The sequence below is a fragment of the Paramacrobiotus metropolitanus genome, unplaced genomic scaffold, assembly GCF_019649055.1.
Source record: "Paramacrobiotus metropolitanus isolate TYO unplaced genomic scaffold, Prichtersi_v1.0 Parri_scaffold0000072, whole genome shotgun sequence".
Classification (NCBI taxonomy): Eukaryota; Metazoa; Tardigrada; class Eutardigrada; order Parachela; family Macrobiotidae; genus Paramacrobiotus; species Paramacrobiotus metropolitanus.
Window position 1 is genome coordinate 48,811 of NW_026570292.1, and position 130,010 is coordinate 178,820.

The following is a 130,010-nucleotide window of genomic DNA, read 5'->3' on the forward strand; positions in this document are numbered from 1 at the left end:
ATTATAGGTGGTTGTGTCTTTTCTGAAATTCTTCGGGCTTTTGTGCATTAACTTACTTGTTATCGGCGCTCTCAACCGCCAACAACGTTCCGATATCGGTCAACAGCGAGCAGCCCAAGCGGTGACCTCCCTTAGGCGTTCTAAAAGTAGCAACCATTTACTGTTGGGCAGTGTGGCCTTATACCTGACCACTTTGCTCCCAAGCATGGTGTATAAATTCCTGGAAATGGCCGAAACATACAAGGTCTACAATTTTGACGCTTCGGCCAAGCTATTCGCGACGCCGTTCTGCGATGTGACAATGCTGACCAATTATTCCGTCAATTTCTTCCTGTACTTGACCGTCAGCGAGAATTACCGGGTGCGGCTATTCATGCGGCTGTTCGGGGGAGTGCTGTGCCCAATGTGGCCGAAGAGGAACTGGAGCAAATACGCGAATAGCAGTTGGAGCAGCAATCGTCAACGATCATGGTTGCATGGGAAGGTTAAAGAGAAACTGAATAGTCGTTCCACTGCGAGAAGCTAATAAAAGCACTCTCAATAGATTTTCGGAGCAAGATTTGTACAGGTTACAGATCTGGACCACTCTCTGTACTGTACTAGCGAACAACAACTCTAACAACTACTACAACTTCTGTACGTCAGTACGTGTACAACGCAACTCTGATTCTGGCGCCGTTCCTGATCGCTCATCCACCACCGCTCTCATCTACTTTCATTAATTTCAGGTTTTTTGCTTACCGATATCATATAAAAAAAGTGTAAGCGTTCACTGTACTCAGTCAGTTCATTAGGTGACCATCAGGGGCTCCGTTTAAAAAACATTAAATGTTTTTTATTAAATGTTTTTACTTAAATTTTAAGTTAGTTCTTTAGAAGGAAAGAATTTAATCTTGCGTACATCCAAAACCCGCTCCCGAACTCAAACTTTGGCTCTGTGTACATTTAACTACGAGTAATTTTCACAATGTACTTTATCGTCTACATGAGAGCGTAGTTCTAAAATTGTGAATAAAACGCGTTTCAGGGAATAATACAATTGTACAAATACCATACTGGGCACCTTTACTGCGAAATGTTATTAATATAAACTCTGTCAATTACTTGACCCAAAAAATGCCACACGTAATACAAAAGTAAGATGCCATTGTCCAGTGGAGCATACCGAAAGCACAAAACAGGACTGTCCTGCAGTGGGGACACCGGAAACAATTTTTTAATTATGTCAGGACGACAAGCAGGAATGGCTTGGTATTTCGCATTACGTCTGATACGAGCGTCTCCTTTCCGCATCATAAACAATAAACAAGTAAATAGCACAGCAATAAGGCTGATTACAGATCGTCACATTTCACTGGTTTCGGCATACATCCGGGCTGTAATGCGCCCTTGAAGCAGTAAGGGACCTTTAAAGTGGCCGATAACTAGGTATCTATAAATTGTAATTACAGATGACGGGCGCCTTGCCCAGTGGAATTTCGGAAGAGCAACAAATAAACCCATGCACCCGCCGATAATTTTTCCAGTGAAGTCCGTATGTAACAGCCTTGCATGCATCCACTAATTATCCATGCATCACGTACAAAAAGGATGCCGGAGAAAACAAGTGTTTTCTCAAAGCAGCTTAATCTTACGTTCCTGGTACAACGGAGCATACCGAATCTCTCTGAAATACCATTCAAACTTTTTTCTGCTGCGAAGGTCATTGTGCACTGCAGCGCTACTGAAAATCCGCAATTTAAGGCTTTGCGGCCGTCTTACATTTTGAATTAATACATCTGCGCTGCGACCACCGTTTGTGTCCGTAATAATACAGTCACCGGTGCGCTAGAACGTTTTTCCATGTGCTTTAAGTACCGGCTTGCGGCACTGCTGCCTATGAAACATAATTCTCCAGTCCAGTGCTATTCATCTAACTAATCAGCAAATCAATACCGGCGCCTTTTGTTGGCGATGTGTTTATATGCTGCAATCCGTTCATAATTGCAGCACAGAAAACTGTCTGCGATCAGTATTACTGTTCCGTGTTTCATGTTTGGTATTTATTTTCTAAAATAAACTAAATTGTTTGAATATGACTCTCGACACGGAGCCAGATAGTTGGAAGGTGCCCAAGCCGCCACTTTCCATTGCAGCATACTGCGATTGCGGTTTCGCATAGTAACTATATTTTATATAGTAAATCGTTAATGAGACTAACGACTTACCCATTTAACATTTCCGCATGCTAAAATTCTAGCTTATCTACGATTGTGAATCCGCTTACGTTTTAAGCAGGGGTAAACTGCTGGTGTTGTAAGGCAATGTGTTCGTAAATTACCGATTTCCTGGCGGAGTTTTCCGCGTCATTGCGCTTTAAACTTGATGGCTTGATGTGCATCCCCGTCGTGCGCTTGTTGTATATCACGTTTAATGAGCCCATTTACGCTCTACATTGGCCTACATTACCTGGACGGGAAAAAAGTTAATCGTTGTTACGTATGCGCACATCCAACCGATGGACACATTTCTATGTTGTGCATTATTAATGACCTTTTCTGAACGTCGAGGCATCAGTGTTTTGACGGGATAAAAGCGGCGTCTTCGTCGTTTGGCAAACCTCATTGCAAAAATTTTCTGGATACTTTGCAACAATGTTCTTCAACACCAGCGATTCGCTTAAAGTTAGCGTGGTGCACAATTTTTCCCTGGAAACACAAAACGCTTATGATCCGTCCTTATGGCGCCGAAGCGTCCCATGGTCTGGGAATTTCACCTGGGCGCAACGTGATCAAGCAAATATCATGTCCATCGTTTTATATCCGTTGTTATTAACGGCTTGTACCATCGGCAACGTGCTGAATTTAATTGTGCTGATTTCCTCTAAGCGCCAGAAGACCACGAATTCGTACATGATCGCTGTAGCCGTTGCTGATATAATTGTACTGTAAGCGTGCTTGGAATTACATATTTTGCAGTTATTATAGGCTTATTGAAATTTTCCTTTATTGTTCGTTTATGCATTTTATTATCCTCGTTATGTTTTGGTAATACTTTTGTATTGTCGTTTTATTGAACCAGGTGGATGTTCGTTCCGCTATACCTATGGAACACCGGCGAGACCCTCAATCTAACCTACATTAACCCAGGAAAACCGGGTACTAGAAGGGATGGGACTACAGTTGTGAAAATTGGCAGTCTGGGACACAAAAATTCAATTAAGAGAAAAACATTTTTTTCAAAATTTTAGCGACCATAGGTCAAGCAGGAGATGACCATGTCGCATTGACACGCATGGTAACCATGTTGCACCGACATGTTATCCATTGCCGCTTATAACAGCTGATAGAAAAATCGCCCAGAATGTGCCAATAGCTCAAACGATAGATCTCGACGAGTACTAAAGCAAGGATGCATTGTGATGGTCATCAAACTGACCAGTGGTCAAGGAAAATTTGGAAACAAAGAATAACTCATGTGTACCAGTGCATAAGTGCTGCTTCGATAATTCGCAACAGTTGGTCACTTTCGCTCTAAGTTTTGGACAGTTGGTCATCGCCTTTATAGTGGGCCACAATTCAAGTGACGTACACAGTTGAAATATTACTATATCCGATTGCGCAACTAAACGGGATAGCTGGGATAAAGAGCTGGAAGCATGGCTGACATGGTTGCCATCGTTATGGACCGGTAGCCAATTCTTCCAAGTGTCGTCCTAGTGACCAGTTGCTTCGAAATATGGAAGCAGCGCACGAAAGGTTCAGCAATGTTGTGCCAAAAAATGCCTATCACTTACTGTACAGGAGAACAATTTATTTTTTAAGCATTAATTGTCCAAAAATTGTGAGGGATTGCATGTACTTTGCATTGTCTCAGCCTCTCAGGCCACCGCTACTGAATAGTGCCTAGACGCTGTCCATACTCCCTTCTGATGCAATCACCGTTTTGCACATATCAGGGCTAAAGGTTACGAGCGCCCATCGACCGGAAGGTTCAAATGGCGTGGTTAGTGCAAGGGCGGAAGTTCGGTTATCAGAATATCAATGCTAAATTAGGGTTTATTTACTCGTTACTGCAGTTGCACTCATTTGAAACTTGTAAAGAATAAATTATAAGGATTGGCATAAGACAATCAGCTAGCCAGGTTGCCGAATACCATCCGTATATATGGTAATAATAAGGTTCAAAGCACATTGAGATTCATCGGGCCATCTCCTGAGCATTAGCGTGACTTGAGCGCTATTGAGAAATGCTGTTATAAAATTCGATTAAATTCAATTCACACTTATTTTAGAAGCGTTCAGTCAAAAACTATATTTTTCGTATTTCCGGTCAGTGTTGACCAGTGGTCACTTTGCTGACCACTATGCTCATGTCATTATATAAAGATTTTTATGAGCTTTCTTTTGATTATTAGTGCTACCGTGTACGATTTTTCTATCAGTTGATATAGAATTTTAAAGATTATTAATAAATTAGTTCCATGCCCAACCGTGTCAAACTCGACATGGTATTTTCAGTTGACCAGAAGTGACCAGCGGGTGCTTTTTCTCTGAACTTTGTTTCACTCTTCTACAAAGCTTGACAATAACTTCCTTTCTTATTTTTGTGGTAATTATCTGATGTGAAGGTTAGTGTAGAGACAAGCAGGACCTCAGGGAGCCCAGTTTGGTCAATTTTGACCACGTTTGGTCGCCCTCCAGACTTCCCGGACATGGTGCATCTAACGGTTACATAGTTTAAACTGTAGCCTAGCATCACTTCTTTGAAATAAAACCATTTAAAGCAACCTATGACCACAACAACGGACTATAGAGAAGAAGTCCTCCACCATGTCGGTCTAACACGCATTGTGTGGAACGGGTTAACAAAAAAACTTTCTCTGTGGTGTCAGCAATGCTGCCGTACACAATATTGACCCAAGAAACTTTCATTCACGTGTGTGATTGGTACGTGTTGCAACATTTTTGCGGCTTTGCGAAAGTGCCGGATAATTTGGGTTACTGGCAATGACAGTGTGCTGTGATGTGTTACAAGGGTGTTAATTGCCTTTTCTCTGGAACGCTTGTTGGCCATCGCAAGACCATTCACCTTTAAATGGGTGCAGCGTGCCACGACAGCGCGAACTGCCATTTCAGTGCTGATTCTGTTTTCCGCAGCCTTCAGTTCTGGCAATTTTCTCAGTCAATGGTATCTGTGGCGCTACGATCTGGAAACCGCGACATTGCCGGTTTGGTTAAAGAACTGGACGAAGACACAAGATGTCGCTGAGGTACGGCCAGCTGATTTACGCTTTTCTCAGATGCTGAGCATAGTTGGTGAAATTCAGAGCCATATTTTGCTGGTTGCACATGAACGCGTGATAAATTTGCCCATAGAAGCGATTACTGTTCAATATACACTGTACACTTATGTTCGAGATAAAAAAAGTTGCAGCAATAATTCAGTTAAAAAACCATGCAGGATACTAAGCAGTATCGTACGTAAATTCGTACAGAGTACATCGTTATCGCACAACAAGCCTGGTTTGTTTACATTTGCCAGAGACGCTTTTGATTTCGTTTTTGTGCTTCTTCTTGCTTTCTTTGTTTTCTCATAAGGCCTGGATGATTGTAGGTGGTCGTATCTTTCCTGAAATTCTTTGGACTCCTGTGCATCAATGTGCTCGTTATCGGCGTTGTAAACCGTCAACAACGCTCCGATATCGGCCAGCAACGTGCAGCCCAAGACGTGAATTCTGCCCAGCGTTCTAGGACCAGCAACCAGCTGCTGTTAGGCAGTGTGACCCTGTATCTAATTACTTTGTTCCCCAGCCTGGTCTACAAATTCCTAGAGATGGCCGACACGTACGCGGTCTACAACTTTGACCCTTCGGCCAAGTCGTTCGCAGCGCCGTTCTGCGACGTGACTATGCTGACCAATTACTCCGTTAACTTTTTCCTGTATTTAACCGTCAGCGAGAATTATCGGGTGCAGTTCATGCGGCTCTTCGGCGGAGTGATGTGCCCGACGTGGTTGAAGAGGAACTGGAGCAAGTACGCGGATAGCAGTTGGAACAACAGTCATCAGAGGTCATGGCTGCACGGGAACGTTAAAGAGAAACTGGAATGTTGTTCCACTGTAAGAAGCTAATCACTAATGAAAGCACCGTTAACAAAATTTTCGGATCATGATTAATATTTTACAGGTGGCAGATATCTCGTACATCTGTAGCGACCATCTTTGTACTAGCGCACATACTCGTAACGGGCATATGTACATGTACACATTTCAGGTAGTTTTTACAACTTCGAAATTTCTACTAACATGTGTGATACGAGGTATATTGTTTTATATAATGACGATCAGTGTGGCCAGCTACTTCAGCGGCCAGGATTCGTATATGTATTTTTTTTCAATGTGTAAATTCAAACTTTTTAATTAGTGTCTTTCGGCGCAGGCTTTTTGTTACGTTTAATTGGCTATTGCCTGAATAAAAATCTGTATTTGAATACCGACCATGAAATATCTACCGAGCGCACCGTGCCCGGTCCGGTGTAGGAAATAACAACTAGGCCGACAACTTATAGTCATAAAACATAGAACACCGCTTTGCCATTGCAAATGTTTTTATGCCATGTAAGAACGAAAATTCGCATTTTACATTTCTTCACTTCGGTTAACCGAAAAAAAAAGAATGTTTAAGAAGTTCTTCAGCACACCATTGGGCGGATATGACAGAATGGTAACTCAGAACAGCAAAACACAACCAATCATGGATGAACGTCACTTATCTGCCGCCGGTTTCTTGCTTTCTCTTGGCTCCCGTTCAGCGACCTTCTGCAATCCCCCACCTGGGGGATTACCAAGACGCTCCGCCAGTAACTCCTGCTTCTTTTCGTCGGGAAGTTTTGCGTAAACAGCACAAGCATTAGCGTCTTTACCTACGAAGTTCTTTGATGTTTCGTACAGTTCTTCCCGTCCAGATTCTCGGGCAGCGGCAACGGTTGATACGTATGAAGGACGACCAGGATGCTTTTGTGCGGCAGGCTTCTCTTCAGGAATGCTTTCGGGAGACTTCTGCTCGGACATGTTCGCGGCCACGGGAGGCTTCTCTTCGGACATGCTGTGCACGTGTCGGTTAATCACATAAACTGCAGTCGAACGAAACATTTACATTTCACAATCAACTTACTTGACCGCAAATAAATATCGATAATTTTCTTTACTAAGCATTTATTTATGCTGTTAGCAAGTCGCACAGATCTCTACTCTCTTGTTGCTAATTAAAAAGACAATTAATATCATTATAGTCAATTAACGGCAATACTCGTATTGTACCTTCCAGAAATAAAGCGATGAAATCTGTCTGTTGAGAATCCTTGAAGCGTTTTCACTTTACACCAAGAAATTTAATTACAGAGCGATTATATTTACACTACGGTAACGTATAGGATGGGCCAACTTCCGCTGTCTCATCGCTTTGGGGAAATGCCGATGACGTTATCAACAAAAATCGGTGCCCGTTTATAAGTGTTTAATTTAAGGGTATGATGTCAAAACCGGTATAACTGACATTGTAAGCACTGTGTCATTCATTACGATTGCGGTAAAATATAACAAAGCCAAGTTGACTAAGTGCATCGTTTCTGAATCTACTTACCGCATCACCGTATTTATGTGCCTCGTTCTCTACTTCTCTTGAATATTACAGTATTCTAGCGTATAGAGAGCGCCATAAAATCTGCGAATCACAATTGGTTAATTCTTCCTTCCTGTACAATAGCGGTAACAGATTTACTACGAGTACGTTCATAAGTTTAAAAAAACCGACAAAATCGCTCCCTTCTACAAATTTACTTTTGCCCCAGAAAAAGAGCCTAAAACTGCAACTGTTTCCCTTTCCCTTCATTATAACTAAACAACTGCACTAATTTAGAAAAGCGGTTAATCGACTATTCCTGGTGACCCACCCGCTCGTCGACGGAAATTCGTCGTCACTACGTTCGAACAGACACAATACCGAAGTCGACCGAATATTTAGCTAACCGTCGTAGTTTTCTTAGGTTCTTGAGTTTTTTAGTTTTCTTAAGCTTACTTGCTTTTTTTTATTGGTGACCGTCGACGAAGTGTTAGCCGCCTTTCTATAGGTGACCCTGTTTGCCGGCTATTTGATTCAAATGCAGACTGCACAAGATATGCCTTACAGAAAATTATTATGATCTATTGTTGTCACCCGCGGTATCAGACCTGAAGTAGTAAAATGTCTAATCATTATGGCTCTTTCGCTCTGACCCACATGGGAAATTGTTTCCGGTATTTCCACTACATGACGGCATGCAGTAATGGTTTTACGTATACCGCGGCTGACAACAATAGATCATAATTACTTTTTGTGTCTGATACGAGATTCCATTTTCCGCCTCCGGAAAACAAATAAACAGCAACCAATAAAGGCTGTTTAAAGATCATCATGTCCCACTGGTTCCGCTGGTTTCGGGATACATCCGTTATTATACGCCCTTGGAGCTGCAATAAATCTTAAAGTGGTGTATACATGTAATTATGTCTCTGCAATTACAGATGACTGATGTCTTGCAGACTTGAACTGTACTCGTAGTAGCCCGGAAGCAACAAATAAAGAAAAAGCATCCAGCGTTGATTTCCATTAAAGTCAGGATGTTATTAATTTGCGGCTTGCAGGCGTCCATCAGTTACGTATCCATAGATCACGTACAGGATTCTGGAGAAAACAAGCGTTTCTCAAAGCAGCATAATCTTACCCTTCTGGTACAACGCAGCCTACGGAATTACTCTGAATTATTTTTTCAGCACCGACAGGGATTATGCGTTTTAAGGGATTGTGTGTGTTAATTATCGGCTGCAACGTTCGTGAAACATGGCTACCCCATTCGATGCTATTCATCTAGCAATCAGAAAATCGATAGCGAGTCATTACCGACGCTTTAATCTTTATGTTGTCAGTGTCTGTACTCTGTAAGTGAATTCCTGCACGAAAAATGTTATCAGGACCGAAAATTGTTATCGTGTTACTATTCCATTTTTACTGCTTTTACTGTATATTTATATTGAAATAAGCGGAACTGTGTAAATGTGACCCTTGAATTAGTGTCAGAAACTATTAGGAGCAGGGTCACTGGGCACAACTCGTAACGTTTCAATGCTGTTTTCATCTTGCGATTGTGGCTGCGCGTAGTAAGTACTTACATCTCATTCGTGTTAACGGGGTTAATGCTGTTATTTAAGCACCCATTTAACGTTTCCAAAAGTGATACTTCCCGCTGAGACACGACTGTGCAACCACTTGCGTTTACCAGAAATCACCGGGATAAATTATTGGTGTTGTAAAGTAATGTGTTGGTAAATGACCACTTCATGGCGTGATGCATACCTCCGTTGGGCGCAGCCGCTTCTCTTTACGCTAAGTTAGAGATCCCCTTTATGCTTCACGCTGGCACACATTACCTGGACGCAATGGCCGTCAAAAAAATTAATCTCTGTTTCGTCTACGCACGCGGCACATCCGACCGGTAGATAGAAATCCCTGCTTTGCATTACCAGTGACCTATCATAAACGCCACGCTGTGATTGTTTGGACGGGATAAAAGCGGTGTCTGTTTCCCTGCGGCAAACGTTATTGCAGGAATATCCCGGATACATTTACAACGATGTTCTTCAACGCAAACGATTCGCTTAAAATTAGCATAGTGCACAATTTTTCCATGGAAGCGCAAAACCCCTATGATCCGGATATATGGCGCCAAAGCGTTCCATGGTCTGGAAATTTCACCTATGCGCAACGAGTTCAAGCAACTTTCGTGTTCATTGCCTTATACCCGGTTTTATTAGCGGCTTGTACCATCGGCAACGTCCTGAATTTAATTGTGCTGATCTCCGCCAAACGGCAAAATACCACAAATTCGTACATGATCGCCGTAGCCGTTGCCGATTTAGTTGTACTGTAAGCACGTGACGTAACCTTTGAATACGGTATCGGTATATGTGTTGCCTTAAGAATTGGTTTTAATTTTCGACGTTTCCATTCATTATTTTTTCAGATTTGACCTTATCAAAGCTTGAAGAGTTCTAGCCGAAAATATTTTCGCAAAGCTGTGTAATTCCAATTTTTACTGAATCAGGTGGGTGTTCTTTCCGCCATATCTCTGGAACACCAGCGCCACCCTCCATCTTCCCTATTATAACAAAAAAAATTACGCTACTACGTTAGCGGTGCTGCCGCACATGATTTCGATCCAAGACATCTTCATTCAAATGTGTGATTGGTACGTATTACGTATGTATTACAACTAAGAGAATGTAAAACATTGTTGACGGCGCCGGTTATTTTGTGTCACCACTAAAAATGTTAATGTCCCCTCTGTGACATAGGGTGTTGGTTGCCTTTTCCTTGGAACGCTTGTTGGCCATCTCGCGACCGCTCACTTTTAAATGGGTACAACGTGCCACGACAGCGCGGATTGTCATCGTGCTGCTGCTGTTGTTCTCCATAGTCTTCAATTCTGGCAATCTCGTCAGTAACTGGTATCTGTGGCGCTACCAGCTGACACCCGCGGCGTTGCCAATTTGGCTGAAACACTGGGCGGAGACGCAAAATGTCGCAGAGGTACGAGTAAAAGAACAAGCAAACAAACTGCTGAGTCAAGCCGCTCATAGAGTAGCCGTATTTCGTAATTAAATTTGCCTGTACTAGCGAGTAGCGATAGGTCGGACGTACTCATACTAAACAAAATACTATAAGTACTTACTTTAAACAAAATTATATTTCTAATTTCATACTAATTCAGTTCAAATATTGGCTAATCTTTAACTTAACGTTTATCGCACGACAAACTTTAGTATTTTTACTGTTTTATATAAATTCGGCACCAAACGCTTTTTGGTTTTTGCATGTCTCACTTTTTTCGGTTTCTTATAAGGCCGGGACACTTACAGGTGGTCATATCTTTTCTGAAATTCTTCGGACTCCTTGGCATCAACGTACTCGTTATTAACGCTCTACGCCGCCAACAACGCTCCGATATAGGTCAGCAGCGGGTCGCCCAAGCCAAGACCTCAGTCAAGCGGTCTAAAAGCTGCAACTACCTACTGCTGGGCAGCGTGTTCTTGTATCTCATTACTGTGATCCCCGTCTTGATATTCAAGTTCTTGGAACTAGCCGACACCTTCCAGGTCTACAACTTTGATGAATCGGCTAGACTCTTCGTTAACCCGTTCTGCGACGTGGCTATGCTGACTAATTATTCCGTCAATTTTTTCCTGTACTTGACTGTCAGCGAGAAGTATAGGGCGCAGTTTATGCGGATATTCGGTGGAGTGATGTGTCCGGTGTGGCTAAAGAGAAACTGGAGCATGGGGACCGATAACAGTTGGAGCTGCAATCAGCAGCGATCCCGGCTGCATGGGAACCTTAAAGAGCAATTCAACAATCGGCCCACTGTGAAAAGCTGTTAAGGGCCTTAAGGCTCTCTTGCAAAGCTGAATTTGTTGTGCAAGCCTTGCACGGTATAGATATTGACTCCATTATCTGGACTCATGCTGTAAATATTTGTAGCTGCTTGTTATGATTATTTTTAACGTACGTATAAAGACACCAAATTCCATATGCGTACTGACTAATACTGGCAAGTGTCTTGTCATTTGTTGTGGAAACTTTGTATCAAATCCTTCTAATAACACTGTCATTAAATCAAAAATATAAAAGAATTCAAACACTTGTTGTTTTATCACTTATTTTTTATTAACCACGGAATCTTTTTTTTTTTGTATACGGTGTATTTGAAAGAAAAATTAGTAAACCAGAAAATCGCCTGAAGTATTTAACTTGGTTAATACTTATCTTGTGCCCGAGTAACTGTAGAGCAGCATTCCAGGACGAGAGATTCTGCAAAGCAGTTGCAAGTTGCAATTATGAGATGCAATTGCAAGATCATAGCGCCGAATGGCAATAGTCTACCGAAGCATAATATTAGCGTAAACACGAGAAACGAAACACTGTTCACGGAAACGGAAGTGATTTGGATTTCACATCAAAAACATGTGCAAGAGCATAAGCAAACACTTGGTACGTAGTATAACGAAACAAAAAAATTCTGAGACACGCCATTACGAGGACGGTGGCAATGACCGAATGTTTAGCCAGTAAAGCGAACGACCAGTAGATTGGCTTAGGTTGACTTATCCGCCGCCGGTTTCTTGCTTTCTCTTGACTCCCGATTAGCGACCTTATCTGAACCTCCAGGTCTTGGAAGATTACTCGCACGCTCCGCCAACAGTTCCTGCTTTTTGTCGTCGGGAACTTTTGCGTGGATGATACGTATACAGGACAACCAGGATGTTTTTGTACGGCAGGTTGCTCTTCCGGCAAGCTCTCAGGAGGCATCTCTTCAGGCACGCTGTGCACATTTTAACAGGAGTACAATACACCGCAGTTTGAAGGAAGCATTCACAGCTGTTGGTTGACTTAATTGACGGCACGTACATATCGATAATTTATCGTTACTCCATATGTACATACAATTTTTTAATTGTTTCTTCGCGTACAACAGCACTGATAATTTTACTAGCGCTAATATATTCCAAAAACAGCCGAAAACGTTCCGTTCAACAAATTATTTACTTTTGCTCGAAAAACTGCAGCTGTGCTTCCCTTCATTATCGTTAAACTAATGCGCTACTTAAGAAAAGCGGGATCGGCTTTCCCTAGAATTTTATAAGGAGATTAAAAGTTGGATGCGTGTGTGAGTCCTGTTATGGAATCCGCACGATAGATGGTAGACTATAATATCGATAGACCTGAAAGCGTGTTATAAGAGTTTCCGAATAAACGAGTTGCAGTTACAGTACGAGATCATTACGCAAGACTACCAGAAGGCGAGATAATCATAGCACCAGAAGGTGAGATAATCAATCTTACAGAAGTACGTATTTCGTCGGCTATCTGATCTGGAAATGCCTTATAAGAAAATATCATCATCACATTATCGCTTTCATCCGCGGCATATTTACAGGAAATGGCTATAGGCACCATCCTTTCGCACCCACTTAGACTATAGGCACCTCTTTCGTGCACCCCGTCGCACACGAAACAGTACACGACCAAGTATGATAAAGTGGAGCGAGGTAAAAAGAACAGAACAAAGGATGTTCAATCATACACTAAACGAAATTCATAAGAAAGATGCCGGGGGCGTTTATAAATATCGTGATGTCCGTACCCCAAAAGGTCACAATCATTACCACCATAACCTCAGGAATGCCAGAAAAATTATTGAAGCACTAAAGCAGCCAAATCATTTTCAAATCAGTCAAACCGGCACATTGTCGGATGAAGTGCCTAGTACGCATTTGTATGTAAATGACCTAGTCATGTCAGATCGTCAAAAAAATCTTTGTCAACCAAAAAACCTGTTAGAAAATCTTTGTTAGGCTTCTGGGAAAAAAACGGAGAACAGGAAACAGGTGCCTATAGTCCGAGGAAAACACGGGGGTGCGAGATTTATATATGTATAGAAAAGGGGTGCAAAAAGGGGGTGCCTGTAGCAAACTGGGGTGAAAGGGGCGCCTATAGTCTCACCCATATTTGAAACCCTTACTGTAAGGCAGTCTTGCAGTGGAGATACCGAAAATAATTTCCCTTGTAGGTCAGGTTGACAGAGCCATAATTGTTCGACATTTCACTACTTCATGTCTAATACGAGCTTCTCCTTTCCGACTCTGAAACAAGTAAATAACAACCAATCAAGACCGATTAGAGATCATCACGTTCCGCTGGTTTCGGCATACATCCGCACTATAGTACGCCCTTGAAGCTGTAAGGTCTTGAAGTGGCGTATAATAAGGTCTCCGCAATGTACCTACAGATGACGGGCGTCTTGCAGACTTACACAACATTATCACAGAAAACAAAAATAAAGCAAAAGCGCCCAACGGCAGCTAACTTTAATTTCCAGTACAGTCCGGAAGTAATAACCTTCCGTGCGCCCACTAATTATGTACCCAGGCATCACGTTCAGGATTCTGGAGAAAGGAACCATTTCTCGAAGCAGATTAATCTTACCCTCTTGGCACAATGCAGCACCAAATTACTTAGAAATATTATTCAAATTTTCTAGCTTGGATGGTGATTATGCACTGCAGCGTTCCTATAAACCTTTAATTCACAGCTGTCCTAATTTTTCTTGGTTAGGTACCTGCATTGCGAGCACCACTTTCATGTTATCTACCGGTGCGACAGAGCGTTCTTTCCATGTGCTTTAATTACCGGTTGCAACTTTCGTGAAACATGGTTGCCACATCCGATGCTACAAGGATTTAACTACTCAGAAAAGTTGATAGCGGCGCTCCTATTGTCCGTACGTATATTATTGAGTAAATATTATGTGTTGCAGTCCATTTCTAAATTAGGAACAAAAATTTATCTGCGTTTATGCTGCCATTTTAATTTTACCGTTTCCTTTTTACGTCAAAAATAACCAATGCAAACTGTGTAAGGCGTGCAACCACTTACGTTTTCCAGAAATTATATAATAAACTGCTCGCGTTGCAAAGTGTAAGGAGGAGTGGCCTCTCCGTTCACCCGCGCACAGGCGGCTGCTAGGTTGTTTTGCTGTTTTTGCCGTGTTTTTCTCTATCTACCAGATTCTAAATCTGGTAGATTCTTGAGTTGCTAGATTTCGTCGTCTGAGCTGGATGCTTTTTCCTTTTTGCCGCGCAGCAGGTTATGCGGTGGCCTTTGATGTTGTATGAGAGAGAGATAAAGTGTGCAGTGTGTTGGCGTTCAGTTTCCGTTTCGTTTCTGTGCGCAGGGGTGAACTAGCCGTTCATCCCCTGTTAGAAAAGTAATGTTTTGGTATATGTCCGACTTCCAAGCTGAATCCTCCGCGTCATCGCCCTTTAAACTCTATGGCTTGATGTGCATCTGTGTTGGGCACTGGTTAGTCATTTCTCTTTTAAGCTTTATGTTACCCATTTACGCTTTATGTTGGTCCACATTACCTGGACGCAATGGCCTTCGAAAACGTTAATTTCTATTTTGTATGCACACATCCAACCGATGGATAAAATTACTGCCATGCATTATTAATGAGCTTTCCTGAACGTCATGTGATGTTTTGTTTTAACGGGATAGAAGCCGTGTCCGCTGTCTTTTGGAAACGTTATTGCAGAAATTGGCTGGATACATTTGAATGCTCTTAAATGCTGTGTACATACAATACTCATGATTCATGAACGCAAGCGATTCAGTTGAAATTAACACGATGTATAATTTTTCCGTGGGAACGCAAAACGCCTTCCTGGACGACGATCCTCAGGCGTGGCGTCGAAGCGTTCCGTGGTCTGGAAATTTCACAGGGCGCAGCGAGATCAAGCAAATTTGGTGTTCATCACTTTATACCCGGTGTTGTTAGCGGCTTGCACTATCGGCAACGTGCTGAATTTAATTTTGCTGATCTCCGCCAAACGGCAAACGACCACGAATTTGTACATGATCGCCGCAGCCGTTGCCGATTTGGTTGTATTGTAAGCATGCCACGTAACCTCTCAAAATATATAGAGGTATATTTCCTTAAAAACTGGTCTTGCAATTTTTCCGCTTACAATGTAATCTTCGAGCGGTTCACCATGTCATATACTTCTACATCAGTTCTGCCAACATACCATGAGCATACCTTGCGTCCTTTCCAAACTGAGCAGATTGCTGCATTCTCGAAACGCTGAATAAGCAATTCGACTGGACATATTTTAAAATCTAAAGCATCGTTTTATTATCCAGACAGTACGCATGCATCCGTGACTACTGACTGGTACAATATTTTCGAAATGCTAATCTAAAACATGTTTTTTTGCTAAATCAGGTGGATGTTCCTTCCACCATATCTCTGGAACACCAGTGTCATCTTCCATCTTCCCTACTATAACAAAAAAAATTTCGCTATTTTGTCAGCGGTGCTGCCGCACATAATTTTGATCCAAGACATCTTCGTTCATATGTGTGACTGGTACGTACTACCATAATATTACTAAACTGACAGGTATCCAATCGAGCTTGCACCGTGTACGATGACGTCACGGTAGATAACCTGCACCATGCGTCGGAGTGAGCAACCCTGCGGGTTTGGTATCTTTCAAAACTCTCAAATTCATACAACTTGTTCGTACTATGGCTCAAAAAATGGAGGAAAAAATTTTAAGTTTGTCAATGCGAAAGCTGGCGAGTAGAAAGTTATCAAGAAAGCGAAAACTTTGCGATTATGTATTTCTCGTTTAGCATTGAGGTCTACGAGGCAGCTTGCTATAGACATCAATGCTAAACAAAACTACTTCAGTTGATCAAAATCTAACTGTTTGGTTGTTTTAATTGACTGATTAGAGTTCTGGATGTTTTGTTTTGATTAAGTGATTACATTTTTAATTGTTTTGTTTTGATCACAATGAAAAATCAATATTTTTGTTCATCGTAGAGGTCTATGGCAAACAGCCTCATAGACCTCATTGCTAAACCGAATCACATAAATCGCAAACTTTTCGTTTCCTGATAACTTTTTTACTAGCCAACCACCTTCCAAACAATTTTCCTCCATTTGAGCCATGTATTGTATGTTGGGGAGTTTCGAAAGCCAAATGCAATTGCCACGCACAACGCTGCCGTGACGTCATGTTAATCGATTACACTGTGTTTAGTAATATTATGGTACTACATACTTATTATAACTACGAGTACTTAGTCTTACGTTGGTAACGGCGTCGGTTAATTTGGGTTACTAAAAATTTAAAGTTCACTGTTGTAACACAGGGTGTTAATTGCCTTTTCCTTGGAACGCTTGTTGGCCATCTCCCGACCATTCACCTTTAAACGGGCTAAGCGTGCCACAACCGCGCAGGTTGTCATCGTGCTGTTGCTGTTGTTCTCCATAGTCTTCAATTCTGGCAGTATTCTTCGTGAATGGTATCTGTGGCGCTACAACCTGACACCCGCGATGTTGCCAACTTGGTTAAAACAGTGGACGGAGTCGCAAAATATCGCAGAGGTCCAAGAACATATAGACCTTTAATGGTGATCGATACGTATCTGTACTGAAAAATGTAATGCAGGACTATCAGTTAACAAGAACTCTTAACTTCATTTCTGTTCAGCTAACTCTGAACTTCTTGTGATAATTTCGCAAAACAATTCGCCTATAATAACGATACGGTCGTATGTATATATAAATTCGATAGTAAATCTATTTAGTTTTTGCATGTCTCATCGCTTATTTCGGTTTCATATACTGTTTGGACGATTATAGGTGGCCGCAACTTTTGTGAAATTCTTCGGGCTTCTGTGCATTAACGTACTCGCTATCAACGCTCTATACCGTCAACAACGGTCCGATATAGGTCAACAACGGACCGCCCAAGGAAAGACCTCTGCCAAGCGTTCTAAGACCAGCAACTACCTACTGCTGGGCAGTGTGTTCTTCTACCTGATTACTTTGTCCCCCACCATGGTATTCAGATTCTTGGAAATAGCCGAAACGTACAATGTCTACCACTTTGAGAAATCAGCTAAATTGTTCGCAACGCCGTTTTGCACCGTGGCTATCCTGACCAATTACTCCGTTAATTTTTTCCTGTACTTAACTGCCAGCGAGAATTACCGGGTGCAGTTCAGGCGACTGTTCGGTGGAGTAACGTGCCCAATGTGGCTAAGGAGGAGATGGGGTACATTGGCCAAAAATAGCTGGAGCTGCAACCAGCATCGATCTGGTGTGCCACAGAACGTGAAAGAGAAATTCAAGAGTCGACCCGCCTTGAAAAGCTAGTGTTACTGTTAAGGTGCTCTTGCATTTGTGGTGCAAGCCTTGCACGGGACGGGGATTTAATAGGCAAACATATAAACTGAACATTGACCTTCGTCCCGGTACGGGATGGTAAGGCGCTAGGGTATGAGACGCTACATCCTGGGACACGGTAGCCGCAAGTGCGAGCGCATCCGGTAATGTTGCACATTTGGCCGAAGTCAATAAACGCCGTAAATACGCCTACGTGGAAAGGATGGGTTATCTGTTTTCCCCTGGCAGTCGAAACCTTTGGCACATTTGGCTGTGATTTTATGGAGCTTATTCGTTTCGCTGACAGAAAGATTCGCGAAGTGACAAGGGAACCTCGTTGTACTGCATTTTTGAAGCAGAGATTTAGTCTAGCTGTAGTGAAAGGAAATGCTGCTGCTGTTTGGGCACCTTGAATACGCGACCATGGATTTTTGATGGCGATAACGATTTTGGCTGTTTAAATTTGTATCATTTTAAGTAGTATTACGCGAATGGATTACCGGTAGTGGTGGCACACAATTGCATCGCGTGCGGTACGCAAGTTGAAACCAATGGTCACCATGGGCTATCATGCAACAAATCAACCAAAGGACGATGGGCGCGGCATAAAGAAATGAACAGCATCGCCAAGAATTGTTGCGAAAGCGCTGGTTTTCCTTGTCAGCTGGAACCGAATGGACTATCCAGCACAGACGGGAAAAGACCTGACGGAATGACGCTGATACCAGTTCGCTTAAGGCAGACCGCTTGTTTGGGATGTAAATAAGTTGGTAGTACTGTTGCGGATTCCCACGTCACCGCAAGCTCGAAGAAATCCGGAAGTGTGTCCAAACTGGCGAAAATTCCGCCACATATTACTTTTTGGAATACGGTTACCTCTTTTATCCCCTGGTTATTGAGACACTGGGAGTTTTGGCCCTGCCTTCAGTGAAATGCTGCATTTCATGGGCCGCAAGATTCGTGACATAACGGGCGGCGCGTTCTACTGCTTTTCTCAAGCAGCGTTTTAGTTTAGCTGTTGTTAAAGGAAATGCTACGGCTGTTTTGAGTACTGCCTTTTAATCCGAGAGAGGATAAGGATTTTGGTTGTTTTTTTAATGTTTAATTTTTAACTATCCAGTGTACCAGCGCTTGCATTTATTGCTATTTGGGTGGCTATTGCCAATAAATCGTATTACGCGAATGCACTTTTTTATAACACTGATGGCCTTTGCCAAATAAAGTTTACTAGCTGTTAATTGACTAACTTCTAAAGTTCTCCTGCTTCATTAATGAACACATACAGAGTGCATACTGTACCTCGGTAATCGCACTGTTTGCAACACGTACAAGGACAGGATTGCGAGTGAAATTAGTTCATTTGGGTTACAATTGTGCATTTTGGGTTGTAACCCTATTTTGGGTTACACCGAGACGTGACCGAGTTACCTCCAAAACAGAAATCGCTTACCGCAAATTTGTAAGAATGAGAAAACAAGAATTCTAGTTCAAAGTGAATCGACTTCTCTCAAAAAATAGGATGGGTGCATTCGTTTCCCTGCTCATGTACGTTTAACAATGTACGTTATCGGAGGGTGGACTATGGAAATGCGGCTAAAGCGTCTTCTTGATAAAATTCTTGCTGTCAATCCTAAAATTCTCGAAGCCAGTTCTGTACCTTCTTTCAAATTTGTACTCAGATCTGTTAATCTGTCCTAAATGTTTTTGTTAGCAGGAAATTGTTTTTGTTCGACCAGACTTGAAGTCCCTTTGGGGTTGTCTGCTCTTGTGCCGTAATAATAATAATAATAATAATAATAATAATAATAATAATAATAATAATAATAACAATAATAATAATAGTAATAATAATAATAATAATAATAATAATAATAATAATAATAATAATAATAATAATACGTAAGCAATAATAATAATAATAATAATAATAATAATAATAATAATAATAATAGCTAATAATAATAATAATAATAATAATAATAATAATAATAATAGTAATAATAATAATAATAATAATAATAATAATAACAATAATAATAATAATAATAATAATAATAGTAATAATAATGTAATAATAATAATAATAATAATAATAATATGTAATAATAATAATAATAATAATAATAATAATAATAATAATAATAATAATAATAGCCAACCAATAATAATAATAAATAATAATAATAATAATAATAATAATAATAATAATAATAATAATAACTCTAATAAAAAATTTCGGCTAATTAAAAAAATATCAACATAATGTAGAATTTATCCCGATTATAAAAGAGAACGAGATACAGTACGAGTACAGCGCGAGTAAGTACTTATTTTAATTAGCACACCCTTGCAGATACTAGTACTGTTATCGAGGGTAATCGGCAAATCCATATCGGGAAAGATTATGGCAATAATCTGTATATTATTGACCTGGTGACGGTGGGCGGAACGCAGTGGTCTGTTCGGTCTGTTAGTATTCTGATGGTCAGCGTGCGGTATATGGTACGAGATATAGCAGCCGTTCGCAGTGTATGCGCTCACGCTTGGCACTGCGTCCGGCAACGATCGGGATTTGAAATGATTTTCGACACTTCGAGGTCATGGTCACTTCGACCGCAAAGCGGTCAATCTTCCCGCAGCAGTGGTACCGCGGTTGAGTATGATAATCTGAAGCCATCATGCTTAGACCGCCCTGTTTCTGTCATTTCAATTGAAGGTGATAAGTCAGAATTTATGGCCAAAAGTTTTAACTGTTTCCCAACGGAAGCACGTAAACTGCAGAGGCCGCACGAGCTAGCGTGCTCCTAAACCAGGGTCGAAAAGCAAGCACGTTTCTCCTCTTGATCTTTCACTCGACGAGTTTTCTGTTCATAGTTGGCGCACAGCAGTTAAATTGTGCAAAACTGTGTCTGGGCAGTATGCAGAGACGCTCCTGGAGCATCTCGAATATAATGAGTATTTGGCTTCTATGCGTTGTAATTTTACGGATGATGCTGTGCTTGAATTCGACACCGATTTTCGACATTCCGCTGAAAATGAAGGGTTTTCGTTATGCGACTACCAAGCACGAAATACTATCAGTTCTAAGCATTTGCATGCGATTAATCGCCGAACAGAGTATGGTGAAGGTAAATACGATAAAGGTCAGCTCTTTTCGCGACGCAGCGGCGCCAAAATGGGCCGCTACAAGTTTGCTTTGTTGCTTTGCCTTTCAAGAAGGCAACTGCTCTCGCTCGGCTGCTTCCTGTCATTATTCGCACGTGTGTGGCGAATGCGGGAAACGCGGACATGGCTATCATGACCACCGAGACGCCGGAGACGCAAGCCCTCCTGACGATAATAATTAATTTAACTTGTCTTACTCGGAATTGGCAGCACAGACTCAACGGGTCTGCGTCGCCCTTTTATTTTGCTCTTGTATAGTGGTTTGACCAGAAATTTCATTACTGGGTCATGGTATTATTGAGCGCTAGTAGCGCATATTGTAATTTGCAGTGTGTCTGCAAACGATTGTCTTGTGTTTCTGAAAGTTTAATTATTGCATTGCTTCGGCGACGCATTGTTGCATTGCTTCGGCGACGCATTATGTCTTATCGCTTATTCTGAATGCAAGTTAGCAGGATTTTTGCTTTGTTGTGTGATTTGACATGAGAGGCAAACCCTGTTTTTACAGGCTTCTCTCTGGTAAGTGGGACAACTCCCGCTTACTCTCGCAGAGAAAGACCTCTTTATGTGTCAGCAGTGAAGGGATGCCAGAATAATGAAAGCAGAATTAATGTAATAATAATAACTGGTTTATTGTCCTTTGCTACGAGGCTTCGCCTCCTTTTAAGCTAAGACAGAAAATTCTAAATAAGTAGAGAAAACAAAAAGCGTGATATCATGACAGCAACCAAGGATGCGAATTTAAGAGCTTATGGTGCACTAATTAAGGAAAACAAAAGTACAAGCATCGAAACTACGTATTCGTACGATTTGAAATTCAACGAGTTATGTAACAAAAGCTAAAAAATTTAAGTATCTTTAACAAACAAAGGATGTTTCTTAATCCATGCAAGGTCGTCCCAGTCAACCCGATCCAATTCAGCCTGGAACGTGGATGCTGACTGATAGGATTCCACAGGAAAAGACAGTTCGTTCCACAGGGTAGTCAGTTCGTTTAGGTGCGATCCATGGACGGCGGTCACCGTTGTACCGCAAATAGACGTTGGTGCCGGTGATATCGGAAATGGATGCTGAGTCAACCGAACGTGATGCCGAGTGTTACCTGCAATAGATTCAAGGGCAGCAACTGAACTAACAAAAGGAATAATGCAAAGGTCACCTAAAGGCACTTTGCCAAACTTCAGTTTGTAAATAAAAATCAGCGCTTTCTTAATGCGACGTAATTTTAAACTATCCCACTGCAGCTCTTTCAGACGTGCTTCGTAGTTTGCCAGGTCATTTCCTAGTTGCAAGGTTTTCGTAAAACGTTTTGGCACTTTTCTACCGTATCGCTGGACGTTTTAGCACTGGGTGAACGCAGGAGGCACAGTAGTCGATCACTGATAAAACCAAAGCTTCGAATAATTTAATTCTTGCACCTGAATGAAAGTATTTAAATAGCCGATTTATGCAACTTAATCTACTGTTACATTTCAGCAAAGTTTCTCACTGTTTACCTTCCAGGAAAGTTTTCGATCTACAAAAACGCCTAAGTACTTTACCGACTTGCTTGTTGGTATATTTGCCGTTAATATAGTAAGTGTTAGAGGTCTGAATGTTCCGTTTGGCGGAAAAACAAACATGAACAGATTTTGCTGCGTTGAGATAAAGGCAGTTACCGTTGAGCCAATCATTTACGCACGAAACATCTTCCTGCAGCAGTACGGGATCACTATCTTTCGTAACAGGGCGAAGGATGACAATATCATCAGCAAATAAATACACTTTGCTGCCGTTTTTAACACAGACAGAATAAAATTAAGAACACAAATAAACAAGGAGGGCCTAAAACAGACCCTTGAGGAACACCGCTGATAACGGACAGCGTGTCGGACACTGCATCTTCGACTGTTACACTGTAGTCGCCGCTTCAGATAGTCATAAATCAGATGTACGATTTGGCTAGGTAAATTTAATTTTACAAGGGCCTTAACAATTGACTCGTGTGACAGTTTATCAAACGCCTTCGAGCAATCAAGAAAAATTGCGTCTACTTCAAATCCGTTTGAAATAAAATCAGAAATTTCTTTAGTAAAAATAAACAGCTGAAGTTCAGTGGACATTTTTTTTGCGGTAAGCGAACTGGTGATTTAGTAGCGCTTTGTTGCATTCGAAAATTCACGGATCAGCTGGTCTAAGCATCGCTCAAAAACTTTGACACAGGATGGAGCATGGATATAGGCCGGTAGCTTGCCGGCAGCTGAGGGTCAGACGACGACTTGGGGACGGGAGTTATGAATGACTGTTTCAAACGTCAGGAAACACTCCTTCGTTTAGCGCGGCCTCAAAATCAGTTTAAGAGGCTTTGTGATGGAATTTCCAGCAGTAATTAATAGCAAATTGTTAATGATGAATTTACCGCTAGATGTTTTGCTGATAATTTTGCTAATTGCTCGAGCACCAGTAGTTCAGTTATTTCCCAGATATCATTGTTACCGCAGATTATACTAGAACCAGAATCGTTGCAGTGAGCATTGCAAACAGACTGGAGTCCCTGTACTGCTCATTCAAAACATTCGCTTTGTCAAGTTCAGTGACAGCTGTGCAGCCATCAGGCTTTTTTCAACGGGGGCATGCTACTTCGATTTGAGGTCGACTTTACATATTTCCAAAATTTAGCCGGGTTATTGCGATGCGAATACGCAATATCAGTAAGCTTTAACGTCTCAAATTGTTTAATTAAACTTTCACACTTTTAGAAACCGCCTTCAATTTTGCTTTACACGCTTCTTTTAGTGAAGACTTAGATTTGCGATAAGCACGAAAAGCTCTTTTCACGAGATTTGATCACTTTTCGTATGCGAATGGGATATCTGGTCGCACTTGTCCGAGTAACTACAGTACGGTATTCAAAATACAAATTTGCGGCTTCAAGAAAATTCTTTCAAAGGTCACTGCTCGATCATTGCAGTCGCATTTCTGGAAAACAGACAACCAATCGGTGTTCTTAAGGTGATTTTGAAAGTTGTTAACGTTATTTTTATTTATTATCCACCGCTTAACCTTTCTGCGTTTTCTTTTAATTTTACATGTTTTCAGCAAAAATTGAAACCCACATGATCATTGGTTACTAATGTGCTGGATTTATTTCTCATGCCTGCGCGAATAAATGTCTTTGCATTAATGAGTACTGGTATCGTTATTTTCAAGTCAACTAAATATGCTCTGGATTAGAGCAGTTTGGCATGACACCACCGGCTTCGCATGTACGCAAAAATAGCTGTTATCAGGCGTTCACTATAATTTCCGCGTAATGCAGCTGCTACCAGCACAAAATTGTTTTCATAACATTTCAGCTTGCCGTTTTACAATAATTTTGAATATATGCGGTGGCGGTATGATGGAATTAAATGTTTGTCGTGACCTTTCAATTAGCAGCTGCATGCAATTTGTTTTGACACAGTTTTGACTGTGTGTTAGTAACTTAGTACAGTAGGTTAACGGCTTTTGGATTTCCTGCCCGTTACCCTGCGCGAAGTATCCACGTTACGGTTGTTCCAGCAGTTCGCAATCGGAACTGCGCTTCATCTCGGAATTTTCGGCAACCCATACATCTACCTGCTGTGTTGTTTTGTTCTGCTCTTGGGGGTTTGGAGGTTGTTCCCGCTTGTACGCGGGTGTGTTTGTCAGTAAATAATAAAGCACCCCCCTTTGTGTATTGCATTGTTTGTGTGTACAGTAATAGAACCAGGGAACAATAATATAGAAGTATCGATAATCCGATTCTGTAATGCTTTCGAATTTTGACGTACATATATATGCACTTTGTACTTGTGTTTAATTTCGCATTTGATTTTGTTGGACATTTATTTTCGCAGTTTTCCCTGACTTATTACTTTGACTTGACTTACTTTCGAAATCTACAGTATGTATATAATACGATTTTAGGCTTGTTTAAATGTTAAATACAATACACAATGCACGAGCATCGAAACATCGAGAGCTACAATAGTTATGTTTGCATTAATCAGTACTGGCGATATAATACAGTCACAAGTTTGCTACAAAAGTAAACGACTATAGATAATTAATTTTATGTTATTATAAGTACAGTACATCTGTACGTTGTATCCATGGTACAGTTTGTATAACTGACCTCTACATGGGCATTTTTTTTTAACTTGTCAAATGTATTCTACGCCAGTTTAAACATCCAAACGCACACAAGCGTCGCACAGCATCAAAAGACAGCGGAGACATGCGGCCGAATTACAGAGAACATTTGATCTAAATTAGCCGAGGCTGGCGTCGTTCCCAGGACTGACCTCTTACTTCCTAGTACCACTACTGTACCTGTGTAAAAGTTAAAATATTGCACCTAAACGATTTATTTTGCAGCTTGACTACTACCACGATTGGCAAGCCAAGATTTTGTGGAGCAGAAAGCTTATCCAAGCGAAAGCATAAGATTATTTCAAATAAAACCGCTGACAGATACGTACAAAGAAAAGTGAAGAATGTCCCAGCAAACGATAGAGATTTAGTAGTACACTAGTACTCCATCAAAAAACCATCCACTAAACGGGCTACATAGCATTTCTCCGCAAAACTGGTCGAATATTAAATCCAGCAAAATACAGTAACGCAGACCTACTGGCTGCTGTTCTGCTTATGGCCAGACGGTTTCTTGCCGTCTATTCATCTTGGCTCGCGATCACTGAGCTTCTCCAGCTTGCCACAAGGATTACCAACATTCTGGTCCAGCAGTTCGTGCTTTCTGTCGGCGGAAAGGTTGGCGTACACGCCAACCGCATAAGCATCTCTGCCGTCGTGGTTTACTGGCGCCTCGTACTTGTCCTCCCATCCAGCTTTTCTGGCTTCGTCCGCATGTAACATGTGGAGGACGACCTCGGCGTTTTGCACTGTATCCGGAGACGTCTCTGCAGGCATTTCTTCGGAATGCTTCTCTTCAGACGTTTGTTCGGGCCGCTTCTCTTGCGACATACTCAAATACTCAACAGTCGATACACTTTGACCTGAACACACTGCGTTGAAAACGAAACGTTCACAGTTGCACACACATCAATCGTTAATCTTAATTACTTACTACTACCTGTGTTACCTTGTAATTAAGCGATTATTGACACACAGCTCTCCTTACCTTACGTATATCACAGTTATCCCGTACAATCAATACTGAAAACACCAGCTGTTTAGACGGATATAATACTCTTATTACGCTTTACAGAAGTAAAATAACTGAATCGCTCAATTGAATCTGTTGACAAAATCGTGAAGCACTTTGCTTTTACCTAAACACGTTCATTTAGGGTGTGATTACTTCTGCACTGCTGCAGCGAAAACGATGGGCCAACTTCCGGTGTGACATTGCTTCTGGGGAACTTCCGATGACGTTATTACTAGACTTACCCAAAATCAATACAGGTTTGTCAGTCTTTGTTTCGAGGGTATGATGTCAAAACCGGTATAATTTATTATAATGCCTCCGCGAAGGCCGACAATGCCAGTTCACCATTTTCTCCACTTCCAGCATACTCATACGTTTGCTGTCCGTTTAAATACGAGTACAATGCGCCCAAAGTATAAAAACATTTAACATGGGTAATTCAGGTTTAAACGCTTTTCCTAACTATGCACAGAGCATACTTTTAAATTTTAATAATATTACTATATATATCAGCTTCAGTCTAATACCGAACACGGAATATTTCACAGTATAACACCGAACACGTATTAGTTTGTAAAATTTAATTCACACAGATTTTGTCGTACATTGTATAAGCTGGTTGGCTTCAGAGCACAGTAAGAGACAGTCTGACAGTGAAATTATACGTGCAGTATATATCGATATATCTTTATTTTGATAGAAAAATTGTGATTTTTGTACCCCCAGTCTGAATTAAAGCAGCTTTAAAGCAGCTTTACTAACGATAAATTTCAGTACTCATACAGCGTGTATGTATATTCTACATAATTTACTTTATTCAATATATCGGCACAGTAATGCTCCTACAGTCTGCAAAAAACGAATCCATCGGGAACTGGTGGAAAAATTCTAAGTACCTATGTATTACAAACGCTGCAGCTGCCAACAGAAAGAAGAAGGCACCGACCGGCCTAGTTTAAAGTGTGGAATTACATTACATTGGTATTAGTTTCGGCGAAAACTGCATTGCTGCTCTTATGCCAACGGGAGGGTTCAACAACAGAAGGCTCCTGACAACCTACCAGGCACCATTAATATTTAAAGCATAATTGTTAAGGAAAGGAGCAATATCGCTTTTTTTTATTTACTGTACGATAAAGAAGTGTTCACATGGCACACCCAAGCAACAACAACAATAAGTACTTAAGTAAAAATATATGTATTAGTACTTAGCAACGTACGGCGCACATCATGGAAGATTGAGTAGGTTTAAGTTACCCGTAAGACGTAAGTACTGCACTTGTACTTAGAATAAACTGGTCTCGCTTCCGGAACGATCATAGTGCATGTAAGTACTTACTAAGAGATTTTAATTAAACTGAGTACAGTACTTATTTCAATAATAATAATCAGAGCTGTAACAATTATTTTAAATTGATCTATACTGAGTATTATTATCAGAGTGCTTGAAAACTTCAAATTCCTGCGTAAAATACTGCGTTAATAACAACAACAACGTTCGACATAATAAAAGTACGTACTTAAAAATTTATAATTGCCGCAAAAGGTTTTCGCTGGTTATACTGCAGCGATGCTTTGGTGTCATACTCTCGCCATCTGCTTACTAACATCACTGCTAATCTGCGCTGAAGCTCGACGCTTCCGTCGTTCGTCCGCCGCGCAGCCTAACATCTTTGACGATTTCGGTGACCTTTTGCCCCGCCCACAGAACCCCGATCCCAGTCCCCTCCAGCAGCAGCACGCGGATTCCGACCAGCAGGAAGCCCAACCGCGTCCCGCCCATAAACGCTCCGAAGGCTCACACATGCTGCAGACCCAGATGGACCATTTGCTGCAGTTACAGCAGGTCCTGCCTATGGTCATACAGCAGGTGCAGAGGCAGGTCACTCTGCTGCAGCAGTCGGAGAAGGATGCGCAGGAATCCGAAGAATAATGCAAAAGGTCATGCGCGGATTTTCCTTAATTAAATTGTTGGCCTAATGTTTAATACCTAATGTGCATAGCACTGATGTGTGGTTTGTTCAAGTGCAGATAATTCATAATTGACAGTATCAGGTGATTGCATCGAACGATTAAAGTGCACGCAATCTGATAATGGTACGCCAACAGTGGATGCAGTTGCTAGCAAATGCATGTGAGATCACCACTGTTTCGTTTAATATGCACCCGTTGTGTGATTCGAAAATAAACTTGGAGTAGCAATAATATTTTTTCTTATGAACTGGATAGAACGCTAAATAGGTTAGCTTCCAGGTTTTCAGGTTAATCCACGCTATGCTCTTGTCCTGAAATTATGGCATCGCTCCTTGTGAATATCCCATTGATCGGATTATTTGCCTGCGTCTTTTCCGTGATTTTACTTGTACCTGCCAACGAAAGCGTGCTACTGTCGATGCGTGCTAAACAAGCGTCAAAATACCGTCCCGTTGTTATCGTACGTTGACTGCCGTACTCGTATAAGGATTATGATCATTTTGGTTAATTTTATTTGCGCAAATAAAATAATAAAATTGAAAATTTATTTTTCAATCACACGTTGTCAAGTAAAAAAAAGCAGCTGGGTGAACGTGTGACAGTGCATTAGGTACATGGAATTCTCGATCACGCATTGGAGCTCATCCATCTTCAGCTCAACATCCAAAAAGCCCATCCTGGCACGGATGTCTATCTCATCCCTTTATACCAGTATATCAAAAGTAACTGTTTTTTCTTTTTCAAAATAACCTTGCGATGCACGTTTGTCATATGATGACCGTTAATTTAAATTGCGGTGAAAGTATTAAAATAATATTGTATAAGACACGTCATACGTGCAGGCGCCTGGCCGATGTGGACGCAGGTCACCGGATTTGGTGACTACATCCGCAACGTATCCGATGCGCATCCGGACGGGATCATCCTCATTGGCTACAGCCAAGGCGGCCTGATTTGCCGCGCGGTCATTCAGGTTAGAGCCGCCATCTGTGCAGTTTCCCGCTAATATTCGGCTGCCTATTAAAACGACTTTGACCTGATTAACTACAGAAAATCGTAGTGCACAGGCTTATAGCTCGACAGCTGCAGCCTCGAATTGGCCGGAAGTTTATGATACATATATTACACGCCAGATAAGAAACCGTTTTGAAACTAGATGTTTATGTCCTAAACAAATTTTTGCACATTCTGGAAAAGATCAATGTATAATGCGCATTTGAAGTTAATGTAATTATGTGGAAACTAGTACAAACAGAATATCAGAAATAAAATGAAAACCGGTAGTTCTATTAACAGGATCCGGTAAAATACTTTCGATATTTTTCATAAAACTCGGTATTTTCGTTCTGAAGAAAAAGATCGAAGATTCGTGTTTATTTTAAAGGAATCATTGCGTACGTATTCGTTTGTTTACGATATAAACATGCGACGATATGATAATTATAAAGCTATGAACTCGATCGAAATATAGTTTTTCCAGTGTGCGTACACTACTGTATTAATACGCAACAACTTCATATAACGAAACAAACTGCTGCTCGTCATATTCATTTCAAAGCATTTTTTGTTCTTTCTGTTTATAGAACGATTATAATCAGGTGTTAAACATCCACACGTATATTTCCTTAGCATCTCCTCAAATGGGACAGTACGGGGACACCAATTATTTGTAAGACAATTGGATCGCTCGTAGACAATTCTGAAGTGTATAATTGATTAATTCGATCCGCTATACTGTGAAATTGCACCAGAAATCACTTTATTGCAAATTCAATGACAATACTTTGACTTTTTTCAGAAGGTGAGTGGCATCTTCACCCCCGGAATGTTTCTGTAATCCGGCCAGTGATACAGCCGGCTTCTCCTGTTTTCTTCGACAGATATTTATTCCCAAACTACATGAAAGACAACCTGTACAAGCTGCTGTACTCGCGATTCGGGCAAACGTTTAGCGTCGGCGGATACTGTAAGAATTTAACAATCTCCTTGTAAAGAAGGCATTTTGGGGAAAGAGTATGAAAAATTAATAAAGGGTGCGACTGTTGTCACCCCCTCGCACCCCCTTTTGGCTATTGTCACCCCCTTATACACCCCCTTTTGACTATTGTCACCCCCTTTTCTTAAAATAAAGTGAACACCCCCTTAGGCTATAGTCACCACCTTTCTCACCCCCTTTGACTATTGCCACTCCTTTGGTCAGTTCTTATGAAAAACACTTTGTTGCTAGTTTAGCCTTTCAGCTAACTTAAGACTGCAAACTACTGGAAAGGTACAAAATAATGCCAGCGACCACTGAGTGCTGTTAGCGCGGAAAGAGGGGCAGCCGTTTGTTTATGACTCTGTAGTCTGTACCACCGGCGTCGGCACCAGTAATTAAGAAAGTCTTGAGATCAAGCGGAAACGAGGACACCGAAGTTTTCTTTCCATGCGTACAGCATCAAAGGGATGGTCATAATTGTGGACTTTTTGCGATCGCATTCGCTGCGGAGCCCATCAGAAAAAACCCTTGAAGATGTTAAGTTTAATGTTAAAAAAAATGAGCCCGCATCTTAGCGATGTACATATTAAGTGTCAATAAGCTTCGCTCGGCGCCTTTCCCTAGGCCTGCCGGTGGTGGCAGGAACAGAGTTGGAAAAGAACCGCTAGTGAAGAAATTATAAGAATAAATTGAAAGGTGGTGGCAATAGCCAAAAGGGCGTGTTGTAAGGAGTGACAATAGTCAAGGGGGTGTTTATTTTATTAAAAATAAAGGGGGTGACAATAGCCAAAAGGGGGTGTGAGGGGGTGATAATAGTCAAAAGGGGGTGCAGGGGGGTGACAATAGCCATTTCCATTAATAAAATTGATTGCAACTTATTGATTGTGATCTGAATACAAAATCAAACGCGCTTACTAAATTGCAGTTAATTATTGAAAACCCGGCGAAATGGTCACAGTTTCGTACCCGATTTTTTTATGAAATTGCGACTTTTTAACACTATGCCGGTTTTTTGTGTGCAGTGTTCAAGCAAAATTAATAAGATAAAGTTAACTGTTTAACACGCAATACATTTACTTTTTGGCAAAAATTTGGTTTAATAAAAGGCAGACCAACAGAAAATTCACACTACATAATTAAATGAATTTATATCTATAAATTCACATTATATTATTAAGTAAAACATGAGGGCATTTTAAAAAGAAGCATAACAAGTATAAAGTGGACTCACAAAGACAAAATGGTTAATTTTATATGAAGGGAAAGATCCGCACCACTATGACCTTTATCAGTCCACCAGCACGTTCCTGCCGGTCCTGAACAACGAGACCCTGGTGCCCAGTCCCAACATGACGCTGTACCGGCGCAACATGCTCCGTCTGAAAAAGTTCATCATGATCGGCGGACCGGACGACGGCGTGGTGACCCCGTGGCAGTCGTCGCATTTCGGCTTCTACAACGAGAACGAGACGGTGGTCCCGTTCCAGCAGCAGGAAATATACCGGCGCGACTCCTTCGGGCTGCGGACGCTGGATAAACGCGGTGATCTGGTCATACTGGAGAAGGCCGGGGTGCACCATACGCAGTGGCATGTTGATCCCATAGTGTTTCGTGATCTAATTGAACCCTGGCTGAGCTAACGAGAAAATTATTTGCAATGTATTATGAAGGTAGAAATCTTTTGTTTCTAAAACGGATAAAGCGCGGCATCTGTTAATTCCGTAGTTAACTTGTTGTTAACGGATTGTACATGCACCAGTAACTGTATGGTAAAATTATTATACTCTGTTTGAGTGCGTTCAATTTTTTCCCTTTGTAAAAAGCGAATTAAGAGTATTACTTTAAGGGCTTCAGCGAAGCGAATAACCCAACGATCGAATGTTAGTTACGGTAATATTCACGGTTAATGCAATAATGTACTATGTCACGGTGTTGTCGATAATGCTTAAGAAAAAAGGAGTGAAATCGCTTGCAAAATTTTTTTCTGTTTGCTTTATAAAAATTGATGTTTGTGAATTGTTAGGGGTTTTTGTACACAGTATTGAAATTTAGAATTTCATTATGAAACAGCAATTTAAACCTCTCTAATGGATTCGTCGTTAATCCCATGCACTACGATTTCACTAATAATTTCATTTCATTAGGCGTAGTGCAAACTCAAAGGGCACGGAAAAACACGATAATTTCATTAAGCGATAATTTCAAGAAGGGCATGATAATTTCATTAGGCGTAGTGCAAACTCAAAGGGCACGGAAAAACACGATCTCAACTGGCCAGGCAACACACAAGCCGGCAATGTATAAAAACAAATAAATACAACTAAGTATAACATCAGTCAGACAACCACAACATACGAGTAGTAACTAATAATATCATCTAATCAGACCAACGAAAAAATACAGTTTAATTTAATCAGAGCAGGCAGCCTATTCCCGGCTAGGCTAACACTCTAGCAGGGGATCTTCAACAGGGCTGAACAGCGTAGATAAAAGATACCAAAACCTAACAACAACAAGGCTATCACAGCAATAACGTAACCGGAAGTCACCCCGCCAGTCCCTTCACTCCGCTCCACAACCGGCTGCCCCATCCGCCCTGGCATTCTCCCTCATCCACGAACCATTTCTGGACATCCGCCGCGCTTTGGCTGCGATAATTCCGCTCATGGAGGATCTCACATAACCGACACATATTGGATTGCGCCGGCTCCGGCACGGAGGGATGGAGTGGCAGTTCGGGATGATAGCGCCACTCGAAGAATTCCGCGTACAGATCCATGTTGGAGGATAAACGGTGGAGATAGTCGGCGAGATCTTTGGGGGAGGAAAAATCCGCGGTATTAATGTGGGTTTTGGGGGCGAAGGTCTGGTTGTAGTTAGCGCCGCCCATTACGATGGGGATGGTACCGTAGTTGAGGCCTTGCGACGGCTTCTCCGTCACGTAGTCTTTGCAAACACTGAAAAATAACAAAGAAACTGTTCGCTGTACCTACGGCCTACACCAATCTTTCAAATTTTCGTTTTCTTTCAGGGACAATTTCCGAAAACCCAGTTTTATATCGATGCGAGAAGCATCAGTGGATTTTTGGTTTTTCTGAGAATTACAAAAGGAAACAGAGATTTGCAACGTAAGACTAAAACATTAAGAAAATTGCAAAAAGACATTCGAAAGAATATTTAGTTAATCTTCAATCTTTTTACTTTCGGGTTAGCGTCTGGACAGTTGATTAAACTTGAACTGAAACAAATGTCAAGTGTCAAATTTTTTCTGGTGGATTTGCTGATACTCTGTGTTTTGATAGCGGTAAACCAGGAATTTCCATTCCATCTAGCGCCAGAGTGGATGTGAAACGTAAGTAACGTGCAATTGTAGTGCAGTGGATTAAATCCGTAGACAGTCTCGATTGACGACCACCTTACCACTCTGATTCATGGCTGTTAAAATTTCATCAGTTTAACTTTTGTCACAGAGATCGTTATTTTTAACAGCATATTTTTCGCTTTATTGCTTGATAAAAATTTAGCAGTTAATTCACCGACTGGTTAGGCAACCGGTTAAAGAAATTACGCATAATGCAAAATATTTTCCTGAAACGCACAAACCTGTTTTCAAAAGCCAGATAAAACTTGTAGCTGGCCACAATCTTCCTGGCACAGATAAAATTCCCAAATCCACACACGCCTGTTGTGTCTCCACATTTTCCCAGAATATCCACGGGATAGTATTTCTTCAATTCGCGGACAAAGCCTTCGCGGTCGATCGGCGTGTAGCAGTTCGACACGAACCATAGCGCTTTGTTATGTTTAGCATCCAAAAACCTTTTCCCCTCATCCCGACTGACAAACGGCCGCGGGGAGACATTATCCAGATAATCCCGACAAAACACATCCGCATCACGACGAAACGACCACGTTAAATTGAAGAAATGCCTATACTAAAAGGCACGCGGAATCGTAGAATTGCCTGTACCACGTTATTCCACTCGAACACATACGAACGGGGAAGTAACGGGTGCATACCTGTTTTAAATTTATCACAGTGAACGGCGGTGATTCCATGAGAAATATCACATACGACTGATTAGGAAACCGAATCCCAGGCAAATCCTGAGCATCAAACTCATTTCCATGGAATATCACAGCGGAACTGGCACGCAGGTACTTGCGATCGTTGGTCAAGAAACAGTTGGAGACGGGGCAGTTGTTCAAGTTATCGCGGAGATGGTGATTCTCCTCTCCGAAATACTTGGTCCAGAACAGAATGATTTTCGTGTCCTTGGGCACATGTTCGACTGTGTAGTCTGCTACAGCTGAAGGTAGGGAAGATCGACTGCTCACTCCGTAAATTAAATAAATGAAGAAGGACACGCAAAGAATTAAAACCAAGATGCGCCACGGAGATTTGATCTGTCAAAAAAGCAAAGTTGGGAAAGCACAGCTCGCACCGATTTAACGCGTAAGCAATTTACGAACCATTAGCCGTGTCTTACCGAAATTAACAGGCTCGAGCAGCGCAGCGCAACTGCGCGACCCATTAACGCGAAGCAACCTAAGAAACTCGGACAAGAAACAAAGGAATTATGGGAAGAAAACTAGGACGAAAAAAGTATGAAACACTCAAGAATAATCAACTCGCAACTACAGCTGACGATGGAAAAGCATACTGACGTTCTGGCAGCCCCCCGCGGCGCCGTATCTTACGTTATATTCCAACTGACATCACATGGCGGTTGCCGCAAACGATTTATTAAAAATCACAACGTCAAGTTTACAACCGCTACGGGCGGCTGCACTATAATTATCCACACATTAGACCGAACGCACAATGCACCCGCCCCATATCATATTTCCCAGCTGGTTTATTTTTCTGTCCAAATTATCGCCCTCTTACTCACCCATCCGTCCACCATTATCGATCGCTGCCTCATACACAGTAAACTAACCCAAACGGGCCTGCAAACGGAGTGGGGCTGATCGTTCAAGGAGAAATTTATTCAAATTTCCTTGATTATTTCACATCCATCCACTCCAAATTCCTCCGGGCTTTCTTCCTGTTCCCGACCTCTTCATTTGCATCTCCTTCGCGCCCGATCATTTAATTTTATTATCTCATCGATTATCCTTCCATCGATTAGTCAGACGGAAGAAATCCCGCTGGTGGAGTGTGTGCTGTAGCCGTTTGAGTCGTGCGAGATTCGTGTTTGAACATGCTGCGCGCGTTCACTCGCTGTCGTGTGGTCGTCACCCCCTCCTCCCAGGAATCCCTCACCCCGCTGAGGAATGTCGTCGCGGGATGGGTACAGAATCGACACATGTCACAGACGGTGAGTGGGGCATGCTTTGCAAAGCATTTTGCCCGGGAAAACAGCTGCAAACGACGGCGAAAGAGCCAAGTACCAGAGCGCAGATTGAATGCTGTTTTTTGGGGGGTATTAGGCTCCTCGGACCGTGACGCTGATCCCGGGCGACGGGATCGGTCCGGAAATCTCGGCCTCGGTGCAGCAGATCTTCCAGGCGGCGGATGTGCCCATACAGTGGGAGACGGTGGATGTGACGCCGGTTAAAGGACTGGACGGGAAGATTGGTATCCCACAGCAAGCCATTGACAGTGTCGTCAAAGTAAGAGACTTTTCAGAATTCTCTCCGTCTGTTTCACTTTTTATCAATCTTTTGGATAACAAATAACATAAAGTATTCACCAACATGCTTTCTTTGCATGCTAATCAGCGGTTTTCGTAAAAAAAATTCTTTTTGATTTTTTGGTTGTCTAAGGCCCTCCAAATTTTGGATTTTATCGTTGATTTGCAATTTGCAGAACAGAATCGGTTTAAAAGGACCCCTTGCCACTCCCGTGGGAAAAGGACATCGTTCACTCAATTTGGCCATTCGCAAGTAAGCGCCGTTGTGTGTTCGCTCGTGTTCTGCTGCTTTCTCGTCTTGTACGATTTTGCTGGATGAGCGGAAGCTGAGTTGTGTGTTCGTGTTGAACAGGGCTTTCAACTTGTACGCCAACGTGCGTCCATGCCGCTCGTTAGAGGGCTTCAAGACGGCCTACGATGATGTGGATGTGGTGACGATTCGTGAGAACACGGAGGGCGAATACAGTGGTATTGAGCATGTGGTATGTCAAAATGCTGATAACCGGATACTTGCAAATCTTGGAACTATCGTAGTGTATTGGCTGCGAAAAATTCAATCGTACTCTTCATTTAGTTCGCTGCCAAGTGTAATCTGCAGATTTGGTATTATGCGTTCATTCTTTTGTCGTGTTAAGCGAGATTAATTTTTATATACTGGAAACATTGGTGATGGAAATTTCTGGCGTTGGTGGGTTGAATCGTTTTACAATTTGGCAGATAGTGGACGGAGTGGTGCAGAGCATTAAGCTGATCACATTTGATGCATCCATGCGTATCGCCCAGTTTGCCTTCGAGTATGCCAAAGCCAACGGACGCTCCCGAGTCACCGCCGTCCACAAAGCCAATATTATGTACGTAGCTGCGTTTTACAAATGAATCAGTAATTATGGTGGTACACTCGCATCTTGTTATTTTTTTATTATTGTAAATTATTGTTGTTAACTTGTTATTATTGTTGTTATTTTATTGTTGTTGTTTTATTACTTTGTTGTTCGTCTTCGCCCTGCTTGAGCACTTTATGGAAAATTTTTCTAACGAAATCTCCGCTTTAGTTTAATTCTTGGTAAAAGTAGCAGTCACTTCTTGTTAGTATTACTGTACTGTAATTGTTCTGCGTTTTGTAGTTGCATACCACAAAAAATTCTGCATGCATGCTGTGAATATTCAGTTTATTCTTTTATGGTTTAATTTTGTGCGGTAAACTTAAATAAATACCTTTCCCATGTTGCGGAGCGCAGATAATACGATTGTATTTCTCTGACAGGGGAAAACGGGTAAAATGCTGACCGCAGCCGGAAATGATTGATATCACTGTTTTTTTGCAGGCGCATGTCAGATGGCTTGTTTCTCAAGTGTTGCCGCGATGTGGCTGAACAACATCCTGACATCAAATTCAACGAAATGTACCTGGATACTGTCTGTCTTAACGTACGTTTAATAGCGTTTTTAGCTTGCATTAAATCTCATCATCACAGTAACGAATTGTATCTTGTTTCCTTGACAAATTGCTGTAGATGGTGCAAGATCCATCCAAATTCGATGTCTTATGTATGCCCAACTTATATGGAGATATTCTCAGGTAATTTTGATTTTTATGGAATAATTTCTGAAATAATACGATGGGAGTCGGAACTCGGAAGGACGTTTTGTGACAGAAATATGTTGTCGTTGGCAGTGATCTGTGCGCGGGTTTGGTGGGCGGTCTGGGTGTGACACCCTCCGGGAACATTGGCTTCGACGGCGCCGCCGTGTTCGAGTCGGTGCACGGTACCGCGCCGGACATTGCCGGCCAGGATAAGGCCAATCCGACGGCGCTGCTGCTCAGTGCCGTCATGATGCTGCGCCACATGAAGCTCAACAACTACGCGGACCGCATCGAGCAGGCCTGCTACGCCACCATCCGGGAAGGAAAGGTCAGTTGCTGTTTTTCAGTTTCTAATTACTCGTATTGAATGTCTGTCGGGACGTTTGTCGGTGTTTGCATGCGGTTTTCCACGTAGTTTACGACTTTTACCGAAAAATAAAATTATGTGAATGGGTTAAGGTGTTTTTTGTTACGAAAAGCTTTGGAAAGGTGAGATAATTTAATAATTTTATAATGTGCACCTTTTTCCGATATGGTTAAATCAGGATGTGATTAAGTTGTGCGAATGTGCCGGGTGTTCGGTGCCAAATGTTCACGCCACTTCACTACAAATCGATGCTTATTTGCACTGATTGTCGTATAATGGCGAGCTAATAAATCCAGTAACAAATAAAATAAACTGAAATTAATCAGTTAAATTATGAAAATCTATTTTTGAATTATAAATATTTATTTTACTGTTTCATTATACTTTTAATTGTTGAGCGTATTTTTTACAGATGCTGACAGGTGATTTGGGTGGCAAGGCGAAATGCTCGGACTTCACCCAGGATATCTGCGAGAAAGTACAGAATATGCCCGAACCCGATCCCGACGCCAGGAAAAAGCACCGGCATTAGGGGAAGAGAAATTTCTGGATTAATTAATGGAAAAAGTTACTTAATTATTTAACTAATAGGTCCTAGTTTGCAGATAATTTTTGTGTTTTGTTTTCCTGTTGGAATTTTAGTCGGTTGTTCTGGTTAACTACGGAGAAGAAGAGCGCACTGTGTCCGCTGTCATTTTGTCCATATTTAGTGCAGATGTTAACGTGTCGCGTTTTTAGCTGTGGCTGACAGATCTGTCTGTTTCGTGCGTGGATTTTTATTTGCTAAAAAATGGTTGTTCGAGATGAAATAAAAAGACTGGAAAGGAAATTCACAGTAATTTTTATTTAACACCAAGAGAGCTGTATGCATGAGCCCACATACAGTATTTTTATAATTCGTAGCTGCAGTATTTGACTTTTTGCCATCCGCAGGTGGGAACCACGGCGACGCATATTTACCTGAATTTTCATTTTTGCGAGTTGCGATCTTCGGAAATTTCCCATTTTTCTTGTTCTGTGATCTTTTGTTTGGTTTGTGCAAATTATTCCAAGTTATTCCTCTGCAGTTAATATCCCCTGATTGTAAATCTGTTGTTTTTGCGATCCGCACTCCATCATGGGCCGCATCCATCTGGAGCACCCGGGCGGATCATCCAAGCTCTTCTACTGCGTCAACTGCGACACCGTCCTCACCAACCGTCGCCAGCTGGTTAGCATGAGCTTCACGGGCGCCACCGGCCGTGCCTACCTCTTCCACCACGCCGTCAACATCCGCATGTCGGAGGTGCAGGACCGTGTGATGCTGACGGGACGGCATTTCGTGCGCGATGTCTTCTGCAAGAAGTGCTCGGCTAAACTCGGCTGGTTCTACGAGTTCGCCACCGAGGAGGACCAGCGCTACAAGGAGTCGCAGATTATCCTGGAACGGGCGCTGATCAGCGAGCGGGAGGGCACGGACTCGCCCGGGGAGGAGAATCACGGGTTTGATGGGCATTAGGCCGTCTGGGGCCTGGGAAACGGACAGGTCGGGGTAAATACGGCGGATCTCGTTGGGAATCTGATTTTGTACATAGTACAGCGATGGGTCGTACAGGGATGACGGTGGTGTGCGCCGCTTGCTTTTCTGTTGGTATTTTTCTGTTTTTCCATTTTGATTTCTTGCTTGCGTTTCTCGAGTGTTCCTACGTGTTTGTGCTCGTTAGTGGTTAGCGAGACGATGGATAAATTGGTTTGTGTATTGGGAACTACACCACGTTTTACCTTTTTAGATGTTATAAACTGATCGAAAACTGTTCTCTGTTTTATTAGTGCAGCTGCGAGAAAAAATCAATAAAAAATGGATTTTGCTGTTGTTATGCATTTTTTAAGGAGAGTTTAATGAAATTTTTCCGTATTTATTTTGAGCACCATTTTTCTGGCACTTCCGTAGGAATAAGTAATAATAAATTATTAAATACGAAAAACAAAAGATCTTTATCGTTGCTGTTTTTTTAAGGAGAAATGAATTTCTTTCGTATTTATTGCCATTTTTTGAGATTTTCGTAAGAAATATTTATGTTCCGACACTGATCCAGTCACAAAACCAGACCATGAAAAACAGGTAAAAAAATATCGCAACATTCTGAAAAACCGACGCAACGCTCGTACATTAAAAACAGAAAACACCCCGAGAATTTGTTAAAATAATCCCCAATAAATCAAGATAAAAATAACTTCCATCACGCTACGGACAGCACAAACCGGCCGCGCGGCACCATCCCATGCCGACCCAACTTCTTCCAGGCCGCCAGCCGCAAGGAGGTGCCGGCGGGCCGCGGCTTCTCCAGATTAACGGTGGGCAATATCACCAGTTCGTCCTGCACCGTCTGGCAGATGGCGGCGGTGTCCGGCCGCGTCCAGTTCATCCAGGCGTCGATCCAGCGCGGCGAGGGGAAGGGCGCGGGAGGGGAGCAGGTGCTGCAGGCCGGCGGCAGCGGTCGGTGCAGCATGTGCACCATGAAGGGCGCCAGGGTGGTGGAGGTGAGGACCACGCAGCCGATCAGAAGGTAGGCGGCGGTCAGGGCGGCTAACATCTGCAGCGAGACATCCATGAAGGCAAATCAAATCAGATGGGAACGCTGGTACCATGAACAGTTACTAACACTACACCGTGAAACACGGGTATTGGTTAACAGGGCAAAAAAATTTTGAAAATCGCTGGATATTAACTATTAACTACGCTTGTACGCAGCAACATGTCCTGTCACACAAGTATCCGGCTGAGAGCCTGCCGCTGGCTACACAACCGCCCCTACACTACGCCAGCCCGCTGTTCACAGGCCAACTCAATCGCAACTGCAAGCAATAAACTACTGTACTACCGAGTAGTACTGTACTCCACATGCGGCTTTGATACGCAACACCCATTATAAAACAAAAAAAAAGCAAGCAGCACAATTATTCCTCAGTTGAACCTACGTTCAATTAATTTTACTGTTCAAAATAATTTAAAGCTGCATACTTGCGCACTTATTTGTACGATTACGGATCCGGTTTTTGCCGAGGAAATCATCAAACTAATTCATAAAACTACAGAACCTTTTTTTTAACGGCATTTACTACGATACGAAACCTTAATAATTCTCTATATCACGGTATTACGTCGCCACATGTACAAAACTCAATCAATAAACCATGGAACAACAAAGCAAACCAGAAGTCACTGATTCCGTGGTAAAACACCGTTCTTCAAAATATTTACGCCGTATAATTATGCCTTAGGAGCGTTTTATAATGGTGTTAGTATTTTCGGTTAATGTAGTCTGTGCGATTCCGTAAAAAAATGTAAATCAAGTGTGCCATCACGCCCAACTTACCCGGGTCAAATGGGCAACAAAATCATTGAGACACCGTGTGGAGAATCCACTGCGGGCATCGGAAAGCACCAGGAGATCGGAATACGTTAGATAATCACGAAACTGGCATCCAAAGTGGGTGATTCTATCACAAACAAATCGTCTACTTGATAATATTATCACCTGATACATTATCGCCTTATTACGTAATCGTTACTGTTAAAAAGCTCAGCGCCATGTGCGCGGTGTTGTGTCAACAAGTGTCACGTACTCGCTTTCCACGTTATGCATCATGGCATCGAAATCCGCACTGTCGGCATGAAGATTCCATTGTAAGGCATCCAGGAAGAGGAATTCCAGTTTATTCAGGTGTTTAATCGGTATACCGAAGTCCCGCGCCCAGGTGCCGTTGTAACAATCGCCAACCTCGCCCACACTGAAAATGCGCACTTGAAATTACGATTAATTCTATAATATACTCGTACTGAAATTGTTAAGAATTTTATTTTCTGTAATCATTAATATTTATATTTAATTGTAATTATGGTTTTGGATAGTAAAAATTTCCAATTTCACTACTATTACAACTACTATTTCCAATTTCACCCACTATTTACAACACTGACTGCAAGTCAAGATGGTGGAAAAGTGTAGTGTAACGGCAAAATCCCGGCGTTGCCATCCTTAAGTAACTCGAACAACGTTTACAATGTATGTAATGCAAAAACAAAGTAAAGTAGAACAGAATCGCCAGACAACAATTTTTTGCAAGATTATAGAATATGATGATTCAGATAAAATTCAAAAACGGTAATTTAATCACTGACGGTAAAATTGTAATTTACATATCTTATAAAGATATCATAACGAAAAAACATGCAAAACAATTTTCAAAAAAAAGTAATATTTACGGATTTCAGGGCCACTAACTATTATTTATCAGCATAAAACTTAAACTAATTTCAATATCCTGAAAATCGCAACACAAACTTATTCGAAACGAAAGCAGACGGGGCAACGTATGTATGAAATAAAGAATTTCGAAACGTAATGAAAAATTTCACCTCATTTTACACTAGTGTAGAGAAAACGTCAAACCCTTTTTCCTCTGATGAATCACAACGACATGATTGCTTACTCATAAAGAAATTTGCAGGCCGACATCAAGGAGACGATAAACAGATCCGAAGAGGTGAGAAAGTGATCAACATTCACGCTGGGATTGGCATCGTGCAGGCGGTCAATGTAGATGAGGCACAGCAGCAGCGCCGAGGGTGACACATTCTGCCGACTGCAAATTAATCAACTATTACAATCTCTTGCCATTCCAAAACGCTACTAATTACTTCAAAATGACGATTTACAAAATTATTTACGCTGTGTTTTGATGCAAGTACCACCACTAACAGCTCAAACTGAATATAAAGCTTATCAGAATGAAACAATTTCTTAAGTGAACCAATATAAATTTTGTCACAAACAAATTTTCGAAACCAGCAAGGTATATGGACTCGTAATTATCACCAACCGAATAGCATATACCGAATAAGTAAAACAGACAAAAGACAGCTTAGTCTTTGATAGATCAACCTTTTTTTAAAAATTAAATCAATTTAAAAATACAACTATAAAATATTACTGCTACGGCGATTAAAGTCTAATCGTCAATAACTCGACTGTAACTTCATTCTGCTGCGAACGTGTATTCAAAAGCGATACCCTAAGGAAAATATCGACTAACAAAAAAACGAATAAAAACGTTCCTATCTTTACAAGCGCATTTGGAAAGGCACTCCATCATTTTTTTCTGTTGACTTACGCTACAGTGGCAGCAAAGGCCGGGTAGAGATGGGCGGCCGAGATATACCGCGATCCGACAACGGCAGCCAGTTCTACAAGCACCCAGCGTTTAAGTTGTCATATTTCTTGGCAATGGCGACCTTGGCGGCAACGCGCACGTGCCGCATTAATAACAGCCAGGCATAACTTGTGACTTACCTTTCCACTCATCAACATCGTCCTCCTGTCGCTTCGGGTAACAGCACAGTCCGAGACGCCGTTCAAGACGACGCCGCATCTCTTCATGATCGACGAACTCCTGCCAAACACGATCCCGATAGAGAAATGAGTACAATGCATGCATCAACATGCACACAATTAGAAATATATCCCTACGGTTTACTGTGTTTTTTAGAATGCGACAATTACTTTTTCCTTTTGATTAGTGATTATCACCGATGCTTTTCTCCAAAACACCAATTACCGCTTAGTGGTTTATAGAATGAGGAAAGATCGTAGTGCGATGGCTAAAATGCCAGTTAAAACGTTCTCAACAGTCAGCACAAATTACACGCAGTTCTCTCCACACAAATTAAACGATTAAAATTTTAAATTAATATTTTTTATGTTCAAAAGATCTACTGTTTATTTATCACCATCATTCCTTAGAAACTGCTATTGGAATTTCTTTTGGAACGTCCAAGGACCAAGGATACTAACTACTGCTAAACCAATTAACTATTAGTTAAGGATAACATACCAGACCCGCGCCAAATTCTGAAATCGGTTGCCAGAAAAGAAAAACTACAGAGCAGTTACTTATAGATACTAGTTACTAGTAACTAATCTTGTCACTTGTGCCTCTTGTTAGCCTTATCAGAAGAAATACGATAGCAACAGCGTATAGCACATTGCTTCCGATTTTGATTCCGTATTCATTTCAAACTTAAATAATAATGTCCAAATATATAAGACTGGTTTTTAAAGAACGACAGCGCATCTGAGAAAGCCCTTTGAGGCCGTTCTATCCCAGATTCTCACCTGATCATCCTCGTCCTCATCTTCAACGTTGCTTTCAGTCGCCTCACGATGCGGACTCTTCACGGACTTGGACGGAGATTCCTTTTCCCGGGCGAGCTTCGTACTGTGCCGTACATCCTTGGCCACCGCAATCTTCTCCTCGGGGGACGATGAAGGAGACCCCTTGGGAGAATCCGGGGGGCAGGGGGAGCGCGTGGTGATCGTCGCGGGCGAGCGATCATCCTGGATTTCATCTTCGCCGAACGCCATGGCACAACGGGCGGTCGTTCGGTATCGATGAATATCACAACAATCACAGGAATACACCTGTGCCTAATTAGTAAAGTGATTTATAAGGAAATCAAACTTAGGAAGGAGATAAACAAAAAGATGGGAACAAATAAAGCGGAGCCATGTAGAAAATACGCTGATAACGGGGTCGCCCAAATTTTTTGACTCACGAACCGACGGAAATGAGTGGGTGCAATGGTGAGCTGTTCGGTATCACATGCTCGATGTTGTGGTGAGCTGGCTTGATCACGCGCGCGCCTGATCTTGAATTCTCGATTCAGAAATCAGAAACCAGCAGGACCGCTGCTCCAGGGCGATCGAGCAGAACAGGATATTTACGTTGCGAAAGAGACATATAAATAAGCGTAAATTCTGTACTCCGTGCTCGCACTCGTTTTCTTTGTAACACCAAACTACTCTAATTGATAATTCATTCGTGCAAAATTTTACTATTTTGCACTTATGACTGTAAGCTGCATACATGCACAAGGCAGCATACTGGCCCAGACGTAGAGTATTCTGTCATCAGTAAACTGCGAGTCTCTATGGCAAACGCCCCTGGTAGTCAGTACTCGCCTAAACGGCACATTAATTCTATCTAACACGTGAATGATTATGTAAAGGCCTTGTTCATTACTTTACGCGGCAAACACGCCGCGCATGCAAATAATTATTTGTATTAATTTTACACGCCTGCAATTGATTCGATCAAGTACGGTACATTGTACGTATCCCCAAAGTGTTTATTCATGCATACTTCTACAGTCTACTGCACTGGTATACCGGTATACTGTACGTATGTAACTCGTAACACGGTAACGAGTATTGTGCTTTCTTGACAGCGATTTTGAATCATTAGTACAGTAATGATTGCTGCAGTTTGCTTTGAGCCTGATAATTCCTTCGATACGTCACTGAAATTTTGAATTAAACTGCTGGGAACAAATGGCAAATTTATGTTCTGTAATTAATCGTATGAAGTATTGTCGCTGGGTTACATGTATTGTACCGGTGCCGGCGGTACATGTGACTCTGATGTGAGGAAACAACAATGATTAATATTCTTGTAATATGTATTGTATATTAGTTGATAATACGTAATATGACGCCGATAATTCTTGTTTGTTTTATCAACTCATTATTTTTTCATACCAACTGGTGATAAAATTAGACAATAAATCAGTGGTCAGTTAGACGTTCAGAATGCACCGTGATCCCCGCATGCACTCGCCGCCTCCGGCAATGACTTAACACCGCAAACAGCACCAGCACCAAACTTAAAATCAACACCACCACCACCATCACGGTGGCCATCGTCACCGTCTTCTGTAGGAAACAGTATTTGACTTCCTGCTGCACTTCCGCCCCGGTGTCCGGCGCGGTTTCGTTGACCTGCGTCACATTATCGAAATACGTCGTCTCCATGGAGAGATTAAAGGGGAGCATGAGATTCTGCAGCATCCGGTCACGGCTGCTCGATATGGCGATCTGCAACGATTGTCCCATGTGATTAAGACAAAGGATTGCAAAGGTCACGGGGACTGACTGCTTACCGCACCCGTGAATGGCGGGATGCCCATGTGGCCGTTGTGGGCGCGCAGGGAGGGCGGGGCGGTGACGTTGGGTTGGGGACGGTACTGCGTGATGTTGGTGAAGGTCTCCAGGCGGAACTGGAACTGCGGCACGTCGACAGTTTCCGTGAAGCACGTCTAGTTAATAATAGAATTCTTGTGAAGTTATTGAATAGAATTCTTGTGAAGTTATTGTACATATTTTTTAACCCACTAACTGCGTTATCCCAAACAGACAAACACCTACATATAGATTAAGAATATTTGGTTGAAAAGTTTCAACAGTTGCTTTGTTTTAACAAAGTAGATGCGTAAATTCAAAATCCAGATATATAAAAAAATGTGAAACACGTGATTATAAAATTAACGACTGCAGTTAAAGTAAGTATTAAAAATGACCGCCGTAGCATGCTCATGAAGTAGCAGGATAAATTCAAAAATCACCAGCAAATTACGTACATAGCTGGGGCGTTCTGACTGTGTATCATGCATCCCATGCAGCATAAGTATATAATTACAGAGTCTGGATATTTTCTCCGATGTCGACGAAACGAAGTGGGCATCCAGCCATGCATTATTCTACGATAGTTTGCTGATGTCTTATGTACTGCTTTGATTTTAGTGCGACAATTCTATTGCTTGCTGATTTCTGAATCCAATAGGTAAGATGGCAAAATAATACATAGTAAATACTGCGACTAAATGGACACATACCGGACCCATTCGCTGTGGTTGTTCCAAGCAGGATCGCGCATTGGCGGCACTGCACAGATTGATGGAGCAGCGTGCGTTCAGTCGTAGACTTCCGGTGAAGCTGGGAGCGGCAAATCGGGTGAAGTACATCCGCTGTTCAGTCGTACCGGCTGGCCGGGTCGGCATAAACCATTGCGCATGCTCCGATTGACATCTGCAGCAGTCACGATATTTGCTGGTTACGATTAATATCAAAGGTCACAAGTACCGAACAGGATGCTTTAAACTGACCCATTTTCCAGAATAATGGATTCACGAACGAGGATCCCGGCGCGACTCGCACCGTGAATGAATTCTCCAATGCCGGCTGAGGCGTCCTTCCGGAAACTACCGCTGACCATCGATCTACATAAAACAAGTTGATCTGGCACAACACACTGGTATTGCACTTAATTAATTCAATTTTTTTAGCGGGTCATGATCAAACAGTTTTACCGTAATTATCGAATTTGCACCCCTGGGGTGCAAAAGTTCAAACGTCCTGGAGGAGGGGGGCTTATTTCGGGGAGGGGGCGTTATTTCGGGGGGTGGTACTATTTTTCAAACTGTATTTTTGGGAGGGGGCCGTTATTTTTCAAACAACTCCGCATCCTGTTCCATTGAAACTGAACGCAGTAGATACCGGTGTTTGCAGTTTCAGAACCTTGCGAGCAGCATTCTGAAACATGGCACCAAATTATTTTTGTGACCATTTACTGTTTATTCATTAAATCATAACTATTATTATGAAGCAATTGGCGGTTTACTAATCGTTTTGTGGCGCTTGACATTTAATAACGCCCCCTGGGGGATAAAATCGGGGGGAGGCGCTATTTTTCAAACGGGTTATGCGAGGGGGGCTTATTACGGAGGGGGGCCTTATTATGGGGGGAGGTGCAAATTCGATAATTACGGTATATAAGCAATCGCCTTTCACATTTAATTGTTAAGATTACAGGTTAATTAATGCGGCAAAAATATAAATACATCTTCATTTTTGGCTTCGTTTAATTCTGTGTATTTACCTGATTGTGCAGTTGATTGGCCGAAGCACAGTAAACGGACCTGCAAGCAAAAATCACTAACTAGATAGTAAGTGCTTACGATTCACGATGTGCGAGTTTTACAAGAAAACATCTACGTACGATATCATCTAAACATTGTAAGTATAGTCTATAGATATACTGAAACGATTATTCGTACATTACGTGACTTTTTACGTCCAATCGAAAGAAATATCGATATAAAAAAAATATAATATCTACTGGGTACGGTATTAGAGGCTTTGAGCAGAAAACACCATAACCATACCTTAACCATCCCTTATCGTGTACGCGTTCTTCCCTCGTATGGGAACAATGCCCTCATTGGCTGTGATAATTTAACATCACAACCAATAGAAATTGTGAAATACCGGATTACACGGCTCGATTATACTAAAATATTTAGTAGCGCCTAATTAGTAGCACCTAAATTCATATCGCGTTGCTATTAAAAAATTTAGTAGCACCTAGATATACTAGTAATTTGCATTGCACTGCAATAAAATATTACTAGCACCTACTTAGTAGCACCTAGACATGACCTACATCGCATTACTATAAAATATCAGAACACCAAATTAGTAGCACCTAGAACTTACACGTGGCTAGAAATATTTGTAGCACCTAATCAGTAGCACTACATATATTGCACGTGCATTGGAATTTGCAATAAAATATTAATAACGTCTAATTAGTAGCACCTAGACAAAATTCGCATTGCAAACGCGAATTTATTAAAGTATTTAGTAGCACCTAATTGGTAGCGCCTAGACGGTAATGTGATGGTTGCAAACGCGAATTCATTAAAGTATTTAGTAGCACCTAATTAGTAGCGCCTAGACGGTAGTGTAATGAGCCCATTTCGCAATTTCTATTGGTTGTGATCACAGCCAATGAACGCATTGTTCCCATACGAGGGAAGAACGCGTCTTATACGCGTCTTATCGTGTAGTTGGACGACCGCCATCGAGGTAGCAGTGTACAAAGTACTCAGCGAAGGCGCATAGCTGACTCTGGGTCCCTTCAGATTTAATTTGTTTTCTCGCACTGCGTGAAACGATCTCTTTCCAAAAAATTACATTTACATTCAAAATTGTTTTCTCTATTCAAAAAAGTGTATATCTGGGGGAGTTAAATTGGGCAGGTGTTAAGGGGAGCCTTTGAAAGTCCATCACCATACGACACGTTTGTATGGTATTCACACTTACCATACGCTCGCACTTAACCATATAGTATGGTTAAGTGTATGGCTATGGTTAAGTGGAGCAGTTGCTCAAAGCTTCTTATTTCGGTATATACCGTATATACAGTGTAGATGTCACTCATGTCAATATATCTATACATATTTTGCACCGAGCGCGAAGCGCGAGGTGCTGCAATTAACTGATCGTCAAGAGCATAAATTTGTCTGACGCCACGAAGAGTGTACGTAACACTTTTCCAATTCCACAATCCCAATACCATTTCCCAGTGGTATTAGCGCTCGCGCTCGTGCAATAATGTGGTTAACAACCACCGCTAGTTATATCTATATACATTTGAAATTTTGCCAACGCCATTATTGGTACTCGAGGAACTTTATTAACATCGTTACTTATTCCTACAGTCCTACTCTACTTGCTGGTTCGACTTCTGCAAACTATGTCGTTCGTATGCCTTCAATATTAAGATGCGAAAGGTTTTGTAGTATAGTGGCACAAGACGGGCTACCAGGCTAGCCATATGACAGGTTGTGATAATATTATTGTGTTGTTAGGCGCCACCCATAAATTACGTCACGCAAAAAATTGGACATTTTGATACCCCCCTCCCCCTGTGTCACCAATGCTAACAAACTGAGATCCCCTCCCCTGAGCGTTACGTAACAAAATGAGAACCCATCCATCGATATAGCATGTTGACGTCATCATCGTAACAAATTTTTAAAGCCCCCCTCCCCCTCGTAACAAACAGTAACGCTTTCAGGACCTCCCCCCTGCCCCTACTTGCGTGACGTAATTTATGGATGGCGCCTTACTGTTGTACAGCCAATACAAACATTAATTTTAATACGTTGTTGATACCGGTAGTTCTGAAATAATTTTAGAATTTCGTTACCTTTCTAGCTATACGTAAAAAAGAATTTTTTTTACTTTTATAACAGGGTAAGAACGTACACTATTTTCATCGTTGTTCAATCGTAAAATTTAATTTCTATTTTTAGTTGCGAAGTAGGGTACGTGCTGGCACTTTTCATACCATTAAACATTTAATTTATTTGTGCTATTTCATCGTTTCATGCATGACACGAGCAACTCGATTAAGTATACGCACTCGTGCAATACTTCTACTTCTCTAATCATTATGACGTGTTATATATGAAAATTTTATTGCATACTAACTTCCGGTCTTGAGTGCGGCGACCAGATAGACTTCCTCGCCTTCGGAAATGGAAATAGCCGGCACGGGGACCAATGACGAGGGGATGCGTTTGAAGAAGCGCAACATAAGCGCTCCCTCCAGTTTCTCCGATATGGTTTCCACGGTTTCTGTCGGAGAAATGGCACCGCTGGGCAGGACGCTGCCTTGCACCGGCAACGACACATCGCTTCGCCTGCAGCGTTAAAAAGGAAAGGAACCGGTATTAATATAAGCCAATGGCTTTCCGAATAATCACCGAATCATTTCAAAAAGGAGCATACAAATTTAACAAATAATTCTTAAACACAATTACAAAAAGATACGCAAAAATACTTCTGGTTCTGATATTCGCGTCAAATTTAAATAGCACTATATAAAAAAATCATTGAATAATATAAGAAATACAAAATTAATACCGCTAGCTATCGTTAACTTACAGTTCGGTCATTTTCGTATGGACTTTCTGCATGGCCAGCATCGTGCAGGTCAGCCGGATGCGGCCGCGTCTCCCCACGCCCACCCCGTCGTCACTGGCCAGTACCTTCAGGAAGATATCCGCCACGTAGGTGTGGTGGGCAATCCTGTCCTTATCGACCAGGAACGACCGGACGATGCAGGATGTGTTCGGCGCGTAATTGAGGAAGGTGAAGGAGGTGGACCAGCCGGGTGCGGTGCTGGTGATGGTGTAATTGGCCGAGCAGTTGCGGATGGCCAGGCCGGTGTCCGGATCCTCCGAGAACAACATGAAACTGCGCCCCGTGGGCACACGCAGGAGAGCTCGCACGCGCGGCTCATAGATCTGGAAGATCATCAGGTCGGGTGTGCGACAGTTAACCCGCACAGCTAGAAAATTCAAAATGAAAAAAAGCTGATTATATAATAATATATAGTTTACGTATATATAAAAACTTATTAATTTAACGTTTAAATAAATAATTTCGGTAGTGCACAGGTACATGATTTATAATGACATTAGTAAAGTAGCATTAGTATTTGTCGTATTCCTTAAAATATATATGGACACTTTTACTGCTGTAGTATTTCTTAGTTAACTCGTCTTCATAAAGTAAAACAAGTAAGCAACGTAACAGGATCGAGTACATATAGTAAAGCAACGCAAAATATACAGAGCAGTTCACATAGTTCATTTTTTATTCCTCCGATTTATTAACTATTTTCCAGAAGTGCAAAACGGATGAGTTAGTAAACGAGTGGTTTACTTATTTTTATAAATCACTAGTAAGCACTGTACAACGATATAATAATAAATTAATACATGCACGTAAAATCAACTAATAAACGATGCAATAAATCAATTTTAGTACTTCTATAATCTATTGCATCGAGCTAACATACCGGGAATTTCTTCTTCCATCGGCATTTGGAGATGAGAAAATACTGCAGTGGGCAAGAACGGCAAACAAATAACAAACTGTATAAACAAATTCCATCGACATTTACAAATTTCATGAAAGATATGTGAAAAATAATTACAAAAAACTGCTGACAATCGTGTTATACATTGCATAAACATCCTAACGCGATAGCGGAGAGATTTTCCCATCAATAACATTAACGGGAATGCGCAAATCATTTGCATTTTCAACACCGTGGGGAAAACACCCGCATTAAGTTATTTATTATCGGTAAATTAACGTCATTATCATTTCAAATTTCAAATTTGCCGTGACAATATTGTAAGTAATGCCGCACATCGAGCATCATACCCTTTCAAATGACTATACACTGAAAATACTCGGAGCAAAAAATAAATGTGGAGCGGATTACCGTCATCGCTAGTGATTTTGACCAACTCCGGCCAGTATCGCGTTACAGATTGATAAAAAAATGGTTGGAAAAGTTAATCTAGTGTAAGGTTATGCTTTACATGACATTGCCGGTGCTCAAGCGTTGACAAAAATATTTAATTTGCCGATTATACATTACAATGCACAAATCCGTCGCATTGGTTCTCTGTACTATTCGTAGAAAAATGTATCGAGACTACTGGGAAACAGCACTGCGACTAAGTTAATTTGTTTGTTTGGATTAATCGGATTATTACGGCACATATTTACCGATGAGCCGGTTTACCAGGTGTGACATGGATACGCAAACGCCGAGTTAATCCACGATTCCACGCTGCAGCTAAAATTTATTTGAAAATTTATTATTTCTGCCATGGTCATTCAAAAAATGGTAAACGCACTAATAAGAGACCAAAAATTTATTTATTAATGACTGTGCAATCAGCAGAGTACAGATTACGACATTACTCATTGCATAATCGCATCTGCACTTCCGGTCTGGGTAATTAGAACGCGCCGGCGGCGTGTTCCCTGTACGGCCTAATAAGATTACAATGATTGAAACAGAATGCTGTCCACTTCACTTCACAGCCAATTGCGTCAATTCAAACTGATAGTGACTACAGTCAAAAATAGCGGCGCAGGGAATTCTTCTTCCGGCTGACTGACAGCCAAAAGCGCCGAAGAATTCTTCTTTCACCGCCGTCTGCATTTGTCGCCGAATATGTCAATCAACCCACCCAGCCGGCAGACGGTATTATTCAGCCTTGCATAAAATTTTTGTTTACCTTTTCGGATGAATTCCCGAACAAACAGAACGTTAAACCCGCAGCCAAATATACCTGCCGCAGTATCCACACTTCCCTGTACTCCGTAGCCAGTGTGCCAGACAGCAACCTGTTCATCACGGCAATTTAGAATTTACAACTGCGCAACAATGAAATACAACGATTTATTTTCCACTTGAATGGCGATCATTTCGCCCTTTTTATTGGATTTACCTGGTCTATTCGGGTGCTGGGCATGATGGAGCATGAAAAGGAGAACGGTGCGGTGCAGGCCAACGGAACAGCGCTGCATTATGAGACCGAGAAGGAGATCCCGTTCTGGCGCAACTCCGGATTGAATGAAGTCAATTCCCTCTATCTGCAGGAATTCCGCTACAAACGACGCACCTCGCGGGCCAAGTTTCGGGTGCATCTGCCGTTGGTGCTGCAGCGGAAGCGCAGGAAGAAGCCGCTGAGTATGAACAACCTGCTGAATGTGTACATGCCCGGGATCGGCGCGATGAGCTACCAAGCGCTGTCCATGCACCTGGTGCACAAGGGGATTTTCTCCAGGTATGTACGGCCGCGGCAGTACGCCGTTCTGGCCGTGCGCATTCTATTAGACCTAGAATAGTGTTCAGTTTTAGACCTTATCACGTTTGTTTTTATCTAAACTTAGAAATGGTATTATTTCTAATTCTACGTGCGACGGGCTATCAGCAGATCTTAACAGAGAATTTCTACGTTTAACAGTACCGTTTTATTCATATTATTAAAATAAAAATACCTATAACCAATTATAATTTACTATACTTTAGTAGTATAAACAATGATTATTGTAAACGAAGTACGAGATAAAGAATCTAATAATTATTGCAACTGAGCGTGTGAATTTATTGTTCGCTATTCGCCTAACTTGCCGTTAGGCGAATAGCCCACTTCATAACTGTTAACAAAACGTAGTGTGATGGCTGAAAAACATTATCGCGGGAAAATTACGTACTGTACTTCATTGCGATAGTAATTTTGTGATGGGTTTTCTGTTAGGCTTTGTACCTACAGATTAATCTGCTTGCTGGAAAATATTTTCCAACCAGAATTTTGGAAGTGAATTTTTATACGAATGTTCGGTTGGTTTTTCTTTCGCATTTTTATACTTACTGTAACAGTGTAACTGAACTTCGGTGCAATGCAGTGATGGAAATTAGATGACGGTATTCCATGTACTGGCTGTTTTTGTTGTACACCTTTTTTTCGTTGCAGATTTTTCGGTGATCGTGATCTGAGCATCGTCAACAGTTTATTATACACATCCCATATCGGCATCGGTAAGAAGCAGCGTCACATGAGCCGACCGGCATTATTTTTAGTGTAATCGTCGCTGTTTAAGCTCGTAAACGACATGATGGTGTGAATTTTTCCCATGGTTTATTTTTGTAGGATTGTACATCTACAATTCCCCTCCGGTGTGCTTTGCCGCCAGCTATAATCGGCTCATGTACAGCGTTTTCGGCAGTGTTCTTTTTAATTTCGGTAAGTTCTTCAAGTTCCGCCAAGTGAGCTTACAAAGTTTGTTAGTACGATCACTATGAATCGTAGCACAGTGGTTTGGCGAGACATTTACGAAACATTTCTTACTCAAGCTTCGAAATCTCAAATGCAGCAAAATGTTCTACCATAGTGAAATAAACTTTCTTTTTTTTTGCGTAAACTGTCATGTACCCTTTTGCGCAGAAAGTAACCTGTCATGTACGGATGTACAAAGTAGATACCGTACTATCCGTACTTACGGCAAATTGTCAGCAAACCAGTCCGAAATTTCTTGTTTGATGTACTGGAATCAACGTTAGAAGTTCACGTTGGTGTCGATTTAGATAAAATGATTTAGACAAATTATTTCATCTAATTAATTTATCACTTGTCCATGTGTCAAGGTTTATTGTCCAGTATTTGCGTCTTCCGCATTCGCATAATTATGACACATCCGTACGCTGTACTTTCAGCCCAATAATTCAGTGTTAAATTTACCAACACATTTTTTAAATTTTCTTGTTATAGTCGGTTGACGAATATAGTATACTCGTTCGAGTACTCAGCCTGGTGCTGCTACGGAAAATTTGTTAACTGATACTTTTTTTATTTGTTGCAGGCTCGCTGCTGCTGTGGTCGACATTGCGCAACGCGGCCCAGTCATTCCATCCGTTAGCCAAAATATTCCTCGCTCTCAGCTGTACGTTGTAAACACTTTTCCCATGGATATGTAAACAAAGTTGAATTATCAGCGCTTTTTTCCCTGAAATTTATGCCGCGATTGCAGGTGCAACCACGCTGCTGTTTGTTGGCACGGACTACATGCACTTCCTGCATGCATGGCTGCGGGGAGAGTATAACGACTGACAATAATATTTTTGCACAATTGTACAGTGGATCTTCTGCTCTGGCTTTCTATAGAGAGAGAAAAGAGCTGTTTTTTTCCCGGTTTTATTTGGACTTTTTTCCATTGATAAGCCTTTGTGTTTTTGCGACATTGCTCTGTGATAAATATATATAATAACCAGTTTTTGCGGTGAAAATATTCTTGTGAAGAATTATTAAAAGCGCAGATTGTTGAAGCAGTATCGCAAAATAGAAAAGATCACATACATGATCAACAACACATTACACAGGTACACGTATGGAAAATCATCAAAAATCGATATCTTGTTGTGTCGGACGGGCGTCACGCTTTGTCGTCAGTGGTGGATCGTAAGGGCTGCGTTGCAGAACGACGATTTACTATTCCAACAGGAATTAAAACAGCCCCTGTCCTGCATGAAACTAATTTGTAAAAAAGCAAGTAAAAAAATATTTATCGAAAATGTTTATCAAAAATATCGGTGCAAGTAAATAGAAATCGACACAAAAACGGCGGGAGTTTAGCACACTGGTCAATTCGATCAAACGTGAAATATAGTAAACGCCAGAGTCGCTATTCGCGCACCACTGTATATTATGCAATCCACGACGCCAGTCGTCCGATCGTGAAAACTTTGCAGCAGGTCGCGAAAATCTGACAACGGATTTTAGCATCCCAGGCTTTGGCAGGGTTTGCTTTTTTTAAGACTTTTCCTCAATTTTTTTAACCCCGTTTTATTTTTTGAAAAAGGGAAAGAATAATCCAATTATTCCTAATTAAATCTGGTTAGCTCAGCACCTCAATCGTCGTGCCACATCTGGCAGTCTCCTGATAGCGTTTCGTGTTCGTTGTATTTTATCAGCAAATCACTGCCGTAAATTATCGTACATTGGATTTTGATCGTATCGTTCCACTTGTATCGCTTTTGTCAGTGGTGGTGTCCTTGTCACGAGCTGTAGTTCTTCCAGATAGACTGCGTTGTTTTAATCCATCGAATCTAGCACTGAAAGTTGAAACGCGTATCTCTGTGATTTGAATTGGGGTTTTTCTCGTCTGATGAAATCGCTGACGATTCTCGGAGTTCCTCGCTGATTTGGTGAATCCTTGTTAGGAACAGTCGAAATTTTGGTTGCCCATTTTGTCCAGAAGATAATTAGAGTTTTGTGGAAGCTTGCAAATGGACGTTTTCCATCAGCTGCACGGCGAAAGCCTGCGCACACTGCAGGATGTCATGACGGAGCAGCGTGAGCTCCTCGTGCACAACGCTGAAATAGTGCGTCATTTTGGCATCCTCTGCCCTCTGGTGTGTTTTTTATATTTTTAAAAACATTTTTGGTAATTTTTTAGGCCAAGTCCAGTATCAAGAAGGCCTTCGGGGAGTACATTGAATGGCTGCGAGAGCGCGAAGCTGTGCTAACGCGTGCCGTTGACCGCGCCGTGGAGTCCAATTTATCCCGCTGGCAGTTGAGTGTCTGCGAGACGCTGGTATCACTGCGGACGCTCAAGGAATCCGTGGAACTGCTAGATGATCCCGAGGGATGTGATGCGGGGACGTCGCGGGATGTCAAAGACCAGATTGAGCGACTGCTGCGCGATATGTAAGTTAATTGCAGTTAGTGCTGTAGTTTCCCTGTATGGTACACGTGTCGCTGCGAAACGAGTACGGGGTTCCGGTCACCGTTGTTATCAATTTAATTTAATTTTTCTAGCTATTTTGGTTTGTTTATTGTTACTAAATATTGCAGTGTGAATTTGAAAGTAATAAATTTTCGTCATATTTTTTAATCGAAAGTAGTTTGAAAAATAGGAATTGTTGACACTGATGTGCGTATGTAGGAGTCTTGCCATGCAGAGTGATTTGAAGACGGAGCACGTGGTGAAATTTGAGGAAAGCGGACGAGCAGCGCTGCAGGCAGCTGTTGACAACTGCGGAGAAGTCTTTGAGGCCAGTCAGGCGGCGGCTGCTCCCGCCAAAACGTCCAAGGTTAGATTGTACAGTATTGGATACAATATTTTTTTTTAACCATTCAGTCCCGAGGTTCATAAAAATTGTTACAGTAATTATTGCACGGTGAATTGGATGTGGATTAGGGTGCGAGTGATCACGGTTCGTTACTGCATAACATAATCGTGCTATTATTACAATCGCTGCTACGTGCTTGCACTAGTGACTGCTGGCTTTTTGATGGATTATCGTAGAATAACGGGTAGTTAGTTCGTAGGCACCAACGTCATTGCTTTACCCGTATGACATACAGATTTCGTATTGGCTTTTGAATTGACGGGCAGACAGTTTATTTTAAAGACAAGCAGTTTATTTTTCAAGACTGAGTGGATTATATTTTTTGTATGTAACATACGCTTTTTTCCAGGTGATTTATTTGTTCGTGAATGATTTTGCAATGACTCAAGACGTCGTCTTTTTCAACAAATTTTTATCTCGACTCTGCTTTGTGTTGATTATGGGTACTTACTATTGTACGCGTAAAATAAAATGTTTTATTAGAATGAACATCAGTAACGGATAATTTTGTTTAGAATTAGCAGATGGAGTGAAAGTATTAGAATTTCGTAGAATGGACATTTTGAATGGATAATTTTATTGAGCAACTAGGGAATACTTCTGTATATATGAATACTGTAGTCATTTTTACAAAGGTTTTGCAAATGTGCGTGTTTTGCAACTGGCAGATCGGTGGAACTGCATGCAAACTGAAAGGAATAACGAGTGTCTTAATGTGATCTTCTGTTTCTTAGTGGAGCAACTGGCTGCATTCGAGCGTTAATTTGGAGCACCTGGAAGAGCCGGAACTCCCGTACGACTTTGACGATCTGGGCGCGATTATGTCGACGTCGAAGATGCTGCAGTCCAGTCCCACGGTGGAGAAGAAGCCGCTGATGACAGCGATGGTGATCGCGACGACTGCGCCGAAGGAGGGAAAAAATTCGCTCGTCGACGCGATGACGGGCCATTTCGCCACCATCATGTCCACGTCGATGGATCAGTGGCTGAAAACGCCGCCGTCGCCGCTGCCAGCGACTCCGCTGCTGCAGACACAGTTGTCTACCGGCTCAGCGAACAAAAAACGCCAGGTGAGAATTAGAGAACAGTGGAGTGGCTGATTGTTGTGTAGTCGCGGTCGGTGTTCGGCTGTGTTGAGTCTGTTGACCTGAAGTGAGCATAAGTCATAATAGCAGAGGCAATCAAACGACGGTGATAAAGTAATATTTTTCTGCAATATCATCCTTTAAATTTGTTTGACGTGGATTGGACTTCCCGATGGCATTATCTGACTTTAGGTGATAATTAGACGAAATCATGGGTGGTTTTCGGCGACTGATTTGTTTGCGTACTATCCGGCGCTGTTAGTACGCTGCTAGTATTTTGTTTTCTTTTGAATTGTTACTGTTTTTCTTGTCGTTAATTATTCGTTTAAAGCAATCTTATCAGATGTAACAAGCAGATATTGCGTTTATTACTTATTCGTTTAAAACAAATTATTTGTTTATATTATTCGTTTAAGACAAACAAAACAATTTTTATTTTCGAACTCGGTGAACTGGATGTGAATTGGGATCCGAATCATTGCATCTTGTGCAGTTACTGCAGCAGCATTATTGCAAGCTGATTGCATTAGTACTGCTGGTGTTCTGTGGTGAAACGTTGAATAACGGCTAGCTCAGTACGGACAGGATTAGTTGACCGTGTACACAAATTGTTGCAAAAAATGTGGGTCTTGAGCCATGGGCAGTTTATTTTCAAGACGAACCAAAGCCGGTTATCTTTTTATCAGTTTCCTTCAGCGTTCCTTTCATTTGTTTTGTAGGTGTGCCCCGGTGAAACGGGAAACTGTACCCATGCGGAAAACAGCTTGGAAATCGAGAACCTGGACCAGCTGCGCTGTATTTCCCCGGTATCCAAGGATTTGCAGACCTGGCTGATGCAGCCGGATGTGGTGCAGCTGCCACCGGTGAGCTGATTAATTTTCTGGTTTCTTTACTTAACGAGTTGACGGATATTTTAATTTCTTCTACGAAGATTTGTACACGTGTCTCTCTGTATGCCATTGAAGTGCAACAATGGTAGTTTAACTTCAGCCAGAGGCCCAGAAGTGTAGTGTACGGTAGTAAGAGCTTCGTGGGGATAATTTCGTAGTGTAGTGGTCTATTGGTTGTCCGACGAGCGTAAGTTACTTACATTGAACTGCTGTGGCTAAAATAGATGATTGAATAATAAAAGTTTTCTGATGATTTTCACAGACTTTTTCGAATAGAGTCGTTACTTTCTAATTTTTTTGTTATCTAATTGATCAAAATCAAATGACGAATCATGAAAAGCGCCTTTTTTTAAATAAAAAAAATATCTGATAATTTTACGCAGACTTTTTTGAATGCAGTGCTTGACAGTTTCTGATTTTTCTTGTTACTTCTAATATGTTTGGTCTTTTTGCCGTAGGTGGTGGAAGTGTGCCGAGCGGATCGACCCTGCCAGTCGCTGACGGAATGCCACGGCACCAACCACTGCCTCAACTTCTTCTACTCGCTGTCGCGCCGCACGGAAGACTGGCTGTCGCCCACAGCCAGCCCCAACAGTTTCTCGCTGGTGGACAGCGATTGTGCCTCGGTGGTGACGTCGGTGAGCGATGGGAAGTCGGAGGACTACGAACTGATCAACACTGCGGCGCGGATGATGGAGCGGCGGGGCGAGACTTTTATCCAATCTGCCAGGACAGGTGATGCAGAATTTATGACTGCTACTTGACTACCATGCCGTCGCGCGCCTGATCCGTTTTTGTAATCTTGGGCTTTGTAAACTATTTTGTATATTCCTTTTTGATTGCGTTTCTTGGTTTGGTGTTGACACCAGAATTTTTTTGGTGTTGACGGCAAGCTTGCGTATATACGCGCGCTAATAACCATCGATAAATTTATTATTTTAGGTGCGCGCCCGCGCGTGGCGTCGGTCAGTGAGGAGCTGGTCGGCTGGTTGAAGGACGGCGGCGGCGTCACCCAGGGCGGGTGGTGCGAGAGCCGCGACTGCTGTATGAACAGCGGGAAGAATATTGAGGAGTGGCTGCTGAAGGCCAACTGAACGGGTGAATTTTATCAGGGAATTTATTGGGAAATTCGACGGGGATTTTGTGGAATGTTTCAGCAAAAATGCGGGAAATAATGGAGAGTTGAGCGGATTTGGAAAGGGACGGGTTTTTACGGTTAAAAAATTTGGATTAGTTTCCCATAAAAGTTAAAAAATAATTGCCTGTTTTGCGATTTTCTCTATAAAATTATTTTTAAAAATTCGGGCGGATATTTCTTTTGTGGCGGAATGTGGGGAAAGAGTGTGGAATAGATTGACTTATTTTTTTGACATACGGCTTAAAAGTACAGTACTAATTTTAATATGCCACGTGAAATTTGATTAGCGGTTGTGTATAGTTCATTAATTTCCCCTGTGTAGGTTTTCTTGTTTATTTCTAATCCGGCGTTAGTTTATTAATTATCAGTGTGTGCTGTGCTTAGAGAATTGGCGCTCTGTGTCGTGTGTATAGTCTGTATGGTACTCGATGTTGGAAACAAATCACATGCCAGACAAACACGCATTTGCGATGGTTAGACACGGAACCAGTTCGTGTTCCGTGTGTGGGTTCGGTGGATTCTGTGCGGTTCTTCATGGTGGGGTTCATTGTGCGCGTTTGAGTAATTTGGCTGTGGTTTGTCGCTGGTTTTGTGTCTCTGGTAATGATTTTTCTTTTTGCTGTGTGTGTTTACTAATAATTTTCGTTTCTCGCTGGAAATAAATTTCAGGCTTCCGATATAGTGGCAACTGCTGTTCGGATTATTTCTAGTTTTATCTCGAAAAACGACGCTTAACGTAAGTACAGAAACAGTAATTAATTCAATGGAATAATAGAATTTAATGGAATAATAGAATTTAATGGAATAATAGAATTTAATGTACCAGTTGTACCTAATAGCATTCTAAAGGAAATAACTGGGTGCGATAGTAAACAATTTTTAACGGGAAATCAGCGTAAGTTCGAGACAGATTTCCCTTTTAAATTTCAAGTGGAAGTGTAATAATTGTGCAGAAGATTAAAATAGTGTGGTAACCATAATCCAGGATAGTAATAATTTTAATGCTTATCATAGCGCAACTACTGTAGTGCGGAAGCCAGGATTACAGTCGCATGATTTCGCAACAAATTTTAAACAAAACAGTCTTACTAACGAGGCGAAAATCGTTGACAGAAGAAGCAGTAGGAATTGTAGTGCAATGCCACTTATATTCCGGTAATACGTACTTAGTATATTTGTAGTAAGTTGGCAACAGCGGATGCGTATATATAAAATCGGAGCTAACACTTCGAAAAATTTCAGTTTTTTATGGATTCAATATAATTAATTAATACGTAATAGCAACCTAAAAATCAAATAAGTGTAACATGTTCTTTCGCCAATGCTTTTTGCCAATGGAAACTTTTTTGCCAATGCGCATATAATACAAGCTGCTGAAATATCTGCCAATACTTGAGAAATATCTATATTGTTTTTGTTACCAGTCAGCGTGTGCTTGGTTCACTCCAAAAAGGTCATTGTACACATTGCTCATCAAAGTTGTTAATTAGCATGTAGTAATGCAATTACTTAGGTAGGCGGCTACTCTAAAGGAAGACAGCAGGATCAACGTGTCAGGATAAGCAGTAGAATACATCCTTATTAGCCGGCGACACCCATTTCCAGCACCGTTCTCTGTGTATTATTTCTCAATTCTCACTAATTATGACATCAGTCCGCCCACAAACCGTCTTAATGAACACGTCATGTTTCTTTGGAAAGGCCGGTGAGTCGATGACCATTTGACGTGCACTTCCGGACTTCTCGCTTTCATGACCTTTCCTTTTCGTAAACAATCAACAGTGTTAATTAAGTGAACACATTTGAATCCCAAAATAATAAGATCGCTACATTTAATTCGGTGGAAAATACGTCTAGCGTCACATTAAATTATACTGTGGATATAACAACAGTATAACGTAAATTACTCTAATACCGATATGATCGTTTTATATAATGTTAATTTTATTCGACTACTTCATAGAAATTCCTTGCGCTCTTAAGTGCCCTAAATAACAACTTAAAATTTTTAGCATTGAAAAACAGGTCATTGGTATGCGAGTATCAATGCAATATCCGAGCAGTAACTTGAAAATTTAATTTTTATATAAGTGTAATTACAATTATATTAAAAATTAAATTTTCCAGTTACTGCTCGAATATTACATTGATGCTCGCATATCAATGACCTGTTTTTCAATGCTAAAAATTTTATGTTATGTTAATATCTTATGTATTAATGTGCAAAAATATATTATTATTTGCGCGTTTTGAGTTTCTAAACGGCAGTCGCATCCCGGAAAACATTAGATATATAACAGAAAGTCAGAAAACAACCAATTAGCACAAGAAATACAAGTATACAGCAGTGATAGATAAAATTTACGATTTACTACCACTAAGACACAATGATAAAATGCCCAGAGTGTGTGGTGTGTGCAGGTTCGCGCGCAGCATGGGCCAGAGAAACGGGATCACGGCAATTAGGTGAAGTGATCTTGTGTAACAAGTACGTCATTAGGGAAGATGCGCAGTTGGCGGATACATGGCGGAGTGATTTGAATTATTTACAGCGACGATATCTCAATTTGGCTAAAGTGTCCTCGATGCACCTGGATCCGTACTTCTGCATTATAATGTTAGCCGGTATATATCCAGTAGCTGTGTGTGCCATATGCCGGGGGAAATGGTTGCCGGTTTATCAGCACCGATCAGACCAAGGTGCCGGATGAGAGAATAAAGTAATCGCTGGGACGGAATATCAAATATTTATGCGCTCATTTCCCTTCCAGCCAAAATGTCAGCGCTGCTGTCAGCAATATTTTCAGGCAAATGCAAAAGCTGCCCAATTAAAAGCTCCAACGGAAGCGTACGTTTTTGACAACGAGTGATATAATTATGTCAGAGAGCATTCTAACGGCTCACACAACAATCGGCACTCTGCAGCGCCACAGTGTTATACAGTTATGACGATATATATGATACCAAAATCAGAAATTTATTTACGACGGTTTTGTGATTTTCGCAGTGAACTTGTGCAAAGTATCGATTTAAACTTATTCCGCTTTTATCTGAATTTCATTCGTCAAGCAATTAATAAAAAAACACAGAAAAATTAACGCGCTTGACCTTTATTTTTAGCGTCGAAGTTTTAATTTTAAAAGAAATTATATATTGGCGAGTTTTATGCGTTTTTGTGGTTTTTGTTATTACAAAAACATTTATCACTAAAAATGAATAAAAAGCATTATTTTTCTATTTGCCTTTCGTTTTTGCTGTACCGAAAATCTGTAGTGACCTATAATTTATAGGCTATAAATGACGTATAGGAGCAAAAATATCCTGGATCTTTATATGATTTAAATAGAAGCTGATTAATTAAGAAATGGTATTTCAAGCTGGAAACTAATTCAATGAGCAAATCAAACCGGAACTGCTTGCCACCGAAATCTCACCGGCACACTGTTATGCCGTCACGCTTTGGGATAATGGTGCTATTTTGTAGGAATGGGCGAAATTACGCTAATGCGCGGTAAAGGATATTTAGGCGACTGCTGTACGGGATGCTCGAGAATTAAAATGCGCTTTAATACTCCAGAGTCAAGATTCACTCATTCACCGCCGAACCGCTGTGCGCGCACGAAAGGGCGCGCGTGTACGTTAAGCTTGATCAGTCGGAAAGAAAAATTGATCCATCGTTGAGGCATGCAGCATGTATGCCGTAATCCGGCTTCCGAAACCGCACTTACTTTGTAAAATATTGAAAAAAAGGAAAGTTTTTTCGGAATATATAATTGAACAGCCAACCAATGACCAATATTAAATCCTGAAAATCCATAATAAATAAATATTATTAACAAGGAAATGCCTGCAGTTACAGTTTTTAATTATGCACACAAAACATGGTCAGAAAAAAAAACAAACTGATGCTTATTTTAAAATTAAAGTTGAAAATAGTAAAGAAGGGTATGAAAAGCGAACAAGACCAGAAATTGGTCAATTACTTAAACCGTTAAACGGTAGCGGCGTGCAGACGCGCTGCCTGATCGTGTCCGCGCGGTAAAACCACAAATTGCCTTTGTACGCTAATTAAAGCCTATCGTGCAACGGAAAAGGTCACTCACATTTCGATTGCTTTCCGCTTGACGGATCCCATCGTCTTGGCAAAAAGTCATATCAAACCGACATGACACGCGAGCGTTTCTCATGGAGAGTGATTTATTTCGGGCCATTTCGCTTTTTCCATTCTGGCCTCCTCTCTAACTGCCGAGATTTCTTACCGAAGTATTTTTTTTAATTTAGTAAGAAATATTTTTGTGCTAGTTACACTGAGGAAAGTAAATCTAAATTTTTTTTAAATCAGTATTTTACTGTCGTGAAATAATTATGTCGGTGCTTTTCGGCCTCTTCAACAACAGCGATTGTTTTACACAAACCGCTTTTATCACGGTATGTTTTTACATTAATATTTAATAAAAATATTGCGTGAGCGGTTTAATATAATTTATTAATAAATTTTATTCCGTAAAATTTAGTTGGAAAATAATGCAGTTTTTAATTCTGATTTTTATTTACCTAGCGAAATTAATTTGAATAAATGCTGAAAACGTTTTACGAAATAGTAAATTTTTAATAAGCTTTTATTTTATTTAATAAATTATTACTGCAGTTTGTCCTTTTGAAATTTGCTGCGTTAAATACTTTGTGCGTTTACGTATATATTCTACATAAAAAAATTGGTTTTTTTTGTTTGGACTTGATTCGCGAAAATATTACAAATACTTTTTCTTTCAACATCAAACCTTTCCTGATGGTGTAATAATATGACAAGTGCATTCCGGCGGCAGAATCAGCATCCAGCGCGCGCCTGTCATCTTAATGCCCGTGCTTTACCAAAGGCGCTGCCCGATCGATGATTGGCTCTCTCTTGTTGTTTGCAGCGACACACACATCACATCACAGCACACAGTACACGGACAAGCAGCAGCCGTAGAGAGTCATATGGCCCGTATTTCTCGGGCAAAAATGGGACTTTTTGAGAGCGGACAAATTACTCTTCAAGCTGGCAGCAACAGCAGCCCGGTGCCGCCGTCGTCACTGCTGCGGCAGATCGCTCCATTCAGATGATTGGAAGGAAGGAGGAAAAAGTTGCTGCGACTGCCGCGCGCTGAACTATTGTCATTTTGTCACTGAATCCCGCGCCGCGCGGCCATCCAGGAAATAATCACCAGATTTCTCTTTGGGATACATTTCCGATCAAGTCTCCAGGAAATTGTGCAGGTGCAGAGTGGTGTTGTGCGCCGGGAAAGGTCGGATAAAATCGTCTACCGTGCGTTGCAAAAGTGATCTAGTTGGTGGAATCTCGACAGCAAGAGAAATGTATGCTACTAAACGTCGTCGTCGTTCCGTCAAAGGGTAAGTCCGATATTTATATCCCCGATAAATATTTTACCCATTGATTTTTTATGATCGAAATTATCCATAATTCTAGTACGAGAGAAATCGGTAATGACTTATAGATTGTCGGTAAAGGCGTAAAGCAAGTATTTCGGAAGTTAAAGATTTTTTTATAAAATCCTGGTAGCGCGTATAAAACATGACATAGGCTGATACAGAGACCAAGCATTTCCGCTGACTTTCATAATTGCGACTCCGTTGATTAGCTGGTCGTAGTTAATTTCCCCGTATTATAAATGTAGCCGCTGTCCATTAACTGATAACCGCTTGTGTGTCTCACAGAAGTTAGCTGCGTCTTAATGAGGCCGTAGGAGTTATTTCCCAGTATGTGGCTGTGATTTCACGATGGATCGAAAGAAGCGCTGGTTAAGTTTGTGATAACAATCGACGTAGCGATAATCGTTGCATCCCCAACTGCTCAGGAAAAACCCGGTGTGTCATGCGTATATTAGGGAATCGCGCGAGTGATGCGGGAGATGGCGATCTGTTCGTGTGAGCGCGCGCGCACTGGCAGACACCACACGGAAGTGTTTAAAAGGGCCGAGTGCATGTCAAGGTGCGAAATCGTGAATTATGAACGTTAATTATGCGCTGAGGCCGCGGCCGGGGCCCCTCCTTAAGCACGCAAACTCCTAGTGTGGTAAAAATAATTTAATAAGGGCCTGTCGTGCAGTGGTGCGAGAAATTTACACGACAACAAAACAGTTTGAGAGCACACAGCACAGCAGAGCGGCGCATGCAGCAGCATTCGATCAGAGCTTCCAGTCGCGGTTCCAGGTTGCATGTCGATGCGTTCAAGTATCTTTACGCACGAAATTCCGTTCATTTTTAATACCCACCGCCATCGCGCACACAACCAGCCAAACGATATTTTATCGCTGCCGCGCGAGTGAAATTGTCAGTCCGATATTTTTCCGAAGGAATATTTTTGTTCGCTACTGGAAAGCGGCCGCGGCGCATTCATTATTATCAATGTATCGTTCCCAAATCTGAAATTATAATTCATTTTTTATGCAGCCATCGTTGCGTATGTCAGGAGTTTTTGTTGGAGTGAAAAATGATTTCAGCAACAGCTTAGTGAGATTGAGGAAAAGCTGATTGATTGAATTTTTTTGGACATCTTACATTTTATTTGAAAAAACGTCTCTTTTATTGTTTACTGCCGATTATTAAGGATTTTTGAGTTATCGGCAAGCATCAGGAGTAATGCTCCAGTGAAGCGCACACAGTAACGTACAGCCGACAATGGCTATTGAGTCGGATAATTACATGCTGCATCAGGTAAATAATTGCTCCACTGCTCAAAACTGTCGACGCTGTTAGTGTTCAGCTTTAGCGGTTTTCGCCGTTGCACTCCGCTTTTGCAACGCATCTCGTACAATTAAAATTGATTGCTCTATACATCTTAATTTGTCCGTATAGCAGCTAGTTACAGTAGTTCTTATGCGGAAATTACGAGTTTTTATAAAGGTCATTAATCAGAAGGGCCGAAATTTGGAAATGTCTGACATGTATTTCAGATGCTGATGACCTTTAGTTGTAGGAACAATAAATCGGTCGGGCCGAAGGATCTGCCGTGTAACGGGACTGCTCCCAGTTCGGTGCTGAAGACCAACCCGAGTAAACGGCATCGGGAGCGGCTGAACAGTGAGCTGGAACGGCTGGCCGGTCTGCTGCCGTTTGATCCCAACATCATCAGCAAACTGGATAAACTATCCATTTTACGATTATCCGTCAGCTATTTGCGGATTAAGAGCTATTTTCAAGGTATGCATTTCAGCCGGTATTTATTAGGACCGTTTTATTTTCGCTCCATTACATTTTCTTGTTTAGCAGCAAGCGTTGAAATAAAAGCAATTATCATAGTTTAAATATTTGCCTGTGCAACGGTGTTTTGTAGCGATTTTTTCACGCGTTGTGCTCAATTCTTAAAACATACTCAGTAGAGCCGAAAAATTAACAACTTCAGTCATTTTCGTGAGCTTATTACGAACATGTTTAATTACAGCACTCAGATTGATTTTTTGCAATTTTCGAAAAGTTTTTCCAGCATCGATGACCTTTCGGTGCTAATATTGGATTGTCGACTTATATTTGTCAGCAAACAGACTTGAGCCCATTTTTCTGGTAAAATAAATCCTTCTTGGATGACTTCAAATGTAACTTTTGCTCCACATAACCTTAACCTGTCGCGGCGAGAGCACACTCGCTCCCCTTCTCCTCAACAGCGTAGTACCACAAGATCGAGCGCTGAGCACTCGCTGCCCGTAATAAATGGATCAATAGATTGTTTGTCCCCAATGATGGCCTTGCGTGACTAGCGGGATTGGCTGTCGTCTCTCTCTCTATCTGTGCTGCAGTACTGTGCCGGTGCTGTGCGTGACTGGCTCTTTTGTCCCTTGCAGAGCTGCAGATTCGGGAGCACGCACTCAATTACGACGTGGCTGCCGCCGCGGCAGCAGCCCATCATCGCCAGCATCATCATCATGCCCATAAAGTCAACAACAGCCTCAGTAGTGGCTACTCCTTCCCCTTGGATCCCACACTGACGCACACCGACTCGGTCCTCGAAGTACGTATGTATGACTGTCATTTTCGATGAAACCGCGGCCGTATATTCCGATGCTATGTAAGGGGATAATCAAAGGGTGGGGTGCGATGCGGGGCTTTTTGTTCTTTCGGGGAATGATTTATCTGTTAGATGAAGGGGAAAAGAAAAGAGCCGATCGTTGATGGAGGGTTCGGTTCGGGGTTGGATTTATATGGAGCATGTGTAATTAGGCATTACAGGACAACGCACTGTGCTGTTTGTACACGCCTGCTACCATAAAGTTTTGATTTACCGAAATTTTTACGTTTCGAATTGATTTTAAAGTTTGAAGCAATTTGAAAATATAAGATTCACTGAAGTTATTTGTTCGGGATTCACCAACGTAGAAGGATGCGTACAAGCGCACGAGAAGTACTGTCACAAAGTAAGATTACTAAATTAATATAAGAATATTAATTACAATGAATTATGTGCATACGCATAATTATTGTAGCAGCAGACACTATAAACGCTCTCACTGCAGCGCCTACAGCGGGACAATTTTCTATTTGCAGAATTATCTGTTCCCTTTTTGCTTACTTACGAATTAGAACGTCTACGAATTTCAAGAGCAAACAATATTTGTATGATAGGAAATAAATCTGCACCTGCATATTTTTTTGGAAAAAAAAGGTACCACTCAAAATTTATGAAGAGATTGACTGATTATAATATTAGGCGTTGAAAGACGTCATCATTTTGGTTTCTACCCACTGTACTACACTTTCCCGCTTGTGAAGTCAAATTTGTGTACGCAGCAGTTGTAAATTAATGTGCTTACGATTAATTTGTGCTGCGACGTAAGTGTGCGAGTACCGTATAAAGCGTGCTAAAAAAATAAAATGCATAATCAGTTCTCCGTGCAAAATTACACCGCCAAAACTAACTACTGGATGCTGACATATTAAAGGCTTTGGTTTACTTTAAAATTTTTACTTTTCTCCAGTTAACATTCCCGGCGTTTATTGTGCTTTGTGCAGGCTTTGAACGGCTTTATCCTGGTGGTGACCTGTAACGACGGGGAGATCTTTTTCGCATCCAGCTCGGCGGAAGCATTTCTCGGCTTCCACCAGGTAAACCCAGATTTTTATAGTCCAAAGTTCAAACTGTACCAAAATATTTTTCGTATGTGACGATAATCCTTGTAATTTATTTGATTATCATCAGTCCGATCTAATACACTACATGCTGACCGACTTCATCCACTCGGAAGACCGGCCCGAATTGATGAAGCAGCTGTCTTTCCCAGCTGTCTCCCAGCAAGGTGATTCACTTTAACGTAACAGATATACCAGATCTGCTTCCGAATGGTACGGCTCAATATGACATGTTGATCATATAGAAAATGCTCCAGTTTTGGAGCGATGCTTCAGCGTCCGTTTCCGGTGCCTCCTGGACAACACATCCGGGTTTCTGGTATGTGATACATGCTGATAGTTAATACTTTTACACTCCCATAATACTGCTTTGAAATACATTGAGCCGGTTTGGCACTTATGGCACGGCGATATAACTTTTCCATGGTGCGCATATCTTACGTGCACTATCATACCGAAATCGTAGAACAGTGGTGCAGAGAAATATGCTTGCAACAATGCATCCCATCCGTAATGAGCAATAAAAGTCTTTGATTGATATCTTCGGTATAATTTGTTTTTTAATTCTGTTATTTACCTCCAAATTTAAGCAGCCTTAAAAGGGCGTTATACGCCAGATATTTAACACTTTTATCGTAAAAAGCGTTCATATTATTGTACATAAATTAATATTATGACAATAAATATATATTACGGTTCTATTTACAATTAGCCGAGCGTACTGATGGTGTACAAAAGATTGTGTAGGGAAATTTAGTGTGCAATTATATACCTCATAATAGCGTTAAATCAGTTTAGAAAATATTAATATTAGAATTTTAATTTTAAAAATAATATATTCTATCTGTATAATTACAAATACGCTCGGTACTGGCAAGTGACATTTTATTTATATGGTAAACTGCTTTATTTTATAAGTATAGCAAAGCGAAAAATGGTGTGCTATTTATTGTAGCGTATGGAAATCCGCGGTCGCATCGGGCATTTGTACGGGCAAACGACGTGCCATTCGGCCGGTACGGAACGGCAATTAGGCCTGATTGCCATATGTTCGCCGTACGGGCCACCGGCTCTCCTGGATAATGCCCCCAGAGATGCCGGCTTCAAGAGCAAACACAAGCTGGATCTCTCCTTAATTAGCCTCGATAGCAAGTAACTGCGCACCGTGCTTCCTGTCAATGATATGGGCGACTGTGACGCAACCGCTGGGCTGTTTGCAGGGGGAAAGCGCTGATAGGATGCGAGGAGGAGGCGGCCTCGTTACCCAGCCGAAATTTCTACAACTGGCTGCATCCCGATGATCTGGCATTTGTCGCTTCAGCTCACCGAACCTGTAAGACATATTAACATAACGCATACAACGGCTAAAGGCCTAAAAATAAATCCACAAATATTCGTGTATTTTATTCAATAATAATGCCGATGTAAAATTGCTAATAAAAAACACTCTACAAATCGGATTGCATAAAAATTGTAAGACAGCAATAAAAATTTCTAAAGGTCACTTGATGTTATAATAAAATTTTCATAGTTCTTATTTTTGCTTCTGATTTTCGAGGATATTTTCTGGACGAGAAACTCATTTTATTAAAGGTCACGCTGAGAATTCTGGCTTTGTCGTAGTGGTCAAACATGGATCGTCCAATTTACTTGCCTACCGCATTGCCAACAAATCCCTTCAGTGGCAGTGGCTGCAATCCACCTTTAAAACCTCCTTCAAAAACGGGAAACCCGACCACGTTGTGGGCAACCACCAGCCGCTGGGGTGCGCCGGCAAAACTTTTCGATCCCAAGAAATATATTGCAACCATTGTTTTTCAAGGGAAGAGGAAGCCCGTGACCGCCTCCCGAAACGCGACGGGGCCACGCACGACCTAGATGTGGACACCGACAAGTACCTGGACGAACCGCCGCCCCGGCCCAGCAAACCCAAGAAGCAGCGTGCCTCCCCCACGGCCTCCCTGGCCTTCGCGCCCCTCCCAACCAGTCAGCCGCAACAGCGCCGGCGGAAATCCTTCTCCGCCGACATCACCGCCCGCCCCGCGGACACCACGGCGGCGCTGTACACGGCCGCGCAGTTCCCGACACTGGCCGACAGCCAACTGAGCAGTTCCTTGAACTACTGCCCCAACGCCTACTCGTTGCTGGATTCGGCGCGCCTTTTCGGATCGGAGACCCTGCTGCCGTACTCGCAGTATGGTAGCGGGTTTTACTCGTCCCTGCAGGAGGCCATGCCCCAGGGGGCCACCGGCACGGGGATCCTGGACGGGAGCCGGTCGTATGAGTTCTACCCGGCGGGAGCGTACAACGATGTGATGCCTACTTCCGGTGAGATGTTCGTACGAGAGCAGCAGTTTTGAGGACTGCACGAAAAGCACTTTACACAGAAAATCATAGTTATGGAGCACAAAAAATTGCAGTCTAAGGTATTGTCTGTCGATATTGAACAAATTTAATATTAACGAATATTTTACTTGGCACGCTGGCAGTTTATAACAGTTACCGTCTTTTTTTCGATTATCTGAATTCCGTAAACTAATTTAGGTGGCTCCGCAAAGCAAAGCAGTAGACCAAAGCTATAGAAAACGCGAACAATAACGTCAGAATTATTTATGCAGTATGATTATATGTACTACATAAACGAAGTAATCACAAGCGCTCGCTATTTTTGTTATCTGGGTGGCTGTTGCAAATAATTTAAAAAAATTTAAAAAAATTTACTAAGGATCGCCGGTATAATACGGTGCTGCTCGACTACGTTGAGTTGAACAACTGCTGATGCGTAGAGATTTTGTAGAGCAATGGCAGCAGCAGGGTTGGTAAAAACATCGCGCATTTAAGGGTGTTGTCCCATTCTCAAGAGTCGTAATGCTATAATACGTATTAACAGTGCTCGTAATTTTTATCTATTCACTTCGGCACTTTTTCACAAAGAAGCAACTGAAAAACCAATAACTGCCTTCCAAAAATTTTTGCTTATTATTAATCCCCTTATAGTCAGGTACTATGTACTAAAAACAGATTACATCGTTATCTAATGAGCGACATACGTAATGGTAGCATCTAACGAAACAAGCCATCCATGTGCACAGGGAGCAGTAACAACAATGCCCTGCGCATTAATAGGGACTCCACCTATTAAGTAGTAATAAAGCTCTAATGGAGTGCAGCGGGTGTATGAAGTGTAAAGCGATTGTTCCGATAGCCGGCAATTACGCTACGATTAGCCGGCGTCCGCCAGCTGAGCGACCGGCCTAACGCTGCTTGCAACCGACGATAGGCCACGCGGACAATTAACTTGTCAACATGCATAATGGATTGGTCGGCAGTCCTCGCATCCCATTGTTTATGTATGAACCAACCGTCGCAAATTATACACTGCCGATTCTGTCACAACTAACTGACATCTTTAATACTGCCAAATGCCAATGTCATTAAGTTAAAACAACGCCGTCCGTGCAAGCGGACTGTGTATAAGTAATGAATTAAAATAAAATCGGCAATATCTTTAACGGCACACAAGAAAGCTTGCTTAAACTGCAGTTAGAAAACGCGTTCGGAAAAACTGCTTGTATTACGAAAACGGTTTTTCGATTCATGTGTTATTAATTTTATGCTTTTATTTAGGCCTACTTGACAGTTAAAAAATTTGAACACTAGAGAACGACACAAAATTGTTGTCCTCCAATCCCGTGAATCAGACGTACAATACTTAACAATTGTCAAAGTTCTTATTAATTAGATGTTTTAACGAACAGTTTTGTTATAGTTATTCAGTTCACAGCTTAATGTAGTTAAATAACGCGGAAACAACCACGGTAAATATGACGCGTTGCTTTATCTGCTTCCATAAGAGCAATGAAGATGTGGATTATGATATTATCGTAGTGTGGGGGCGCTAGTAGGAACGCTCAAACGTTCTCATAACAGAACTGTTCTCACGTAACGACTGTTAAAGATTTATACGAGATTTAAATAATTTATATTTTTTTAAATTTGTTCTGTACTTTGTTATTAGATCACAATGTATTCGCATAAATTCAGGTCGTTGAAATGTAGATAATCGCGGATATTTGTTATTTGCTGGATAGGTGATTATCTGAAGAGTTATTACAAAACCATGGATGTCTTTCCCGGCAACACCACGTCTTCCTACAGCAACTGCAACATGAACGGCTACGACGCCGGCTCGGCGTCCCCGTACCTGAGCAGTAAGCCCTCGTGGATGTCCCATCACCGGCAGAGTGTCGTGGTGTGGAACAACAACCCCACGCGCTCCCAGGTGGACGCCCTCAAGGGCGGCGCCGCCTCCGCCTGGGCGTCGGCCACGAGTAACGGGTCGGCGTATTCGCTGCTGTCCAGCAACGGATACGCCGGTACGAATGGGGAGGAGGTCAAGTACGCCAACACCCGGCATCATCGCGACGAAAAGGTCAGAACCACGCACTTAATGCAGATTGTCGAAACTTATTATTGTTCTTCCTACGTACGTCCTACAATAAATAATTTTGACTAATACTGAAAATAACTTTTCGAATCAATTTCACGAACAAGTTTAAGGAAGGTCTGCTTCGATTGTTGAAAATAAGCACTGATTGTTTCGTAAGTTTTTGTAATTACTTTGTAATGAAGTAAATTACTGTTCAATTTTTATGAACGGTTACCCGGTACTGTTCAGCAAATATCTGTATATCGCTTTTTCTGTTTACAGGAGCGTAGCCATTTGAGCAGTCTGGGAGTCGATAAACCGGTAGCCATTCCCGCTGTGAACTTCTCCATTGCCGAAGCGACAAATACCCTGTTGGATACCGCCGGATGATTCTTGTAAATTGTACCTACTAGTTGTATCACTTGCAACTTGCAAGTATGTAATGCACAGTACGATTGGATCGCCAATGATGTGACGACAAAATAAATTACTGAATCGTCCTGAGATATATATCATCGATATATCGCCTTTTCTGGTGCACTGGATCTTTCAGGCGTGATAAATCAGCACTCGGAACCACACAGAAAACTGAACGTAATGTGTAGTACACTGGCGCGCAGATTTCAAATACAAGCGTATAAATTAAATGAAAACAAGCAAATGCTATCGCTGTCGTATTACGATTTACGGAAGACGTAAGCGATCGAATTTTTACCCAGATCAAATATGCTAAACAGCAAATTACTTGCAGCAAAACACATGCATCGTTCAATGTATCAGGTGCATGCATAGCATCGTTTGATTTATTTCGTACTGTATTTAAGTGGTCTTACCAGCAAATTAATATTTAACTACTTAGTATTCCAATACAGCGGTGAGCCATTATGTTTTGGACACTAACTTTCATTCGACTACCAATCCACGTTACATTTCACTCGGTGACCGTAAATGAGCTCTGACGATTGCCACCACGCCACTGCATTTAAGGCTGTCTTGTTTTACGAGTATTACGACGGAACTGTGCCATGCATAAATTTAGGTAAATCCATTATAGCGCAACACGTTTTTCACATATACATTTCAATGGGAAGTTTGTGATCAGTTTTATCTACCCAATGCATACCAAAAACGCGGAAGTTGTCTTGCCTCTAATTCGATCCCATGCGTAAATGGGTTCGCTGGAAGGTGGGCTTGGTTATGTACCTGTCGACATACGGACAGCCTTATAAAAATACGTCCGCAGCATCACCGGAAGTAGATAGATTGGTTGCACAATGTTTTTTATGGGTATCTCTCACGTTAGCATGACACTATGAAATAAGCAATGGTTGATGCAACAGAATACCGGCGTGAAAAGAGCCCGAATGGTAAAGTGCAGACGTAATAAAATGCGTCAGTAGCGCACGTCCAAGCTGTAAAAAACTGGGGATGCTATAGTTGTCTAGCTTGCCGATGTTTCCCGTTCCTTGCTGAATCAGTGCTGATGATTCCCATGGTTAGCGCGTTTTCGTATGAAGCACTGGCTTTTACATTAGCATGCCATCATAGCCAACCTGGGTGTAATTATTATCCCGTTCTGAATATTCAGAATGTGTGTGCAAATCTCCAGTATTTCTCTGAAACATAACGACACTCCACTTGTAATCCCATACGAATGGGACGATTTGTACACTTTCACAGAATTGGATAAGGAAGATCGGGAGGAACACAAATTATGGTGCCCCGTGCGCGCTTTTTTGGGCTGGTGCTGGGATGTTTTCCGGTACGGTCTGGCGCTGATGCTGCTGTATGACGCTGTTCTCCGTAAGTTTGTACCGTATTACGTCAGATATCAATTTTAACGTTGTAGTATTATTTTTATATCAAGCGCAAAGTTTTCTTGTGAGCGGCTCAATATTGTACCGGTGTAAACCATATACCTATATATATTCTGGGATGTGCAACGAAATAATTAAGCGCCCTTGAAATTTTCATGGCGCACGGCAGCCGCATCCATAGAAGTGACCTTTCCTTAATTAATGCAACACAACGTTCACACTATGTAATCCATTATAACAAAAAACATGCGCAAATATAATTAGATGGGCGGAAGCATCGTCTTTAATTTCAGGTGTTTATGAAGACTGTGCACGGGATCCCATCGTCACGGCATGCCGCTTATTGGCACCGCTGATCCTCCTGGCTATGCAGGTCTACCTGTCCATCCCGGTGGAGAAGAAAAAGGAAATGCGTCAGTGTGGCTATCTGCTCCTCCTCTCCCTCCTTCTTCTCGGTGTGTGTTTCACCCGCTCCAAGCGGGACGCCGTCCTGGAAGCTAACAACCGACCGGCACTGAAACTCGCTGACGGACAGTGGACGTACACGAGAGTGGGCGATATCGGGAACGGGGCATTCGCGGAAGTCAATCCGACGGTGTGGCAGTCCATTATCAACAACGATGGACACGCCATAGGTAGACTGCGGGATCAGTCAATTGATTACGTCAAACTGGAGCAACCGCCTCCGGAAACTCGTTGTGTACGCATCGGGATGCGATTGCGCTGTACATAGTAGATTTTTTTTACATACAGTAGTACCCGCATAATCTTCTTATGTACATGTATAAGTGGCATTTGGCGCGCTTTCTAGGCTTGGCAACGCCCAGGGAACTTTTTTGATCGAAATACGAAAACAATTTTTATTATACTTTACTTTATTTTATCCATCATTTAAATAATTAGACAGCCTTCCAATTTGCTGCATGTAAAGAGCACTTGTTTCCGTGTACTTCTACCGTTAAACGGCCAGTACAAAAGTCAGTATTATCTGATTTCATTTTGGATATCTGACGAAACCTAAAATGGTTGTGACTGTAATTATTTGTAAACGGCTCTTTTCTACACAAAACTGCAGCCTCTGATGTCGGCGCTAAATGATCTAGCTGTGCTAATATTTGATTATGATATTTGTACCGTTTGTAAATATTATTATGTATTGCTGTAAGGATTTAAGTCACTTACCGGATTATTGTTCTATAATAAGTTTCTCGCCTAATTATTTTAATTTAATTTTAAACGGTGTCGCCAGTAAAGTTGAGCTGCAAATTTTTGCCATTTAGTGCTTTTGATTTTGATGGGAATCCAATAATACATATTTACATAACATTTCCCCTGCTGTATAAAGCTCCATCCCTCTCTTTATTATGTTATGCTGTGTATAGGACTGATTTGTTTGTTTTATTGTTCCGTGTTTGAATACACACGTAATAAAACATGTAAGCACTTTAGAAAGTTTAAAATAAAATTAAAAAAACGAGGTCAGTTATTCCGCATGTCCAACAACAGACTATCTGTACTTTTATTCACCGTGTTTTGTTAATTTTAAAACCTGTATAACCGTACGCAGCAGCTCCACTTTATACCCACGAATGTGCACGAATTCCCAACCGCCTGAGCGCAAGAAATACATTAAACGTATCATTCAAATATAAACCTTCCACACCGCTCCAAATTTTGCCCAAAATCGTTACATTGACGTGATGCTCGAAATACATTTCATCGACCAACGAGTGCAATGATGCGTTGGCTATTAGCTGTTGTACTAGCGGATTTTCGATGCTGGGCGTGTCGATGTCGATCTTGACCACGACGTAATCCTCCGGAGTGGCCACTCGCGAGAGTATCGTCCAGGGATTCCGCTCGCTCCCTTCTTCCCGCGCCACCGGAAAATTGTACCAGTGGTATTTGTGGTGCAAGTGTCCAGGAATGGCGGCAAAACGTCGTCAGCATTATAGTGCTCCGCTTCCCAGGCAAAGATTCTGTCGAAATGAACGCCGCGCTTGGCGTACTGCTCGACCATCCACTGCTGACTATCGCCACCTAAATTATACACAACGAACTGCTCAAGTTTGCTATCACTAATTTTATCTCACAAAAAACGGATAACTGCTATACTCGTTACACTTTACAGTAAGTTCAAAAAAGGAGGAAAAGGTGACAATATCTGTACAATATTATAACCGCTATAGCTTATATGCGTCGTCGCCGTAGATGTACCCGCGATTGTGTGTATTGTGTAGTCCGTAGCCGGTGAATGCGGGCGACGGCAGTCTATAGTTTACGCGTACTTCTATGTATGTACAGTATAATTGTGGAGCTTTTAATTCACAGTAAAATCTCCAAGCCTTTTCCAGTTATCGAAATGAACCTTTACGTGGTCCGGTTAAACAGCGCTTTATTTACCGCGCTTAAATAAAGACCATGATATAATTATTACGAATCGGTACTGCCAATGAGAATTATGTAATATGTATCGTACTGGCGCACAACAAGAAAGATTCCTAGAAGAGGAAAGCGACAAATGTATCCGCTTAAGCCGACACATTCTGTCCTATAATTATGTTTTTACAGCAATATATTTTATTAGCAGAACTGAAACGCTTTTATCACGCGTGACCGCATTTTAGACCCGCTTTGTATGTGTACCCCCATGCACTTGTATATCGTTACATAGGCAGCAAAAAATTAGTTTACCTGACCCGTTATTATACAAACTGGCTCCGAGATCAAAATACAGTGCTCTTCCCTTTGGCAGGTCCCAGTCAATAATCAGGTATCGTTTGTCTCCCAAATATTTGTATATCTTCCTCTTGCCGTCTTCTCGCGATGTGCAGGAGTATGGATGCCGGGTCAAGAAAGCTAACGGCTCAATGCAGATTTGTTCCTCAGCATATGTGCACATATCCCTATATACAAATCTGCTGATGACTCTCAAATCAGGAGCCCCGACAGGAGGAGCTTGTTGTGCGGGTATAGAATAATTGATCCAGGCTTTGGCTTGGCGTACTTGCGCGGGAAACAGCTTGCAGGGGAACACCTGCCACTCGTGGATATTATCCACCCAAGACTGCTCCAACTGACTGCTTTCATATCGAAGGAACTGTAACTGACAGATCTTGCCAGGCTCGTCACTTCCGGTTAACTGCAAATATTTGGTTAGCGATTTGTTTGTAACTTCTGCCATGTCTGCTACAATTTAAGCATACCGTATAAAGGTCAGAGTAGCGATACCTGGAGGAGAGGGTGAACAATATCCCACACAAGAACACGCCACTGTATAGTAATCCTACCCTGGTCATTTCACTAACTCCTTTTCCCTGTTGCATTCCCAGTCAAAAACACACATCGTCTTCATGGGAATTTGCTTAAAGCTTTAGCTGATGATTAATTAATTATTACAACCATTGGACAACTATTCGGCATGCCTTGGTGACTTGGCAAATTTTTAATAGACTTAGAAAATACTGTGAGTTGAGTAGCCTACTGTCAAGGAAATGACGGTCACGGTCATCGAGCTAGTAAGCCGCGGCTACTTCATAAGTAACTATTAGTTACTGTTTATAAAGCGCAGTACAGCATTCTCACAAGTCAGGTGTAATTAACAAAGCGGAACATGCGTATGAGACCATTCAAGGAGAATTACACGCACGAGTACTCTGTTGAGACCAACAGATACAGCAGTTTACTAACCGGCACAAAAAAAATTACACGTTACATAATGTATGTAATACAGCAGCATCTAGTTCCTCCTTCATGTCCGAAACCTTCGAAAACTTGTTGTAAAATCAAAAAAGATCAATAAATCTGAGCCGAATCGAAACAATGTATAACCGATGCGGAGTCGAAGCACTTATCGGAATCACTTCGGTTGAAAACTAGATAAACATTACAGTGGCAAGGTTGGGACAGTTGAAATCACTGCAATATGATACACTGCAGCGTTGCTTTTAAGTAATCGGCGAGGCAAGTGGACCAGGTTTATCATTTAGAGGAAATGAAAACCGTGATTTGTTTACCATGTAACCGAGGGCTCTTGTTCCCTTCTCTGTGACACCCGTTGACTGGCTCTCTTGGTTTGACTGAATCAAGGCACAAGCTTTTGCTAATTTCCACTTTTCTTGTGCTAAAAATCAGCAAATAAAGCGAACCGTTCGTTAAAAAATTACATGGCCTGATTCTGCAAGGTTGGCTGCGAACTTAAAATTTTAATGTTCGCGATGGATGAAACTCCCAATTTCAAACTTGATTTGGGATATCATGAACGCCTCCTAACTATTTTCGGGTTTCTACCACCACTTGTGAACTCGAAACCACAAGGTCCTTTTTCATCAGTAAGAAGCTTTATTTCATCAATATTTCCGTATATCCTACTTGTCGGCGCGTCAGTTCAGACGGCGGTGATGACTTTATCGGTTCTATGGAAATTCGTTCAAGGTGCACTGTTCTCCCCCAACCAAAGTCCTTTAATCTGCGTGCTCCCGCTTGTTGCGTATCCTTTCGTGAATCTACACACACTCTGCGTCTTATCGATAATGCTGTGGAATAAAAATCGCTTCACTCAGTTGAAATACCGTTTGTACATAATGTCACGGTATAAAAATCTCTGCATTCGACGGTCAGCAAACTGGAGAAAGGTCACGAATGTTTTAGCCACCGGAACGTTGATGCTGATAACAACATGGGAATACGTGGAATGGCGCCGCTTCAGCGATTCGGATCCGCGACGGTATCTGGCCAACTACGATACTGTATACGAACCGATGCCCATGCAGATTACATTGCCTCAAGCGTACTTGTTCTGGTTTTGCTGCTGCTCGTTTCCGTATTACATTTCTCAGCTCATCTTCATCGTGATTGTATCGCTGTCGTTGATGCTGCGGGATTCCTGCGAGCAGATCAATCTGGACATTACCGCCCTGCGGGAGCAGATGGAAGACGTTCACGCGTTCGGAAAACACACCCCGATTGGGAAGAAAATCCTGGATGATGTGGAGGAAAGAGTGTCCGTGTTGCGCCGGATGCATCTGGAAGTCGTTCTGTGCTGCGAAAGCGTGAATAAAATGTTTGGATGGATTTTGTGTGCCATCTACGTGTTCAGCTTGGCGGTGGCTTGCTCGTTTATTGCAGCAGCGGTTTCCAATACGGATAAACTAGCAATCACGGCGGTGCTGAATGTCGGCAGTGTGGTGCTTTTCGGGAGTTATGCGATTCTGTTTATGATACCATTGGCACAAGTCCATGAGCAGGTAATCGTACATTATAATCGCCATCAAAATGTTAATAATTTAATACAGCCTTTTAACCATGCCGGCAATTAATTTTTGTTTGTGATTACAGGATAGCAAGCTGCCGTTGCGTCTTTATCGCCTTACTGATCAACTGCAATATCTGCCGATGGTAAGTTAGGTAAAGGGTTCGAAAGGTTGTTTTAGCATGGTTAACATCATTATTATTTTAACATAATTTTAACATCATTTCTACGCAGCAACTACACTAGCACTAATCAAAGGGTGAGAGAGAAATGAATGGATGTCATGTACCTAGAAGTGACATGATTGTATCTGTTTGCAGCATACTCGCGTGTTTGCTGATCTGAACCTTTTTTCATCGGCCTGTCAAAAGTTCAACGTGAGCCTGTGTGCTGCTGAGCTCATCCATTTCAACAGAGGTCTTTTAACATGGGTAAGAGCGCAAGAGCTGCGTCTTGGAGAGTATCCTTTCAAAGTGCGATTAACAGAGTGTATCTGTACTTAACGGTGTGTATGATTGTCTCTTACAGACAGTAACGTTTCTGGTTTCCGCTGCGTTCCTAGCCCATGAGGTTGTTAGTCGAGCCGAAGACAGCCTGATCGAATATCCCAACACGGTAGCGAAGAATCTGACATTACCATGATTCTGGTCAATCCTGAGAAAGAAAACAGCCGTTACCGGAAATCTGATATGGCTCGATATCTTTTTTCCTGTCCCTATGCGCAGAATGTGACGACACCGTTTCCTCAGTAAAATAAACTGACATGTGTCAACGCCGTTATCCGTGCTAATTATGTTGATAGTAAATTTGTATCTGTTTATTTGATTTGAACTGGAGTAATGATCATTCTAAGTGCGCATTCTGATCAACGCGTACGTTCACTGTCGCGGCGAACAAAACGTATCAACGGCGCTTGCTTCGAATTAAAGTATTGCTTTTGCAATTCAATAACAGTTACGCTCAAAACCATCGCATTATAGACAAAGTTGCTGTCGGAAGTTTATTTTAAAAACAAAACGTAAAAGGCTGCTCTAAAAATCGACATTTAATGGCTTTACTTTGGATGCCACCGACAACTGTCAAAAAAAGCCTCACCGAAGATTACTGGAAATTTGGGCGCACAGCAGCACTAACTGTCAAAAATCGTCGGGCGCGGATCGAAGAAGGTTTAACGTCACTACACTTTTGCGTTATCTGAATTCCGCTGCTTGAACGGAAAGCAGAGAGTATTTCCGAAAGTAGCATGATCGAAACATCGGGAGTCCATATTTGTAAGCGTACATTCGGACCAAATATCTGTCTGGAGATCGTAAATTTCCATAGTTTGTGATGGCCGGCTAGAATTTTTACTGTCCAGAGAACCACCGACTACATAAATGCGATCGTTAACAGCGAACGCCCCGTGGCACATTCTTGGCTGGTTCAGCGCGCTGACAGATTGCCAAAGGCCGGTACTTATCTCCAGCTTTATACAGGAATCTGTACGAGCGTACCCGGTTTCTCGTCCACCCAATATAAACAGATGGTCACCGATCACGGCGAAAGCGCAATCACGCCTAGGTTTACAGTGTGGAACGGCGTTCATGAACTGCCATTCCCTCGTAACAGCATTCAAGCGAATGTCGGTGCCTAATTCCCCTACGGGTGCTGGAACTCGATCCAGGAATAATACTGTGTCGTCCGTGTTCGCAACAGCAATCCAAGTTTCACGTCTAGAAAAAGTGCCGAGTAATGGCAATGACATAGTGCTTAAACTTCCTTATACAAAACTTAAACGTTTATTGCACGTACAGGTTTTTGAATTCCAGAGAGTAGTCAAGACGAATCTTGTCGTCAGGAAAAACTGTTGCCACTCGCAAAAGCTTTTGCGGTCCATTCAGATCTGGAAAATCCCAGAAGAAGATTTGCGTGCCGACTAATACGGGAGCCAAATACCATCTGCGGATATCGAAATCCGCTAACATCTCTGACCATCGGTGCTCTTCAAAATTATATGCCATTATGGCAATAGATTCTTTTTGGGTATCTGGATCAACTAATTTTCTAACTTGACAGATCAGCCGATTGTCGATCAGTATAAAAGAAAAGGGGATGTAATCGTAACTATGCGCGTGTAGTGGTAAATCAAAAGGTTTAAGCGTCATAGATGATGGTTCGAATAACTGCAGTTGAATATGTACCAGCCAGTGTTCATAGGCTGGAAGTTTTGTGGATAGGTGAAACTGGTGAATAACTATCACAGATGTATCGTTTTTGTCGCCTTCCGTAGAACCTGTTTCGGGTCCAATGGGAATATCGGAAATGATGCCACACATAAAGCAGTGGTTGTCTTCTGATTCGGATGCAGGATGAACTGGCGTCAGCTGCTTGGTTAAAGCGGATAAATTCTGCTGTACGTCAACCGCTGACATGCGTAGAGTGCTGTCTGTTAACAGACATTTCCCAATTATCTTAGCGAAATCGGCCGTGACCTTTCCATCAATATATGGTATGTAGCCGTCCATTATTTTTACCGTAAACGAGGTTTCTGTGGTATGTTTGTCCACCAGGAAATATTCGCTGAACGGTTTGTACAGTTTTCTTTCCGTTACACCAAAACAACAGTCAACTAAATCATGCATAATGCAACCTAAACTCCATATATCGGTTTTTCTACCGACTTTGCTTTTCACTTCCAAGTTCCCAAATTTGTGCAGCATTTCGGGTGACATGTATCGAATTGTGCCGCGCAGTTCGGAGATGTCGTTGGTACTAGTGATATTCTGCTGCATTTGTATAAGGTCATCAAGGTCACCAATACGAAGAACACAGTGCCCGTTGTTTTTGTACTGCAGAAGCACGTTACGCGGCTTCATATAGCCGTGTATGATGTTGTTTGCGTGCAGGTAAGCGAGTCCTTTAGCAATCTGGATTGCGAAACATAACACTAATGCCTCGTTTAGCGTGGCTGCAGCGGTTGCTGCTGCTGACCGTTGTTTCGCTCTGTTTTGGAGGAAGGTAGTCAAATCCCCGTCTGAAATATTTGATAACAAGATGGGTTAGTTTTTACGATAAATCGCACTGCATCGATATTGGGAAGATACTTACCGCTGCAGTAATCCATCATAAATTCAACGGCTGTAGCTCCGTACGCTTTAATAACCGTGACCTTGTGGTATGCCACCAAATGTTCGTTCCTGAGTTCAAGAAGCTTTTTCCATCGTTGTTGTAATGTAATCCAGCTGTTACTGGTGCCAGAGAATTTAACGTGTTCGACGAAGTGAATTACTTTGACTGCAACATTCTCGTCTCCATCAAAATTTCCGCGCTCTGATATCTTCCCTTTGTAGACGGTCCCGTAAGTGCCTTTACCGAGAAAGGCAATAGTCTGATACTGATACTGACAAGTGCTTCCGAAAGATGATTTTTCACACAGAACATCCGGTAGTAACTCCATTATGACTGGCAGTAATATTGGTACCTTCTATAACTATTTGTGAAACTACGTAGATAAAACAGAATGCTCCGTTGTTACTTATTAACTTAAACAAAATACTGATTGCTCTGGCTGTGGCCTCAATCGGAGCAGATAGATGGTTTTATATTATTGCAAATAAAAAGGGATGCAGACAGTCGGCATTTGCAAACTGCTTACGTGTACTAGATAAATTCAAAAGAATTTGTTCTAAAAAATTAGCGCCGCACTACCGAGTAGGTAACAAGCTGCGCTGACTGCGTTGCGCTGACTGCGTTGCGGTCGCCATTGAACCGGTTTTTGTGAATCAGTTGCCTGTGTAGCCTGCGGTGTTTGTAGTGTCGGTGTATCGAATAGGTACAAGCATGTACTGTACTGTTCACAGTCACTACTTCACACTTCATATCTATCTGTACTTCTAGTAAGTACTGAATTCCTTCCAAATCTGATTGCAACCAAGAACGGAGGGTCCGTTTGCGGTTTACGCGATAAGCAGGAGTGTGAGTCATGATATACGAGTACCTAGCCCAGTAGACGGTGCATATGGCTTGCAAAAATGCGCTTTGTGCGTGGTATGTACTTGTATTTGGAGTGGTAACAGTCCGGATGGACAGCAATGCTTAAACACGTGATATCCAGGTACCTGCATCACATAAATACTTGTACATCACTATTCTTTGTAGTCACACCTCCTGTCAATCATTTTTAGCTGTAGCTTTGAACCACGACTACTGACGAAGTTAGAGTGTTGCTGGTGTCGAAGAACTTCTGTTTGATGTCCAGCATGCTGCAGAAAGAATGTCCAGCAAATGTTTAAACTAGACCGGCTAGATACGGATGTAAGAACCATATGCCTATCGGCGTATACAATTATTGAAACGTACTAATTATAGGGGTAAACGGTTAACATTTACTACGCAGCAATATGATCCATTTAATTCGACACTTTAGGTAGATTCCCTTATTCCATACTTAGGCCAAAATTATTGAAGAAATGGGCTAAAATTATTGGAGAAAATGTGTAATACCCAGAATGCGCCGTGAAAGGTCTTGCAGAAATACTGCGGGCACGGAATATTACGCCTGTGTTTGCTGATCTTATTTATATAAGTTCCTTTAGGAACAGAGGAGAATTAAGCAAGGAGCGTCATTTGAGTTGTAAAAGTCACGATGCCTACTCAGTATTCTTGCTTCTCGTGCATTTCGTGGGTGAGCTTCTGTGTTGACATCTGTGCCATGACATTTTAACTTAATTATTACGCAGAATCCACTTGCCGGCTGTAATAATTTAATAAATATCGGTACCGCGGTCCTCGTGCTTGATGGGCGCTTCACGTCAACATTGCGGTAATACATGATTAATTTGCGCGTGCCGCATTCGTGCGGCTCTGGGTGGCATGTTGCACACAGAACCATGTCTTCTCTTCTGCGCCGTAACATGGAAAGATGCCTGTCAGGGTTGCAATTATGGTGGCGGATATAACCTGCGATAGAAGGACACCAATGCATTTTTATGTACCGTAAATCGTATAGGTAAACAAAGAGAACGCCATCAACCTGCACGCACCACGAATAAGTACAGTATGTATCATGCTAGAACAGCTTTTTCAGTCGTCATTTTACTTTGCCTTTCGGATGGTGTCCATAACACCCTCAACGTGACACTCATGATTTACGGCATGTGGAAGCCGCCGTATTTACAAGGATTACCGTTTATTGCGCCGGGATTTGAACTTGCCGTGGATAGGGTTAACGAAGCGTACGCCGGGGTGCTTAATTTCCGCATGGACATTGTTGCTTCCCAGTCAGTGCAGCAATGTCCAGATATTTCCGCTAATTATTACCTGATCGCGGAGCGCTATTACAGGCTTCTCGAAAATGGAACGCAAGCTGTGGCTGTGTTTTATGCAGGTAAAGCGAATATACTGTAACTAGACAGAAAGATGCGCATTTGATCGCAGTGGTATATTTCAGGCTGCGACGCATTTACCACAGTTGCTGATTTTGGTCGAGGTTAGAAGATTGCAGATTGAAGTAGAATTTACCTATTATTGTTTACTTGTTATGTCGCTTTGCAGAGTGGGACCTTCTGGCAATTAACGTGTGAGTGTTACGTCTGTTTTTGCGATAACGCTTATAATCATATGTAGAGGAAGTGTTAGTTTACTATTCCGATAACCTTCTATTACATGCGGGCGGTATACGCGCTATAAGCCTGTAATGTATAAAAGTTCATCGCGAAGTACAGCTTCTGGTGGTAATGCTAAGCATAAGATTATGCTTGCTCTCATGTCAAGTTCCATTTTCTAAAGGGGGCCGACATTTTCCACCTTGCGAAATCGGATAGTTTATCCGACATCTATTGCTCTTGGACCATCACAATATGAAATCTACGGAGTCATGGTTGGACAATTAAGCACAGCGTACAGCTGGAACAGCATTGCCATCGTATACGATATTTCCGGTTTAACGGTCTGGCATTTGCGTGTGTCACAAGAAATCGGCCAGTTTATGAGACAAAATTACGACCACGTCGATGTACATGCGTTTCCTGTGGACACCAGAGACAGCATTGATTTCGAGCCAATTATTAAAGATATATCCGTTCTGACTCGAGGTACACACAGCAGCACGTGAATTGAAACGGTCCTAGTGTTTTGCGTGCGGACAAAACAACACAGAAAACTGAAATCTGTTTCCATCACTAATCTCGCCATCAGCACTGCTTACTGTAAACGCTTTCAACATTGCAAAATGTTGATAATAACTAATAAGGATAGCATTAATTGCAGTGGTTTTCTTGGCGATGCCGGTCAATACAACGGAACAATTCTTGGTAAAACAAAACCAACATGGATCATCATCGTAAACCAATATAATACTTACGTAAACTACTGCTAACTCACTGTTCTTTAGCTGACTTTTGCGTCTTCCGGCGAAACTAGAGAAGAATATGTAAGCATACAACCAAAGCAGATAACTCTGTCTAAAGTTTATCTGAAGCTGCCTGTGCGCTTTCCTGCAGGTCCACATTTACCTGGATTTTCTGGGAAGTTTTCGTAGCCCCTTGGAACGTGTTTTCCCAGACAACGATACACTTGTAACACGCTCAATCTTAGTTCGTGTGTAGAAAAATAATCTTTTATATTTGCACTGTTGTTTACAGACAGTGACAACTCTCTGGCAATCGTTGTTTGTTATGGCCATATGTTTCGAACACGATAATACGAAGATTGCCGAACTGAGAAAAGAGATGAAAGCGTTGGCTATTGGAAAATATAACGCCACATTCCGCAATCCAGGCGCCGGGGTGAGCAGAAAAATGTACGTACCATTTTTCGAGCAGATTGTGTGTTGACCTTTGTGATTAGTTTCAGACAAACGAATTCGTGACGACAGCCTACAGTGCCGTTCTTCTATATGCTGAAGTAATCAATCCCGTATATTTAAGCGCGTTAGTGCTAATTTACCCTGATTTTCTTGGTAGGTTTTAAGTGAGACAGTCAATGCAGGAAATGAACCGCGTGACGGAACACATTTAGCGGGTGCCATGCTAAACCGCACCTTTGCACTGCCGATTGTGGGCAGCGTGTACATTGACCAAAACGGTGAACGACAAAACGTTATCTGCTTGTACACTTTCTATACGGAACAACGGCGATTTGTGGTAACATAAGACATGAGTCCAACACAATCAGTAGATCTTCGACATGGTTAATTTGAGTTTTTCCTAGAGAGCACGATATTTCGACAGTGCGACCTATACATTGCGCACCGTTCCTAATATCACAATGAACTGGGGAACATCAAACAACCGCCCGCCGCTTAGCGAACCTGTATGCGGATTTAGAAGAGATAAAGGACCTTGTGCAAAATTAGGTCGGTTTCTTGTCTATTTTTGTAGAAGTACTCGTAATCGAATCATCATTACCGTATCATTTTTATTATAGCTCCTTCAGTGATTGGTGGAATAGTGTCCGGAGTAGTTCTGGTTGTCATCGCACTGCTGTTCATAGTGCCGACGTTTATGTAAGAGAAACTTGAGCTTTATTATAGTTTCTCTTAAAAACGGTATCAGGAATATACTGTGATGAGATTAGAGGCCAGAGAAAGCACACTGTTGACGATGATTGGTGGGTTGTGGATTTGCGTTACCTCAGCCATGCGGTGATTTCCGGCAGCAGTAGTAAGGTATTTAATTACAAGAAACCTGGAAAATTACAGAGTATATTCCACGTTCATGAAAGATTTATGTAGGTTTCGGAGCATAGCCATCCCTGCTCCTTTAAGTCCAACTTGATCAACGCAACGATGTCATACCGAGGACGGACGGTGTGGGTGAAAGTTGTGAAGTTTACGCAGGACAATGCTCGTCTGCCCTCGCATCAAGAAACTATCAGACCCACACGAGAATTTCGAGCTCTACTTAACGAGGTTCGTTAATTGACCGGGTCACCCATATATGTACACCATGTAAGCACATTGCTCAATCTTGGCTTCCCACATTCCTGTGCAGATTCGATCCTTGACAGACCGATGCTGCAACGTTAACCCGCTAATCGGCATTGGTCTTGGGCCCGTTCGCCTATTGTACTTGACTGCTCTGTGCCCCAAAGGAAATCTGAGCAACTTAATGGAAGACATCCATCTGGACTGGAGCCTAAAATGCTCATTAATCGCTGACCTTATCGAAGTAATTGGAGAAACGTGTTTATTAGTGTCCGAAAAACCATCGTTATAGTTTCAGGGTGTATCCGCAATTCACCGCACTGCTATTCGTCGTCACGGCAATCTGCGACCTTCCAAATGCCTGATCGATAGCCGGCTGGTGTTAAAAATTAACGAAGTGGGACTATATGATACAGTCCACGAATTACAAGTGAAAGTGGTAAATTCGAAAGAACTAAAAACCGTTGGACAATCGTTACAAAACGCGTGGGTTGCTCCGGAGTTGCGAACCAATCTAATGGAGAATTTGGCATTTTCTCGAGCTGCATGGCAAACCCAACCATCCGCTGACATTTACGCTGTAGGATGCTTGATTCGTTATATTTTGCAAGACCCCGCTGACCAAACAGGTTTCATGAGAATCTATGCGATGCTGGCCATTGATTTTGACGCAAAAGAATTGCATGTATTTGTTACAGACGACCTTGCTGACTTTGACTTAGCGGCTTTAGCCAATCAGCATGACATTCCTCGGAACGCCGTGCCAATCTTATCCAATCTCTTACACCAGTGCCACAGTGCAGAACCCATGGATAGACCGAATATTTGGCAGGTCAAACTGGAAATCGGTAGGATAGTCGCAAATCAAGGAAAGCTTTTGGATCAGCTGCTCAGACGCCTGGAAGAATACGCGCTGCAGCTGGAAAATGCGGTGTCCCTCCGAACACACACGCTTAAGCAGGAAATGGAGAAATGTGATTCTCTTTTGGGAGAAATGCTTCCTAGGTAGATTTCTCAAAGAATATTGTGTGTGCAATGAGCAGTTGAATCGTCGTGTAGGTATGTTCTCGTGCAACTTCGAACTGGGAATCTGGTACAGCCGCAAATCTTCCCTTCGGTCACCATTTTAATGACCCATGTTGCCGGTTTCGACGAGTTCGTCAGCAAATGCGAGTCAGATCCGTTGGAGATCGTTATTTTTCTCAACTCCATGTTCACGATTTTCGATCGCGTTCTAGCGAAATTCGATTGCTATAAGGTGGAAACCATTACAGACTGCTGCTTGGTACGTTACTTTGAACACGTTTAATGCTGCGTGCGGTATGCAAAGACGGTTCCTCCCACTTGTCCTTTTGCAAAACAGGTCGCCAGTGGATTACCGGTGGAGAATAATGGAGAACACGTGCATATTATAGCTGACGTAGCCTTGGAGATGAGAGAACTCTTCGAGCAAAGCTTCTTATGGGAGCGTCTCAGACTAAAAGCAGGAATACACAGCGGTAAAGTCGGAACTTTCGTGATTACTATTAGAAATTTTATTAAAGTGTTAACCGAAGATGGATAGGGAAATCATAGGGTTAACGCAGATTATGAAAACAAACAATTTGGCAAGATTATTATTTTGTATTTTAGGGTCATGCGCCGCCGGCGTTGTGGGTACGGCCAGGCCACGCTATTGCGTGTACGTATTGTAAAGATTCCCATAGGTATAGCCTGTCCACTGTCCAAATGTCAGCGCATTATTGTTCCTCATACGTTTCAAGGTTTGGTGATTCAGTCAACGTCACATCCAGACTGGCGTCCTCCAGTCAGTCTGGCAAGATTCAGATTAGCTATTCCACGGAAGCTCTACTGAGAACTGATAAGCTCTTCAAAGTGGACGAACGCGGTCTTACATACCTCAAAGTGAGTAAGCACCCCCTAGATTTGAAAAAAACTGACCTTTTGTACCGTGAACTGCCTAAAACTGTTTGTAGGGTATTGGAACTGTGATGACTTTTTGGCTCGACGGGTAAAGAAAGCTGTTTTTCCGCACCTTGATTTGGTTTCCACTTGAATGGTTTTGCTCCTACTGTTGAAAACTTATGTACTACGTAATGTACAGAATTTGTAAAAAACTCAATTTTGCTATGGCTCCGCGGCGAGTCCGTGGAGCGTCTATCGAGCTTTGTCAAACAAAACCGTGACCCTTCCTTGTCGCAAGGCTCATAGTTGTTACGTGAGATCTTGTACAAGCATGGTGCACCTGTTGGAAAACCCTTCTCGCTAGCGATGTTATTGGAACCACATGGGTTTATCAGACTGGCACTGCTTGACAGAATAACGGGAACATGATGCGCTCATGTACGTACTATGTATCTCACATACAGGACCTGAACATAGGGCAGGCGGCAGTATCCATCGTCGTTGATTCTGTCAAATCCTAGAAAGTAACCAAAAACCCCACTTTTTAAGGCTTCGCCATGTCAGCGAGATTCTCGCTCATCGGATTGCCGGAAAGAATACTGGCTTGTTTTGGTATTTCGCCGTTGAAAAGCGTTTTCAGTAGCGTGGTAAAACTCGATTACATCCAAACGATTCTATCTGGTATACCGTTTGTTTTCATTGCTGGTAGTTTGACAATGTCGGTAATATGCCTGACTAGTCTTTGCTTAACGATACTCCAGAAAACACCAAACGACGCCCATAAAGATCCCCTGTTGCATAGCTTGTCGCTGATGGGTTATGCGATTCTGCCATTACAATTACCGATTGTAGTCAGTATTTTCATTGCCAAGAGGAAATCCTGGTCTGCTGTGCAGAACGCGCTGCAAAGTATCGTCAGCCATTTGAACATCCCAAAAAGATCAAGTTCCTACAGAACAAATGTCGTTTTATGCGCGGCAGCACTAACGGCCGTGTTAATCTGGGGACGGCTGGAATGGAAATCATTTGTTGATAACAATCCGTCAGCATATTCTCCAAATTTCGAAACCGGGTTCGGTCCGTTACCAATGAAGATAAATTTCTTGCAAACAGTTCTGTTCTGGACATTGTGTTGCACGGTACCGTATTTCTTCAGTCAGCTAATTTACATTATGATCATTACCAACGCCATCTTGATTCGCGATTGTTGCGATATTTTCCTCCAAAAGTTGCATTTGATTGCTTCCCGGCTAGACACTAAGGATCTCTTTAATGACGCCGTGCCACTTTTACACGACAGGCAGGAATTTCATCTGAAGCTGGTTTTGTGCGTAGAAACCGTGAACGACATGTACAGCTGGATGCTGTTTACGATTTACGGTTTTAATGTCGCCATGACCTGCTCTTTTATACTGGCAGTTTTTACCGGAGCGCAGCCGCTATTGTCGGGTATCGTGCTGAATTGTAGTAGTGTGGTGATCTTTCTCAGTTATGCCGTCTTGTTCCCAATTCCGCTGGTGCAAGTTCATGAGAAGGTTGGAGTTTTCAAACGCATGTGTTGCCCCATCACAAATACGTATACAGCACTGTCTGCATTCTATTCAGGCTGGACACTTCAAGCTGGAGCTTTATAAATTACGGACGGCTGTGGGCCGAAAACACTTGTCCAATGGTGCTCAAACGCGAGTAAGAAACTTAAAACTACAGTACTTGTGTCGCGATCATCAATAAGAAATTTGTAAGCCATAATTACTCACTGACTTTTGGCAGACACAACCTGTTATCTCGATTCTGGATGTCTTGGAACGCAACGTAGCTTCCCATGTTCCTTACTTCACGGGTGGGCACTTCGTTTATTACACGCGCTCGTTGTTAGCCGGGGTAATTATAAAATGCCGCTAACCACCGCTACTGCAGCTGACGTACGGATATATGTAATGTATTTTATTATAATGGCGAAATGTGCTTTTCTGTTACAGACTTGTGCTTTGTTGGTTTCGGCAGGAGTGCTATCACAGGAAGTGATAAACAGCACACAGGGATCGACCAGCATACAGGCACACCAAAGATTCCCCATTGCAAATAACTCTGCTTAGGGTCAGAAACTTAAAGTACTTGTAACAGTGATTTGATAAGGAAAATCAAAATACTGCTTAGATGGATGGCTTGAATAAATGTAAATGTTGCTGTTGTTGTAAGTGTGGTCTTACTTTTAATTCGGCAATGGCCAGTTCACATAAAAATAAGCTTGCGCTGGTAGAAACTAATTAAAATGATTGAAAATTGTAAGTGTGGTTAACCGTTAACGTTAACTGCATGTAGTAGTGTCCTTGTGAGCCTAAAAAATTCCCAGAGTTGTTTGATTTGGAAAACGATAATTCACCGATTTGACACAAGTAGCCAAACTGTTAGCCAAAAAAGTTTAATTAACCTTATATTAAGCTAATCTACCAGAGTAAACACGATCATCTATGGAAGAAATTTACAGTTGCACGATCCGTTCGCTTAATAAACTTCAAGAAAATCGATATTCTCTGTTGAAATGAGCGCAGGTGTTTTTCGATTTCACCCCGCTCACACAAAGTTAACCCGCGGAACCAACCTGTCAATTTCAGTAAAGGTGATCGATGATGACAGTTCTGAGTATGAGAAATTGTCCTGCAAACCCACCACATCGCCTAAAGTCGTTCTCTACGGCAAACTTTCTTATGGATACGGAGTCTTTACTAATCGGAACGCCTGAGAAAATTCTAGCCACTGTGGGCATCTTGCCACTCAACCTCGTATTCACGAACACATCAAAATGGCGTCATATTGGCGCAGTGAAGAATGCGCTTCTTTGTGTCACGATCGCGTTTATATTAGGCGGCATAGTTCGCGCCAGTATTATCATTATCAATCTTTTCCTCATTACCATGCAAGATCCGGATGGCGATTACCAGAGTCCTGTTTTACACAGTTTGTCCTTGATTGCATACGGGATTCTACCGGTACAACCAGTTGTCGTTGTCTCGATTTTTCTGTTTAGAAGGAAAAATTGGCACAATCTGCAAATTGCCATTCGAGAGATCTCGGATTTCGGCAACAGCCGAGCGACAAATCGAGCTGCCTGGAAAAGAACCGGCACCGCATTTTCATGCGTTACACTACTGATAATAATTTTATGGGAGTTTACCGAATGGCGCGCGTATGCCGATGCAAATCCGCGCTGGTATGCGCCTGATTTTCAGGAAGGATTTGCTCCACTAAAAATAAAAATCAATGCGGCACAAACATGCATCGTGTGGATAGTCTTTTGCTCGATACCGCATTATTTTACTCAGCAATTGTACATCTGCGTTATCATCAATGCTATCGTTCTACGCGATGCCTGCACGGAATTTGTGAAGAAAACCAAAAAATTCGTAAACGAGTGATGAATGGCCAGAATATCTGCGAGATTATTGTCTCTGTTAGAGAACTACAGGACTTTCATCTGAAACTAATTTTATGTATGGAAGCGCTTAATGAAGTGTATAGCTGGGTGCTGTTAGCAATTTTCGGCTTCAATCTGGCTATGGCATGCTCGTTTATAACGGCGATTATTGCGGCGCCGCCAAAGATTGTCACGGGAATTGTGTTGAATTATAGCAGCGTTGCGATCTTCTTCAGCTATGCGGTGTTGTTTGCCATTCCACTTGTGCAGGTGCACGAAAAGGTCAGCTCAGCTAACGTAATTGATACGAACTTCAGGTTCAAAGTTCAGATAATAATAATACCTTCTGTTGTGATACTAGAATTTTTTTCGCGGTTTGGTTAACTCTGAAACGTTTACTGTATTCTGCAGTCGTATACCATAGCTATATTTAAACACGATTATGCGATTACAGATTATTTAGCTGTTAGTCGTAACCACTTACCAGGTTAGTTGATAGGAACTGCTACATTTCTTAAGTAATCGAAGGGCAATCACCTGAAATTACCGAGCTTTATAGTTCAACTTTCGCATAACTTTGTTTTAGAACTGTAACCTTTGTTACACAGGCCGATAAATTCGCTTTACATCTATACGAATTACGAATGGATGCGGAAAGCCAAACCAGCGCACAGAATATGATACTCAAAAACGTAAGTGTCTGGTTATCAGCAATTCTGTTACGTTATCAAAGAAACTGTCTGTTTTAGGGCCAAAATCTGATCGCGATTGTCGATCTACTGGAAGAAAAGGCACGACATTACGTTCTTTACTTTACCGGCGGCAGTTTAATACATTACTCACGAGGCCTTTTAGCAGCGGTATGCCAGTTATTATCCATAAGTTTCTGTGACTAGGAAATGTATGCCTGATTGTAAGTTTGTTGACTTGAATTTGTAGGCATGCACATTTTTGGTTTCCGGTGGTTTATTGGCTCTCGAAGTAGTTAGCAGAGCCGAACCATCTTCTCCACAATTGCTGGACTGCAGTATCTGTGGGATTGGAAACGGTACCCGTCTGATTGCACGCTCTTAAACTGCATCCATTTTGGTTGCCGGTCGACATTTTCTTTGTACGCTTGTTGTTTAAATGCTACTGCATTACGTTGGTTTCTTCGGTTAAAACGTAAAACTGCATATGGATGTAAGTCCAGGGGTGGACTTACATCCATATGCAGTTGAATCCGTAGGAAAGTAATATTATGATCTTGAGATGTGTTATGGATTGACGTGTGGAGGAGTACGTACGAGGGATTCCACCGTACATCCACTGACTGTCCGCCTTCACCTGCAAGTACAACACCGGATATCAGCACCGATCAGTTCTGTGATTCGTTACATTTATGGCTTAGCGGTGTATCTGATGTTTTTACTTCTGAGTCTATTTAAGTCTGAGATTCTACTAATATCGACAGAGATTGGATTTCAGTCTTGGATTTCTGATCTGACGACTACTTGCTTTTAACTTTCCTTGTGTTGTGCATATGATTGTGTGTTAGCGGAGTAAAGCATCTTCTGTGATTATCGACGTTCGTAATTTATATCGGATTATAGCGTGGTAAACACGGTATGCTCGTACTTCGTTCGACCCGCATATGTGACGACCGGAAGTTAGGAGTATTCTTCAGCACAATCGCTTAGGGATTCCTGATCTTCGTGTTCCTGAACCTACCAGATTCCATACATTTCCTGTGATCCGCTGTAACAATTGAGACAAGAGTTGCGATACTCACTGAGCAAGGCAGGGATAGTGGATACGACGATCCCGTCCGGAGAGTTGTTAGCTAATCGTGTACTTCTTTGTACCATTGGCAACCTCATAACACGACATGGCGCCCACCGATGGTCTTTAATTTCCCGATGTTACAGCGAAATTAAGGAAGGAATCTGGATGGTAGTTAATTGATAAAAAATTGCGGTGGTCCGTAGAAAGGTGTCGAACCGAAAGGTACACCGAAGGAGGTCAGCGTTCCACATCTGGCCTAGAGTTTTATTGGGTGAGCTTCCTCCCCGGGCTGAGCTTCCTCGCCCAATTGGCTGAGCTTCCTCGCCATTAATTAATTGATAAATTCGGACCGTAAATTCAGCAGTAAAATTGGTTGAAACCTTAAAGGTCAGCCAGGGAAAAGTGGTTGGAAATAAAGTGAAAGTGGGTAATTTCCGGGTTATCTGCGCAAAGCGATGACCGGAGAAAATAAAGCATAAAGTGTAGTGTCAGTGCGCCTGGCCTACATTCAGATCGTAGCTGCAGATTACATCAGAGCTAAGGTTCTAGTTGGCAAGAAGAGGTTCTGAAAAAACAGAATCCAGTATGAAATTACCGAATTTTGATGACTCACGTCCTGAAAGGATTCAACAATGGGTAATTGCAGTAGACCAGTGTCGTACCACAAACGGATGGAATGATAGACAAACCTGTCAAGCAATTTCCGGTGCATTGAAGGGTGCTTCATACATCTGGTTCGCTGAATTGTATAAGGATAACCCAACAAGAACATGGAACAGATTCTTTAAACAGGCGTTAATCAAGCATTTCAACGGTGCATCATCGAAGGCGGAAATGAGGCGGGCAATGAATAACAGGCATTGCCTAAAGGAGGAATCAGTCCGTACGTATATGGACAGTTTTATGATGTGGTTCAAGGAACTACGAATTGAGGAAGAGGAACAAGTGGAAGTCCTGTTGGAAGGCCTGAAAAAACATAGACCGGGTTGGTATGCAACTTTATACCGCAATAGGCCGGAAACTTACGAAGAGTTCGAAACGCAGGTGCAGGATTGCGAGAAGTTGCAGAAAATTCTGGATGAAGAGAAAAAAGGAGGCGAGCCGCGACAACGTGTAGTTATTCAAGAGCCGAGAAGTGCAGGCAGTATTAATGATGCAGAAAACCGTACCAATCGTGGCGGATTTCAGTCTCGCGGAAGTTATTTCCAGCCGCGTGGAGGCCGCGGGAATTACTTTGGTAATAGAGGCGGGTACTCAAGACAGTATTTTGGTTCAGGAAATTATCAGAATGTCCAAACGGGAAGTCAGCCGTCACAGCCGCCGCCGGCGCAGGCGACTTCCGTTCCGAATGTATCCCAGCCGCAGGTGCAGTATATTCCGTACCCAGTATACCAGCAGCCTCAGGCGCAGGAAATGCAACCGGTACAGTTTACTCAGATTTGTCCACCGCCTCCTACGCCCGTAACTCAGCCGCATATGCAGATGCTGGTTGTCCCTATGCAACCTGTGCAGCAGCCGCTTCCGCCCTTGCAAAATTTCCAGCAGTTTAGGCCAAATGCCCCTGTAAATAATAATAATCAGGGTACGAATCAAGGACAATTTAGGTCGAATAATTATGGAAATAATTATCGTGGGAATAACTCCCAGCGCGGTGGGTACAATAATAATTATCGGCAGCAGCAGCCGAATAATAATCAAAATTATCGGCAGAATTCTCAGCAACCGAATCAGCAGGAACAGCCATTTGATGAGCGAAACATCTGCAAGGAAGCATGGCGAAATAATCAAGGAAATGAAATTTGTTACCGGTGTCATGGGATGCATTCAGTGGCATCATGTCTGAATCCCTTAGCAGTGCCTCGACTATACCGTCCCACACAAGAAATCCTAAACAGATGTAATAATCCTCAGATAAACATTATGGAATTAGAAATGGTCGGTACTTCAGTAGCGAATGGCACTCCGGCAAGTTGCAATACGTTGGAAGTTGTAGATCCAAATCAGTATCCAGTAACGGATGCGGTATGCTTGAAGCCGACTTTAGATGCACAGGCATGGTATTCAGTAATTGACGTGAATTATCAAAAGGTAAAAACAATGATTGATACCGGCTCTAGTATTTCGGTGATGTCGCATCAAATGGCGAAAGATTTGGATTTGTATATTCATCAATGTCCCGATCACATTCAAGGGAGAGTAGTCCATACGGCTTATCAAGGAAGACAGTTAATCGAGCCCATGTGTGCGATCATAACCATCCACGAGTTCGGGATGGCGTTTGAGCATGCAGTATTGGTCAGTTCAACGTTTGAACGAGACCACATTGTATTGGGACTGGACTTCTTAGCAACGAAACCTTTTATTCTGGATATGAACACCATGACGTGGAGATTGTCCCGCCGACGCCCGAATTCTCCGACATGGTTTCCAAGAAAGATGCACTCAATGTCCGATATCATAAGAGCTCATCACTTTGATCCAATGATTCCACCTGGAGTAAAACCATCGCCGTCAATACCGGCACTAGTGTTAACAGAAAGAATCGGTGTCGCGAAAGAAGCACAATTTGTACCGTACGAGTCAGCCCACCTGATCTTGACGAAAGCACCAGTGGAAATGTGCATGATGCACATCCAACGAGCAAAAGAGGAGTGGCCTCGGCCTCCAAAACCAGTAGTTCAAGCGAATGCGAAGTCTCTGAATTCGGGTCAGGTGCCACTAGGATCGAATCAGAGGAATCGGGCATTTCTGGAGGAAGCAGTAAAAGAGGCAGTCAAAGGTTATATAAAACCCAAGCACGAAGCGATTATCAAGCAGGAGAATGGTGTAATAAAACATGATATCGTGAATCCATCGATAAATCCAGTTCCTAGTCAAGTTCGTGGGGGAGGCGCGACGCCGCAGCAGAATGTCCAGAAGGAGGAAATACCCCACAGAGATGTGAAGCCGTTACCGGCAGTACAAAACCCTGTAAAAAATTCCATAATTAAATCGAGCCGATGTTTTGCAATTGATGCTAGTCAAGTTTGTGGGGGTGCCGGTAAGCCGATTAAATCGCTTACTACGCTGGCTGCGTTACTACATATTTTACCGGATGAACAGTACACATTTGCGGGCTTCCCTAAAAAGACGAATAAAACAGCGGAATGTGTAGTGTTTGGCAATAAAGTGCTGAACGTGGTACCGATTGATTTCAATCACCAGCATGTAGACGAAACACATGAGCGGGAATATCCCTCCAAACTAGCCAGAAATCCAGAACTGATGCGCTGGATGATGCCGCCAACCCGACCGCAAGACAGAGATAGATTTCCAACAGAAAAACAATACAGAGATGTAGAATTCTGGAAAACCGAGCAGCAAAATTGTATGGATAGTCGAATGTGGCTCCGATATTTGAACAGACCCGAATACGCGAATACTAACTATCTAAAATACGAACTGAACAGAATGATCACCTTTGAAGGATTGATCTGTCGAATTCCAGATCATGACGGGCAGTGTCCACGTATTTACGTACCGTTCCAGTGGCGTGAGAAGTTAATCGCTAAATTCCACGAAAATCTGATCCACAAACAGGTGTATGGTCCAAGAGAAAAACTTTATCCGTACTTGGTGAAAATGTTCTACTGGCCGGATATAATTATACAAATTGAAGAATATGAGAAGGAATGTGAAGAATGTCGTCATTCTTTAAATTACCGGCAGCATTATAATTCAACACATCGAAATGAATTGTTGGCAACGTCAGACAAGAAGAAAGTAACTTTTTCACCGGAAAATCCAGCTCCCGCAGGAGATTTCGAAAATGGCACATTTGTTCCGGCAGAAGGTATGCCGTTGTCCGACATAGGTCCAGTTCCTGTCTCCTACGAAGACAGAATGGCGGAGAAGCAAAAGCTGACTCATGAACAGGCGCTAAGTAAATTACCGTTCGGTCTCGATGTGTCTAATATCCGGCTGTCACCCAAAATGGCACCAAATGACTCAGCAGTCTATGTCGGAGTACCACGGGATCCGACGGTGGCATATCATGGGCAGCGGAAAACAGAACATTTACCGAGTTGGCAAAACCCGGAGTTATTAGCGACACAAGCCGCTATGGCTGATGTGGACGTGAGCGAACAACACCGTATCTGGAACGAGATCCAACAAAACAACAGTGCCAGCATGATACCAGCAGAGGTTGCCGGTGTGCAAGATGTAGAAAAACTGGGAATTGACCAATACGAATACAAACGGAAGCGAAAATCGGGCGCGAGTCGCCGTTTAAAACAGCAACTAATTCAATTAGCCTTGGAGCGTGAAAAATTAAGTGAACTCACCCAGCAATGCATCCAGCAATTGGAAGAAAATCAGAGGGTAGCAATGGCGCAAGAAATCCAAAGCTGTTTAGCACTGGCGACAAAATCACAGGATACACGGGACGCTGACGACATCCCAGCAGATGTGTATACGAAGGACGGTATTCACACGGTGTCCCGAGAATCAGAAGTCCAGAGCGAGGCGGGTGTTGTCAACCAGGCTGATAAAGCAGAGGATGACATCTATCGAGTCGAACCAGAACCGGTGCCCATTGAATTTTTTAAAATGGAACTATTTCCCATGTCCCCGGTAATAATTCAGCCGCGTTCCCAGGGAATTATCCGAGTTAGAACTGATATGCCGCCAGAAAAACTACAAAAATTTCAAGAGAAAAATTTGCAGAAGTTACCGTACTTATACGAAGGCAAAATTCCAGCAAATAATAAAAATGTTCTTTTGTTTGATGGTGTGGTATCACTTAATGAAAAAGCAAACACACGAGTTTGTGTTATGAACGCTTCGGACAAACATATGGTACTAAATAGAGAAACGAACCTTGGAAGTATTGTGGTGGTTGAGGAAGTGTATCAAGTTGACACACCGGGATATTGGGAGAATTACCATGATGAATTCTGCAAAATTCCGCGTGACGAAAGCGGCACGCCGATAGCGGAAAGAATGTGTGATTGCTTGGCAATGCAGGCACAGGATGTGCAGTCCAATACGGGAATTGACCCTGAAACAGAAGAAACATTTGCAAAAATAAAAGTGGGAGAAATTTGTCCAGACAAGGAGGCGTTAAAACGGATTTTTTATGAAGCGAAATCAGTTTTACCAACACAGGCTCGTCCAGTCGGATGTTGTACTATATATGAACACTCAGTTGATACAGGAAACAGTGCCCCAGTGCGCACTCCACCGTACCGTACGTCGTTCGAAGACAGGAAATGGCTTCAAGCCAAAACGGCAGAAATGGTCAGAGACGGAATTATAGAACCTACTAACTCGGCATGGGGAAGCCCAATATGCATTGTTAAAAAGAAAGATAAATCGAGGCGTCTTACCGTAGACTTCCGGAAGCTTAATGAACGATTGTTGGGAAGCTCTTATCCTTTACCACGGGTCGACGATATCCTAAATGCACTCGATAAAGCAACTGTGTTTTCGAAAATAGATCTGAAATCGGGATTTTGGCAGATTAAGATTAAGCCAGAAGACAGAGCGAAAACGACAATGGTGGGAGAGGAATTTACCTTCCAATACAGAGTACTTCCATTTGGGATGAAGGACGCGCCGTCCGCGTTCCAGCGTGCAATGGATTTAACACTAGCAAACATGAAATGGCGCAATGTGTTGGTGTTCATAGACGACATAATCGTTTTCTCTAAAAATCTGGCAGATCATATGCGGGACTTACGGGAATTATTCCTTCGGCTCCAGGAGTGTGGCTGGACCATAAGTCCTGAAAAAACGGAACTATTTGTCAATTCAATTACATTTTTGGGACATACGGTAGACCAACACGGTATAAGCACAGATCCAGAAAAGATTAGAGCGGTCCAGGAATTTGGCCCTATAAAAGACAAAAAAGATATTCTAAGATTCTTAGGAATGGTGGGATATTACCGCCAGTTCATTAAGAACTTTCAAGAGAAAGCGGATCCGTTACAACGCTTGATTCCTAAAAAAGTGGACTTTGAATGGGGACCAGAACAAGCGGATGCGGTGCAGGAACTTAAAGACGCACTTACCTCGGCACCAGTGTTGGCTCGGTACGACCCAGAGGCAAGGTCGAGAGTTGTTGTTGACGCAAGTACAATCGCGGTGGGAGCAGTCCTTATGCAGTGCCCGAAAGGAAAGGAACAGGAAGGTTCGGTAAATTGGAAACCTGTTGCATTTTTGAGTAGAAAATTAACGGAAACGCAGAAGAAAATTTATTTCCCTACTGAATTGGAGGCGTACGCCTTAATTTGTGCACTAAAGAAATGGCGACATTACCTCTCGGACTACGAATTTGAAGTCCAAACGGACCATCAAGCACTTGTATTCCTTCACAATATGAGAGACGCGGCAGGTCGTCTGGGAAGATGGGCGTTATTTGTGCAACAATTCAACACTAAGCCGGTGCACATACCTGGAAAAGAGAACGTAATCGCAGACGCATCGAGCCGTAATCCCGGAGACCAGCCAGAGCCAGAGTCAGACGACTCGGACATTGAATTTGACTATCGGCAAACGAATCCGATGATTGGCGATGCAGCCATGGTCCAATATTGCCAGGAAGTACGAGAACGCGAGTACCCGGAATTATATATGAATATGATGGAGATGGCCAAGGAGCTGAAGGTGATCGATGAGAAAGACGAAGAGACATTTGACGCGGATAAAATGCAGAAACTAGTCCAAGATGAAAAGGCGGCCTTTTGGGCGGAAGAGCAGTCAAAGGATGCTCGTATCCTGCGTTGGAAACTATTGTTAGAGCATAAAAATGAAAAGAAATCGGAACATGAAAAAATACATTTACCCAAATTCACTGTACGGCAGGGAGTTGTCTACTACAAATTCGAATTAAATCGGAAGATTTTTTACTGTATGTACGTGCCGATACATCGGAGGTTGGAATTCTTGCGGGAGAATCATGACTCTCCGCTCGCAGCACACTTGGGCGTTTTGGCAACCTATAAAAGAATGTATAAGTATTTTTATTGGCCTAAAATGCTCGACTCAGTTAGGGCTTACTGCGCCTCGTGTCCGGCCTGTTTGGCACAGAACAACCCGGCAACGGCACCGGCCGGATCCCTGCAAACAAATCCTACTGTACCTCCGAGGATGGTCTGGGCAATCGATGTAGCTCCAGCGCTTCCTCCAACCGAATCTGGAAAAAAGCACATAATTATTGCAGTAGATTACGGGAGTAAATATGTACTAGCTGAGGCAGTCGAAAGAAACGACGCCGCTACTTTAGCTCTCTTCTTTTACCAGCGGATTATGACTGTCTTCGGTATGCCGGCGCATATCACGTCAGACAGAGGCAGTAATTTTATGTCTGAAATGTTCCGTGAGCTCCTAGCTCTGTCGGGCGTCGCACACGCGCCGACGGCGTCAGGTCACCAGCAGGGAAATGGCCTTGTGGAGAAACGAGTTGGTGAGATTAAGCGCGCATTGGCGAAGTATACTAACGACAAGCAAAGCGATTGGGATACATTTCTTCCAGCGCTAACGGCTGCATTTAATGCTAAAATTGTTGAGCGAACGCAACACTCACCGTTCTTTTTAATGTACGGACAGGAAATGCGCCTTCCAGTTGCTAATTTTATTCCGATGAACGAGGATTATGTCGTTCCAGCCCACGTATTTGTGCAGCAAATGCAAAGGAGTTTGCGCGAAGCCCTGGAAATAGCCAATGTCGAGGAGTTCAAGAATAAAATCAAGGATAAAGTTCGTTATGATACGAATACGCGAGATACAACTTACCAGATTGGCGATCATGTGTTGGTGTATGTACTGCACAGGAAGTTAGGTAAAAACCCGAGTCTTATGCCGCGCTGGACGGCAGGATGGGAGATTGTCAGGCCGAGTGGCCCTGTTCATTACGTAGTTAAATCTAATAAGAAGGGAAATGTCAAAATGGACACGGTTCATGTTTCCCGTTTAAAGCCTTACTGTTTCCGGGATATCGATACCATACTTGCCGATGAGAGGCCGCCGAAAGTTCTCTCTTGCTTGGAGAAGGAGTGCCCAGAGGAATTACAAGAGGCGCCCGCGCCGCCCCCAGTACTACCGACACCAGACATGGCAACATCCAAGTTGGATAAGGAATATTCGGATTACCTGGAAAGACAACAAATGGCAGAAATTGTTCGCACACGTTCAGGACGAATTAGTAAACCGGTGACGAAATTTGTGGTTGAACACAGTAAAAAGAAACGAGATCATTCAGGACAGAAAATAGTACCGGATACTTCAGCAGAAGAAATTGTACCTGTTCTGAATGTATCCCAGCTGGTGGAACAGGCGTCAGCAGATCGAAATTCACCGAAACGACTTAAACCGGAGATGAAAACAGAAAACGGTGTAGTTACACAGAAACCGGCGGAAATTACGAGCCAATTAGTGGCAGTGGATGCAGGAAAGGCACCGGATGTGAAAATTAAAGAAGAAATTTTTTGCGGAATATTTGAAGTAACCTCGGTTAATAGAATTACGACAGAAACGAGTATCAAACCTGTAGAAAAATTTGTACCTGATTGGGCAAAGCCAGCAGAAACGTTCTGGCCGGTCGGTGCCATAACAGACGACCTTCTGGAACGCCCGGAGTTTTGGCGTTATCGGCAGTCCGAGTGTACAGACGTTCAGATGTGGAAAGCGTTGGCAGATGGAGTTATCACGGATGAATCCGATTATGTAAAAGAACACCTTCCTAAAATCAGAAACAGCAATGGATATATTTGTCATGAGGACTCTTCGCCGGATAAAATTAAACGCATTTTAATACCGTATCAGTGGCGTACGATCCTTGCGGAATCAGTACACAGACGCCTAAAACATAAATACTTCAGTAATACGCGAATAATGGACTATATTTTGTACGAGTTACGCTTTTATTGGCCGGAAATTGAGGAAGACTTGGAAAAACAAGATGTAGAATGTGTATTATGCTGGACACGTTAAAGGAAAGGAAATACGGATTTTAGTGTACATAATTTTATGATTTTAATTTGCAGTGATATTTTCACGATTTTACATTCTAAATTAACTAATACAACCTGTACTAACAAGTACTAATCTTAAAACACAGTATCAGTATGAAAGGAGCGGAGCTGATTGGTTAGGAAATAAAGCCGTAATTCAAAATTCAATGCACCCGGATACTGAGCAACAGAAGCGTGTGGTAAAATTTTAACAGACTCTAAAAAGTCTAAATCGCATTTGATGCAGCAGTGTCAGTTGAGAACTCCTAAAACTTACCGCGTTATTTGTGAGGATGAATCGCGATCATCAATTGCCGGAAATGGATGAACAGCCGTGGGATACTATGCCCAATGAAGAGATTCAGTCCCAAGCTGACACGGAAGAGTATATCGATATGTCAGTGGAATCGCGCAGTGCAGTCTCGACGCCTGATAGTGGACAGGAAACCGAAGAGGAAGAGTGTGACTTACCTCCGTCTTGGTTGAACTACGCCAGGGGAGTCGACGAGCGCGCAAAGCCGTACGCAATCGAGGACTACGGACTGGAGAGTGAACACATTCTGGTCCATCCTGGAACTCGGCTGTAAATTGGACGGAAATGTCTACAAGCGGGAAGCTTTATGCCAGTTGGACGTTTTAACAGTTACCTGGCCACGCTGAACTATGATCATCCAGCGGAACAGCGTATCTGGCGATTTCTGTGTACGGATCCAGCAGATACGGTGCAGATTGGCCATTTGGTGTATGAGCTGCGCAGAAACCATGGTCTGGATATTGTTACGGACCCTGTTGCTGTGATCACTGCCGCGGGTTTGGAGCCAGGAGAGTTGAGTGACGGAGGCGCCGTAGAAACCTTACAACAGGCAATTGTGAAGGCTAATGCGCTTTTGAGACAGCTCCAGTGGAACGATGATGAGCAGGACGCAGACCGTCGGGGAACTAAACGCTCGCTTGAGGATTAAGGCAAAAGTGGAAGCAACACTAAAATTAAATGGACCAATAATTAATAAGTAAAATTCCTTGTTACTAGAAGTTAAAAATGAGTCTGGATTACAATACTCACATATTGTGTTGTTAGATATCACTTGTTAGAATGATATGCTTTCACTTGATTTGTCTAACTGTTGAACTCCCGTATCTCGATAAAACGATGCTTCCGTGGAGGTAAAAGGATTAAAACCCCCAAGAAAACAAGCGTAGTCAATGAATGATAGCGGAAAATAACAAATAACTAAAAATAATCAAATTAGAAACGAAGAACCGTAACTGTATGTAAATGCTGGAAACTGTCGCTGTGTCAGCCACCTACAGTAGTGACTGCCTAGGGCGACAGGGAGCCAAAAATTGCCAAGTCATACCCTGCATAGTGAATCGGAAGTCGCAGTTTGTTGTGGTTTTTAAATTTAGTTGTAAATTTATCTTCCTTTAAGATTTATATTTATTCTTTATTATTATGGCGTCTCCGCAGTCGGCTCATATGTTTTTCGCAAATGAAGTTTATGGGAAGTTGAAGACTCCCTTGGTTGAATGGAATCTCTATGAAAAGCAGTATACTTATGCGATCAATGTTTGGCGCGAGAGTGGTAGCGGAATTCCCTTCCCAAAAGCAATGGAAAGAGTACGTGAGCAAGATCTGGGCACCGAAGAAGAGGAAAAGTCCCTAGTTAAACAGGATTATTTGTTGGATATGCCTGAGCCTGACTCGGATCATTTCTGCAGCTTCGCCTATAGAATGATGGAAGCGCGAGCACACATTCTGCAGCAGCAACGAGAGATTCGCGCCCAAGGCAGAAGAATGACGGCAGACGAACGGAAAGAGATCAAGCTGGCCGTTCAGACGTATGACACGATGCAGCGAGGAGCCGACATTGCAGCAGATGACCGGGCTAAAGTATTGCTGAACCAGAGAATGCGACGCCAGCAAGCAGTGTTGGAAGCCTTGCTGAAAAAGAAGGCCATAGAAGAAGGAGGGCAGGAAGCAGAGGACACGAGCGGTGAGTGCGATTCCGCTGAACATGAGACATATTTCAGCAGCATTGGCCACCGATCGGAAGCACTAGATCAACAGCTGGACGAAGCCGCGTTGAGTGAGCAAAACGACAGAGCGCACCAGTTTTGGGAAGCCCAGCAACTAGCCGTTAAAGAGGCATTCTTCAAGTGCCCCAGAAAGCCTAAGGAGACAGGAAACAAGGAACACAAGTCTCAGGAACAACCGAAGTCAGAACAGAAACCACTTGTCCCCGTACCACAATTGGAAACTGTTAAGGTGAAGAAGTTGCGCGTGCGTTCTGCCAGTAAATACACCAGCATCGACCAAGTGGAGCAGGAAATGAAAGAGATCCTAAAACAATCGAGGGAAAAGCAGGATCGTCGGCAGTTGAATTGGTTGTCGAAGCAGCATATCCGGCTGCAGTTTGAGAGTTTGTGAGTTAATTACAGTTAAAATTAGAGTTTACAATGTCTCCTTAGTGCCGATATTTTTATGATGTTTAAATGGATTTAAATTTATAGCCCTATGGATTTTTGGTTTCCATTTACTTTTGCTCTGCAATTTGCTGATAAATCGGATCTTCTGTTTACACGGTAGTTGAGCTTTTGCTGGATAACTTGAATAAATAGAAACGGCCGATGGAATACGGATATTTGATACGGATTAACAAATATGATTTAGAGAAGTTTTAGAACCAACGATTAAAACGAGATCAGTCGCGAAAATGGTAAAGAGATAAAGGGGACAAGCAGCTATGTAGAATCAGCACATTATAGCTTTCAGCACCGTGCCCTCGCCGACCGAATAAACGTAAACGCTTAATTTTCACTTCTAAAATCACGAGAAGTAATAAGGAAGGGATTAAATTACTTCCGGAGATGAAAACACAACAACTCCGAGAATTAAGGGACCTCTGAGCACTGTACCCCCGAGCACAGTATAACACAGTATAGTACATACCGGAAGTTGACATGGAGCGGTATGGTTAGATTTCTGGTGTTCCGGAGATGTATAAACAGACTATACATGTCTACTCCTGTTATTTGGCATACTTCCAAAGCAGAAACAACTGAACTGGAAGATGGGAGTGAACCTCCAAAGGATAACCGGAAATTAGTTGTGTAGCGTACTGAACTACATCGGAAGGGGACGGCAGCAGTAAATCATACCCCTGGATCAAATATACTCATCATAGAGTAAACTGTATTATTTCTGCTTACCAAATACTAAAATAAAATAAAACATCAAGTTTTCCATAATTTCCTACCAAAATGAAGGAGAGATCGACGAAAGTGAAAACAGGAACAGTAAACAAATGAACGTGTCTGTGCTGAGCCGAACTATAACGTAGGGGCAGTTTAGCCCATATTCACATTTCCAGTTGAGCACGTGTGTGCACTGTAGTGTTTTTGCGAAAAAGTAATCTCCAATTGTTGAAGTTTTAATTATGAACATTTACGTGCAACATTTCCAATTTTTCCGAGCAATCTGACAGCAATCATGTCTCGTAAGACTGCAGCGGACGAGAAAGTGCCAGAGACCATTAAACCGCTTGCGATGCAGAAGACACTTCGTGAACCGGACTGTGTAAGATACGCGAAGCCCCGGAACTGTACGCAGAGTCCATGTGGAAGGAACCGTACGAGCCAGTAGCTCTAGTTCCTGTGCAGGAATCAGACGTGGGAGACCTCCTGCAATTTACGGATGAAGAAGTCGGTGAGCAGGAAGAGCAAGCCCCGCAGAGAGAGCAAAAGGCAAGTGGCAGCGAAATACCATCAAGCAGCATGCCCGTGCCAAACGAGTTTTCTGTCAGCATTGTTGGCGCAGTGCCGAAGCGCGTCTTGATTCTCCAACAGCATTTGTTGGAAGAAGAAGAGTTCCGCAAGCGTCACGAGGAACCAGATCAGGACAAGCCCCTCCAGCCAGAGCGACAAAGATGGGCAGCGGAGCAGTTACGCCTGCGATTGGCTGAACAGCGTGGCGGAAACTATCATACCATCGCCAAACCGAAACCCAAGAATCTTCCTCTCCCGGACTGGCACGTCAAGTATACAAGTCGTATGACTCCGGAACAGATTCAGAATTTATCTTATGAGAAGTTTATGCGCATGTTCGCGCGCCAACAGAAAGAGCACTACGACAAAATTCTAAGCGGACGAGGCCCGTACTGCGAATATGCGTACCCGCGGGGATTTGGTTTTGACTAAAGGGTTGCTGAATGTTTTCTCGGATTCTTTTGGTTCATTCTTTTTCTCAGTTTATGAGTTTCGGAAACTTTATTTGCTCCAATTTCCTATGCTCATTATTTCAGTCCCGTTAGTAGAAGAAGTGCATTTGCCTGCACTTGTATTTGACGCGTTACCGCGTGTATAGATTTTATTAGATTTTATTAGAATTTTATCGATAGTTTTTCGGACTCACTTGCGTTGTCTGGTTGCCGATCGATTGTAATAAAAGCAATAGTTGTCGATCTTGAACCATAATAATAAAAACTGATTGATCTGAAATGTGGCATAACATGATATGACCCACCGGAAGTTGTAACATCCAATATCGCATAATATCGCATAACACGACATGCTGAACCGCCGTTATATATTTTCAAATGCAAGGATTGAAATCGGGAATAAAGCCAGTAATAACTGCGTAGTGCACGGGTGAGCGATGGCATTTCTTCACGCTCAGGTCTAGAGTTCTATACCCAGTGAAATAAACATTTACGATTTAGAATTTAGTTTTTTACCGAAAATGTGGAATTAACATTAAAATAACATTTTCCGTGATTGCACAATGAGTTTAAAATGCGAAATTACTGCAGTAGTGTAGGGGTCGCTACTGTTGGATAATGCTTCGAGATGCCAGGTTCGAGACCCACAATAAAAACTTTTGTAAATGGCTCATTCATTTTTTGCCATTCCTACGTTTTAAATATGGCGGATACGATTTTGGCGATAGCTAGATTAATTTTAAACGCGAATTCAGGTAGTGGTCTAGTGGCTAACAGATCCTCAACAACGGTTTAAGGTTGCTAGTTCAATCCCAGCGATGGCAGTGATTTTGTAAATAAATTTAATTTTTAATCCTTTTTATGGTTCCATTATGTAGAATCACAGTTTTAGAGATCATTGGTTAAAACTTAAAATCAGTAATGCTGTAGTGGCCGAGCGATATGTCACTCATCTCCGATAGCCGGGTCAGCGAGTTCAAGTGCCTATATGGTTGTCAATTTTGCAAATTAACTACCTAGTAACGGCCTGAAAAATATATTTTTCAACTCCTTGCAAACAAATTTAATTTTTAGACCAGGAGAATAAATGTAATGGTGAAGGGAGCAGATTTTAACCCCAAGTGACAATTTATACAATTCCGGCACTATCTGTAACAGTATAAATCACTAAAACCGTAGTGGCCGAGTTGTGTACGGATCCTTCCTTGTTGTTGCCAGAATCTAGAATCGAATCCCACCAAGGGCAAATATTTTGTAAATAAAGTGCTGTAAATTAAAGTGAAAAATATCTTTTTATTGGTCTGTCTTAAATTTTAATCAAGATGAGAAAATCTGAATATCATGGATTGAATTTTACGAGAATATTGCGAAAAGAATTTACATAATAGTGGGATTTTAACACACTTGCAGTGGAAACGGCATTTTTAACTAAAATGAGTACATGGTTTAATTGTCGAAGATTGCTACCAACGAGAACATCAACAATATTATTCAGCAAATTTAGATGAGATTAGTCTACGAAGAAAAACAGAGCGCAGGAAGTTTCTCAAATTAATTAAAATCAACGGGAAGATTTTGCCGATTTCCTTGGATTTCCTATAGCGGATTGATCATTGACGCGACGCTTCAGACTGGCGACGCTGGCGTCTGCTTCCTTTAAATTATGACGCAGTGAATCAGCGATGGCGTTGAGAGTCTGCCCGGCAGAAACAACTTCGGTGCGAATGATATCAGCAGAGGTGGGCAGCACAGTGTGAGCACGAGCAGGACGACGAGCTGGAAGGAATTCCTTCTCGGGCGCAGCATAACGGAAGTTCACAGAAACAGGAACTTCTCCACTGGATGAACTGGTTGACGGTCCAGGATCGTCCATAGCTCCCGAAGGGACAGCAGGAACACGCACATTCCCCAATTCAGATGCGGCATTTACAATAGCAAAACACATATCGTTCACTGTGAGATCGCCAAAACCATAGCACAAATACGGGCAATCGGCCTCGTGCGGCTGCATCCGGATTGCTATAAAATCAGAAAATAAAAGTGGAGGAATACGGTATATTGGCAGCCTTGTTAAAATTAAAAATAAAAATAGAAGCTTACTGAGAGTGCGTCCAAATTCGGTCGAGAGTTCTCCAGCGCGTACCCATTTCATTCGCGCATCGACGCAGGGATGAATAAACAGCGTTCCATTCCCAGTTCGTATGCGTCCCGAACGAAGCAGTGCCAGCAGTGCCTTTCGGAATTCAATAGGAAAATGTGGGATTTCCACAGCGTAAGTGTTATGCAGCCACACGAGTAATTCCTGGCGAGTAACTCCGCATCCAGCTTCAAGAAGTACACCACAGATGGCGGCACGGAGCTTGTAGGTCTGGTCGATAATCAGAACGGGGCGACGGCTCCGAAGACGCTCAGCTTCCCCCAGGATGAATCGTCCATCCACATGTAGTTGTTTCAAAAGAAATCCAGGGGAAATACTTTCCTCCAAGTACAGTTTTACACGAGCGGAAGTGAAATCGTCATGCAAAGTGCAGATAAACTCCTGCATATCGGTAACATCCACTAGTTCGCTCTTCATAAAGGCATCTAGGAGGCGAACTTGTACACAAGCCTTCATTGCCTCCTGACGACGAGCCTTCAAAGTTTCCATGGGCTCCAGCGGTTTCTTGAGCATCGCGGCAACGTCGTTGCAAAGACGCCGAGTTCCGCGCATATCGCCACGAGAGGGAGCACTCAGGCAGTACATGGCGCCTACACAGTGCAAAATATTAATTAACTGAAAATGCTGATAATTATAAACACTTACCTGATGTAGAGAAGAAAAACAAAGGATGTCAATACAATAAAATCAGAAAAGGAAAACAGAAATAAAAGTTCGCGATAAGTCTTTAAAAATTCGAAAAAAGTCTAAGTACTAAAAAACCGGGAGTCAGCCGCACGCGGGCAGTAGCTTTTTCGAGATACCGAAATTATCCCAGCCACTGTGTGCCCACGGAGAACCCCCGCGCAAAACTGGTTCGGAAAATCCGGAATCAGTGTTTCCGGTCTTCCTTTTGTTAAAATATTAATAAATAGACCCTAAAAAACACTTCCATCCATAAAAATTACGGTGAAGAACAATGGTTGTCGAAATATGAGCGGATTTTATTAGTACTTACTCATCGGAAGTCGAATGCCTGTCGACAGGCAAACCACCATGTTATGGCACTGACGTATAAAACTGTATAGTACAGTGTGTAACATGCCGCATCTAAACTGGAAATTTCTGAGTTTTTGAAGTTCTTTATTTCACTTTTGATATTTGATCCCCAAGTACCCCCAATCGCGGTTTCACCTTTCGTCATTTTATGGGTTCTCTGCATAAAAGCTTGACGGGAAGCATGTCGCGGCGATTTTCCCCTGAAATACCGGAGCCAGAAGATGCAGTACCTTGGCGACCCACACCGCCTACTCGCCAAATGCGTGAGCGTGGCATTCTGGAAAGGCCAAATGCAAACCGGCATCCGATGGGTTATCAGCCTGGATCGGCGGCAGATCGTGCGGAGCACAGAGTGACGCGAGCACAGGCCCAAGCAGCGGATTTTGCGGGAGAATCCAGCGGATCGAGCAGCACCGAAGAACAACCGATCCCACCTAACAGTTCAGACCGTGCAGATGTTGTTCGCGGGAACCAGCGCCGTGGCGCATTTGCAAGCACGCCAGAACAGACACGTTGGCGAGGACAGCCTTCCTCGTCGTCCAGCAATAGCAGCACACCACCTGGAGGCAGCAAACCTCGGATTCGCTTGGTCGAATCGTCGGACTTGTCAGAGGGAGATAGCGGCACCAGTGGACATGCTGCAGGTAGATGCCGTATTTTATGCTTTTTACCTTAAACTATCTTATGACTCGTGGTGAATTGCTGAATGTTAAACCTATTTTTAAGATTTAAATTAAAACCCTATTTATCGAATTATAACACGACATGGCACACGATGGTTACTTAAAGGAAGGAGATCTTAATTAATTTTAACCATGTGGCAGGAAACGGAAATGGTGTTGTACGCGTTTCACGCCCCGGGTTTGCTCGACGAACTGGTGTGCCGGAAAGGCCTGTTCAGCGCAGCAAGCGGCCACAGTTGAATGCGGTAGGCCTCGGACGAGAAGACACGGAGACTGAGCCTTCGTCGGTCGACTCAGTAACACTGAAGTTTCCTGATTTGGCCGTGGCTGACGATAGGGATGATATGGCCGTCGCCCAAGCCGTTGATCCAAGTGTGGATGTCGCCGGTGAGCATTATCATCGCCTTTGGTTATCGAATGATGGCAAGTTAATCCACCGTTATGACTTATTCAAATGGACTCAGAAGTTACCAAAAGAAATTGCCTATGAACTCAAAAGACAGTACCTATATTTACACCCAGCTTTTTCTGTCCTGTTTAAAGCGCTGAACCAGCATCAAGCGGAGGTTAAAGCTGCGGCTGAGAATGCTGGTCAGGACGGCGAAGATTCGGGCGACGACGCAGACGCCGAGGATGGTGAAGAAGCGGACGGTGATCAGAACGGCAGTGATACCAGTGGTTCGTTGGATACACAAACGGATGGCGATTCTCCCACTGATCACTCCACTAGTTCCGAAACCAGTGAGGAAACCAAAGCCGGATGGGAGCATCTTCAACGCATTAAAGCAGAACGCCGGGTTCGCTTCAGCAGTCTAATCGGATCTATTAAGCGCAAGTTCGATGAAATAGACGAAGAGGCCGGAAGTAGTGCGGAGAAACCGGAGGCTGTCAGCATTTTCCAGCCCCTATCTACAAATACTAAGCCAATGGACAAGAAAGATGATGATTCTCATTCGGACAGCGAAAACGAGCGTGAAATGCGGATTTTCGAAGATTCGCTTATTATTTATTCGGACCAAGAAGATGTACCGATGCCCGATTTTGAGCACCCGCATATCTTGCCGAAAAAGTCTGCTGCAGAAGTCGCAATGGAGGAAGCGGATGTTAGCGACTTAGTGGATTTTGCTGATGAACAGCCAGAGGAAGAAGAACAGTCTCAGCTGTGCGTCGATGACGACGAGCAAGCGGAAAATGTTCCAGCAGTAGCGGCAGTGGTGCAGATGCAAGTTGTCGTCGAACAGCAGGAAGAAGAGCCACGCTCGGAGGAGTTGCAAGTTGGACAGCTGACACCAGTCCGCAGCCCCATTTTGGATAATCGTGGTATTTTTCCTCTCAACCCATTTTTGCCATCGATTTTTATCAAATCGGCATAGTTAACCTTCATCTTTCGTATGAGCTTGTTGTTACGATTGCCTTTATAGCGAGATTAATTAGCGATTTATTGCTATATAATATTTCATCTCTATTTTTGTAACCTTAATTTGACCGTGAATTTTTGCGCCTTTTGTACGCCCGGAATAGCTAACTGCAGTCTTTTGTTGCCGCGGTGTGCCTGGTAAAATTTTTAATCTGATGATTTGATCATGCGTGGAGAAGCCGATGCTGTGACGTAATCTATCTAACTCCTATTAAAAGAGCTTTAACCTGTGATGGTGATTGGTTGGCTCGAATGAGGTTTGAAAGTGGGGAAATTTCCCAACACACCGGCACGCTTGATCAGCCAGCAGGCACAGGTATTTAAACAGTTAAAATTAGCACAGACTGCACAGTGCAGTTCCTCATTTTAAGTTGCACCTTTTTCAGTCACGCCGCACAGGCCGTGTATTAGTTCCTTGTTATTTCGTTATTTTGTGTGGAACTTTTACTTCGCTTTATTGCTGGCTAAGGTCACTTGTTCTCGTAATGATTTGCTATGCCGCCAATTGATCCGAACCGAGCTTTTGAAAAGCTCGTTGACGCCGTATTTCAGTCATCGCAGACGGCGCAACAACAGCAACAGTATGGCTGGAGAGGAGGATACCGTGGTGGCCGTGCGCGCGGCGGATTTCGCCCGTATCGCCCTATGTACCATCGAAGTCACGGAAGCAACAACATCCGTCGTGGGCCATCTGATTGGATCCGTGGAGGCAGACCCTTGGGGGAACAGGGTCCTGCTCCGAATGCTGCTGGACCAGATGATCCGGCTCAACGAGTGGAGAATTCCGGCGTCCCTATGGAGGTCGACGTCGCGAACCCTGCGCAGGCGCCTCCACCAGCTGAAGATCCGAGTCGCGGAGTTGTGGGCCAGATTGTCGCCGCTCCTCCTCATGCTGATCAACATTTATCAGGCTCGTCTATCCTGATTGTCGGAAGCGTGCCAGCCAGCGTAGCAGCTTTACCACAGCAGCCCGGGCAAGCAGTACCAGCAGTCAGTGCACTTCCGGGATTGCCACCTGGAGTCGATGCCTTCGCAGTACCGGTGAATACGAATCGTGACCGTTCAGCTTCGCGAGACCGAATCGGGAAACCCTCGCATGATTTTGTGCCTAATTTCGTTGCTGACCAAGAGTTACTCCAGCAGAAGCAGCGAGAGTCGGAGATGGAAAAGCGACGTAAGATGGCGGAAGAAGTCAGTCGCCGTCTGGATGCCGTGTCAGCCTCGTCGAGTGCGGGACAGACAGGATTATTTTCCTTGGCACCAAGCAGCAGCAAGTGCTATGGTAAATTCTCATTTATTTATTGTTAATTATTACTCGTCATGGGCAGACATTTTTGATTTTGTTGTTGTTCTGTGATATTACCTGACCTGACCTAAATGTTGTTGCTCTTTTCAATTTTGTTGTTTTGGATTTTTACTGGTGTGTGGCGCGTCATTTTCAAAAGCCACTAAGTTGTTTCTTACGCGTTTTGTGTGTTTGTTGTTAACGGAAATGGGACAAATCCGGTTAGACCGTCGTCCCCAAGTGCAGTATGAACCGTACGCAGCCCTCAGGGACCCCAAAATAATGAAATGTAAAATCCAAAAAAAAATAATAAAAAGCTAAAAAGGTCGTCTGGGTGCTTGTTCCTTCTAATTAGTAGTTAAAATTAATATTAAGTACAAACACTCAGTAAAATATGAAATAAAAAGAGCTAAGCAAGTATAACCGGTCGTACAAGCCAACCAGTACGGATAAGCGAAAACTCGTTGTGCACAGATGCAATAGTACAATACCAGAAGTCAAGCCCTTTAGTCTGAAAATCTAAATATATGGCCAGTACGGTACAAGTTTTGCCATAAGTACTAGCTAGTTTTCATTTGTGGTCGTGATCGGAAGCCTACACTATCATGGCGAATAAATCGCAGCGCAACAACACGTTTTTCCAACGTTACGCTTCGGGTCGAGAGGAAGAAATGACTTCTCGTTTGGCTGCAGCTTCTGTGGAATCCGTCAATAAGATTCCTGTCATGATTGGATATGCGCAGCGCCATGGGTCCTCGATCGCCACTGAGTTTGGATCGCCGCGTAGCTATCGTACTGAATCTATTTCGTCGTTGTTTTCTATGCCTGACGAAGAACGAGAACCGAAGGAAGCACCGAATCAGCAAATGGTTCGCGCTGCTCAGCTGATTAATATGGCACTGGACATGATCGATACTGTTCCTCTGGATCAACGAACGATTGGAAAGGATGTTATTTGCGACGGTATGACTATTCAGCGTTGGGAAAAGGTTGCCCCGCTGCTGTACCGAGACACTGTGGAGCAGTTGAATGGAGGCGCCTCGCAGATGGCTGAACCACATTCTGCGCCTACGGCATCGGCCAACACGGGAGGATTTGGCTTCTACAGTTTCCCGTTGTCACCACTGAAGGAGAACTCGTCGGAAGTGCGCTCCAGCAGTTCGAACAATAAGCCTTGTAAGTTGTGCATCCAAGAGAACAAGGAGCCCAACACGGTTTGAATGGTTTGCGTATCTTTTACCGCCCATGTGTCGATAATGACTTCGTTTCTAGTTTTAATAGATAATAGTTTCTTTATTTTTGTGCTGTTTTGCTTCGCATGATAATCTGTCTATTAATCTGGAAAAGATGAAGCTACTCAGCGGAAGCCGATAATTCCAATTAAAATTAAAAATTAGAATAAGCGCTACAGTGTATTTCCGGTTCACGCACCAACGGAGTGGCAGTCTGATACATTTCCGGTACACACATTGCTGCATCACGATTGGATGTCCACAGCTATATTCAGTACATAAAGCAAAAGTTGATATTCTAACACGAGTCAAATTTAGAAAACCTTACAGCTCTTACAGAATTGTCTCTGAGTCTAAAATGTCGGCCAAAGTTGTTACTCGAGCCGCTCGTCGCGTTGTTACGCGTGGTGCCAGACGTTTGGGCATCAGAGCTTTGGAAGCATATGATCGCGCTCAGCAAGAATGTCAGAATATGCTTGCTGCAATGATGGTTTATGTGGAAACGATGGAGGATATGGATGAAGTCCGACGGGAGAACGATAAATGGGCTGAAGAAGAACGACAGGAAGAGCATATTCGGGAGATCCTGCGCGTGTTTGAAACGGATGAAGAATCTCAGCGTTGGATTCGGACGGCAAACTTGTGTGTAAATTTTCGTGGTCGACTGATAAAGAAAGAGCCTGAGGAGCCTTGGTCGTCTCCTGCTGCGTTTGATATCAAAGGCTATGAAGAATGGTTTTCGGAGTGTATGGGCGATGTTCGAGAGCCAACTCCACCGCCAGAACCTGAAGAACCTGTCGCAGAAATGCAGATATTGGAGAGAGAGCCGTCCCCGGAGATTCCTTACTCACAGGTCGTGCGACTGGATAATACGGGTAATGTCCAGGAGAACGTGCAGCCTCAATATGTCTCCATTATCTCTCTGCATAATTTCCCTCGTTCCGAATAATTAGAATTATGGCGGAATTTTTATGTATCATATCTGATTTCTCATATCTTGCACTTCATTTTGCATTTTGTACATTTTTGTAGCATTTTTTGCGAAATTTGTCAGGATATATTTGTACAGATCTAATAATTAAAATCACCGTACAAATATCCTCTAATTCTCTGCAATTAAAAGATCTGGAAGAACAGTATAAGTAATTCAGTTTAAAAACTATTATTAAAGCCTAGTGCCTATACAGAACACAGAAAATTCATCGCACAAAAGGCACAGTAGTACATAGTAGATTCTAACACGACTGGATCCTGGACCTCCTCCTCGCCAATCCCATGGACTTCCGGATGCCAACGACGCTAGGATCCACACATTAACATCTCACACGGATCAGGCGTACAGTCACTGGGCATCGGATGGACATGCGTGGATTGTGGCGAAGGACGGGAGATGGATCAGGGATGGAGCGCTCACAATCTCACGGGATGTTGCGGATGGACTTGTTTGCGTTGGCAGGAGCCAAGAAACGTTTGTGGGGGTGACGTGTGGAGGAGTACGTACGAGGGATTCCACCGTACATCCACTGACTGTCCGCCTTCACCTGCAAGTACAACACCGGATATCAGCACCGATCAGTTCTGTGATTCGTTACATTTATGGCTTAGCGGTGTATCTGATGTTTTTACTTCTGAGTCTATTTAAGTCTGAGATTCTACTAATATCGACAGAGATTGGATTTCAGTCTTGGATTTCTGATCTGACGACTACTTGCTTTTAACTTTCCTTGTGTTGTGCATATGATTGTGTGTTAGCGGAGTAAAGCATCTTCTGTGATTATCGACGTTCGTAATTTATATCGGATTATAGCGTGGTAAACACGGTATGCTCGTACTTCGTTCGACCCGCATATGTGACGACCGGAACTTAGGAGTATTCTTCAGCACAATCGCTTAGGGATTCCTGATCTTCGTGTTCCTGAACCTACCAGATTCCATACATTTCCTGTGATCCGCTGTAACAATTGAGACAAGAGTTGCGATACTCACTGAGCAAGGCAGGGATAGTGGTTACGACGATCCCGTCCGGAGAGTTGTTAGCTAATCGTGTACTTCTTTGTACCATTGGCAACCTCATAACACGACAGGATTGTCCTGAGCAATAAAAGATAAATTTTTCTTCTAATATTGCGTCTAGCCAAGAGAATGCAAAGTTTGTACGCGCTCCGCACAGCAGACATTCAAGGAAGCAAGTTTCAAAAATGTGAAAACATGTTTCCCTGGGCCCTGGCTAAACCTTTTGTATTCAGTCGATACTGTATACAATGAATTAAAACAGGGCGTGTAACAATAATTTGATTCTGGGGAAACTAGTGGCTAGCCAAAATAATGAGAAACTATTTATGCAATTCAGATATTCAGTTTTTCAGGCGCAAATCGCAATGGTGGTTTATATGTTTCGCTGTTTAACCGTCTTGTTGTAGTATTTCAATATTGTCGAATGTAAAACGAAAAAGCGCGAAGAATATCCAACGTCGCGTTCACTATAGCAGTCGGGATCTTGGAAATTGCCGGACCAATAACATTTTCACATGGTTCGCACACGGGATAATTACAAAATCCAACCCGGCATACGCTGCAGTCTCGACTGCCAATGTTGTCGTTCAAGCATTTGCATTGGCCGGATATTTCACTGCATGCAAGGCTGCCAGAGCCTTGGATCGAGCAGCGACACTCTGAACAACCGTCATAAGGCGAGAGGTACGTCCCCACTCTGCACCGATCACATATCCGTCCAGCAAAATTTCGGCTGCATTGGCATTGTCCGGTTTTGCATCACACGGCAATGTTGTCTCTCCATATGTATACTCTGTTCCTCTGCGGACGCACCCACAGTCTACGCAACCGTATGTACCGTTCATGTACTTCCCGTACGGGCATTCATCTCTGTCTATTATAAAAGAAAAGAAAATCATGCATAAAAAATCGGTAACAATCATGAATTAAATAACTGGCTGGACATGGCACACTGTTCACGCTCAGTATTAAAGTATCTTTTGCGCTACGCAATACCACAACGCCTTCGTTACCGGATGGTGGGGCGGTGGAGAGTTTTGTTTCCAGCAAAAACAAAAACGCCACCCATGGCAGATATCCCAGAACATTGCAGTGCAGCATCATGCTTGAATGCAGATTACAAGATAGCTTGCTAACAGATTCTCTGAGTAACTAACAGTCTGTAAAATTCATGACGACTAACGTTGGAATTCAATAATTATGCCGGTATTTATATGCGTTGCAGTTAATCCATTAGCGATGTATACGCGCAGTAGTCAGAAAACAAGCAATCAGCCATGTTCCATGGTTGGATCACGTTATGCCCGGGGTGATAAATTTTTTGCGTACATCTTTCCATTGGAAATGACTTATTCATAGTTTCCGGCAACGAAAACCTGCGCAACTTCAACGTGCTTTGAGCTAACGGTATCTAGCTAGAGCCGTTCATATCAGGGGGTACTCGTACAGATTTAATCCTATGCAGTGATGTACAGATAAGTCTCCATTTTTGAGGAATATAGGCATTATCCTGGTTTTACTGGTTAGTGAGTTGGATATGCGGCGAAATGTCTGCTGCCACTTATCCCGCGACTACATATTTATTCTCGGCGAAATGTATCGGTGCCGGTTCGATGAGTACATAGCCGGAAGAACAAAAATGCTTCATCGTACTTCATTATGGTATTCAAAGCCTGGAAATTTCTAATTTGGCCAATAAAACAAATCGCTTATGAGTTTGCTTGCCAAGCATATGTTTTCGCTTGTGCAACTGTATATCAAGACAGACTACAGTATAGAACATACATATTTTAACACACTTTCGGTTCGGGAAATAACCTCTCGGCAGGTCTGATCGGATTGACGTGTTTTATTAGCGTGTTGTGCTAATGTTCCATGGTGTAGCATTGACTGAATAAACCTAAACCTAATTTTTGTACTGTAAGACTTTGCTTTTTTGTTCGAGCTTTAGAATAGTCCATCTGACTCCATCATATCGTATAGATGACCCTGATCGTCGTAGACACACTGGGCTGATAAAGTAAAAGCAACAAGAACTTTTCTCTGGCCTCTATCCAATGAAAATTTGTATGTATTGTACTGTAATTAAGCTTCCAGATGAAAATGGCAAAACTCATTAAATGTTATTTATGTTAGCTTAATAATCATCGTCTTGATTGTCTTGAACCACTTCAATACTGCCCAATGTAGAACGAAAAAGCTCGAAGAATGGTCAGTGTCGCGCTCGCAATCGTGATGGGAATCTTGGAAATGGCCGGCTCGATAACATTTTCACACGGTTCGCACACCGGAAAATTACAAAATCCAACACGGCATCCGTTGCATGACTGGCTGTCAATGTTATCGTTTTGCATTTGCAATGGCCGGTCATCTCATCGCATGCAAAGTTACCAGAGCCTTCGGCAGAGCCCCGACACCCCCAGCAACTAGTACCGCCACCACTTAAACCATAAGTCCCCGGTCTGCACCGATCACAAGCGCGCCCAATGACGTTTGTATCGCATTGACATTGTCCAGTATTCGTATCACACGGCTGTGTTCCCGATCCGTACGGATCTGTCGTTCCCCGCCGGTAGCAAGCAGTTTACACAACCGCAAGTACCGTTTATACAAGTTCCAAATGGGCAGGGGCTGTCATCTAAAGAAAAATCAAATAGATTGTATATAATATTATTTAACTGTGTCAGAGGCGTACGACTGCGCCTGGTGCGTACAGTCCACACAGGAAGTACTTGCACCCATTGCATGCCGTTATCGCCTCTCTCGCTGTACGTACGTGTGCTGCTGCACTGCACTCATCCGCTGAAGCGGACATACGCAGCGCACACAATGAGCCACACTTGCTCTCTCGTCCCTTTTTCGCAGTATGACTCAGCGTTCATACGCTCGCGTTGGATAGAGTCCAGTCTGCGCATCATCACACAGCTGATGGCACACAGCACGTGGTTGCCGCCAGCACTTCTTTCACGCCATCAGACGCTCAAGAACCTTGTTAGCATCCACTTGCTATCTAGCCATCTGTGCTTTGTTCTTGCTTTCCTGCTATTACGCAGCATTGCTCCCCCTTTATTTGTCAATAAAGCATCACTCGTGATCTCCTCGTGCTTGTCTGTTACAACTGAAATATATTCAAGTAAAAATTAATGCTTTGAAAAAATAAATAAAATCCTGATTGAGATGCAACAAGATAAAGGCTATAATCCGGCAGACGCAGCGTTTTCCTTGTATATCATGATCAGTGTATCACTATGAAGAATGAATTGTGACGACGCTAATTAATGGCGGCAATGTGAATAATTACTAAGCAGACACACGGAAGCGTTCTTGACTTCGTGGTACTTCCTGTCAACAGTGAACGCCGTACGATTTTATTACCGTTTGATGCTGGTACGCAGATAAATAATTCGGCTTCCAGCAAGAGGATGAATATTACCGGTACAAGAGCTCTCATAACATTAGAGTAAGGCATACCCGTCGTAGTATTCATAAAACGCTAGGGTAGTGCTCAAGTTTAACTGTTTGTCACGGCTCAGTTTTCTGTAAATACTCGCAACTACCAATTTATTTGTTAAGTCTACGCATGATGCTTCATGGTGTTTAAGGTTATGTACTAAATGGACCATTTTTACTGATGTATACTAAAACGATGCTCTTAAAGCGTCTCAACTCGAATTGCTTATTCAGCGCTTCGAGGGAGCTTACGACTGTACAGGTTGGAAAAGGATGCAAGGTCACGAAGCAGCTATGCTTACAATTACCAGAATCGAGAAACACCAGTTTACTGTGCGGCCAGATCCCAAGGCCTAACTTTATTAGTACGTCCCGTACGAACGGACGAAAGTCCAAAACTAAAATTAGGTTGAGAAACAGAATGGGCATCTTCCGATAAATGTGTCTAGTCATGTTACGCTCATGGTGAGTTGGTCAGAACAGGTAGTCAAACGTGGTGAACCGCTTAGACAACATTCATACGCTTTAATACTGTATGACTAATTAAAGAATTCTTATCAATGTATCAGGTGCGTTTCATGATAGGATCATGTTATGCCTGCGGCGACAGGCCATTTACTTGGAAGAAAATAACACGGTGGTTTCGTTTCGCCAACAACAAAGACTGTGTCCGACTTCAACGTTTGGTAATAATCTCGTAATCAACCTACCACGACGCACAGAGGAGCTAGCTCCCTCCGCCTACTTGGCATCGGCTTCCTCATTGCGTCCGCTTCTCTAAACTATGCCCGATCCTACCACCGACGGATATAACCGCCGCAACACTGGCATGGAAGTTGGTCACCTGCTTGAACGATGTGCCGGCCGAACCCGTCCAGAGCATCCAAAAGGCCTGTGATACTCCCGCGACCTTACGTGCTCTCTCAGACCTTTCAGCTCTCCGTGTCTCTACTACAGAAGTGGCACACTTGAAGGCTGTATCGACCCCAGAATCAGGTCACTGGATCCACGCATTACCCGCTGCATGTTTGGGTAATTTACTCGAAAACATTGATTTCCAAACCAGCGTCGCTCTACGATTAGGAGCTCCAGTCGTCACTCCCCACGAATGTAAGTGCGGCGAATGGGTGGACGAACTCGGGAGACATGGACTGCGAAGCAAACGATCAGCCGGACGTTTACCTAGACACGATGGCATCAGCAGGGAGTTCGCCCGCGCGCTAACGACGTGCGGTTTCCCTGCCAGAATGGAACCTAAGGGACTGGCCGTAACAGGCAATAAAAGACCGGATGTTGTTACGTTTATTCCATGGGAACGTGGCAAACCACTCGCAATAGACGTGACCTGTGTGGACACTCTGGCCACCTCCTATATTGACCGTACATCCGTCAATGTCGGTGCCGCAGCGGAACTGGCCGAAACAAAAAAGCTCGCAAAACATGCGTGGCTTCAGCCAAGGTACAATTTTGTTGCCGCTGGCTTTGAAATATACGGACCATTGGGCGACGGAGCTAAGAAGCTGGTCGATAAAGTCGGATACCTTATAGCGGCCGCTACCGGGCAATCGCGCGCGAAAGAATTCTTACGGCAACGGATCTCCATACAAATTCAAAGAGGGTACGCTCTGTGTGTGATGGGCACAATAAAGGAACAGGAGAAATTAGAAGAAATTTTCTTGTTGTAGCGGATTGTCCATTTTATTGTTTTGTTAACGCCTTCCTGTGCCTAATATGTACAAAGCTGTTGCTTTCTTTTCTTTGAGATTTGGAAACCTACCACTGATTTCAAAGTGTCTTGGAAATATACGGTTCCATATAGAGTACGTAGTGATTATGCTATATTTGATGGAATACTGCTGCGCCAGCAACCGTGGGCCACAGTATATTGTTTTGTAAGTTTTGCTCAAAACGAAATTCCAAAGAATAAAGAATTCGACGTTCTGCTAATGCGATATTCAAAAGTTGTTTCGGTGCCGTCCAGTGGCCCGAATAGAACGTACTTGTAGCGTCATTGATACTGAAAATATTCAGCACCATGCTACCACGGTGACCCGCAATTTCGTAAACGAAAATTCGGCGACTGCCACTTCGCCGAACAGACACGATGTCGCCCGCTACGATGTCGGACTAACGTTCAGCTAAGCCATCGTAAGTTAGTTTGTTTTTAGTTTTCTTAGTTTTCCTAGGTTTCTTAAGTCGTCGCCCTCGTGTCGGTCGACGAAATATCGGCCAACCGACTACCACTACATCGCTTACTTCGATAATAAGCGCTTGGGTCTGTCACGTTTTGGGTAAAGAAATTCGGCTATTGCCTGAAATCTGTCAAAAATATAATTGTCACTTATAATTTGTTTTTACTGTCACAACGCAGAGAAGGCATGACGCCGTCATCTGCATGATGTTGAATAATACAGTGGTATAAATGATGTGAGTAATACAGTGGTATAGGGCTATATTTGCATGACATTTGTGTTTGCATTGGAATCAAAATTCTGCATACTTTAATGCAACAGCTGTACTTGAATTCTTGCAAAAATAATGATTAGCCAAAATGACGCAAGATCTATGAAGTACATTTCGTACTAAACGGTAAACGAATTTGGAAGCAGACATATTCGCATTTTTGTGTTTAGTCAGTAGACTCAGTACGGCCTAATGTAGAACGAGAAAGCGCGAAGAATGTCCAATGTCGCGTTCACGATGGTGGTGGGAATCTTGGCGATCGCCGGGCCGATGATATTTTCACACGGTTCGCACACGGGATAGTTACAAAAGCCAACACGACATCGCTCGCAGCCTCGACCGCCAATGTTATCGTTTTTGCATTTGCACTGGCCAGTCACCTCATTGCAGACCGTGCTGCTGGAACCTTCAAGAGCGCACCAACAATCCAAACAATAGCCAGCACTTAAGTCGTATGACCCCGGGTTGCATCGGTCGCACGTCCGTTCAATAATATTTCGGCCACATTGACATTGTCCAGTATTTGCATCGCACGTCTGTGTTGACGATCCGTACGGATCTGTCGTTCCCCGGCGGTAGCAGGCGCAATTCACACAACCATAGGTGCCGTTCATAAACGATCCATACGGACACTGGCTGTCATCTGCAGAAAACATAAACATCGTGCAGGAATCATGGTGCAGCGAAGATTAATGGAAACGAACATACTGCTGACACTACAGCACACTGTTAATTATATTTTGTTACCTGACGACGAAGGTGGGGCGGTGGTAAATTTTGTTTCCAGCAAGAAAAGATAAACCAGCCACGTCAGACATATCCAAGCTTTGCAATGCGGCATCGTCTTTAAATCGGCTTTTCAGTACTAGAATCAGAAAAGTCACTAGTCTCAGGTCGTGTAATCCTTGACACTTGGAATCTCTGACAAAAGCGCCAGTATTAATACACTGCAGTTTGTATGCTCTCACTAGCGATGTGATAGTCTCTACCTAGCAGACATATCAGGCGCATTTCATGGTGGAGTCATGTTACGCTCGCGGTAATAATACCGTACCTTGTACATGCGTCTTTCAACTGGAAAACCTCATAATAATTATTGGAATTCGCTTAAGTGAACTGGCAACGTCGTAAAGACAACACCGACAGAAACCAATAAACAAACTATTAAAAAAATTAAAAACATTCGAGTTTTCTCACAGCCTAATTCCTTATTATGGCGATAAATTATTAGTATTTTACTGCATGTTCTGTGGTTGCAGGTGCGACAGTAGCTACTAGCTGCACGTCACCAGAAGACTCTGGATGGCTTAACACCCGTGTCCGATTGTTGCCACTGGATCAACGGTCTGCGGCCACAAACTCCCACCAGATGCCTATCGAATGGCAAGGATTTTACGAATGCCGGTAGAGGCTTTTATGAGTCTACCGGGTAGTTATGGTAAATGTATTGTATAGCTGCTTATAATCGCGTGGACTAGAAGTCTGCGTTATCGTAACACAAGTATTAATAACCCTGCAAACATTTTTTCAGGAGATTTTTGTTTCGATATTTCCAAAAAAACTTTAACCAAAACTGTGGAAGCGCTTCTCAGCAGTCCAGCAATTCAACAAAACAGCTGGCCGTACGAATAAATATGAATTCCGTACCGAATTAAAATTACTCCTTTATGGCGAAAAACGACAAATACGCCGCTAGTTACAGTAGTTTTGCAATAACTGGGAATATTCAGCTTTTACTTTACAGTTAGGACGATGCAGTCTCGCTAGCATTTAGTGATTTCTCTTTATATTCTCTCGCTAGCATTCCTCTTTATATTCAGTAGTGCGAAGAGCAAACAGATGTCATTCTTTGCGCGGAACGGTGAGACAGTAAAATTGCGTAAAAATTTGCTACTCTAGAAAATGCGCGGCAGCATCATGGGAAATTTTACAACAGCGCGAAACATCTTGAATACTTCATTCGCCACAACGATAGAAGCATTGGTAATCACCGTACTAAGCGCATTTTCACAAGGCTCGCACACTGGGAACTTGCAAAATCCAGCTTGACAGGAATCGCAATACATATGTGCCGATAATCCGATCCGTCTTGCAAACGCATGCACCCGAATATCTTACGCATGAATTATCTACACTGCCGCTGGGAGAGCACGGGCATGTTCCACATTTGTCATACCCAAAACGATATGTTCCCGGTGCACATTTATTACATGCCAGCCCGACAAAGTTGGGAAGGCAAGGACATTGTCCAGTATGCGGATCACATTTCTCCCTGTCATCTCGATCCGGAGCGGTGAAGGGGTTACAATTACAACTGACACAACCATAGGAACCGTTGTTGTACATTCCCGTTCCACAGGGAGTGTTCTCTAGAATTAATGATTAATTGCGAAAAACGGGCAGAGGTCACAGAGAAGGAGCGGTCAAGTAAGACGAGCGTTATAATAATTATAATAATAATATAATATGTACTGTTAAGCATAGTGCAGGTGAATTACCGGATAGCGCTGCGGCTGGGGCACATAATGCCGATTTTATTTCCAGCAAGAGTATACGGGTCAGCAACACAAAAATTCCGAAAGCGTTTGGAAGGGGCATGCCGGTTTACTCTGTAGTTTGTACTGTATTGCGCTAACACAGTACTACAGTAATTAGAAGTCTTCAACGACGTCTGCCGTCGTAATAATCAGTAATCGTATAATACAGTAATATGCCTGTTTCAGCGCATTAGGTTATCGTGCAGAACTGTAAAGCTTCTCTCATGATGCGATCACGCTATGCCCAGGGTGATGGTGATTTCTGCACTAGAAAAAACAACAATAATTTGATGTTTTAGGCTTTGTGAACATCTTATACGCCAGCACAATGCACGACGAGGAAATCGGCATAACTTCCGATACTACGGTAATTGTACTGGTGTTATCGAACGTATTGTAAAACGTACTGTAAATTATCGAAGGTGCTGTAAAATCGATTTTTATATAGCGCAGATAAATTAAGTAGTTGTAAACTGGATTAATGTTATCAAACAGCGGTAAAAGGGGTGTGGTGTGCTTTTCTTACAAAATCTGATCTTGACTACTGTGGCTGCTTTGGAAAGCATGGCAGGATCACCTTTTCGTCTTCAGTCGGGTGTTATTGTTATTTTTACTACCAACAACGATGAAATAGTTCTGTGGCAGCCGGCTCGTAGACTGCTTTAACTTCAGTATAATCTATAATGGAACTGGCTGCATGATACAACGGAAATTATTTGGCGATTAGCGGCTCAAATGCCAGTTACAACAAACTCTTGGGTCGATAAAAAGCGTTGGAAGATATGTCGTGTTTACGGTATTTGTTGGGGCTAGATTTTGGTCATAAGTCGTCGGCCTCGACAAAAAACTGGATATACAAATTCGAGTATACGTAGGTACATCTTTACGGACACATGCAAGATACGAGTACGTAGTAAAACCAGGCCTAGGCATGCTTTTGTAAGCATCAGTCTTTTACGCCTTTGCATCTACCATTTTCCCTGCAGTCATAACCACGATGTATAGCATCAAGTCATGAGCAATTCCAAAGCGTGACGGTAGATCCGCACATGCTTCAATAGTTCAATTAAAACCAAAAGTCCCGTAATCCGTTAAAATAAAAACCACAAAAAAGATTGAGTGTCGCATTCAGCACGGCTGGCTAGACTGAGGAAAATGTCGCAGCAAGGAGATTTTCGCACGGGTCGCACATAGGGTAGTTGCAGAATCCGGCTTGGCACATGCGGCAAGTTGGGCCTAAAATATTTTCGTTGTTGCATGTGCATTGCCCAGTCGTCACATTGCAAACATTGTGCTTGCTCCCTGGAAAACTACAATAACAGGATCGACAAGATGGAACACCACGGATGTCCACATCAGAGACCCAAGTTTCTGGCGCGCATCGATCGCATGCCCGACCAATATAAGATGCACCGCACTCGCACTGTCCAGAAAACGCATCGCAAGGCAGTACACCATTATACTCCAAGTGATTATCCAGCTTGGAGTAAGGAATAACAGTCCCTGCTCGATTACAGTCGCAGTTGACACACTTGCCGGATCCGTTCCGATACATCCCATATTCGCAAAGAAATATCTTTTCTAAAATATAATAGCATTGTCATCGTAATTGAACCTCTACATAACTGCACCAACAACAACCTTATGAATTACATAAGTAAGTTTGCAACATACACTGAAATTTCGGTTTATACATATTCTAACCTTTAATAAGTATCATGTCACAAGTACAAACTTAGTACTAGAAAACATTAATCTCATAACAGAAACACTTCCTCAATGCTATCCTGATCGGGAATTGTACCCATTACACAAATCGCATTCCCCGTTGTATCTGGATAGAGAGCCGCTGTCTAAAAAACTCTTTCGCACGTTTCTGGCCTGTGGCGGTGGCCATACCGCTTCCAACCTTATCCACAAGCCTTTTTGTTCCATCTCCCCACGGTCCGTAAATTTCGAATGCTGCCGCCATGAAGTTATACCGTGGCTGCAGCCAGCTGTGTTTCGTCAGTTTCGCTCTTTCGGCATGTTCAGCTGCGGCCCCGGCATTCATTGAGAATGGAGCCGAAAGGTCTTTCAGCGAAGGATCGCAAAAGGCCGGATGTGATCACACTCGTACCATGGGAACGCGGATAGCCGCTGGCCGTCGACGTGACTTGCGTGGACACACTTGCAGCCTCTGGTTTATACTCTATAGTAAAAACATAATGTTACAGTCTTGTTCATTCTATGCATTGTACAAACATGCACCGGCTGACTACCTTCTGGTGCGCACAGGCCTATTTCTGCATTCAGTAAGAACAAGTGCACCGGTGCCATGATCCATCTTAAAACTTTGCTGCGAAGCATTATGCTTAATTTGTCAACTTAAGCTCTCGGACCCGGCATTACCGCGAACGGTCAAAACACCGAACTCGAAATCTAGTTTTCTAAGCATGGGGGTAAGATTTGTTTTTTAAACGTATATTTACTCGTACTTGAGTACGGAGCCAGCAGAAAAACTTACATTACCTGTCAGGTATTTCTCACGACAGAATCATGTTATGCCTACGGTAAAATCTCATGTTTCTAGAAATTATGGTTGTTGTTTTCACGTCGACAGCTTTCGCTTTGACTGCCAACTTCTGACAGGATTTCACTCACATAAAATAATAATAATATAAATAAATAAATAAATGTTAATAATAAAATAATATTAATGTTCGTTAATTTGTATAAAATCAGAAAAATATGAAATTATCAAGGAGATCTTATTTGAGAAAAGCTCTAGCATCATAACTGAAAATTTATAATTACCGAATTAATTGACTGAACTCTGAAACGCCAAGAAACAACGGGTCGCATTACGAAAATGGAGTTGGTTGTTACGTTCCGGCTTAGAAGAAGTTCATATTAACGTGAATTTTAAATGCAATAATGTCTGTAGCAGGGTCCACCCGAACTGCCCGGGCC

The 130,010-nt window shown here is 42.6% G+C and overlaps 18 protein-coding genes and 3 long non-coding RNA genes across 22 annotated transcripts; 15 read left to right on the forward strand and 6 right to left on the reverse strand.

The window, feature by feature from the left end:
- Nucleotides 1-2,405: 2,405 nt before the first annotated feature.
- LOC129594852 (uncharacterized) lies at nt 2,406-6,111 on the forward strand. The gene is made up of 5 exons (XM_055491704.1): nt 2,406-2,926; nt 3,061-3,163; nt 4,795-4,928; nt 5,017-5,251; nt 5,596-6,111. The coding sequence occupies exons 1-5, from the start codon at nt 2,634-2,636 to the stop codon at nt 6,109-6,111; spliced, it is 1,281 nt and encodes a 426-aa protein (XP_055347679.1). The 5' UTR covers nt 2,406-2,633.
- A 458-nt stretch (nt 6,112-6,569) lies between these two features.
- Nucleotides 6,570-7,430, reverse strand: LOC129594930 (uncharacterized). The gene is made up of 2 exons (XR_008691241.1): nt 7,300-7,430; nt 6,570-7,112 (listed from the first exon to the last, which is right to left on the reverse strand). It is a non-coding gene; the product is annotated as an uncharacterized LOC129594930 (long non-coding RNA).
- A 1,794-nt stretch (nt 7,431-9,224) lies between these two features.
- Nucleotides 9,225-11,542, forward strand: LOC129594936 (probable G-protein coupled receptor B0563.6). The gene is made up of 4 exons (XM_055491801.1): nt 9,225-9,940; nt 10,119-10,262; nt 10,369-10,603; nt 10,933-11,542. The coding sequence occupies exons 1-4, from the start codon at nt 9,648-9,650 to the stop codon at nt 11,449-11,451; spliced, it is 1,191 nt and encodes a 396-aa protein (XP_055347776.1). The 5' UTR covers nt 9,225-9,647; the 3' UTR covers nt 11,452-11,542.
- Nucleotides 11,543-14,852: 3,310 nt separating this feature from the next.
- Nucleotides 14,853-17,936, forward strand: LOC129594853 (probable G-protein coupled receptor B0563.6). The gene is made up of 5 exons (XM_055491705.1): nt 14,853-14,932; nt 15,352-15,519; nt 15,855-15,998; nt 16,793-17,027; nt 17,286-17,936. The coding sequence occupies exons 1-5, from the start codon at nt 14,853-14,855 to the stop codon at nt 17,799-17,801; spliced, it is 1,143 nt and encodes a 380-aa protein (XP_055347680.1). The 3' UTR covers nt 17,802-17,936.
- Nucleotides 17,937-27,456: 9,520 nt separating this feature from the next.
- On the forward strand, nt 27,457-31,939 carry LOC129594905 (lysosomal thioesterase PPT2-A-like). The gene is made up of 6 exons (XM_055491765.1): nt 27,457-28,576; nt 28,727-28,838; nt 28,959-29,098; nt 29,715-29,785; nt 29,997-30,082; nt 31,355-31,939. Exons 1-6 carry the CDS (start codon nt 28,436-28,438, stop codon nt 31,732-31,734), a joined length of 930 nt encoding a protein of 309 aa, XP_055347740.1. The 5' UTR covers nt 27,457-28,435; the 3' UTR covers nt 31,735-31,939.
- Nucleotides 31,940-32,306: 367 nt separating this feature from the next.
- Nucleotides 32,307-34,721, reverse strand: LOC129594901 (alpha-(1,3)-fucosyltransferase C-like). The gene is made up of 4 exons (XM_055491760.1): nt 34,585-34,721; nt 34,115-34,501; nt 33,698-34,029; nt 32,307-33,051 (listed from the first exon to the last, which is right to left on the reverse strand). The coding sequence occupies exons 1-4, from the start codon at nt 34,627-34,629 to the stop codon at nt 32,640-32,642; spliced, it is 1,176 nt and encodes a 391-aa protein (XP_055347735.1). The 5' UTR covers nt 34,630-34,721; the 3' UTR covers nt 32,307-32,639.
- A 362-nt stretch (nt 34,722-35,083) lies between these two features.
- On the forward strand, nt 35,084-38,514 carry LOC129594902 (isocitrate dehydrogenase [NAD] subunit alpha, mitochondrial-like). Its single transcript, XM_055491761.1, has 9 exons — nt 35,084-35,418; nt 35,531-35,713; nt 35,910-35,986; nt 36,086-36,215; nt 36,451-36,584; nt 37,059-37,161; nt 37,248-37,312; nt 37,409-37,646; nt 38,098-38,514. Exons 1-9 carry the CDS (start codon nt 35,302-35,304, stop codon nt 38,215-38,217), a joined length of 1,167 nt encoding a protein of 388 aa, XP_055347736.1. The 5' UTR covers nt 35,084-35,301; the 3' UTR covers nt 38,218-38,514.
- A 119-nt stretch (nt 38,515-38,633) lies between these two features.
- LOC129594904 (protein yippee-like 5) lies at nt 38,634-39,527 on the forward strand. Its single transcript, XM_055491764.1, has one exon. The coding sequence runs from the start codon at nt 38,803-38,805 to the stop codon at nt 39,181-39,183; it is 381 nt and encodes a 126-aa protein (XP_055347739.1). The 5' UTR covers nt 38,634-38,802; the 3' UTR covers nt 39,184-39,527.
- Nucleotides 39,528-39,691: 164 nt separating this feature from the next.
- On the reverse strand, nt 39,692-44,290 carry LOC129594900 (protein CNPPD1-like). Its single transcript, XM_055491759.1, has 7 exons — nt 43,841-44,290; nt 43,019-43,118; nt 42,840-42,912; nt 42,159-42,311; nt 41,292-41,456; nt 41,042-41,165; nt 39,692-40,258 (listed from the first exon to the last, which is right to left on the reverse strand). The coding sequence occupies exons 1-7, from the start codon at nt 44,087-44,089 to the stop codon at nt 39,905-39,907; spliced, it is 1,218 nt and encodes a 405-aa protein (XP_055347734.1). The 5' UTR covers nt 44,090-44,290; the 3' UTR covers nt 39,692-39,904.
- Nucleotides 43,688-49,555, forward strand: LOC129594906 (uncharacterized). The gene is made up of 4 exons (XR_008691239.1): nt 43,688-46,343; nt 46,427-46,612; nt 46,677-46,814; nt 47,451-49,555. It is a non-coding gene; the product is annotated as an uncharacterized LOC129594906 (long non-coding RNA).
- Nucleotides 45,130-52,998, reverse strand: LOC129594899 (uncharacterized). Its single transcript, XM_055491758.1, has 9 exons — nt 52,453-52,998; nt 51,213-52,004; nt 50,294-50,699; nt 49,838-50,049; nt 47,439-47,478; nt 46,666-46,779; nt 46,396-46,588; nt 45,669-45,819; nt 45,130-45,598 (listed from the first exon to the last, which is right to left on the reverse strand). The coding sequence occupies exons 2-9, from the start codon at nt 51,454-51,456 to the stop codon at nt 45,576-45,578; spliced, it is 1,383 nt and encodes a 460-aa protein (XP_055347733.1). The 5' UTR covers nt 51,457-52,004; nt 52,453-52,998; the 3' UTR covers nt 45,130-45,575.
- LOC129594903 (uncharacterized) lies at nt 52,266-55,043 on the forward strand. Its single transcript, XM_055491762.1, has 5 exons — nt 52,266-53,004; nt 53,695-53,759; nt 53,872-53,964; nt 54,581-54,661; nt 54,749-55,043. Exons 1-5 carry the CDS (start codon nt 52,688-52,690, stop codon nt 54,826-54,828), a joined length of 636 nt encoding a protein of 211 aa, XP_055347737.1. The 5' UTR covers nt 52,266-52,687; the 3' UTR covers nt 54,829-55,043.
- A 410-nt stretch (nt 55,044-55,453) lies between these two features.
- LOC129594826 (uncharacterized) lies at nt 55,454-60,639 on the forward strand. The gene is made up of 7 exons (XM_055491655.1): nt 55,454-56,099; nt 56,174-56,424; nt 56,663-56,810; nt 57,584-57,919; nt 58,654-58,797; nt 59,283-59,559; nt 59,767-60,639. The coding sequence occupies exons 1-7, from the start codon at nt 56,004-56,006 to the stop codon at nt 59,916-59,918; spliced, it is 1,404 nt and encodes a 467-aa protein (XP_055347630.1). The 5' UTR covers nt 55,454-56,003; the 3' UTR covers nt 59,919-60,639.
- A 4,400-nt stretch (nt 60,640-65,039) lies between these two features.
- Nucleotides 65,040-73,930, forward strand: LOC129594907 (aryl hydrocarbon receptor protein 1-like). Of its 2 annotated transcripts, none has more exons than XM_055491766.1 (12): nt 65,040-65,356; nt 66,942-67,165; nt 67,804-67,970; nt 68,969-69,061; nt 69,156-69,252; nt 69,331-69,404; nt 70,041-70,237; nt 70,306-70,418; nt 70,709-70,850; nt 70,908-71,413; nt 73,177-73,517; nt 73,797-73,930. In XM_055491766.1, exons 1-12 carry the CDS (start codon nt 65,319-65,321, stop codon nt 73,902-73,904), a joined length of 2,100 nt encoding a protein of 699 aa, XP_055347741.1. In that variant the 5' UTR covers nt 65,040-65,318; the 3' UTR covers nt 73,905-73,930. The 2 variants fall into 2 exon arrangements, with proteins under 2 accessions (XP_055347741.1, XP_055347742.1); XM_055491767.1 differs by having other exon boundaries at nt 69,343-69,404.
- A 1,088-nt stretch (nt 73,931-75,018) lies between these two features.
- On the forward strand, nt 75,019-76,293 carry LOC129594951 (uncharacterized). Its single transcript, XM_055491814.1, has 2 exons — nt 75,019-75,317; nt 75,625-76,293. Exons 1-2 carry the CDS (start codon nt 75,104-75,106, stop codon nt 76,062-76,064), a joined length of 654 nt encoding a protein of 217 aa, XP_055347789.1. The 5' UTR covers nt 75,019-75,103; the 3' UTR covers nt 76,065-76,293.
- Nucleotides 76,294-79,995: 3,702 nt separating this feature from the next.
- On the forward strand, nt 79,996-81,224 carry LOC129594854 (uncharacterized). The gene is made up of 4 exons (XM_055491706.1): nt 79,996-80,577; nt 80,669-80,728; nt 80,903-81,013; nt 81,111-81,224. Exons 1-4 carry the CDS (start codon nt 79,996-79,998, stop codon nt 81,222-81,224), a joined length of 867 nt encoding a protein of 288 aa, XP_055347681.1.
- A 4,432-nt stretch (nt 81,225-85,656) lies between these two features.
- LOC129594913 (atrial natriuretic peptide receptor 2-like) lies at nt 85,657-90,687 on the forward strand. The gene is made up of 22 exons (XM_055491775.1): nt 85,657-85,947; nt 86,011-86,049; nt 86,115-86,139; nt 86,349-86,653; nt 86,829-86,872; nt 86,953-86,991; nt 87,062-87,136; nt 87,203-87,346; nt 87,408-87,464; nt 87,524-87,703; nt 87,771-87,915; nt 87,987-88,065; nt 88,137-88,227; nt 88,294-88,470; nt 88,553-88,729; nt 88,784-89,114; nt 89,184-89,490; nt 89,545-89,770; nt 89,849-89,984; nt 90,118-90,166; nt 90,249-90,390; nt 90,462-90,687. Exons 1-22 carry the CDS (start codon nt 85,704-85,706, stop codon nt 90,498-90,500), a joined length of 3,051 nt encoding a protein of 1,016 aa, XP_055347750.1. The 5' UTR covers nt 85,657-85,703; the 3' UTR covers nt 90,501-90,687.
- Nucleotides 90,688-93,904: 3,217 nt separating this feature from the next.
- Nucleotides 93,905-94,932, forward strand: LOC129594952 (uncharacterized). The gene is made up of 4 exons (XM_055491815.1): nt 93,905-94,087; nt 94,414-94,497; nt 94,555-94,665; nt 94,745-94,932. Exons 1-4 carry the CDS (start codon nt 93,947-93,949, stop codon nt 94,877-94,879), a joined length of 471 nt encoding a protein of 156 aa, XP_055347790.1. The 5' UTR covers nt 93,905-93,946; the 3' UTR covers nt 94,880-94,932.
- Nucleotides 94,933-112,793: 17,861 nt separating this feature from the next.
- Nucleotides 112,794-114,034, forward strand: LOC129594855 (uncharacterized). The gene is made up of 3 exons (XM_055491707.1): nt 112,794-112,869; nt 112,911-113,048; nt 113,205-114,034. Exons 1-3 carry the CDS (start codon nt 112,794-112,796, stop codon nt 114,032-114,034), a joined length of 1,044 nt encoding a protein of 347 aa, XP_055347682.1.
- Nucleotides 114,035-118,121: 4,087 nt separating this feature from the next.
- LOC129594912 (uncharacterized) lies at nt 118,122-119,830 on the reverse strand. Its single transcript, XR_008691240.1, has 4 exons — nt 119,622-119,830; nt 118,582-119,482; nt 118,428-118,516; nt 118,122-118,136 (listed from the first exon to the last, which is right to left on the reverse strand). It is a non-coding gene; the product is annotated as an uncharacterized LOC129594912 (long non-coding RNA).
- A 4,724-nt stretch (nt 119,831-124,554) lies between these two features.
- LOC129594934 (laminin-like protein lam-2) lies at nt 124,555-125,474 on the reverse strand. Its single transcript, XM_055491798.1, has 2 exons — nt 125,269-125,474; nt 124,555-125,164 (listed from the first exon to the last, which is right to left on the reverse strand). The coding sequence occupies exons 1-2, from the start codon at nt 125,360-125,362 to the stop codon at nt 124,701-124,703; spliced, it is 558 nt and encodes a 185-aa protein (XP_055347773.1). The 5' UTR covers nt 125,363-125,474; the 3' UTR covers nt 124,555-124,700.
- Nucleotides 125,475-130,010: the final 4,536 nt, after the last annotated feature.

Excerpts from the sequence above, each read along its gene's own strand:
- LOC129594905 (XM_055491765.1), top strand. The coding sequence starts at position 28,436 with ATGGCATCGCTCCTTGTGAATATCCCATTGATCGGATTATTTGCCTGC. Across the intron at positions 29,099-29,714 it reads CGGTCATTCAGGTTAGAGCC|GTGTTAAACATCCACACGTA; the intron begins GCCATCTGTGCA and ends GATTATAATCAG. Across the intron at positions 30,083-31,354 it reads GTTTAGCGTCGGCGGATACT|GGAAAGATCCGCACCACTAT; the intron begins GTAAGAATTTAA and ends TTTTATATGAAG.
- LOC129594936 (XM_055491801.1), top strand. The coding sequence starts at position 9,648 with ATGTTCTTCAACGCAAACGATTCGCTTAAAATTAGCATAGTGCACAAT. Across the intron at positions 9,941-10,118 it reads GTTGCCGATTTAGTTGTACT|GTGGGTGTTCTTTCCGCCAT; the intron begins GTAAGCACGTGA and ends TTACTGAATCAG. Across the intron at positions 10,263-10,368 it reads TTCATTCAAATGTGTGATTG|GGTGTTGGTTGCCTTTTCCT; the intron begins GTACGTATTACG and ends TCTGTGACATAG.
- LOC129594907 (XM_055491766.1), top strand. The coding sequence starts at position 65,319 with ATGTATGCTACTAAACGTCGTCGTCGTTCCGTCAAAGG. Across the intron at positions 69,253-69,330 it reads CCCAGCTGTCTCCCAGCAAG|AAAATGCTCCAGTTTTGGAG; the intron begins GTGATTCACTTT and ends TTGATCATATAG. Across the intron at positions 69,405-70,040 it reads ACAACACATCCGGGTTTCTG|CGTATGGAAATCCGCGGTCG; the intron begins GTATGTGATACA and ends TATTTATTGTAG.
- LOC129594913 (XM_055491775.1), top strand. The coding sequence starts at position 85,704 with ATGATTTACGGCATGTGGAAGCCGCCGTATTTACAAGGATTACCGTTT. Across the intron at positions 86,050-86,114 it reads AGTTGCTGATTTTGGTCGAG|AGTGGGACCTTCTGGCAATT; the intron begins GTTAGAAGATTG and ends GTCGCTTTGCAG. Across the intron at positions 87,465-87,523 it reads CCGTTCTTCTATATGCTGAA|GTTTTAAGTGAGACAGTCAA; the intron begins GTAATCAATCCC and ends TTTTCTTGGTAG.
- LOC129594904 (XM_055491764.1), top strand. The coding sequence starts at position 38,803 with ATGGGCCGCATCCATCTGGAGCACCCGGGCGGATCATCCAAGCTCTTC.
- LOC129594903 (XM_055491762.1), top strand. The coding sequence starts at position 52,688 with ATGATGGAGCATGAAAAGGAGAACGGTGCGGTGCAGGCCAACGGAACA. Across the intron at positions 53,760-53,871 it reads CACATCCCATATCGGCATCG|GATTGTACATCTACAATTCC; the intron begins GTAAGAAGCAGC and ends TTATTTTTGTAG. Across the intron at positions 54,662-54,748 it reads AATATTCCTCGCTCTCAGCT|GTGCAACCACGCTGCTGTTT; the intron begins GTACGTTGTAAA and ends CCGCGATTGCAG.
- LOC129594855 (XM_055491707.1), top strand. The coding sequence starts at position 112,794 with ATGTGGCAGGAAACGGAAATGGTGTTGTACGCGTTTCACGCCCCGGGT. Across the intron at positions 112,870-112,910 it reads CGAACTGGTGTGCCGGAAAG|GCCTCGGACGAGAAGACACG; the intron begins GCCTGTTCAGCG and ends TGAATGCGGTAG. Across the intron at positions 113,049-113,204 it reads TCCAAGTGTGGATGTCGCCG|CGCTGAACCAGCATCAAGCG; the intron begins GTGAGCATTATC and ends TCCTGTTTAAAG.
- LOC129594853 (XM_055491705.1), top strand. The coding sequence starts at position 14,853 with ATGTCCGACTTCCAAGCTGAATCCTCCGCGTCATCGCCCTTTAAACTC. Across the intron at positions 14,933-15,351 it reads TGCATCTGTGTTGGGCACTG|GGCGCAGCGAGATCAAGCAA; the intron begins GTTAGTCATTTC and ends GAAATTTCACAG. Across the intron at positions 17,028-17,285 it reads AGTCGCAAAATATCGCAGAG|GTGGCCGCAACTTTTGTGAA; the intron begins GTCCAAGAACAT and ends GGACGATTATAG.
- LOC129594951 (XM_055491814.1), top strand. The coding sequence starts at position 75,104 with ATGTGTGTGCAAATCTCCAGTATTTCTCTGAAACATAACGACACTCCA. Across the intron at positions 75,318-75,624 it reads GCTGTATGACGCTGTTCTCC|GTGTTTATGAAGACTGTGCA; the intron begins GTAAGTTTGTAC and ends CTTTAATTTCAG.
- LOC129594952 (XM_055491815.1), top strand. The coding sequence starts at position 93,947 with ATGGCATGCTCGTTTATAACGGCGATTATTGCGGCGCCGCCAAAGATT. Across the intron at positions 94,088-94,413 it reads TTGTGCAGGTGCACGAAAAG|GCCGATAAATTCGCTTTACA; the intron begins GTCAGCTCAGCT and ends TTTGTTACACAG. Across the intron at positions 94,498-94,554 it reads AGAATATGATACTCAAAAAC|GGCCAAAATCTGATCGCGAT; the intron begins GTAAGTGTCTGG and ends TGTCTGTTTTAG.
- LOC129594826 (XM_055491655.1), top strand. The coding sequence starts at position 56,004 with ATGGACGTTTTCCATCAGCTGCACGGCGAAAGCCTGCGCACACTGCAG. Across the intron at positions 56,425-56,662 it reads GAGCGACTGCTGCGCGATAT|GAGTCTTGCCATGCAGAGTG; the intron begins GTAAGTTAATTG and ends GTGCGTATGTAG. Across the intron at positions 58,798-59,282 it reads ATGTGGTGCAGCTGCCACCG|GTGGTGGAAGTGTGCCGAGC; the intron begins GTGAGCTGATTA and ends TTTTTGCCGTAG.
- LOC129594900 (XM_055491759.1), bottom strand. The coding sequence starts at position 44,089 with ATGGCGTTCGGCGAAGATGAAATCCAGGATGATCGCTCGCCCGCGACG. Across the intron at positions 43,119-43,840 it reads ATGAGGACGAGGATGATCAG|GAGTTCGTCGATCATGAAGA; the intron begins GTGAGAATCTGG and ends CGTGTTTGGCAG. Across the intron at positions 40,259-41,041 it reads TTGTTGCCCATTTGACCCGG|ATGTTAGCCGCCCTGACCGC; the intron begins GTAAGTTGGGCG and ends GTCTCGCTGCAG.
- LOC129594852 (XM_055491704.1), top strand. The coding sequence starts at position 2,634 with ATGTTCTTCAACACCAGCGATTCGCTTAAAGTTAGCGTGGTGCACAAT. Across the intron at positions 2,927-3,060 it reads GTTGCTGATATAATTGTACT|GTGGATGTTCGTTCCGCTAT; the intron begins GTAAGCGTGCTT and ends TTATTGAACCAG. Across the intron at positions 5,252-5,595 it reads AGACACAAGATGTCGCTGAG|GTGGTCGTATCTTTCCTGAA; the intron begins GTACGGCCAGCT and ends GGATGATTGTAG.
- LOC129594901 (XM_055491760.1), bottom strand. The coding sequence starts at position 34,629 with ATGGGTCGCGCAGTTGCGCTGCGCTGCTCGAGCCTGTTAATTTCG. Across the intron at positions 34,502-34,584 it reads GCTCGAGCCTGTTAATTTCG|ATCAAATCTCCGTGGCGCAT; the intron begins GTAAGACACGGC and ends CTTTTTTGACAG. Across the intron at positions 34,030-34,114 it reads CTGTGATAAATTTAAAACAG|TATAGGCATTTCTTCAATTT; the intron begins GTATGCACCCGT and ends CGTGCCTTTTAG.
- LOC129594854 (XM_055491706.1), top strand. The coding sequence starts at position 79,996 with ATGCTGATAACAACATGGGAATACGTGGAATGGCGCCGCTTCAGCGAT. Across the intron at positions 80,729-80,902 it reads AACTGCAATATCTGCCGATG|CATACTCGCGTGTTTGCTGA; the intron begins GTAAGTTAGGTA and ends ATCTGTTTGCAG. Across the intron at positions 81,014-81,110 it reads ACAGAGGTCTTTTAACATGG|ACAGTAACGTTTCTGGTTTC; the intron begins GTAAGAGCGCAA and ends TGTCTCTTACAG.
- LOC129594899 (XM_055491758.1), bottom strand. The coding sequence starts at position 51,456 with ATGCAAATGATTTGCGCATTCCCGTTAATGTTATTGATGGGAAAATCT. Across the intron at positions 50,700-51,212 it reads GATGGAAGAAGAAATTCCCG|CTGTGCGGGTTAACTGTCGC; the intron begins GTATGTTAGCTC and ends TGAATTTTCTAG. Across the intron at positions 46,589-46,665 it reads TCCATTATTCTGGAAAATGG|ATGTCAATCGGAGCATGCGC; the intron begins GTCAGTTTAAAG and ends TGACTGCTGCAG.
- LOC129594934 (XM_055491798.1), bottom strand. The coding sequence starts at position 125,362 with ATGCCGCATTGCAAAGCTTGGATATGTCTGACGTGGCTGGTTTATCTT. Across the intron at positions 125,165-125,268 it reads CGCCCCACCTTCGTCGTCAG|ATGACAGCCAGTGTCCGTAT; the intron begins GTAACAAAATAT and ends TGTTTTCTGCAG.
- LOC129594902 (XM_055491761.1), top strand. The coding sequence starts at position 35,302 with ATGCTGCGCGCGTTCACTCGCTGTCGTGTGGTCGTCACCCCCTCCTCC. Across the intron at positions 35,714-35,909 it reads CCATTGACAGTGTCGTCAAA|AACAGAATCGGTTTAAAAGG; the intron begins GTAAGAGACTTT and ends TGCAATTTGCAG. Across the intron at positions 37,162-37,247 it reads TGGATACTGTCTGTCTTAAC|ATGGTGCAAGATCCATCCAA; the intron begins GTACGTTTAATA and ends AAATTGCTGTAG.